This window comes from Biomphalaria glabrata, chromosome 1 (genome assembly GCF_947242115.1).
Source record: "Biomphalaria glabrata chromosome 1, xgBioGlab47.1, whole genome shotgun sequence".
NCBI classification, from domain to species: Eukaryota; Metazoa; Mollusca; class Gastropoda; family Planorbidae; genus Biomphalaria; species Biomphalaria glabrata.
In genome coordinates this window covers 66,262,702-66,406,880 of record NC_074711.1, presented here as the reverse complement: position 1 = coordinate 66,406,880, position 144,179 = coordinate 66,262,702, and the positions used below count along the sequence as shown (strand labels likewise).

Below are 144,179 nucleotides of genomic sequence, written 5' to 3'. Positions count from 1 at the left end.
GCAGGACGGAACTGGGCAGTCATGGGAAACACTGCACTCATCTTTCATCTTCGGAATCGAAGGCATTCTCAGTTAAAATCACTGTGTTCAGTTTCATACAAGAGATTCTATTTGAAACAAGATGCGGGACAGAATAGTAAATAGTTAGTGAAAAAACGTTGATTTATGATTTATTTTAAACTTGAGAGAGAGAGAAAAAGAAAGAGAGAGAGAGAGAGAGTGAGAAAGAGAAAGAGAGAGAAAGAGAGAGAAAGAGAGAGAAAGAGAGAGAAAGAGAGAGAAAGAGAGAAAGTGTGTGTGTGAGAGAGAGAGAGAAAGAGTGTCTGTGAGAGAGAGAAATTAAGAGAAAGAAAAAGAAAGAGAGAAAGAGAGAGAGAGAGAGAGAAAAAAGAGTGAAAGAGTGAGAGAGAGTGAAAGAAAGCAACAACAAAAGAAGTTCTCTGAATGATAAAGGTCGGAATCGAATCGATTCTGGTATCTCCCATCATATGTACAACCAGATCTATTACCATGACCCCTAGATCCCAACTAGTTTGCAACTCAACTCATGTTAGATGTCGTTGGATTTCAAAGGGTCGCGTTAATTTGAACTAAGTACACTACAAGCCTACATAAATAAAGGATTAGAGTGTTTTGACATGACACCTTACTTCCATTCAAGCGAATGTTTTCAAGACGCGGAGCGACTTCATTCTTTTCACGCCATTTCTTGGATCTCTTCTTGGGCCAGATTTTTTTTTTTACGCTTGTTTGGACTAAAAAAAAATTGCTTTTCATATTTTTAATGCGTGTGTGTGTGTGTGTGTGCAGGTTATGTGTTTGTATGTTTGGGTAAAGGGAATACGATTAAGAAAAAAAAGGTGGGGGGAAGACTTTAACGCCATAGAATTAAAAATATATAGTTCTTATTTTCAAAATAAATATTGGATAGTCTCCCCTGCCTTTGATGTTTGCTGAGATTTGCAGGAGCGTCTTTTTCTCACATTCCAGTCACAATTATGATGTCTCGGGTGACAAACGCGCTGGATGGGATGTCGTGCTGAGTTGATCTCTTGACTGCCTGACTGGAGGACACTGACGGCTCGTTTGCGTGGTTGGCACTCTTGTAAGTCTAGATAGATGGTGCAAAATATTACTAGTAAGGACATAGCGGGACATGGCCTACAAACACACCCACATGGATTTTGCTATTTAATAGAGAAGTATTGAATGAGGCAATCATCAAAAAATCAATTACTTTTGGTATAGATCAATGTAATCCATCCTTTAAAACTGTTCCCTGTTCTCTCTCTCTCTCTTTCTCTCTCTCTCTCTCTCTTTCTCTCTCTCTCTCTCTCATGGTTCTTACAGTGTTCGTGTTCCAGTATTGACAAACTTTTGACATTTTTTTCAAAGATTTTGTCATAACATTGTGTAATATCTTAGACTATTATATACTATTGGTGGTCGAGTGGTAAAGCGCTTAGCTTCCTTACCGAGGGTTCTCGAGTTCGAATCTCGGTGAAAATAGAGAGTTTTTTAACTTAAGGATGTTTAGGACGCCGATGAGTCCACCCAACTTAAAAGGGTACCTGACATGCATTTCGAAACTAAATGCGGTTGATCGTTGTGCTGTCCACATTATACTCTAGTGAACTTTGAACATAGACACAGATGACCTCTACAGTAACCTCCGTGACCTATATCGTAGGTGTCGCCTCTACCTCATCTTCCCCGAAATCTTGCAAGGTCTAATTTAATTTATAGTTTATTTTAATATTCTTCTAAATACTCAAATTAAAGTGATGCTCTTTAGTAAACACACACATACACATATATTTTAGACAAATATACACACTCACACTCTCATACCTAAACAAGTACTAAATAAATAAAAGTGCTTACATGGAACTATACTAATGGAACAACAGCTTCGAGTTTTTATGAGCGGAGTGCCGTCGCGAATCTATATCTAGAGTAACCTAGACATTGTACCTTTTGGAGAAGAAATTTACTCCACGAGCCACTTGGATCGACCTGCATTGATTGTAAAACTTCCTTACACTAAATTTTATTCCAGATCTGTATAAATTTCATCCATTTTCTGACTATCTGATATGATAGATAAAGTTTTTCTGAATAAGAGTTAGACACCAAAGTTATTTTTTTAAGTCTACTTCGTTAAAATAGATGTTTCCAGTACTTAGAACATTTTCAACATTGTCATTTATGATTGTAACTATTAAGACACACTTTTATGCCCACTGACTCCCACATCCTAACAGTTTTGCTGTTTTTTGTTGTTGTTTTTTTTTTTTTTTTTTTGTTTGTTTTTTGCCATTCAAAAATCTAGAACATGCTTTAATTACACTCAAGCATAATGTACATTGAAAATGAAGATCAATGTGTTCAGTCAATTGAACATATAATTATTGGGCTATTTTTTTTAGAACAAATTTTAAACCTACTGCATTAAAAAAAAAAAGGTTCAATCTACATAGCTGTAGAAAAGTGTCCAAAGAAAAACAAATCTTGAACACTTTAAAATAAACACGTTTCTTCTTGCTCCACTGACAGAGCAAAGTGTCCCCCCCCCCCCCCCCAGACAGACCCGTCGTGTATTTAGAACTATTGGTAATAGTCCACATGTTACTTCACACGCATCTTAATAAACGTTCATGAAACTTTTTTTATGGAGACACCATCAGATCAAATAGAAAATAGCGCGATGTCGACTAGCTTTTTAAACATGCATGATCTATGTAGGAGCCGCTCCTGGATACTTCTGCACGGGATACACTTATAATAGTTCACTGGTGTAATCCTTTCACGTTTGAAATCTGATTCTCGTTAAACATAAAGGCTGGCAAATGATTGCAGAGACGTTGAAGGGCCGAGGACCGCAGTGGACCCATGCAGCACCTGCGGACCCTGCGGGATACTTCCTTTTTATTTTTCTGTTATTCATTATGGGATTTTGATACAAGAATGTATACCTCTGGCCCTTATCATTGTCGGTTGAATCTACATAGTTCGCTGGATCTATTGGTGGTTAGGACTTGTCGTTGTCTCAAGGTTGACTTGTACATGGATATAGCCTACGCTTGGAAGTCTATGCCAGGGTTTGTTAACGTTGTTTTCAAAAGGCAGGCGCCCTGCCGAGAAGTCCCCGAGGTACTGAGTAAATACAAATCTATCTTGACACGGCACAATGGACTTATCTTTCAGCTAGCTCTTTACACGGCCTATCCAATCAGTTCATCGGCTTTTCAAGTACTGGGTTAATGTAGCATACAAAGTTGACGTCGCTCTATTCAGTAGGTGCTTAGAGATTAGAGTCAGGTAGACTACTTTCATTGAGACCTATACCTTGTACTTGTCTTAAGGAGGTTCTCTTGACAGAATCAACCAACGGAAATAGTCTCAGATTATAACCAATGCAAAAAAAAAAAAAATAATAAAAAAATCAAACACTTCATAATGTTACAATTTAGATCGTAAACAAATAAGTCGGTCTGTATGTTTGACTTTTTTTTTTTCCTCCTTCCAATAATGTACAAAGTATAATCAGGCGTAAGTTGTGTTCCTACACCGCCTCGCACCACTAACTCAACGTAGAAAGAAATTCAAAAGGGGTTATTTGTTTAACAGGGTAGCTGATGCAAGCCTTGCCTGACATTACAGAGTATCTATAGTATGTGTGGTCAGTTAGTCACAGCTCAACAGGCTTCACATTCACAAACATCATTTGGTCAGTAGATCTTTTTTTATTTAGATTTAAAAAACCAAGTCAGTATTCTACGATCTTATTTAAGTTATCAATTTGGGATTAGTGCCTGAGCCACCTAAAACATTTGTGGGCTTGAGTTCGAATCCCTATTGGTATTTGACTCAAGCTCAATTGTATTAGCAGACATCCACTCTCGGTTATTGCCCCTATTTCCAAAACTTGTTCACAAAAGAGATTGTAAGCTTGCTTGGTCGTGAGGTATGCGCTCTGAACTGTCAGCTCGATGGTCCCGGGATCGAACCCTACCAGCCGCCATCCCCCGTCGTCTTGTGGGAGGTTTTGGCTAGGATGTTATAATTTATAATCTTCAATTTTGAAGCAACATCCGAAACATGTCAAACACAGCATGAGATAGTACCAGAGCACGTTAGACATTGTGTAACATAGAATAACAAACACAACAAGAGATAGTACCAGAGCACGCTAGACATAGTGTAACATAGAATAACAAACACAACAAGAGATAGTACCAGAGCACGTTAGACATTGTGTAACATAGAATAACAAACACAACAAGAGATAGTACCAGAGCACGCTAGACATTGTGTAACATAGAATAACAAACACAACAAGAGATAGTACCAGAGCACGCTAGACATAGTGTAACATGGAATAACCAACACAACAAGAGATAGTATCAGAGCACGTTAGACATAGTGTAACATAGAATAACAAACACAACAAGAGATAGTACCAGAGCACGCTAGACATTGTGTAACATAGAATAACAAACACAGCATGAGATAGTACCAGAGCACGTTAGACATAGTGTAACATAGAATAACCAACACAACAAGAGATAGTACCAGAGCACACTAGACATAGTGTAATGTAGTATAACTGACTATAACAAGAGATAGTACCAGAGCACACTAGACATAGTGTAACATAGAATAACAAACACAACAAGAGATAGTACCAGAGCACACTAGACATAGTGTAATGTAGTATAACTGACTATAACACGAAAGTAGCGCTATACAAAGCCAATACAATGTTTTAAAATAAGTATTTAAATAAGCTTGTTAGCAATTTTATCTTCACAAAACAAGTCAGCTTTTTTTTTATTTTTTTATTAAAATAGGAATGTGGAAAGGGGTCCAATTTCGAAAGTCTCCCCCACCGGGTCCCTACGTGAGGGTTTGGGGCAAATGAGTGTCCGAAAATTGTTTCCTGTTTGTATGATGAAATACAGGCAAATCGCTTGTTCAGTGATGACATTGATGCACGAACACATTTCATCAACCAACCAGTACCACAATCACCAATTGACATATTTAGGAACCTGGCTTTACATGGTATGATGTGTGCTCAAACATTGCAACCTCCACCGGAATACTGCTCAGGTCATTTTCATTAGATCATGCGAGAGATCTTCTCAAAACTCAAGTTAATCAAAAACTATCTCAGGAGCACAATGACGCAAGAAAGACTTAGCTTTAATGTCAGTGGAGTCAAAAACACTAGATAGCATTGATCATTTGATCTAGATTAGAGGTTCTCAACCTGTGGATCGCGACCCCGTTGGGGGTCCAATGATGATTTGCTAGAGGTCGCATAAGGCCATCAAAAATATGATATTTTGTCTATTCTTACGTGTAAAAATTGACGTTGTGAAAAGTTTTTCAATTGAAAGTTTCAATTTTATTATTGTCATTCGAGGATAAATAATGCAGACAAATCAATCAGAATGTTTTCAAACATTTTCATTGTCGCAGCATAAATATTTGTAATAATTTCAATGAATGTAAATTAATTCATAACGAAACGTGACTCGATTTTGGAATCCTATGGTGACGCCCTGGCGTAACTGAAAAGCTATTTCGTTTATAATTAATAATGCATAATCTTTGAGTAGTCCATGTTATTGACGGTAACATTTCATTATGAACCAAACAATTCACATCAAAAGAATGTTAAGAAAACAAAATGTAATGTCAATTTTTTACAGTCTGGTTTGAATTCAATAATTGACAAATTCCATTAAAAAAAAACAACGTGTCATTTGTGAAAAAGTTCTATAAGCCAAATCTATGAGACAAAAAATGACACTGACAAGGATACCCAGAATTGTAGATGTAAGGTCAGGTCTATAAATGTTGGTCATTTTAAAAACGAATGTCTCTTTGCCCAAAACTCTTGAAACGGCTACAGCAGCACGTGATGTCTCAGAGAAAGTTGGTTCATTTTTTGGAAATTTTTTTAATCACTTGGGACAAAATTAGTGGTGCCTGCACAGATGATGCTCCAAGTTTGGTAGTATGTTTGTCTGGATTTCAACGTTTGGTAAAGAATGAGTCACCAAAAGTCATGGGAACTCATCGACAAATATTAGTGATGAAGACACTGCCAAAAGAATTACAAGAAGCAATAAAAAGCGTCACCGCAAGGAACAAATGCAACAAGCCTCAATTTGTTTGAAAAATCGGAAACTTCAAATCGGCAAAAAACAAAATTGGACGAAACATGATGCCAATCGTATCTGCTCTCTATGAGGAAAATGACATTGAACCTGACAAACAGATAAAATTATGATTTATGTGAAAAAACATATGCGAATGCTTTCGGACAAAATATCATACATTCCAAATCTACTTGACATCACGTTTACCAGAAATTGAAGATGTTACGAGAAAAAAAAAAGACACACAAAAAAGAAACAAACAAACAGCATTTTATTCTCAATAGCGATGCAGCAAAAAGATTTCTCTTCAATATCAGCTACCAAAATTTGATTCAAGTGTTTGCAGTCATATACCAATTGTCTGAGTTCAAATGTTTGCAGTCATATACCGTCTGAGTTCAAGTGTTTGCAGTCATATACCAATTGTCTGAGTTCAAGTGTTTGCAGTCATATACCAATTGTCTGAGTTCAAGTGTTTGCAGTCATATACCAATTGTCTGAGTTCAAATGTTTGCAGTCATATACCAATTGTCTGAGTTGAGCCTTTTCAAAATCAACTTCCAATAAAATATTTTTGCGACACAAGTTTTCCAGTCTGTTAATTACGAAGTCTAAATATAGACCAAGACTTGATGCAGAAGATGACGAGGACTCCTGACCTGGTGAATCAGAAAGAAAATCAGACTGTCGAAATGTTCCGCCATGCTATTTAAAGTGTCCTATAGGTTTGCAACATGACTATGGTGAATAAGAAAAAGAGAAGTAAATGCATGTCAAAGATACCATTCGATATAGTTCTCATTTCATTCTAAAGAGTAATATTAATGATAAGAATAGAATGAACTATGTGCCGTGATAAAACATACAACGTTTGCAGTACATATCAGATATTTACATTAGGATTAGGATTTCTTATGCTTATGAACGAAAATAATTTTACGGCTGGGGTCGCTGCATAATGGAGAATTGTAGAAAGGGATCACCGAGCCATTAAGGTTGAGAACCGCTGATCTAAATGATGTTATAGATGCCTTTTGTTACACGGAAAGCGCAATGTGAGAAGATGTGAATAGAGATTTGTCAGTTGTGCATTATCTCGCTAATAAACAACGGCATTATTCATTTAAAAAAAAAGTAAAGTTTCTCTTTCAGACATTGCAATCTGTGGGGCAGATAATGTAAAGGGCATCTGTTTCTACGATCCACGGTTAACGAGTGTCATATAGCCAGCACAACGACCAACCGCCTTTACATTTTTTCAGGTACCCATTAGAGTTCGGTGGACCTTCAGACGCCCTAATTATTCCGAAATAAAAAATCCCAGTCGGACCCTTCGGTTCGGAAGCCGAGCGCCTTACTACCCAGCCACCGGGACTCCTATTGCATTCATAGTGAAGTAGAAACTCAAGAGCGTAACAATTGTAATGATGTGCAATAGGTTTGTAGGCCAACAAGATGTTTCTGTAGTATTGTTTCGTGTAGCGTTTTACTGCTCCTACAAGTCGCTGAAATAGCAGAGGCGTTCTCAAAGATTTCTGTTTGGACATGGATCAGATGTTCTTTCCGAAGGAAAGAGAGTTCAGCCAGGAAGAGACCTCACGTCCACCACAGACTGTTTCTACAGTGTAACAATGTAACTCAAACATCCTTAGAGCTCGTTTTTCTGGTGTATAACTGAGAATGTGCCACTTTCAGACTGGCTAGGTCTGCAGCAAAGTAAGGTCACAATTTCTAATTACGCTTTGATGTGTAAACGTGTCAAGGACATTAAAAGTCAGACCTGTCTCAATCAAACGACCATCTTCCCCCACTTTTTGTTTGCCTGCATGCTGGCCAGCTTCCCCTGTGCCAGTCTGTCTCCTCACATTGTCCGTCCCTAGAGACTTTAGTGCTGTCGCGGTCTCTACTCGCAATCTTCCGGTCGCCTTAGTTTTTGACTAATTACCGCCAGTGAACGATGTCTGTGAATGGTGTAATTAAGAAGAATGTTAATGTAATATTTTGTGTCTGTGCAAAGCTGTCGGAGAATTAATGTAGCATTAATATTGCACTCATGTGAATAATAAAATAATTATATTATATAGTTGCTAGTGACCTCTAATGCCTTCCTTCTGTAGTATGACGCCTAAATGCGGCCTAAAGCACTATAATGAGAAACGTAGATAAATAAGACTGAATCTTTTAAATACCTCAAATCACATCCGCCTCTACTGAATTGGCATTAAGTAATTGTAAAAGTGAAGTACCCTGTAATGTTATTTGTTATATGTTGAATTGTCTCTAGTTGTCTCTAGTCATTATGGCAAATGCAACAGTTAAACAGAGCGCTCAACACTTAGTCAATTTTCTGTGCATAAATTATTATAATTCGTTACTAAGTAGACCAATAGAAGTAAAGTTTCAGCTCACACGAAAGAGTACAATCAAATGGACTGCAATACAGCCGACAGCTGAGCGGAAACAAGTTTTTTTTTTTTTTTTTTGTTAAAGAAAAAAGGCAATCCCTTCTAAATGAAGCTGATAACTTTTCGTAAGAGCGATAGTTTTGCTCTTAATAGCTAAGGAGTGTTTGATTAAATTTTTTTTTACTCCTCCCCAATCCCCCCTTAAAGAAAAAAATATTCCTGGCTAAGCAAATGTGTAATTGTATCAATTAGTTTGTATCAGTCATGTAATTACATACATGATTGACCCGATCTAGACATATAAATCAATTGTTTTGGTTAGTTTTGAGCTTTCTCAATGCGCTATGATCTTATCAATAGTTGTGAAAAGGAGAGGAAGGAGGGGGTAACTTGGTGATTTCTTAAAGACTTAGACTTACTTAGACTTAGGTCTTCCCGCGCCGCGGGGCGCATCGGGCGGCAAACTGTCTCCATAAAGATCTGTCACTGGCAATGTCTGAAGCCTCCTCCCACCTGGTGTCCACTGTTCTGAGCTCCTCCATGAAGGTGTGGCGCCAAGTTATACGAAGACGTCCCTGTTTGCGCTTTCCTCGTATTGGCCTGCATGTTATCGCAACTCTTGGTATGCGTAGTTCATTCTGTCGGAGAACATGTCCCGCAAACCTCATGCGACGCTCTGTCACAACCTCACTAAGTGTTTGACTCCCAGTTCGTCATAAGATTTCCTTGTTTGAGACCCGATCTGAGTAACAGACTCTCAAAATCCGTCTCAGCCATTTTTTGTTGAGCCGCATTTAGTCTTTCTCAATTTTGACAGATGACTTCCATGTCGCACATGCATATTAGTGTTATAACCCCGCCATTCAAGATAGTGTTGAGAAGGTGTATTTTTGTCTGGAGTCCAATGGCTTGGCTTGTCCAAATAGGTTGCAGCCTTTGAAAAATGTGCCCTGCCTTTCCTATTTGGAACGCTACATCATGGTAGGCATCCCAATCATTTGTTATGATGCTGCCAAGGTAAGAGAACTTGTCCAACTCTTCAAGCTTTGACTCCCCAAGTTTATGTGGAGACCAATTTTGGGTGCCTCTCTATCTAGGCTCTCCGTCATTTCTTGTATACATTTGTTTGTAGCCCCGAGTAGTGCAACGTCATCGGCAAAGTCCAAGTCCGTCATTCGGTTTTGTTCACGCCATGGAATACCAAAGGCAGTCTGATTCATTGCTCTCCTCATTATGTAGTCGATGGCTAGGGGGAAAAGGAAGGGAGATAGTCTTAAAGGGACTAATTTAACTTATACCACCACATCTATCAAGTACGATTTCTTTCCCTTGTTCAAGACACCAAACAAGATAATTAATCACCAATAGTTAATTATTTAATTGTTGTTGTTTTTTAAATTGATTCTTGTGTTGTCAGGTAAAATACATAATTGTGCAAAATTTCAGCTTAATCGTGGATTGGGTGTTACCAGACAGCTTTGTAAAAGTATGATCTGTTGGAAACAAATTTTAATATAAATAAAGTATTTTACAGATCTATTCTATTGTTGATCTACTATATATTTAACAATTCGAAACCATTGTAATTTAATATCAGCGTTTTTCTTTTCTACTAGAGAAATTCAAGTAACTTTAGTTAAAAATGGAAATAAAATAATAAGGAAACTAATTTAAACGATATTGAAAAATAGAAGGACTTACTAATATTATTTTTTTTAAAGGCGTATTATTATTTTTTTTTTGGTTAAACCTAACTATGTTATGTAGATAATATATTACTTTGAAAAAGTATTCATTATCTAGATACAGTCATGTGGCTGGTGGATGTTAATCAATCTCATCGAGTGGGAGTGGATTTTAACTTAACAAGGACCTTAACTATTTGAGATATGAGGACCTTTGTTACTTATATAGGGCAATTTTTATTTTGCTCTTTGCTGAAAGTGATTGAAAATATCCCTGGAACCATTTTAGGGTGGTGGGCCCAAGAAAGTAGGGGCCCTAAGCTATAGATTGTGTTGCCTTCAGGTAAAGATGGGCTACACTTATAGCTTACAATAACAAAAAAAATTAACAATTATTTATGTCTATATCATATAAAGGTTTTTTTTTTTCATCAACCAGAATGACTTTGTGTCGTAAGGCAAATATGTATATTCAGTACACGTATCGATTCTCTCCCCTCTTCACGGTTCAAGGAGTTCTAGTGTATTCCAACATCAATGTCAACACTACACAGATTTTTAATGGCATCGAATCACTCCGCCAGGCGATTTATAGTCCATTGGTGTTTCTGTTGGACTCGCTGGGGCGCGAGTAATTTATCGCTCACAAATATTTACAGCTTTCCGTCTGATAAAAAAAAAAAGCCTGGCCAACTCAAGTTTTTTTTGTTGGTATTATTGGATTATTGACGTATGTCAGTGTTAGGGTGACCTGCCGGACAAAACGCATTGTGTTGTAGCACATGGCAGCCGAATGATCAGAGGGAAACTTTGATAGGGGCGCCATGTGATGGGGGGAGCGAGGAAATGTTTGTGTGTGTGTGTGTTGTATATTGAAAAAATCAGAGAAAGAGAATATATTCCGTACGTTGGCCTAAAGTAAAGTGAGAAAGAGAAAGAAAAGAGTGAGAGAAAGAAAAAGAGAGAGAAAAAGAGAAGGAGAGAGAGAGGGAGAAAGACAAAGAAATAAAGAAAGAGAGAGAAAGAGAGAGAGAGAGAAAGAGAGAGGAAAAGAGAGAGAGAGAAAGAGAGAAAGGAAAAGAGAGAGAGAGGGAGAGAGAGAAAGGAAAAGAGAGAGAGAGGGAGAGATTGGGAAAAAAACAATCACATAGACACAATTATATGCAATTAACTAAACAGAAAGGTGACTTAAAAAAAAATACAAATTTGGCAAGCCCAAGTGCTGAGCCGTAAAACCTTGTTTGACAGTAGTTTCATATAGCATGACGTCATTCACTCGTGTAGTATTGAGTACGGCTAGAACTAGAACTAGAACTACAGAAGCAGAGGAGCTTTTCCGCAAGGTTCTAAAGAGAAACTATTCTTGACTTTGATTGGATCTACTAGTCTTGACTTTGATTGGATCTACTAGTCTTAACTTTTATTTGATCTACTATTCTTGACTTTGATTGGATCTACTAGTCTTGACTTTGATTGGATCTACTAGTCTTAACTTTTATTTGATCTACTAGTCTTGACTTTGATTGGATCTACTAGTCTTGACTTTGATTGGATCTACTAGTCTTGACTTTTATTTGATCTACTAGTCTTGACTTTGATTGGATCTACTAGTCTTGACTTTTATTTGATTTACTAGTCTTGACTTTGATTGGATCTACTAGTCTTGACTTTGATTGGATCTACTAGTCTTGACTTTGATTGGATCTACTAGTCTTGACTTTGATTGGATCTACTAGTCTTGCATGGGTTACTCAACTCTAAACATGTTTTATTCAAATACTTTGCTTTTCAACACTTCTGTATTCTGTACACCGGATACACCAGAAAAACAAATTGCTTCCATGATCATCTTGAAAATAAAACTAGCCATGCCGACTGAAACGTTTTAAACAAATGTTTTTAGAGTTAACTTTTTAATTTGTTTCGATTGATACTAATGGACATACTCGCACAGCCAATGAAACAAAAAGAAAATATTTCATGGAATTTTAGCGAAATTTTGTAAAAAAGATCTCTACTATATGAGTATACTCTAGGAGTGTTATGGAGTGTGTGCCCTTGTTTGTATTGGCTGAGAAATTCTGATGTAACGTTGCATTGGATAGACCAGGGGTCGGCAACGTGCGACTCGTGAGTCTGATGCGGCTCTTTGGGTGTTAAACTGAGGCTCTTTAGCTCCATACGCAAATATTATTTATGTTATCTAAAAAAAAAAAAAATCGTTCTGATCCGATTCTATTTCTTAGCAACTTATACTCACTTTTCAGCGCACCCCTCCCCATGTCTTAAAATGTAACATATTTGCTTTTGATTATAGTTTTTAAAGTGAGCTGAAATATATTTTCAAATCATTCGACATCTTATGTTTGTTTCTTCATCTTCATTGAAATTGAAAGTTGTATGTATCTGTTAAAAGAAGTTATAGTTTAATTTCTTTATTCAAGAGTTGTGTATCAAGCTAGTTATACACCTGCAAAAGTTAATTACACCAAATGGAGCTACAACCCAACGACGGCCTTAGGCACTGTAAGAATATTTGTTTATATATTCATGATAGGTGAAACATAAACAATTCATTTGTATTTTTGTATTTATAACAAACATCGACATCAATAAATGTAAAAACAACGACAAGCGATAATTTGATTATAGTTTTTACCAAAATATTTTAAATAGCGTTAATAAATATGTTATTATGAATTTTCTATTGCCCTGTTTTCGAGTACTTGGACGCCCCCTCACCACGCCCCTAATAAAAGCCGTAAGAGGAAAAGTCTGAAACACTAAACTTTGTAAGCCAAAAGTCAGTGGAAGAGCGTGCGAAGTGGCAACTGGCTGAGAAGCTTCTGTCAACATTGAACTTAACGCACAGTTTCAGTCCACGGACAATGAAATCCATACAGTTTTAATAAATACACCGTCTGTCCGTCTCTTCCCCTTCTCTTTCAGTTGAAATGCTTCCCTCTCCCCTGCACCTTCCTATTCCATAAAAGGTAGGAGCTTGACACAGAGGAAGCTCCTAAAGACGAAAGTGCAACTGCTAATACCGCGTCTGGTATTGTGGCGAGGAGATGAGCCAGAAACTGGCCTTCGAGCCCAGGTCTGTGTTGTCATAGACGTCCACCCACGCGGAAACATTGAGGCTGGCGCCCTGTCGCGCACGGGCTGTGTTCATCACACTCACGGCCCTCCATAAACCGCCTCGTCCTGATAGCAGGCACGCCTTTCATCCTGCCTGCAACTCCGGAAAAAAAATAATTCTGAAAGCAAAGTCTGATCCAGACTCGTGGAGGCGAAAAATGACAAAAGAAGGCAGAAAGGTGGAAGACGCCAGGAGTTTTCGAAAAAATCATCGGCGGCGCCAAATATTTGGTGACGGCTCTAAATGTTTATTGTGGCTCGCAAATGTGAGGGGGTGAATGGAGGTATTGTTCGCCTCAAGGAGGGTGATTAATTAGGTTTAATGTCTCCTAGCCCTAGTGGATTTTAGGGACAGAGCCGCCCCCAGTACCCATTTAGATACTGGCCCTTTCATGCCAAGTAATGGGAATCTTTGCAGGGGGTGCTCCACGCGTTTGAATGATAGATTCTTCAAGGAAAGAAGATAGAATGAGTTAAAAGAGATAAAAAGGAAATCTTCTATGCGAATGTAAAGTCCTCGTGTCTGATCTGCTAATGTAAAGATGAAAGTTAATATTTCGAGTACAGTGTAAATTAAAATTTACTTCAGATTTTTTTCCGAGTGCATGCGAGTTGTTTATCTTCTAGTTAGAGCTATGATGCGTCTTTTTTTTTTCAACAGGATTATGTAGTATTGTGTTTCAGATGTTTTTGTTTCTAAACAGTCATTCCAGCTCGAGAAGGATTTCAAAGATTGTCCAATATTTAATCGAAACAGAAACAAGAATTGAATTAGATAAACACACACACACACATACACACAATTGTTTAGATAAAAACAAACTGCCTATAAAAAACTATTTAAAACTGGGGTTAAGGATTTTACACTCTCGTGTCAGCTCTTCAATCTAGCTACCAGCTCTGTATAATATGAAATTCCATTAAAAAGTAAGTTTGTAAGATTGTAAGACCTAATCTAGATTCCGGGCAGTCCGAGGCAATATGCATCATTCATATACTAACGTAAGGGTAGCCGTAGCAGACCTTGCCATTTATGGACAGATGTTGTAAAGCGTATCTTTTTCTATGGACAACACAACGACAAACCGAGCTTTACTTACACATTATATATGTCAGGTGCCCATTAAGATATTCAATCATATTCGAACTCGGAACCCTCTCTGTTTGAAAGCCATCCGCTTTACCCCCCATCCATCGCAGATCACAACTAGATACTGTTATCATATATCATGTTGATCTTCATCTGCCACCAAGAGCCGGATATCAGTGATCATAATTGTGTGTTGTTATCTCTCTTGGACACAAAGTAACAACTCACAGCGTCAAGGAGACCTACTTGTCTGATGAGGCCCTCACTACTTTCTGCTCTCAACTTTTAATAACAATACTGGCTACATGTTTGCATGATTTTGTTTTAGCATAAAATGTTCAACATTTCACAGACCATGCCAGTGCTATGAACCCCAGATATTGCGCCGCCTACCCAAAACAATTCGCTTAGTTTCGGACGTTCGCCATCACCCCATGAGCCCCGCCCTAGCTGTCGCTGTGAGACTTCCCAGGAACATTTGGCCGCGTCCAGCGCAGAGCTTCATTGCTCCCTGGGCACTGGGATCGGACACATATTCCATGGAACTAGACACCTTAGTTTGTCGCATGATTACAAAGAGTGGTGTCTGCGTATGTGAGTGTGCGTGGCGCGGCGAGTGGCACAGAATGATAGGTGACAGGAATGGGGTAACCGATAATCTGAGGCACGGGTGCTTGAAAAGTGGTGATGTAGCCTCCCTGCCACCCCCATCTCTCTCTCTCTCTTTCTCTCATACGCAAAGGCTAAAGCATTCATTTTTTGTTAAGATATGAATGTAAATGAAATATTTGATTCCGTCATCAAATAATCAAGATTGTCGTATCTTAGTATCTATGTATATCAAGCAGATTGACTATAGAGTCTGCAAAGTGTCATCTTGACGCGATTGTTTTGCTTAATTATTACTTCCACAATTTGTCAAATTTAATTACGACTTCCACAATTGCAGTTATCTCTTCTCAAGTTTATCACTAAACAAAAAAAAAAACATACCAAATATCAAAACAAACAAAGAAACGAAAACAAAGCTTATACGAAATGTTATTAGTTTGGATCAGTCATGTCAATTAAATTTGTAATAGATCTCGGCCAACAACAATACATCTGTGCGATTAGAAATAGTTGTAGTTTTGCGCTATTTCATGCTTTTAGCTTTCTTAATACACTATGATCTCACTATGATCTCACTATGATCTCTCTATGATCTCACTATGATCTCACTATGATCTCACTATGATCTCACTATATCTCTCTATATCTCTCTATGATCTCTCTATGATCTCACTATGATCTCTCTATGATATCACTATGATCTCACTATGATCTCACTATGATCTCTCTATGATATCACTATGATCTCACTATGATCTCTCTATGATCTCACTATGATCTCACTATGATCTCTCTATGATCTCTCTATGATCTCACTATAATCTCACTATGATCTCTATGATCTCTCTATGATCTCACTATAATCTCACTATAATCTCACTATGATCTCACTATAATCTCACTATGATCTCACTATGATCTCTCTATGATCTCTCTATGATCTCACTATAATCTCTCTATGATCTCACTATGATCTCACTATGATCTCACTATGATCTCACTATGATCTCACTATGATCTCACTATATCTCTCTATGATCTATCTATGATCTCTCTATGATCTCACTATGATTTCACTATGATCTCACTATGATCTCACTATGATCTCTCTATGATCTCACTATGATCTCACTATGATCTCTCTATGATCTCACTATGATCTCACTATGATCTCTCTATGATCTCACTATGATCTCTCTATGATCTCTCTATGATCTCACTATAATCTCACTATGATCTCTATGATCTCTCTATGATCTCACTATAATCTCACTATAATCTCACTATGATCTCACTATAATCTCACTATGATCTCACTATGATCTCTCTATGATCTCTCTATGATCTCACTATGATCTCTCTATGATCTCTCTATGATCTCACTATGATCTCACTATGATCTCACTATGATCTTTCTATGATCTCACTATGATCTCACTATAATCTCACTATGATCTCACTATAATCTCACTATGATCTCACTATGATCTCTCTATGATCTCTCTATGATCTCACTATGATCTCTCTATGATCTCTCTATGATCTCACTATGATCTCACTATGATCTCCCTATGATCTCTCTATGATCTCACTATGATCTCACTATGATCTCACTATATCTCTCTATGATCTCTCTATGATCTCACTATGATTTCACTATGATCTCACTATGATCTCACTATGATCTCTCTATGATCTCACTATGACCTCACTATGATCTCACTATGATCTCACTATGATTTCTCTATGATCTCTCTATGATCTCACTATGATCTCACTATGATCTCACTATGATCTCACTATGATCTCTCTATGATCTCACTATGATCTCACTATGATCTCACTATGATCTCACTATGATCTCTCTATGATCTCTCTATGATCTCACTATAATCTCACTATGATCTCTATGATCTCTCTATGATCTCACTATAATCTCACTATGATCTCACTATAATCTCACTATGATCTCACTATGATCTCTCTATGATCTCTCTATGATCTCACTATAATCTCACTATGATCTCTATGATCTCTCTATGATCTCACTATAATCTCACTATAATCTCACTATGATCTCACTATAATCTCACTATGATCTCACTATGATCTCTCTATGATCTCTCTATGATCTCACTATGATCTCTCTATGATCTCTCTATGATCTCACTATGATCTCACTATGATCTCACTATGATCTTTCTATGATCTCACTATGATCTCACTATAATCTCACTATGATCTCACTATAATCTCACTATGATCTCACTATGATCTCTCTATGATCTCTCTATGATCTCACTATGATCTCTCTATGATCTCTCTATGATCTCACTATGATCTCACTATGATCTCACTATGATCTCCCTATGATCTCACTATGATCTCACTATGATCTCACTATATCTCTCTATGATCTCTCTATGATCTCACTATGATTTCACTATGATCTCACTATGATCTCACTATGATCTCTCTATGATCTCACTATGACCTCACTATGATCTCACTATGATCTCACTATGATTTCTCTATGATCTCTCTATGATCTCACTATGATCTCACTATGATCTCACTATGATCTCACTATGATCTCACTATAATCTCACTATGATCTCACTATGATCTCACTATGATCTCACTATGATCTCTCTATGATCTCTCTATGATCTCACTATAATCTCACTATGATCTCTATGATCTCTCTATGATCTCACTATAATCTCACTATGATCTCACTATAATCTCACTATGATCTCACTATGATCTCTCTATGATCTCTCTATGATCTCACTATGATCTCACTATGATCTCTCTATGATCTCTCTATGATCTCACTATGATCTCACTATGATCTCACTATGATCTTTCTATGATCTCACTATGATCTCACTATGATCTCACTATGATCTCTCTATGATCTCACTATGATCTCACTATGATCTCCCTATGATCTCTCTATGATCTCACTATGATCTCACTATGATCTCTATGATCTCTCTATGATCTCACTATAATCTCACTATAATCTCACTATGATCTCACTATAATCTCCCTTTAATCTCACTATGATCTCACTATGGTCTCACTATGATCTCACTATGATCTCATCACTTCTCGGGACCAGGTGGGAACATTGAAAGACTGTGGGGAAGAAGGACGGGGAGATCTGAGTGAAGTTGACCGTAATCGGATTTTAAAAGCATTAAAAAAAAAAAGGAACGACCTAAATTAGAACGTCATGGCTCACGCCTACTCAAGCCGACTCTCTGCTAATGAGGTGCCAATGACTACAGAAGATTGTTTAGTTATGAATTGTTTCAAACTTACTTTAAAGCAGCGATCTATAAAGGGAACTAATTTAGCTTACACCACCACCTTAGTCAAGTGCAATTTCTTTCCCTTGTTAGAGATACCAAACAAAATATTAATTATCAATAGTTAATTAACTAATTGGCTTTTTTTTATTCTTGTGTTGTCAGGTAAAAGAAATAATTGTGCAAAATTTCCGCTTGATCCAAGATTGTGAGTCAGAAAGGTGTACAAACTTTTACCAGACAGATAGGCAAACAGACAGACAGTAAGTTAATATAAGCTTTGTAAAAATTGATTCAAATAAAAAGAGCTCTAGATCTATGTTTCTTGTATCTGCGGGCGAGGCTAGTAGACAGGAACGAATTTAAGGGAATGCAGGCGGGGCTATAGCTATGGGGACTCTACAAAGAGATAAACAAATATACCAAAATTTCGAAGGGTCAGAAACCTTAAAGTATTTTTAGCGGCCCCCGAAAGGGGAAAAGACGCTATTAGTTTTGTGTGGCCTGTTTATTCGTCAGTCCGTCCGTCCGTCCCGTTTAGATCTCAGAAACTAGAAGAAAAATGAAAATATGACATCATGATATTCTAGATCATTCAAAGTTCTGATGCAACGGCTACTTTTTTCTTTTCCGAAAATGAACCATCTAATTTTTTAAATTATAAATGCAAGCAGATTTTTAAAAAAATTACACTTTTCAATGAAAAACGTCAGGGGAGGTACCGTTATTTAAAAAGGTTATTGACGTCTTCATTAATAACTCAAGCTTCATTCATAGATTCGCGCATTGGTACAAAAAATTTGCATCTAAGATCACAATGGTAAAAGTGTCAATGGATAATTATAAAATATATTTTCTATTTATTAACTAACTCATTAAATAGAATACCGATTCAAATGTTGTTGTTTTTTAAAGAATTTTGATACCAACTCCGTTTTAGTTATAAGTTTCAAAATTAACGAACAACTTTTACAGCGCGCAGTTTTTACATATCCTCATTATAGGGGCCAACACTTGACAGTGACAGTCTAAATAAGACTAAATAGAGCCCAGATTTAGATGTATTTATAATATATATATATATTATCTAGATCTAGACTTAGATCTAACTCTAGATCTAGACTTTAATCTATTTATAGATCTAGACTTAGATCTAGTTCTAGACCTAGACTTAGATCTAGAGTTAGATTTAAAACTAGGTCTTGTTTGTATGACTAATGACAATGGAGATATTAATTGTTAATTGAGAGGGGAAAGTCTTAATGTTAAGTCATTTGCACACAACTGTAGCTTAAAGTAGGTCAAGAATTTTGTTTTTTCATGTTGTAAATGTTTCTAATTTTGTTAGAAGAATAAATCTTTTTTTAGTTTCTCTTTATTACATGTAACATGTTATTAATTTTGAATTTATGGATAAGATTAATAATTATTATTTAAAAAAATATAAATGTACGCTAAATGAACATATGGAGATGCTGTGGCCGAGGGGTAAAGCACTTGGAACCGGAAGTCCCGAATTCGAATCCTGGTGAAGACTTTAGGTGGACCACTTCGGGGGCCGATTCCACACAAACTGTCTTTGTAACCTTGTTTTTTAATATATTTTTTTCACATTTTTTTACGAATGGTAAATTGTCGTGATTAAGAATTGTACGCCTGTAGCATGCTTGGAATAAGTGAATACAGCTCCAGATTTACGACAGTGCGGCGTCTACCAAGGGTCTTACACTTCACAAACTAAAAAATATACATATTAATATTTTTTAAAAAGAAAAGTTAGATTACATTTACTTGAAATTCATTTCTTTCTCGTAAAATAAAATAATATAGCTATTTGAATTCAGAGGTGGATTTTTACTCAAGCTTTTGAAAAATTGTAGAGGCCTCCACAAAAATCCTTCCTCGGGGCCTCCACAGACTTAAATTCGGTCTTGCTAGTAGGTATTAAGACCTTGGGTTCCGTGGCGCTGTCACGCATTCACGAAACGTGATCTGAAACAGTCTCATGTTTGTATCTATTCATTAAAGATCAACTAGTAAAACTCCAGTTTTGTTTAGTTACAATTTTTTTTAGAACTTCCGTTGTAAATCAAAGCCTAAAATTAACAATGTTTTTGTTTTTATCTGACGATGACACATATCTTTTTTGTATGAAAAGCGAATTCACGTATTCTTTAACGGCTCGGTGTGTTTTTTACTAACATATTATGGTGACGCGTAGAACTTAATTATCTTTTGCATGGAAGGAACGTCCGTAATTTATAAGATAAGAAGCTCACAGAGAAAGTTCTCCATCTTCTTTTCCCCCACTTAGACATAAAAATGTATATATATATATATATATATATATATATATATATATATAGCCTATATATATATATATATATATATATATATAGCCTATATATATATATATATATATATATATATATATATATATATATATATATATATATATATATATATATGATTATGATAATAGGGCATATATTCAGAAACATATCTACATCAACAGGCTCGAATTTTTTTTTTTAAATGAAGGAATATAATTTAGAAACAATAAGATAAGCTTCTTTAGTTGCTTTGAAAAAACAAAGAGGCCAAGACACCCTGAAACCAATCACATCAAATCATCATTACCACTCCGTGATGTCTGTGATTAGAATACACAGGACAATGAAGGCTATAAATATTTCATTGTTTGTACATTTAACACCCTCTTCCCTTTCTCTAAAGAGGTCTGAAGGGAGTTAACCCCATGACTAATGTTTAGATCGTTTCTTCTCAATGAAGAGGCGCCCCTCTCTCTCTCTCCTTCACTCTCCCGTACTCTCTCTACTCTTAATTCTACTCTTAATTTCCCCTTTCACCCCACTCTCTGTGATTACACGAGATGGGCAGCAACATGTAATCCGATTCTATCCCCCGGGTGGCGCTGCTTCAAGCGCATGAATATCAGAGGTGCTGGTTCTGGCATCTTACAATACGGTATCGTTCGGCACGCGCTGCCTTCGTTAAGCACCGACAGGTCCGACACTCCAGTCGCACCCCCCACCTCCCCTAACCCACATTACTCTCACAAACTTTTGGGGATAACGGGCGTCTCTCTAACCAGCCCCCCCCCCTTTTTCCTTTTTCAAAACAAAACTAAAAACATCAGCCCGCGGGAGAAAATTGCGCTTCGTGTCTGGCTAACTGATTGACGGGCCTTTTCGCGGACGGAGCGTGCCAAAATAGTTCTAGCCACCGTGAGTAATTTGTTTAAAGCAGCAGCGACGGCAGCGCTCACGATTAGAGGCGGCTGGCGGCGATTTTGTGTTGTTTGGTGAAACTCTATCAAACATGAGTTCAAACCCCACCATCCTTCCACTGCTACAGAGAATCATTATATTGCCATACAAGACCTATGACCGGCGACTCCGCGCAGACCTTCGGGTGGTGAAAAATGGCCATGATATGCGCTGGAGCTTGGCCAGTGCGTGGGGCGGCCATCTGGCCATTGAGGACGGAATGATCTCTTTAATTACAAGAAGACAAGCTCTGAAGCCTGACGGTTTGGAAAAGACGCAGAATCCAACACAAAACAATATTTAAGGACTAGGGTTACAAGTGAGACAGCCAATAGAAGTCAAAACAAAGGCAATATCATGTCATCATTTACTGAGTAATGTTAAAAGTTCTGTGGCTCAAATTTGAAAAAGAATCCTGCTTATATAAGTTTTGAAAGAAGGGATAAAGGAACTAATAGTATTGAATAGAACATTTGAATGTATTCTGGCTTATGTATTGCAGAGAAGAAGGCTAAAGTCGCTAACCATCATTAGACATCAAATAGTGTTAATTTCTTCAGCTTCAGTTCGAGATTTTCACCATAACCTAAACAATGTCAAGGGTGCTAAATTGAACGTCACTGCTGCCGACTAACTTAAAAAGAATTAAGTTATAATTATAAACCAGGAGGCCGCGGGAAATCTGTTATAAGTTATAAAATGGATTTATTTAATAATTTATACCTAGAATTAGCGCGGGTCCTATGAAAGTGCGGGGCCCACTGCGGTCGCATAGGTTGCAGTACCCTAAGGCCGGCCCTGCAAAATAGCGGCATATGCTACGCTGTGGGTCGACTAGTTAAGTTATAATTATAACACTATAGCTGTGGGTCGACTAGTTAAGTTATAATTATAACACTATAGCTGTGGGTCGACTAGTTAAGTTATAATTATAACACTATAGCTGTGGGTCGACTAGTTAAGTTATAATTATAACACTATAGCTGTGGGTCGACTAGTTAAGTTATAATTATAACACTATAGCTGTGGGTCGACTAGTTAAGTTATAATTATAACACTATAGCTGTGGGTCGACTAGTTAATTTATATAATTTTAACACTATAGCTGTAGGTCGACTAGTTAAGTTATAATTATAACACTATAGCTGTGGGTCGACTAGTTAAGTTATAATTATAACACTATAGCTGTGGGTCGACTAGTTAAGTTATAATTATAACACTATAGCTGTGGGTCGACTAGTTAATTTATATAATTTTAACACTATAGCTGTGGGTCGACTAGTTAAGTTATAATTATAACACTATAGCTGTGGGTCGACTAGTTAAGTTATAATTATAACACTATAGCTGTGGGTCGACTAGTTAAGTTATAAGTATAACACTATCTCAATGCGTGGCAGTTGGTCGTCGTCATCAACTCATCTTTATAACCGCGAGTTATTTGGCCATTTTGTTTTTAAGTAAGTTTTAAGTAAGTGAAAGTCAAATATCGAGGTTATGTGTAAAGATGTGATCACCTTGAAGTCCTCACTCCATTTGAAGAACACTACTATAAAGAAGCTAAACTCCACTATCCGTGATGTCACTTCATGTCGCGTTTAAAGTCCGTCAACTATGGTGCGTCTATATACTGACGTTCCTACAAGAATGTAAACTATTTCCCCATTGTGCCACTAAACTCAGGCAGGGTTGGCCATAGAATGTGGACAACTGGATTTATTCCTCAGCTCAAACCACTCAAAGCACATACCACACTCATGCCCGACCATCTTTATTTAACGATCATAAGACATAGATTGTGAGAATAGGAAATGAAGAAGTCCCACCGTTTTTTTTTAATCGTTTTTTCAGACACTACTATTGTAATTTAGACATCGGAGAGGACTGGGTCAGAAAAACAAGTTCAGTTGAAGCTAAAAGTCTCCATAAGTCAACAGTGTAGCCCTCTGGTTATATCTTTTGATAAACATATCGTCCTCCACACAAACACATCCTCAAACACACAGGGCATGTGTCTACAAATCACAGAATTAGACCACTCCATTAAATCAAACGAACAAATCAGAATCGATACCGTCACGCATATTATGTTGACAATAAATCGCACCCATTGAAAGGCAATCGAAGCTGGTCCATAAGAAATTGTCGGATACCGGAATCGAATTAGTCCCCGCATCACGGATATAATTACTTTATTGATGTCTTTGGAAAATCGTTCTAAAAATGTGTCGTGTGGATGAAAAGACAGTACGCGACACTGGAATTGAAAAGGCATTATATTAGATTACAGGATTCTGTTCTATTGCAGAGGTTCTCAACTTGGTCCACAAAGGCACACAATCCAGTTCTGACTAATCTATAAGAGTTAGTTGTGACTAACAAAAAAAATAAATCAGTAAGCAGTGTTTTGATGTTTATGTTTTTTTTTTTTTTAAATCCTTTAAGCTTGTGTGGAAAAAATGCTTTCTGCAAGTAAAAAATCTTGCAATGTCTGTAATGAGATTCATGAAGTAGTTAACAAATGTATTTATTTACTTTAGCCATGCGTCAGCTGCATTCAAGTTGTGTTTCCAATTCCATTATAAGGAACTTCTTGGAATTTCTCCCATAAAAATAATATTATAAAAAAAGCAGAAGTATGCTGATTACCAGGATGGCGAGAAGCACGAACAAATGTTAAATGACTTAGGGCCTACAATAAAGTAACTTATCTTCAATAAGCCTCACTTTTTTTCCCCTCTCAAAGTTCTGTAGCATTTTTTCGTCACAAAAGATTATCATTTTCCTTTGCAACTTTCCAAATGACTAAAGAGGCCAATCCTAGATCTATACATCCACGTTTAGGCCTTTATAATCGCAAGACGCTGCAGCGTTTTCAGTCTTCTTGATACTTCGGGTGTGTCCATCTCTCAAATTAATTTCAGTACTAAAGAGTCAGACCATTCACTTTAAAAGAGAAAGGTTGGCACTTCTTGCTTTTCTGATCATCGCTGACACTCTTCTATATATTCTCGCCAGGATAGCTTTCTATGCACATCTGTCATGCTATGGATTTGTAATACAAGCTTCTGAACACATTTAAAACAGTTATCAATGTAAAAGGTAAAGATACCCTTTACAGACCTTGCAATCTATGAGCCAGATGATGTTAAGCTCGCCTGTTTCTGTGGCCGACAGTGAACAATAGTGTCATGCAACGAGCACAATGACCATCTTCCCCAACGTATATCAGGTAGAAAGGTCTTGAAAGGTCGTGAAAGGGAACCATAAGAGTTAAACAGAGGGGTGTCTTAAAAATCCAGAATTCAAAATCAGTTCATCGGGATTTGAACTCGACACCTCTCGTTAGGAATAAAGTGCTTTACCACTCGTCTGCCACGCCCAAACACCCAAATGAGGCAAGTTTAAAATATCTCGCAAGTTCTCTGAAAATTGCGCTCACTATTTTTCTGACATAAAGAGAAAAAAAAAGCCCACTCATAATGAAAATATTTATTCGTGGAATAGATGCACGAGTCTCTGCCCACGAGAATTGTACTTTTGTGGAACAAGTAAATCAGAAGAAAGGGGGCTACGTGAGATGGGGTTGAAGGCGGTCTCAAACCTAATGCATGCCATTCTTCAGACCAGCAAACTCTGTAACGTATCACCCACACAGTACCGGCCTAACATGAAGAAAAAAAAAATATATGTATTATAAAAACTTCCCAAGACAAAGACAATGAAAACATGAACAGTAACTCCGGCGCCAAGAAACCAACACGACTGTTAAATCCGTGAAAGTTTATTTCTTCGTCTGCGTAACTGCATTGTGGAGAGCATGAGTTCCTTTCCCAACACAGACACTCAATAGACTCTAAAGTATTCAATTTGTTTGCAAATTTATTTGATTTTTTGTTTAGCCGGGCGAGTGAAGGGGAAGCATGAGGGGAATTTCCCGTAATACACTCATTGAAAGGGAATTGCAATGGATTGATCACTGTCGCCAGCATGGCGAATGAGGGGTCACGTGTTTTTTTTCTTCTTTCTCTCTTTCCATTGTTTGTTTCCTTCTGCCACCAACTAATGCCTCTTCCCGCCCTCTGCGTCTGTTTCCTACGTCTGCTCTAAACAATATTTGAGTTAGTAGCCATGAATTGTAGACTTGAATAGAGTACCTGGATCGCCAGCGAGAGGGAGAAAAAAAAAACAGATTATTTTCTTGGTAGTGCTTGCCAAATAATGGCGTCAACAAAGTTCAGGGCAACAATGAAAGGGGTGAGAGAAATCTAGGATCGGGGTTTAGCTAGTGAACTCTTTGACCCCACCAACTTGAGAATTATTTTTTTTTTTACAGAATTATAGAGATAGATGAGAAAAAGTGTCAGAAAGATAATAAAATACATAAAAACTCTAGAGATTTGGTTCTTGCACAATTCTTTCAGCCGTTGGTTTAACTTACTATACTTTCAGTTTATGTCTAAAAACAAGATAGTGCAGATTTGAACGATAGATTAAACAATGCCAAGGACGCTAAATTGAACTTCAATGTTGCCAACTAAAGCTACAAACTGAAGAGGTTAGACAATTTATTTCTACATGGTAAGAAAGAGCACACAAATAATTTTAGACCTTCAAAAAAATACATTGCTTATCAACACTTCCCTAATACTGTACACCAAAAATCTTGCTTTTTTAAAAATAGTTTTTTCCGCAATTAATGAAGATCTTCAATAGGGGTACCAATGGACAATGTAGATATATGATGGACAATGTAGATATATGATGGACAATGTAGATATATGGTCAGTAGGGTTCCATGGTTAAGTCGTGCTGAGTCTCAAATACGCCTTTTGTTAACGAATAGAAAAAGGTGTGCAAAATAAAAAGCAAATGTGATTGGAAATAATGAAACAATTAAGAAAATAAATGAAGGCATTAAGGTAGTTACAAACTCATGGGCGTCCCCTAATGTTTTTTTTTTTGTGTTATACATTACGATGTAATATAACGAAACTTCCAATTACAAACCAACTGAGTTAATTCGTTTGAAATAAAACATGTTTATATTAAGACCTTGCCAAAAGTAGCTAAAGGTCCTTTCAGACTTTGCGTTCTAAGGGAGCAGATGGTAATGTTTCAATAGCTACGGTTAACGAGGGTGTCATGTGGCCAGCACAACTACTAACCGCCTTGACTTCAGAGATCCATTAGAGTTATGTGGCCAGCACAACTACTAACCGCCTTGACTTCAGAGATCCATTAAAGTTATGTGGCCAGCACAACTACTAACCGCCTTGACTTCAGAGATCCATTAGAGTTATGTGGCCAGCACAACTACTAACCGCCTTGACTTCAGAGATCCATTAGAGTTATGTGGCCAGCACAACTACTAACCGCCTTGACTTCAGAGATCCATTAGAGTTATGTGGCCAGCACAACTACTAACCGCCTTTACTTCAGAGATCCATTAGAGTTATGTGGCCAGCACAACTACTAACCGCCTTGACTTCAGAGATCCATTAGAGTTATGTGGCCAGCACAACTACTAACCGCCTTGACTTCAGAGATCCATTAGAGTTATGTGGCCAGCACAACTACTAACCGCCTTTACTTCAGAGATCCATTAGAGTTATGTGGCCAGCACAACTACTAACCGCCTTTACTTCAGAGATCCATTAGAGCTATGTGGCCAGCACAACTACTAACCGCCTTTACTTCAGAGATCCATTAGAGTTATGTGGCCAGCACAACTACTAACCGCCTTGACTTCAGAGATCCATTAGAGTTATGTGGCCAGCACAACTACTAACCGCCTTGACTTCAGAGATACATTAGAGTTATGTGGCCAGCACAACTACTAACCGCCTTGACTTCAGAGATCCATTAGAGTTATGTGGCCAGCACAACTACTAACCGCCTTGACTTCAGAGATCCATTAGAGTTATGTGGCCAGCACCACTACTAACCGCCTTGACTTCAGAGATCCATTAGAGTTATGTGGCCAGCACAACTACTAACCGCCTTGACTTCAGAGATCCATTAGAGTTATGTGGCCAGCACAACTACTAACCGCCTTGACTTCAGAGATACATTAGAGTTATGTGGCCAGCACAACTACTAACCGCCTTGACTTCAGAGATCCATTAGAGTTATGTGGCCAGCACAACTACTAACCGCCTTGACTTCAGAGATCCATTAGAGTTATGTGGCCAGCACCACTACTAACCGCCTTGACTTCAGAGATCCATTAGAGTTATGTGGCCAGCACAACTACTAACCGCCTTGACTTCAGAGATCCATTAGAGTTATGTGGCCAGCACAACTACTAACCGCCTTGACTTCAGAGATCCATTAGAGTTATGTGGCCAGCACAACTACTAACCGCCTTGACTTCAGAGATCCATTAGAGTTATGTGGCCAGCACAACTACTAACCGCCTTGACTTCAGAGATCCATTAGAGTTATGTGGCCAGCACAACTACTAACCGCCTTGACTTCAGAGATCCATTAGAGTTATGTGGCCAGCACAACTACTAACCGCCTTGACTTCAGAGATCCATTAGAGTTATGTGGCCAGCACAACTACTAACCGCCTTGACTTCAGAGATATATTAGAGTTATGTGGCCAGCACCACTACTAACCGCCTTGACTTCAGGGATCCATTAGAGTTATGTGGCCAGCACAACTACTAACCGCCTTGACTTCAGAGATCCATTAGAGTTATGTGGCCAGCACAACTACTAACCGCCTTGACTTCAGAGATCCATTAGAGTTATGTGGCCAGCACAACTACTAACCGCCTTGACTTCAGAGATCCATTAGAGTTATGTGGCCAGCACAACTACTAACCGCCTTGACTTCAGAGATCCATTAGAGTTATGTGGCCAGCACAACTACTAACTGCCTTGACTTCAGAGATCCATTAGAGTTATGTAGACGTCAGGAACGTCCTGAAAATTCCGAACTTCTAAATCTTGTATCGATACCCTTGTTCGGAAACAAAGCGCTTTACTGTTCAGAAATCCCTTCTTCAGCTTGCAAATTCATGGTCACAGAGTGGGTGGGTGGACGCGGTTCTCGAAAACGATTTTAGAAATTAGTTATTTAGCTACAATAGGAAAACTCTAGTTTGGCCGAGAAAGTATCTGATTAAGCAAATGTATAGACCTAGTATACTTTATAATTTTCTAATGATAAGCATTTAGATTTTGACTTAGAAGATGATGCGCAAAATTTCCCTTAACATTCATTTATTAAACTATTGAATCAAGAAGGCCTTGCATTTGGAAATTCCCGAAGTCGATAGTCATTTCAAGAACGCGATTGTCCTTTCAAAACCAATATTAGATCTATATCTAGAATCCTGGATCTAGATCTCTAGCCAAATTTAATTTATTTCATTTTGTTTTTACTTGAACAATGATAACGGTCAGACCAGAGTTTTCGCCGTGTAGCCAACGAGCTACTAATTCTTTTCTCAGCGATATACATCAACTGTTAAATTTTAGGAAAAATCGTTAGAGCCGTTTTTTTTTTTTTTTTTTAGATCAGCGTCCATGTTCTTCCGTCCTAAAAATCAATTAGGCTAGATGACTAGAATATCTTTATCTTGAACATTAAATTAAACAAGGTTACAAAGACAGTTTGTGTGGAAACACAAACTTAAAATCGGCCCCCGAAGTGGTCCACCCAGGCAGGCTTCAATATTTTCAGAAAGAACATCCAAATGAAATTATATCAAAGACAAATGAGAGATAAGAATGGAGAAAGAAGGTTGACAGATCTTGTGTAGTGCCCCAATGGTGCTGCAGATCAAATTGAATGCAAAGTTAGATGTGAGCCTGGCCTGATTAGTTCCCCTTTCGGACCTTGTGGTCTATAGGGCAGATGACGTAAAGTTCATCTGTTTTTGTGGCCTACGGTTAACGAAGGTGTCATGTAGCCAGCACAACGACCAACGCCTTTACTTTTCCCCAACTAATGTCAGGTACCCATTAGAGCTGGGTAGACTCAGAGGCCCCAAGGATTCCGAAGCTGAAAATCCCAGTCTTCACCAGTATTCGAATCCGGGATCCTCTCCTGGTCCTTACATAATGTAATTGTTTTGAAAAGGCTTAATCTTTATTCGTATTCATTTCGTCGCGTAATAGATATGTTCAAGAAAATGAAGTTTATAAGTTTACTATTTGTTTTAAATTAGGTCTAACTTATAATGCATACTAATTAGCTTTTTCTCTTTAAAAAACTGCTTACATAACTGATTTAAAAAATTAGATTTTTCGTTTTCAGGAAAAAAAAAAAGTAGCCGTTGCATCTGAACTTTGAATGGTCTAAAATATTGTGATGTCGGATTTTCAATATCTTTTCTAGTTTACGAGATCTAAACGGGACAGACGGACAGACATTTCGCACAAAACTAATAGCGTCTTTTCCCCTTTCGGGGCCGCTAAAAATACAAGTTCAGGGACATTCAGTTCATTTGGACATTTTCTAAGTCTGGTATCATTAGATATAAACTGCTTAAACTGACATAGAAGAGAGCCGTGGTTGCAGGCGGCTTCAGAACGAGACATCTGGAGGTCACTTACAATGGCCGCTGGATACATATTTGAGACCAAAAGAAAATTCGCTGCTGAGGACAGACGTAGACGGCGAAAAGAAACTCTAAATCCTGCGCTAGATGTGGCAAAATATGTATTTCGCAACTGGGGCTGCGTAGCCAGGGGAAATACTGCATTCCTCATTAATGTTCGGACTCTAACAAGCCTTATTAGACTAAACTTAAGCCTACATTCGCTACTAAAAAATATTTTTTTTTAATCTAAAATTTATTAGTTATTAAGAGAAAAAATAATCGCTCTATAATCTGTATAAAGGAAGACTTTTTTTTATATTTGTATTGTTTTTAATATATTTCATTCTGTATTTTTAATATTCAATTTCTAATGTATACTACCTACTGGTATCTTTTAACTCTTTCTCTCCTAATTGACGATGCCAACGTTGATTTGACCCCCATTAAACTAAATTGATCTTTGGATTTATAAACTTAAATTTGTGTTGTGTAAATAAAGCATGCATTCTCCTATAATTCGATACCAAAATAAAACATTTTCTGATAACAAACAAAAACAAATAAAAATATTAAAGCTTAAACAGAACAGAATAGTGATATACAAATGAGCAAAAATGAATAATACTATCGGAATGACGAAACTAATTACGGACAGAAAGAGTTAATATTGAGCAAAGTGACATAGATTGTTGGGCTACATCAACAAATCTATGAGATGCTACAGATCAACTAATAGGCCCTTAATATAGATCTAGATCTAGAATCGCGACAATTACTCGTCTTTCTGAATGACGTTTTGGGGGAAATGGAGGGGGTAATATGGCGACCTAATACGCCTGGTTGAGCCAATCCGATGACAGAGCATCGTCCCATTTGTTTCCCCATCTCCTTATCCTACTTTAAAGAGGCGGCTTGTTTTCAATTTGTTTCACTGCTCCCCTGATACATTTGTCAGACGTCCAGCTTGAACCAGGTGAGACCCCCAGGTTGAGAGGGAAAGAGAAACACAATCTACTCGGTGTGTAGCGCCCCCCCCCCCACGTCAATCAAGGGAAGAGAGTGTTACCATCAACATCGCTTTGGCAAGGTTCGGGGGTCGCTAACATCAAATGAAACTCGGCTCTCGGGCCAGGTGTAAGGGGCTTGTTCGCCCTTCCATTAGTCCCGGCGTTCTGACGAAGGTCGATGACAGGCCGGACAGATAGACAGTGTCAACTGTGGGTCAGAGCAAGAGTTCTGTCAAAAAGAGATCGCCCCCCCCCCCACCGTCCTTTTTTTTTCTTTATAAATGGTATTACCAAAAGTGTTCGTTGATGGCGCAAATGGTAAAAGAATTGAGTCCTAACCAATCAAAGAAAAGCTTCTGTTCTTGTAGGGGATTGACTTAGGGGGAAGGGGATGGCAGATGGGAGGGGGGGGGGCTGAGGGTGCAAAATTGAAACACAAGACTGTTACGGTACAATAATATTGATTCTATCAGACTACACGGCCTGTCGTTGAATCTAATATCTTTGTATGACATTCACTGGGCCATTCAACATTGCTATTTCCGTCATGCTTAATGAGCTGATTAATTTGACCTTGTGATAGTCACTTTTTTTTTTTAGGTTCTGTCTTCAGATTCAATATTATTTGACACGTGCTTTGTGCATTGAGCTGCTTTAAATCTCCACACACGCACACACACACACGCACGCGCGCACTCACACATGTATATACACACACACACACAATCACATACGTTTACATGCACACACGCCTATACACAGGCACACTCACACATACAAGAACACATGCGCGCGCAGAGTGATCTATCTATAAATGTAGGTCTAGAAATAAAAAGGTTACTGAGCAGGGGCCGAAACTAATGTGCACTTCTTTACAGTTTACTTTATGAGCTAATACATTTTGTTGTTGTTGCTTTCAACGAAATGCTTCATATTAAATGTCTGATATGAAATTTGTTGTCTACTGAATATCAGTTATCAAATATATGGATCTCTGTCAGTATCAACTAAATATTACTTATGAAATATATGAATTTCTATCAACTAAATATAAGTTTATATCTCTACAAACTCGGTGTCAGTTATCAAATATATAGATTTATATCAACTAAACTAAATAGCGGTCATCAAATATATGGATTTCTAAATTTTCTTTCAGATAAATATCAGTTATTGGTTAAATGATTTCCAATCAACTAAATATCAGTCATCATATATTTGAAGGCCTATTTGTATTATCTAAATATTAGATGCATGGATATCTGTTAGCTAAATATCAAATTTCAAATGTAGCCTTATGTATTGCTCAAATGTATTTTTTTTGTCTATCTGATAAAGATTGGAGTCGTGCAATGTGTAAAGAATTGGTATTAATTTTCCTTGAGAATTTGAATTTAGATTTTTTAAAAATCTTATAACTTCACAACATTTTCAAAATGTAAAAGTGAAAAAAGATCACGTCACTAAAAGTCTTATTTGTTTAGGGCACATCTTAGATAACAAAGATTCTTGTGTATTGCCATAAACTTGGGCCAAGCCACACAGGCTGACACAGGTATGCAGATTCTTAAACCAATTCATACAATTTTAAAAGTTTTTTATAACCTAGTGATGGATTGTACAGTGGATACAATTATTTTATTAATCTCCAACGCAAAATAACTTACCTGGCCAAAGACAAGTTCACAATTCTTAATAAACATTCCGACAACACAAATGATCACAACTAGTTGATAAATTGGTCTGTTTAGTTTTGGTAAGACTGAGTTTATTTTTTTTTATCCAATTAAACAAAGACTGCATTTTATTCGTTAAGCAGACAAATAAATTGATTTAAAAACCGCATTATCTCATTAAATAACTAACATGGAAATTAAAACAACATATTTACAAGAAATCCAATTTGAAAAAGAAATTGACTAACAGAAAAAAAAAAGGATTTTTCTAATCTTCTGTTGATATAGTGATTGCGATATACTGTGTTTGTGTTATGTAAATATAGTGACTTTATCAAATCAAATCCAATGTCGCGGACTCGCGATCCTGAATAATGCTAGAATATCTGAAACTTTTAAAAAAGGTCTAACTTTTCTTTCACAATCGGTCACTCTTATCTTATAAGATACAGACGTTACTAAACTAAGTATAAAGGCCTGCTAGGGCCTGTCTATATAAGACCAGTTAACTAGTTAATTATTTAATTTAAAAACAAAATGATTCGTACTCAGAAGAATCAAAAGTTCTTAGCAATAGACACAAATTTGGTGAAATCGGACTTTTTTTTTTCCACGTGAAATGCTGCTCTTGTCTTTAATCTTCCGACTCGAAAACAGATCCCCTGTTTAAAAAGAGAAGAATCTAGATCTAGTATGCTACCGGCTACCAGTATGTATTGAGCAATGGATAAAAAAAATAGCGAACTGTCGCGATGTATGCAGAAGTCTTTGTCTTGAGGAACTCAAGCGGCTTAATTATACACATTTTTCGTGTCTCTTTCCTGTCAGGTGAAGATTGTTTAGATTGCCAGTAAGGCTATCCTATTTGAGGCCAGACTTGACAGATGATTAGATTGTGTAGTTTACCCGTTCAGTGGTGGCATCGCCAAGCATTGATACAACCTCTGACTTTAATCTGTTAATGATGTTCTTAGACAAAACTGGCAACACTTGAGCAGAAATGAGTCGATACTATTATAGCGGCAACATCGATCACTTGGGAAAAAATGGACATTGGAAAGGAAAAAAAGTGCAGAGTTAATAAGTAATAATAGATTTCACCATAGGCTAATATAAGGGAAACTGAAAAAAGTGTAGAGTTAATAAGTAATAATAGATTTCACCATAGGCTAATATAAGGGAAACTGAAATTGAAAAACAAAGAAAATATGAGAACCAAAATTTAGAGATTAAGCGACTATGGAAGTTATCTAAAATAATATCAACCGAGGGGATGATGAAAACTGACCATGCAGACACCGTCGAGGCCCTAAACATCCCAAAGAAGATTCTCGTTACCTGTCTGTGAGAGGGTCTGCTCCAGACCTGCCACATCACCAGAAAACTCTTCCATGGACACTGTTAAAGGGACTGCAATGAATTTTGTTTCCTTAGAACGAATCTGACACCGACCTACATTGACAGACTCACCAGAAAATTACTAACCACACCCCAAGTCCTCCACCATAAGGTTATACCTGTCCAGGTAGGATGGAGGTCGTGAATTGCAGAACATCTTCAAATTGTGTAAGATGCAAGTTTTAAAAATACGATCAAAACTGCACGCCCCCAGCAATGAACTAGTTTCTTTTCTACGCAAATACAACTATGATGCAACCCCTCTGAACCTAAACAATGTTGATGTTAATATCGGTTTGGACGACGTAGGGCATGAGATTCGCCAATGGAAAGAAAAAAAACCTCCACGGAAAATTCCCGGCTTTATTACATGGGGACAACATTGACAAGGCTGCTTCCTTAACATGGCTCAAAGCAGGTCATCTCTACCCTGAAACAAAAGGCTTTGTTAAGGCAATACAGGACAGAGTAATTAGGACAAAAAATTACGAGAAGCATATCTCGGCGTTCCAGTACCACCTCATCGTGGTCGCCGAGTGAACAGCCCGCTCTTTCAGAGGGGTGGCCAAGGGTACTGGTTGCTTGCCGCCGATGAATGAGCAGCCGCAAGTGTAAAAGTGCAAACAAAAGGGTTATGTCCAGCCTCCCCTTCCTGTGGGGCCCCGGGGCAACGGTTAGTAGGAGACTCACGGGTTCTCTGAAAATCGGATAGCGCTGGACACCAACTCGAGGGTTGGTCGGGTTCTCCTGGGACCCGGCTGATTTGCGGGTCTCTCTTTGGGCAAGGACTGGACTGACTGGCGCAGCCTTAGCGGGCTGTGTCGGGCGGACTGGTTGGCGTCTACGAGCTATAACCAAGTTGCAAAGCTAATACACCAACACTTGGCTTTGACACACAATTTGATCGGTATGGATACTCCTCCTTATTATAAATACTCGCCACAAGAGGTTCTCGAGTCTACTGAACATCTGCTGTCAGAGGGCGGTACTGCTGCAGACCTGCCACATCACAAGAAAATTCCTCAATGGAAACTGTTAAAGAGACTACGATTAATTTTGTTTCTCTTTAACAAAACTCGACCCTAGCAGCGCCAGAGAATGACTACTCGTTCAATTCTGACATAACAATAATAAATTTAATACACCAGCACTTAAATCTGACACATAATTTGATCGGTAAGGATACTCCTCCTTATTACAAATACTCACCACGAGAAGTTCTCGAGTGAATGACCAGGGGATAAAATGACCGAAGAAGAAGTGACCGGGGATGAAGTGACCGGGGATGAAATGACCGGGAACCCACACCCATATAAATATATATATATATGTTTATATGTGTTTAAAAGTATATGATACCTAATTATTGCATTCGTTTCAAATTTGCAATACCCCTATTTCAAGTGATGTATGATGATTGATGCAGTGCGTATAAAACCTTCTTTCTTCAATGCTCTTTCTTCCCTAGTGCTATAAAATCATGAAATGGGTTGCTTGAGCCAGTCAGAAAAAACAGTGACTTGGCAGAATTTAAGTCATTGGTTAAAATGCATGACTAAATGCATCTTCTTTTTTGAAGTATAGTCTGTATTATAGAAGATAAGAAGATAAAACCAATAGTGTAACTAGATGTCCTGAATCTTTGTCATTTCCTTCACTAGCTCATAAAGCAAAATGTACCTAGCAATACGGTTCTACTTTGTCTCCCTAGAACAGCTGTAGCACAATGCGTCTGCAAGCTTTTACTCTAGAGATGTCTGAATTTTATCTTGTTCAATCTTGGTATTAGAGTGGTACTTTTCGTGTTTCCTGACACCTTACAGATGACCACTAATAAAATGGCCACATATAAAAGAGGCCCGCCTGGGTGTCTTCTGATTGCTTAGGCGCTGGGTTATTGTTGCCCCGTGACGTAACACGGCTATCTATTAGTTTCACTCTAACAGGTGAGGACAAGGGCAATAAATAACGAAGGCACGGGAAAAAAAAAGAATGTGACTATTATCTTCAACAGTGACCGTACTTGCACGAACGACCGCAACCATCACTTGTCATTGAAGACATTTTTTTTTTTGGTGGGAATAGGAGTATCAATCTGGAAATGACCATTAGGCCTAGAAGATCACCAGCTGAAAACATTACATTTGGACGTTGTCAAGTATAGACTTAATGAGATTAAACGAGAAATCTGTGAGGCTAACCAATAGATTGGGCCTGGGAACTTAACGGCGAAGCGTTTTCCGAATCATATCCAATAATCCAAATAGTTACAGGGCATTTTACTTTTGATTATTAACTAACTAGCTAACTTTAGGCCTACAAATTAAACTAAAAAGAAGGATCTCAACTCTTTTTAATTAAATTTAATTTTAAAAATCTAAGAAAGTTAGTTTTCTAGGCTAGTTGAGCATAATCATCTCTAATTTCCCAATAGGCCTATAAATTCAAAAGACCCACCTTCAGTAAAAAAAAAATACTAAAAAATAATGAAACATACAATAACGAATTTTTTTTTTTTAAATTAAGAAAAACAAGGTAAGAATGATAGTTTGTGTAGAAACACAAACTCAGATTTGGACCCTGAAGTGGTCCACTCAGGTAGGTAAAAAGGCGAGTTTTAATCATTTCAACATGACTATCAGAAACTATGAACTACAATCTATCAACAACTACATTCTCCGCCTATGCAAAAAAGAAGTGACGTGCGCGTGTCGAAAGTGTTGCCAATATTAATGTATTGTTATGCCAACAGACGGCACGATACTATAGAATACGGAGATATATTAATGTTATTATTATTATTACATTGTTAATATTCAATGATCTGATTGGTATGAAGATATGGTTCAGTGTGTGCCTGGTCTAACCACCTAATGGATGATTTTATCAAGTGTCAATCTCTCATTTAAGGACTCAAGAAAAAGGCCTTTACCTTTGGTTAAATGTCTAAATGGCCTGCTGTGGTGTTTCGATATATTTCAATTGTAATGCGCTATACTACACACTGCTTATTAAATCATCTTACAAAATATATTTGATTGTATAGGCCTACATACTAAATGCATTGTTTGTCTGTTAAAACAAAAATGAACACTTCGACTTTTTGTTTAAATTGTTAATAGTTTATATAACATAAAACACTTATTTTAATAATATAACAAGCAAAAGAAAAAAAAAAAGCTTATCTAAGGGTAAGAACCGCTAATTGATGTCATTTATATAAAAATGGCAGGGTTTAGCTCCATTTCTGCGATATAAAACATAATTTTTGGATTGATTCGTGCATTGTAATCGAGTATGAATAATTATGCAAAATTTCAACTTGATTCGAGAATAGGAAGTGGGAGAAAAAAAAATCAATACCTAATAAGGGGATTACATTCACGTATAAGCCAACATCTCTCATTAAGTGGCAGTTATTCCTCTTATTTCTATATTAAAATAAGTAATTACCTATATTGATTTACGAATATGTGCGAACATTTTTATTGAATCATGTCTTGTCGCGTATAAAGTATAATTGTGCAAAGTTTCAACTTGATTCGAGAATGGAAAATGGGAGAAACAAACATGTTCAAACTTTTTACTAGACAGACAGACAGAGTGAGTTGATATAAGCTTTATTACTATTTTTTATAACATTATTTTAGAAACGAACAAACACACTTGCTTTATTGTCATATAAATATACAGCAAAACCTTCTTCCTTATTAATATAGTCTCCCTTGTTTTGTTTTTTTAAATCTCATTTTTACTAATAATATTGAACATTTGTAAAAATGGTGTATTTTTTATAACAAATAAAAACAAACAAACTGCTTGCATATTTAATTGAAAAACATTTCGCATGCAGAAAAATAAAAGTAGCCGTTGCACCAAAACTTTGCAAGATCTAAATTGTCATGATATCAGATTTTGACATCATTTTAGTTTTTAGATCTAATTCTCAATGAGACGGACGGGCGGGCAGACAGTGAGACAGACCACACAAAACTTATAGCGGTTTTTCCTCTTCGGAGACGCTATTATATCGGTTGTTTTATTTTCAGCCTAAAAATATTCATAATCTAACGATTAAAGCAGTGGCATAGCTAGGGAATATGTTGCCCAGTGCGGCAGTTCCTCGTGATGCCCCCCCCCCAATCTAAAACAAAAAAACAGCAAAAATACTTTCTTTTTGCCCTATGAGTATTTATTGTTGAGGTATTGCTAATTTGCAAAAAAAAAAAATAATAAATAAATAAATAAATAAAAAAAAAAAAATAAATTTAACAAGATAGGCTACTACAAAAATCTTAGCTGCTTTCTTGCTGGCAAAATTGAAATATATTTTCCCCAACAATTGCCAAATGAGTCGCAATTTTTTTTCAGCGTTGATTGCCATTAAGTAATGATCAGCTTGAGTCTAATAAAAATTGGCTTGCACAGAACCTCACTTACCACAATTATCAGAAATATGAAAATAAAGACAGTATTTAGAACTGAATCATCCAGCCAATATTTTTATTTAAAGTTAAACTCAATTTTTCAAACAGTTTGTTGTTCCAGAAGTTCAAATGCTTTTGAAGAAACTGAGACAAACCGTTGAAGTCTCTTTCGCTCAAGATGAATTTCTTTTTTTTTTCAATGTCGTCATGAGCACTATCGAGATTGATTTTGATCTGAGGATTCACTAGTTGGAATGGCGAAAAAAAACAACTCATATTTACCTACCACATCACATTGTTCATATCAGGTTATTATTTCTTGAACTATCCCTTCCAAGGAAGAATAAATTTTCATCCTTAGCTTATTGTTCTCCTTTTTTTTTTGTCTGGCATCTTGTGGCTAAAACGTCTTTGAGGTTCTGCGCTTATTTCCAAATCTGAGCACATGCATTCTGTAGAGTAACCACTTGCTTCAGTGATGTTCTCCCAACTAGTGGTTAAAAATGTTTTAAAACTTTTCCGTTTAAGTGCGCAGTCTAGATTTAACAATCATCCATAAGAAAAACGTCTTTACAATAGCCTCTTTGATAGTATCCTAGTATCCTCCATAAGAAAACGTCTTTAAGAAAACTCTTTTGGCACTTTACAGAAATTGACGAGTGTCGGGTACGGAATGGAGGCTGCACCGACTTGTGTGTCAACACAGATGGGTCCCACACGTGCAGATAGACTTACGCTGTCATTAATTCGGTTAATACAGGGGCCGAAAACCCAAGGTAGGTGAAACAATGAAGACTGCATAGCAACTAACAATCCGCCTGCTTCAGACTAGTTGTCATCTGTTCTAGTCCACGTCTCTATAATTTGTGAAAATGAATCCAGTGTATCGAAAAATGTTACTGAATAGTTTTCAGCTTCAGCCCGACTTCCAGCCAAACTCAGAGAATGGTTCCATCAGAGAATGAATTAAGATGATTTCAATGAAAGACAGAATCTGTACCCAGTCATTACCCATGACAAAGTCACCTCGACGTTTGGAAAAATTGATCCACTTTTGTGATGTCTGGTAAACAGTTTACAAAATCGAAAAATATTTGTCTCATTATCCCCCAATATTACAAAAAAATCGTTTAGTGTTTGTGGAGACATATAGACTTCATGTTTGGTCTGGAACTAAGCTTAGCTCTCAGGGGTGGATCGTACTTGAATAGTAATTTCACAAACCCCTAGAAATGACCTAGATTTTGTCTTTGTCATTTTTCTTCAACTTGTTCGCGATGCCCATTAAGTGTCTGATTCTGCTTTTTTTAGTCTAAGGCATTTTTTTTTTAAGCTCTAGATCTAGATGAAACCAGCATACTGAACAATGGTGTAGCAAAATGTGCGTGAGTTTGTTAAAGTGCGTTTCCTTCAGAGATTTCAACAAATCTAGTCAACTTGATTCAACCTGGTTAATCGCCTACGTTTTATTTAAGAAACAACATCGGAGATGAATTCATTAATTAAGTAAATTAATTTCTAGTAAACATTTCAAATTCAGTAGCTTGTCTTTGTTCATGTATGTACAATGCGTTGATTTTATTGAGAAAATGTATCCTTAGTTTGATGCCCCTCATCACTTGATGCCCCGTGCGGCCCGCATCACTCGCACATGGCTAGTTACGCCACTGGATTAAAGTTACGATGTTATGTAAATTTAAAAAAAAGAGTTAAAATGGGTCTGTTCAAAAAATTGAAAGCATTGTCTCAAAAGTTAAAGCCAATTCTAAATTATTTAATTTATGAGACGATAGATCTAACTAGCAGGAGACATGATTACATCACAAAGCGCAACAACAATGATGCGAAAATGAACCACCACCGGCCCCTCCAAAAATGCATTTTTTTCCTTTTGTCTTTTTATGCAACATTTAGAAGCCGTGAAGAAATCAGAATAATGAATTAAGGTGAATAGAAATAGAGGAAAACGAGTCTCTCTAATTGCAGTCTCATTACCCAGGGAATTTTTGTATAAGGGACGTAAACGCTTTTTTTTTTGTTGTGTATCAATAATTGATAACTAAATTGTACTAATATCATAGCAGCAAATGGACAAGCCATTGTCTCAACGGTTGGAACTCTAAAACATTGTTTTAAACATTTAGACTGGTGTAATGTACAGAAACAATAGGGGAAAAAAATACACAGTCGATACGTGTAAAGCCAACTTTCAAGGTAAATGTTTAGTACAGAAATGCCATGTCCATGAATGTGTAGATGCAGGAGATGGACGTATATATTATAATGTATGATATTTATAATGTGGAAGTAAGATATAATGGGCATGTATTGACTGTGTGTCTTTATACCATAGTTACAAAATAATGTTGTAAATAAACAAAAGTTAATTTATTGATTGATACATCTTTAAAATTAAACATAAATAATAATAATAATTTTATTTATATCTGCAGTGCTTATCCAACAGGGGCTTCCTACGAGTTTGTTACCTTGCTGTATTTCTATTGAATAAAAGGATTGAGTAAGTCTATGTCTACTATTGAAATAAACCTTGGTTCATCATTTGTGTGTCTTTTTTTTTTAATGTTTTTTTTTTTGGAGGAAGCAGTCAAATTATTTTTTAATGGAAAGATCTTGACTTGAACTTTTTGTCATTGTTATTGTTCTTTGATAACTGTGTCAGTCCTTTGAGCTGATCGGACAGCAAGTTGTCACGAATGACTGTCTGCGCAGCGGTGCGTAGAAGCAGAGGACCAGCAGACATTTTCTTGGTGTGCGTCCTTTCAATAGAAGAACATTGTCCGCATTCATTATATATTTTGTATTATGGCCATTTTATTGCATTGCTACTACTAATGAAGGACGAAGTCTTCCATCTTGGTTTATTTAAGGCTAAATGGCAGACAATAATTGTTTCTTTTCTTAGACGAGTAGTTTTGTTGTGCATACGTGTTACCGTCATTCACATCCAGCCAGCCACACTTGAAACAAAAGCTCCATTAAAATATACAGAATAAAACATTATTAACACAACGGCAAGGTGAAGCGAGTTTTAGTCAATCAAAAACAAAATTCACTTTTTTTTTAAATTGAAAAATTAAAGAGCCAATTATAAGTTCACCAGGGGAAACATAAAGCTTGGAACGACTTTTAAATATCTTAATTTTATATTCCACATCGTTTTTGAAAAGTACTTGTCACAAACCTAGGTTATAAATGTGTGTGTGTGTGTGTGATGTGTCACAGACCTTTTCTTTTCTGTGTGCCTGTCACAGATATATTCCATATGTGTGTGTCACAGGTCTATTCTTTGTGTGTCTATGGGATTTTCATAGACCTATTTTCTTTGTCTGTGTTTGAGGAATGTACTATTTAACTATTCTGTGTGATATGTCACAGATCTATTCTATGTGTGTGTCTGTGGAATGTGTTATATATATCTATTCTGTACTTGTCTACGGGATGTGTCTGAAATCTAAGTGTCTGTGGGATGTGTCACACATTTATTCTTTGTGTTGGTAAGAGTGTTGGAATGTATCACAGACCTTTTCTATATTTGTGTGTGTTATCTGTGAGATGTGTCAAAGACTTTTTCTATGCTCTATAGATCTTTCCACTTAGTCTATATTCTAGTGTTTTTTGTTCTCCAAAGCTTAAATCAATTCATTCTGTCTGTCTATGTGGTGAAAAGTTTGTACACGTTACTTCTCCAACATCCAATTCTCAGATCAAGCTGAAATTTTGCAAAATTATTTCTTTTACCTGACAAAACAAAAATAACATGAAAACACAAAAAAACAACAACAACAACAGCCTAATTAGTTAATTAACTATTATGTTTAGTATCTTGAACAAAGGAAAGAAATCGTACTTGACACTTATGGTGGTATAAGTTGAATTAGTCCCATTGAGGACTGAGTGAACATTTTTTAATGCCTTTAAAACAACGATCAAGTAAACATTCACAAAGCTACCCCCTTCGTCCCTCCCTTTCACTACTGGTCCAGACAAGTGACAGGATCATAGCGCATTGAGAAAGCAAAAAAAGCTAAACAAAAACAACTGGTGAAAATATTTCTAATAAAACAGATTTATTATGTCTATGCCAATTTGGCGCATAATGTAATGACTGATCCAAACTAATTGATATAATTACACTTAATATAAGCTTTGTTTTTTTTTTTTAGAAAATTTGTTTTGATATTTTTCTTGTCTCATTAACTCATTTAGTCCTTTTTTTGTGTGTACATAATAGCAAGTAGAGCAGTTTGGGTCTTTACAAAATGGCAAGGTTACAAAATGTAAAGCTTGACCAAATATAAAAGATATATATCACAATCCAAAGATAGACTTTAAAACTATCGTTATATCGCCCCCCCCCCCATACTGACCTTTTTTTTTTCTCCAACGAGTCGCTACAGCGCTGAATTCAAATTAATACGATGAATAGGCCTAACTAATAGATTGGAGATTAATGTCAGGACTGACACAGACGTCGGACTCGAGTTTCACTCAGCCTGGTCCAAACACGCACGACTTTATTTCAATGATTAGCTGACTGAGAAATAACATTGGCGATGACCCATGCCGTCTTTGATGTGCACGAGGGCTTGTTCGCTGGGCGCCATTAAACTCCCTTCCCCCCGCTTGGTGGAGTTAATGAAACGTATGACCAATAAAGGCGCTGGTAGCCCCCCGGATGGAAGTTTCATATGCTCCTGCAGGAGCAATCAAATATTTGTATGTTTATGGACGAGATTTCAATACGGCTTTGTTTTAGAACGGCACAATGGTCCCAAGGGAAGTCAGCGCAGTAAGAGACAGCTGAAGGTGGGAATGAAATACACACACAACATAGAAAATGCGAGAATAATGGCGGGAAATGCAACGACCTACACATTAATGTTTAATTAATTGTTTCTTTTTTTTTTTTGGTCAGAAATAAAACTGAAAGTAGGTCAAATAAAATGAAGGCAAAACATAGAGGGAGCGGGTCTTTATTTGCGCATTACTTTCGATATAGTCACTGAGAGTGTTTTGTAAACAATTAAACGAAATAATAATGTAATAAGTAAAGCGAATGTGTCAATGTAAAAATAGTGTGAATGAAGCTATCAAATCAAAATAGCTAATAGGCTTAAATCCATTTTTTTTTTCAAATTAAAACATTTGCTTGTAGGCCTACATATATCTGATTAAAATTTGAGATGAATAGACTACGTTTTGTATGTTCATGTGTATAAAGTATAAAGTAGATCTTGAGGTAGACATAGATCTAAATCTACACTAATCTAGAGTTAAAAATTGGCTTTTATAGAGTTCATTCTGTGCTGCGCATGCGTGAACTTTTTTTCATGAATGAACATAGGCCTATCTCAACACGGCCACGCAGCTTTAGCGAACAGCGAACGAATGTATTAAAAATGCTTTAGAAAAACAAATTTGAATGTTAATTTGATTAAAATATGAAATGAATGGACACTAATTAGTATGTTTATGTGTTAATGCATAAAACTATCTTTGCGAAAAGAAGTTTTATCATCTTAGAGTTCAATAAGAGTTTTAGACCTAGGCCTAGGAATAGACTCAGTAGAGAGATGTGTTAATGTGTAACCATTTGGTAATGTCTAATGAAAGAATGTTCGCCAGGAAATCTGTAGTCACACAGATATCAGGAACTAATTTATGTAAAAAATGCTTTTGAATAATCTAGAGGATTGGATTTAGATGTATGTTAAACGTAGCTGATGATCCTTTCACGTTATTTCTCTTTCGCTACGAAAATAAAATTAGTTTGCGAAAATCGGTTTCCCCGATGAATTTATGTAAAAAATGCTTTTGAATAATCTAGTGGATTGGATTTAGATGTATGTTAAACGTAGCTGATGATCCTTTCACGTTATTTCTCTTTCGCTACGAAAATAAAATTAGTTTTGCGAAAATCGGTTTCCCCGAAGTTAATACATTTTTATCTATTAAAAACGAAAAGAGCGATAGCTTTGTTAAATGAATGGGATTATAAAGTGAACAATTAAACGAAATAATTTTTAGTACGCGATTCATGAATGAATATAGATCTAGGCCTATCTCAACTCGGCTTCGCAGCTTTCGTAAACGAATGTAGCTTTAGAAAACCAAATTTGAATGTTTATTTGATCAAAATATGAAATGAATGGACTTTAATTAACATGTTTATGTGTTAAAGTATAAAACTATCTGTGCGAAGAGAAGTTTTATCATCTTAGAGTTGAATTAGAGTTTTAGATCTAGGGATGGGATTATAAAGTAAACAATTAAACGAATAATTATTTAGTACGCGATTCGTTACGGCATGGAACTATACTAATGGAACACCAGCTTCGAGTTTTTTACAAAGACAAAGGGAGTCGAAGTGCCGTCGCGCATCTTTTTTCGCGCACCATACCATTTTGAAAAATCGATGAGGATGCCAAAGAAGAAATTTACTCCGAGAGCTACTTGGATTGACCTTCATTGAGAGTAAAACTTCCCCACACTATATTTTATTAGATCTGTAAAAACTTTATCCATTTTCTGACTATCTGATAAAATAGATACAATTTCCCTGAATAAGAGATCGTCACAAAAGTTATTTTTTTCGATCACCCTATAAAATGCCACTTATTTTCCAAAAAAATAGAATCTAAATTCCGAAAAATACAATCTTTCAGTGTTTCTGTGTTTGGTTTATTTACACTAAATCTGGATGAAGACCTGTCTACCGTTCCGCTAAATGCGTATTTATTACGATATACTAAATTGCACGAAATAAAAATAGGCCTAATACAGTTTTGACACTCCAAGCTACGCATTTCTAATCGTTTTTTTTTTATTATCGAAAGGACTAGGCTATAGGCATACATGTCTCGTGGGAAACAAAGAAAAAGTTAATCTTGATAATATTGTAGCCTAAATAAAATGACAAAAAAAAAAAAAAAAAAAAAAAAAAAACTATAGCCTAATCTAAAATGAAATAGATCTAGAGCTAGATTTTCTTGGACGAATGATATAAGATAATTATAAATAATAAGTCTTATGAATCTGATAGATCTAAAACAAATACTGATAGAATTACTTGACTACCAACTGGGTATTTTTATTGCCAAAATATAATGTATTTTATGTGCATTTATTAAAAACAACAACCAAAAATTAAGCGTTTGACGCAACTAGATCTAATATTAGTAATATATGGATTCTAGTTCTAGATCCAGAAAGCTACTTCTCTAATTCAGTTTTCTAGTTTAATTCTAGTTAGATCTATATGTCTAGACCAGTAGATCTAAATCTAGCCAGGGTTTTTGTCATGGAATAGATTTATAAAACTTCAGCCACCTACTGATCACGATATGACAGATAGGCCTACTCTCTCTACTACTAGTACTAGACTCTACATCTAGATCTAGTAGATCACTACATTTGACTAGATGATTACTATTAAAATTCAATGTGTACTTCCGACTTTAGCTCAACAAACAAGTCTACTCCAAAGTATAGATCTACTAGTAAAGTCACAAAGTGTAAAGGATCATTATATATTCACATAAAAAAAATTATAGGCCTAAAATGCCCTAAATGAATCGAATAATCAGTCACTAATTTGACTAATCAGTAATCTAAATTGTAGTTTTTTTTTTAAATGGCAAGTGTTATTGATGACTTCTGACTTGTAAACCAGTTGCAGAGATTCTAGTTTTTATTTTGATGACATGTTGCGATATATCAATGATATTTAGATAAACGCAAGTACCTAGTGGAACAGACAGAAGGACCATTTAATATAAGGCAAAGAAGTAAGATGTTTATAATCCATCAAACTCACAGAGGACTAGTGTCATTTGTGACGGCATTTCATGCATTTACAGAAGCTACAAACTATTCTACAAAAATGATAGGCTTGTCTTTGATTCCGAAGACTTATGAGGAATGCTATGTTTCCAGTGGCTACTCAGCCCCAGCTGCGACCTACATATTATTCCACACTGAGCACAGGCATAACCATTGTCCACCTGTGGTAGAATCAGTTGTTTTTTTTCTTTTTGCCGTCTACCCTCGGCAATTAATTTTCATTGGCGTATACCACACCTTTGTAAGTGACCTCCAGCTGTCTCGTTCTGAAGCTGTATGCAACCAGGTGCTCTCTTATTCTATGTCAGTTAAAGCAAGTTGGCGCCTAAGCTTATCTTTAAAGCATTTCTGTGGTACCTCTTTATGTGCATATGACATGTTAGGCAAATAGGTTTTGCCTATCGGAAGGCCATTTCGGAAAGTATAGGTGTTTAAAATGAAACTTCAAACATCTGGACTTCCAGTAACCAAGAAAATAAGCTTAGGATTCAAAGAGACGACACTGGCATTTCAGCTAAGACGATCAGTAAAATAAATAGCAACTTTAATTGCAGTCCACCAAACAAGATAAAAAGAAACAAGTGTGGCTTCAATAGCATTGATGATATTTAGTTTACTTTTATCTCATTTACTAGTATTACTATTTCATGTACTAGTTCCTGCAATTTGATGAAAAATAATAATTAAACTGTGTGTAGTCTATATACAAATGTTTATAAGAGATCACAGCTTAGCTTAATTTACTTAATTTCAAAACTATGATTTTGTGTTCTGACTCTACTCTAAATAAATTATATTTTATTTTAAGAATGCAAAGTTGGAAATTCTGTTCTGATGAAAAAAAATTATTAAAATAAAGTAGATGTTTATGGTTTCTTTGTATTTAAATTATTTATTCATTAAAAATTAATTGTTCATTAACATTTACTTGAAGTAAAGATCAAAAACACAAATTCAATACATGATCAGCTCTCAATTCATGCAGATCACAGCCCATCACTTAAATGTATTTACTGTCAATTCTACACACTATTCATTTCAAAATGTTGCTTTAAATTGTTATATGACACAATCAAAGTACTGGTACATCACATTGATGTAGGCCTAAAGCAGCATTCAATAACTTGTACTGTCATTTATTATCAGACGTGTTAAAACTAATGACCTGTATCATCATCATTGGCCTCCTTCAGTCGTAGAAAGACTAAGGTTTCATCTCAAAGCACACTTCCTCATGTGGCTGTGGAGCCCTATTTTGGAGAGACACTCCCGTCCACAGATAGCACAGGTTAAGGTGGCTTTTGCTTCGGTGGTAGAGGAGCTGGCCGTTTTTCGGATTGTACGTTTTTCTTCCTGAGCTGAGACCCATGTACTTTCACTGTCCATAGCTTTCTTGGTCACTGTCTCTCTCCATCTGTTGCGGTCTAAAGCTATGTCTTCCCAATTGTCAGTATTGATGTTCACTGATTTGAGGTCACGTTTTATTACATCTATGTAATGGAAGTGAGGGCGACCAGTTTTTCTTGTGTCAGTAGTGTGTTAAAACTAATGACCTGTATATATAATTTATTAAGCAGGAGCATCAACAAATCTTGAACAATAATTGTCTACAGAAAAACTTTATTCTTATCCAAACAATATACATTTACAATGTATTTAAGCAAGTTAATTTATATTTATACAAATCTATGTGGCCTAAAGATTATAGCGTATTTTGATGTGTGAATACCAAGTTACATTATTACATGAAAATAGTGTACTCATTTTTTAAATATTCTGGGTAACAAAATTGAAGCATTAGTCAAAAAAAGAAAAAATTTCACTCAAGGTCTATGTGAACTCTGCTTGAAAAAATTATGGTTCTTTAGTCAATGGAATGATAGCAGCAATTATTTAACAATTTCATGATTATCCATTCATTTCAATATACTTATAGCTGAAAAATAATTCATAAGGTTTAGATACAACCATTTGAAATAATGATTATAATTTTTTTCTTAATTTGCTTAATTCAAATCTAATATAAACAAGATTTCCTCTGTCAAGAAACTTATGAGGGAACAACATGCATGTTCTTCTCAGTAAGTTTTGCAAAGGGAATTTAGAATATTTAATTGATGTTGCTTTTTTTTTGCCAACATTTTAAACCTTTGCACCAGGTTTTAGTTTTAAGGAGAATGCACCATATTTTATATGTTTACTTTTGTTAGATTCTTATTTTAATTTTAAAAAAGTAAAATTTCCCTTACCACTCATCCACTGCACTCCCTCTTGTTTTAATGGGGCTCAGATTAATAATTTTCAAGTACAATATCAAACAGATTTAAAGAAATACTAAATCCAAACCTGTTGGCTGAATGACAGGATATACATAAATATGAATACAGCTTACAGTATAATATATAATATATCTTAAATTAAAATTGGTCCAAGACTTTTATTTTGCAACATGATGGGATTTTCCTTTCTGGTGGTGCTATGCAGGAGTCCAAGAATCTCATCCTTTCTCATAACAGAAAGTTATCTAGTTATAAAAATAAATAAAAGGATTAAAAAAAAAAAAAAAAAAATATGTGTGACATATGTGTTGACCATGCTAAACGTATATATGTTATTAAGTATAGTTATATAATTTTGCCATTCTAAAAATAGTCAGTACCTAAAAGGAGCTACTGGGTTAATGTGTAGACATGGCCCTGACCTTAATAGTTATGAATTATTACTATAGGTGAAGGCAGATGTTCAGTTAATTTGATGCACATTGAACTAATCTAAAAGCAACTATAACATATATTATGATTTACATTTTCATGGAAAACTAGTTATGACAAAAGTACATAGGGAAAAATTGCAGTACCTTACCTTTAAGAGGTGCAACCAATCATTGACTTTTCAGGAATGCATGCCTTTTTCTTGCATTTCCAAACATAACTGTAATTATACAATTAGGCATATTGGTTAATTTATTTTGAAAACATTAAAAATAATATTATTAAATTGAAAACGTTGTTGTATCAAACATACAAATTATCAGACAATTTTGCCTAATTTCATCTAACAGTTTATTGTAAAGGAATGGCCTGCACAACAGCCAAGGTATATTAGGCATTCATGAAAGATGAATGTGCTTAAGAGTGTTATAAATAAAAAAAAAAAAAACTAGAGAAAAATGTTAAATTCCATTCCAGATATTTGGATGTTGCTTGACCATGAAAATCACACAATTCATAAAACATCTATTAGATAACTAAAATAAAAATTGTATAGTAGTACTTACATTAAATATTGAATGGATGCCAATATTATTAATGTCTGCCCAGAGAGTAGAAATAGTATGATACTTGAGCCATTCTGGTACATCATCAGAACTGGTTGCCATGGTTCTACTTGTTAATAACTGAAACATTACAAACATTTTTTTTATTTATAATTTATCACAGACTAGAATAGAAATGTTGCCAGGAAAAATACCAATGGTTAGAATACACCTGATGCTACTTTAGTAGCCTTATTACAGGTTAAAATGCACCAAAACTTCATTAATTAAATCTGATAAGAAACACATATGTATCACACAAGTCCAAGTTTATCAGAGTGTCATAGCAAATAATTAACTAGATATGTGAGTTTTATATTAAAGTACTGAATTTCAGGGGATAGATCCAACTTGACACCACATCATTTATTATTTCATGAACTCATGGGTCTGGGCATGGCATGGAATGGAAACTATTATTTAATATATATGGGTGTAGGCAAGGCATGGATTATAAATTGTCTTGTATAGATTAGATTGGGTAAAACTGCCAATCGAAGGTAACTTTTACTGATAGATCTGGATCAATTATAAATTTATGGGACCTAGGCCTGCATAAATTTTATCTTTTATTTATATATTTTATGTACTACATATATAACTAGTCTAGAATCTATAATTATATCTTAATAATAATTTTTGTAGATGTCATATAATATCTAACATATGAAGTATAGATCAGTAGATTTAGAATTTTAGCTAGTGAATATTTTTATATTCCTAATCTGAACTGGATCTATATATCTAGAATTTAGATAAGTAGATTTAGTATTTTAGGTAGTAAAAACTTTTATATTCTAAATCTAAACTGGATCTAGATCTAATTATTCTAGAAGCTTAGATCTAGAAGACTAGTTGTCAAGATTTGACTACACTATGGCTAATGCACTAGCTTAGTAGGCCTACTAGATAGATCAAGAGACAGAGTACTAATAGACTCGTCTTGCCTCGTTGGGCCTCTCAAATCAGCTACAGACTTTAGAGACAATTTAGGAAGGTGAATATCGATGCAATTCAAAGATCTACAATCTACATGTTAGAGTCTAGCTAGAGATGCTTAAAAATAAAATCAATCATTTCTAAAGTTTGTAAAATTATATGTAGATCTTATATATCTATCTATTTATAATATAATAAAAATCTATGTCTACTTTTTAAATATTTAAAATGATATGGCTGATGATATTAATTTTTTTTAATTGAGACATTGACATACTGTCACATAGGCCTACAAAGTAACAAAATAATTAGATCTTATACTAACTCATAGACTCATACCGTATTGTATTAAACCTTCGAGTTTACGTTCCACTATCTTGACTTGACTATATTGACTAAATAAAGGGCACTATGATTATAGATGTAGATTATTATGTATGATGATGATGTTTATCAACTGGTAGATCTTGACTATAGTATAAGTCATAATAAGTAGTATCGTCACTATAAGTATAATCAGTATAACCACTGCATTCGTTTCATTCACTGTCTGTATCAATAATCAATAATCGTGTGAAAGTGAAGTAGACCTTAGTCTTTAACTTTAGTCTAGGTGTTGTAGATCTAACTATATTATTCTAGATATTAAACAAGAGATCTAGATCTAGATATATATAAAAGTTCGGTTTTTTAAAAATTCGCATTCGAAATTTTAAATACCCAGATTTAAGTATTTATATACCCATATTGGTAGGTCCGAGTTAATCATTTATTAGATCTATTAATTAAAGCATGTAAGAAAAAGATAAAAGATTATTATTTTAAAAATATATTATTATATAAAAGATATAGTTATGAATATTTACTTTAAAAAATTAAACAATTGAATTTTTCACTTTTGCCAATTAACACTCTGGCTAGCAAAAAGGATGACTCCTCAATACTTTGAAAAGACGATAACTGCATGAGTTGGTTTGGAATTGTATTTTGTAAGACTAATTTTCAAAACATATCCTTCAAGCCTTCATGAGAGAGAACGAAAAAAGGTTGTCAAAAAAAAAAAAGCTGGCTGGACTACGCAAATAATGGACCAGCCTCTCTCTCTTGATATCTTGTTAAGAACATTGGTGACCGGGAAAAGTAGATGGTTTGGTTGCGCGGGACAGATGATAATAATGACATGTACATAAAAAAAAATCCAGATTTTGAGTAAAATACCCAAATGAGGATGTACTGGAAACACCTATTTTAACGAAGTGGCCTTAAAAAAAAATCTTTTGTGACGATCCATTATTCAGGGAAATTGTATCTATTTTATCAGATAGTCAGAAAATGGATAAAGTTTTTAAAGATCTAATAAAATATAGTGTGGGGAAGTTTTACTCTCAATGAAGGTCAATCCAAGTAGCTCTCGGAGTAAATTTCTTCTTTGGCACCCTCATCGATTTTTCAAAATGGTATGGTGCGCGAAAAAAGATGCGCGACGGCACTCTGATCATAAAATCTCGAAGCTGGTGTTCCAATGGTTACGGTATTGCCTAATGAAAGAATGTTCGTCAGGAAATCTGTAGTCGCAGATATAAGGAACTATTTTAGGTAAAAAATGCTTTTGAAACACAAAATTGAAGGTTAATTTTATTATATAATGAAATCAATGGATCTTCTTTTGTATTTTCATGTGTCAAAGTAAAAAACTATGTGCGCAAAGTGTATTTCTTAAAATTAGATCTAGGTCTAAATCCTTTCGATCTTTTCTCATGTCAACATTGTTAACCGTGGCCTAGATCCATAAAATACTATAGCTGTAATAGAGTCGGACAACTTTATTTTTTTTTGAGGGTCTTAAGTTTGTCTTAGGGCTACAATACATACACTACGGTCTAAGTTAGTACCCAAGGAACATTCCTGCCTAGTTTTATCAAGATTGGTCAAGCGGTTTTGATGTTTATAAGTAACATACATACACATGGGCGTAGCCAGGGGGTGGGGGTTGGGGTTCAACCCCCCCCCCCCCCGAAATGAACCCCCCCCCCCGAAGAGGGGAGTCGGAATTTAGTGACTGATTTTTTGCTTTGATTTTGTTTATTTTAGTTGAGATTTTAATACTAAACCATCACTTGCCCTAGCACAACCAAAGGGGTTTTGAGTTTAAAACCCCCTACCAGGGGGGTTCGAGTTTAAAACCCCCTACCAGGGGGGGGGGTTCGAGTTTCAAAACCCCTACCAGGGGGGTTCGAGTTTAAAACCCCTACCAGAGGGGTTCGAGTTTAAAAACCCCTTCCAGGGGTTTTGAGTTTAAAACCCCCTACCAGGGGTTTTGAGTTTTAAACCCTTTACCTGGGGTTTTTGCAGTTAAGCCCCCCCCCCCACTCTTCTATAAAACAAAACAAAAAAAAATGCAAACGAAAATCCCCTAATTCCAAGAGCACTGTTAAGGAAGATTTTGATTTTAAACCCCCCTTTAAAATTTACGATAAACCCCCTCTTCAAAAAAAAAAAAAAAGCTAATTACGCATTCAAAATGTTATGAGCGTAGCTAAATGGGTTTTGACTCAGTTTTGAGTTTAAACCCAACTTCAGCGGGGTTTGAAGGTAAAAAAATACCTCTGTAATAATAAAAACAATGCAAATTATACACTCAAAATGTATGAGTGTAGTCAAAGAGGTTTTGAGTTTAAACTCCCCTCCAGTGGAGTTTGAAGCTAAAAAGTACCTCTTCAATATAAATAAAAGCAAATTACTCACTCTAAAATCTATGAGCGTAGCCAAAGGGGTTTTGAGTTTAAACCACCCGGCAGGGGGGTTTGAGGATAAAAAATACATCTTCAGTGTAAGAAAAAAAAGCAAATTACGCACTCAAAATGCTATGAGCGTTGCCAAAAGGGGTTTTGAGTTTAAACCCCCATTCAGAGGGGTTTGATGCTAAAAACACCTCTTCAATATAAAAAAAAAAAGCAAATTACACACTAAAATTATTTGAGCGTAGCCAATCCAATCGGGGGGTTTTGAATTTAAACCCCTCTTCTACAGATGGCTTTTTTTTAAAGTTTAAAACCCCTCCAGATGGTTTCGAGTTTAAGATCCCCCTACAAAGCATTTTGAGGTGGAAAACCCACAACAGATGATTTTGACGATAAAACTTCTCTTTTCGATATAAAATCTAAAGCAAACTACAGTCACTTAATTCCAAGAGCGTATTCAAGAGAGGTTACTCATTTTTACCAGTGGCAGGGCTCCATTAATAAACTGCAGTGAATAGTCATCTGCCGAAATTGAAAAACACTAAATGTGGCTCAACAAAGATGGCTAAGACAGATTTTAGGAGTCAGTTATAGAGATCGGGTCTAAATCAAGGAAATCCTATGCCGAATTGGGAGTCGACCTCTTAGTAAGATTGTGAGAGAGCGACGCATGAGGTTTGCGGGACATGTTCTCCGACAAAATGAATTACGCATAAGAAGAGTTGCAATGATATCCTAGTACAACTTGACGCCACTCATTCATGGAGGTCCTCGTGGCAGGTGGGAAGAGGCTTCAGACATTACCAGTGACAGATTTTTATGGAAACAGCTTGACGTCAAATGCTCCGAACGGCGCGGTAGGATCTAAGTCAGTAAGAATAGCACATTAGGTTTTTGAAATAAAACTTTTTAATAGCAGGAAAATGCAGTGTAGAAACCTCAGAATATGCATTTTGTTGGCTTTCAAAACCAGAAATAGTGTATGGCGAGGGGGCTTCGCCCCGCGCTGGGGGAGCTCCTAGCGCTCCCCCAGACCCATTTGCTAGTAGTGGCGGGGATTTTCCCACTAACTCATGGAAGAACCTATTCTAGGGCACAATAAACGTCTTCCGAAAGAATGAAGGTTCAGAATGTAATAAAGATTATGTACACACACACACACACACATAAATACATTTAAAAAAATTTCGCCGGGGGGGGGGGTGCTATATATGAAATATAGATCATGTGAAACACAATGAACAGAACCAATTGATGATTTTTCTAAAGGTTTATAAAATAGTAAGCAAATAGATGCTATAGCATAAGAAAAGTGTTGATTTAAAGAGATATTTACCAAAAGAAAAGTGTTCAGTTAAAGAGATATTTAGCAAAAGAAAAGGGTTGAGTTAAAGAGATATTTAGTTAAAGAAAAGTGTTGAGATAAATATATACTGGCATAGCATAAGAAAAGTGTTCAGTTAAAGAGATATTTACCTAAAGAAAAGTGTTCAGTTAAAGAGATATTTAGCAAAAGAAAAGTGTTGAGTTAAAGAGACATCGGTATAGTATAAGAAAAGTGTTGAGTTAAAGAGATATTTAGTTAAAGAAAAGATTTGAAAACTCCATGGAAGGTGGACTCGAATCTTTTTAAAGCTCTTTTTTAGGCCTTTTTAGCCAGGAAAACCAGTGACTTGGCAGAATTTAAGTCATTGGTTAATATGCATGACTGAATGCATGACGCGTAGGACGTAATCATCTTCTTTTTTGAAGTAACGTCTGTATTATATAAGATTAGATAAGAAACCTATTTTCTTTAAAGCTCCATGGAAGGTGGACGCGAATCTTTTTTAAGCTCCTTTTTTTTCACACCAATTTTCGTTAAAACTCCATGGAATGTGGAATGTAGACCTTGTACACATATCTCAACGACACATACAAATTTAGAAGTAGATCTAAATTTAGAAAAGAAGTCTGCTTATATCTAGTTTTGGTGAAATAGTTAGGCATACTATTTGTTTATAAGCGGCCCCCGAAAAGGAAAAGATGCTATTAGTTTTATGTGGAATGTCTGTCCGTCTGTCCATCAGTCCAGTTTAGATCTCGTAAACTAGAAAAGATAGTGAAAATCTGAAACCATAATATTTTAGACCATTCAAAGTTCTGATGCAACGGCTACGTTTTTCTTTTCTGAAAGCGAAAAAACTAAATTTTTAAAATCAGTTGTGCAAGTTTTTTTTTTCCATAAAAATACACCACTTTTACAACTATTAACTATTAATAGTAACAAACAAGGGAGGCTATTTAGAAGGGGAGATGTCCATTTTCCATATTTTTAACATATTTATGCAAATGGTTTTAGATTTTTTTTTTTTATTACATTTGTATTTCTAAGTTATGTAAGTTCTGTCATACTAATTACTACATTTACTCAAAAATAATGTTTTCTTTTATTTAATAGAAAAAAAATCTATTTAGTATGAAACAAGTTGGACATAATTTAAAACAATAAATAATAAGTAATTTTTTTCTATTATCACGTGAAATGACACTACATAGTATACATGCAACATTAATGGAAATTTTTTTTTGAGGATTTGAATAAGAGATTGACCCTTTAAAAAACAATTATATCAATTAGATATTCATTAAGACATCAGTTAGGCCAGGTTCACATCTAACTTCACATTCACCTATACTTTGGTCTGCTAGACCGCTGGTGCACCATACAAGATCTGTCAACCTTCTTTCTCCATTCCTTTCTGTCATTGATCTTTGATAGAATTTAATTCTGATGTTCTTTCTGAAAATATTGATACCTGCCTTTTTACCTGCCTGGATGGACCACTTCGGGGGCCGATTTTGAGTTTGTGTTTCCACACAAACTGTCTTTGTAACCTTGTTTTTGTCCCTTATCGGTAAATATTCTCATTAATCCTCCACTCAGGGTGTAATCTTACAATAGCGTCTCAAAACAAAGAACGCCGCCTTGTTTATTTATACGTTTCGTATAATAAACTGTTTAATGTTGTGTGTCAATTTTTCTTTATAAAAAAATATGCTAGGTTATTATCGGTACCAATCCATTTACCCTGAGGCAAGGAGCTTTTGTTTTCATACTTTTTTTTTGTTTGCTACACTTTGTGACGACGTTTCGGAGGGCCGGATATGGCCGGCGGACCGTATTTTGGGCATCACTGTATTAAACACTTGAATCAATAATACCTTACAATAGGAAATTCCCTAAAGCGACAGTCCTTTTCAAGAACGCGATAGTCCTTTCAAAACTGATGTAGGAGCTAGATCTAGTTCTCTATCGAGCCAAATTTACATTTATTTCTTGTTTACTTTGAAACATTATAACGGTCAAACTAGAGTTTTCCCCATGTGGTCAATGGAGTAGTAATTCTTTTCTAACCAACACAAATTAACTGTTAAATTTATAAGAAAGTCTTTATAGCCGTATTTGAGACCAGCGTCCAACACATTTCAGGTTCCATGAAGTTCTGACTTGAAGAGATATTGTAAAAAAAAAAATGCTCTTAAAATTGTATAAATGAGGTAGGCCCTATTGTCCTAAACAAAGTTTTTGGAATGTTTTTCTTGTTAATGGTACTTGTGCTTTTACTTGGTTGTAACAATTATCTGAGTACGCTAGGGACAAAATAAAATGTAAATATAACGCTGTCTTCTTTGAAGTTCGATGGCATATTTTAATAAATAATTGCCAATAAACATATTTTGGGGGGTGGTTCCATTGGTAATTAGATAAATCTTGTACCGGTATAGCATAAGAAAATTATTGAGTTTAAGAGGTATTTAGCTAAAGAAAAGAGTTGAGATTTGGTGGTTCCGTAACCAGGTGGGAGGGTGCGTGAGAATGTGTCTGTGTTAGTGTGAGCAGGTGGGTTGGTCCTTTTTTGGGGGGAAGGGCAAAAACGGGATGGGCGTATTTTACGTGTGTATTTTAGGGCCTATGTATTTTTTAATATATTTTTTTTTCTTCTTGCAATTAAGTTTTTTTTTTTTTTTTTATGAGATTAGGCACGCGAATCTTTTTAAGCTCCTTTTTAGGCGGTTTTTTTTTTTCAATAGGGTCTACTTTTTTTTTCGTTAAAACTCCATGGAAGGTGGACGCGAATCTTTTTTAAGCTCCTTTCAGGCCTTTTTTTTTCAATACCTTTTTTCGTCCAAACTTTATGAAAGGTGGACGTAAATCTTTATTAAGCTCTTTTTATTTTCAATAACTATTTTCGTCAAAACTCCATGGAAATGGAATGTGGACCTTGTACACATATCTCAACGGCATATACGGATGTAGAAGTAGATCTAAATTTAGAACAGAAGTCTTATATCTAGTTTTGGTGACATAGTTTGTTTATTAGCGCCCCCTGAAAAGGGAAACGATGCTATTAGTTTTGTGTGGAATGTCTGTCCGTCTGTCCATCCGTACCGTTTAGATTTCGTAAACTAGGGGGGGGGGGGAATTTAATTTAAAAAAAAAAATACAGATGTCTAAAGCATTTATGTATAAGCTCTAGATCTAGATGAAACCAGCATACTGAACAATGGTGCAACAAAATGTGCGTGAGCTTGTAAAAGTGCGTTTCCTTCAGAGATTTAAACAAATCTAGTCAACTTGATTCAACCTGGTTAACAGCTTACGTTTTATTTATGAAAGAACATCGGAGATTAATTCATTAATTAAGTAAATTAATTTCTAGTAAACATTTCAAATTTAGTAGCTTGTCTTTGTTCATGAATGTACAATGCGTTGATTTTATTGAGAAAATGTATCCTTAGTTTGATGCCCCTCACCACTTGATGCCCCGTGCGGCCCACATCACTCGCACATGGCTAGCTACGCCACTGGATTAAAGTTACGTTATGTAAATTTAAAAAAAAAAGAGTTAAAATGTGTCTGTTCAAAAGAAAATACAAAGCATCGTGTCAAAAGTTTATTAAAAAATGGGAATATAAGGCCAATTCTAAATTATTTAATTTCTGAGATGCTAGATCTAACTTGCAGGAGACATGATTAGATCACAAGGCGCAACAACAATGATGCGAAAATGAACCACCACCCGCCCCTCCAATAAATGCATTTTTTTCTTTTGTCTTGTTATGCAGCATTTGGAAGCCGTGAAGAAATTAGAATAATGAATTAAGGGGAGTAGAAATAGCAGTCTCATTACCCAGAGAAGTTTTGTATAAGGGAGGTAAACGCTTTTTTTTTGGTTGTGTATCAATAATTGATAAGTGAATTGTACTAATATCATAGCAGCAAATGGACAAGCCATTGTCTCAACAGTTGGAACTCTAGAACGTTATTTGAAACATTTAGACTGGTGTAATGTACAGAAACAATAGGGAAAAAATACACAGTCGATACGTGTAACACATAGTGTAAAGCCAACTTTCAAGGTAAATGTTTAGTACAGAAATGACATGTCCGTGTCAGTGTAGATGCAGGAAATAAACATATATATTATAATGTATGATATTTATAAATTACTAGCCTGACATTACCCGCGGCCTGCGGGTCTAAGTTTGTGTTTACTAATCTAGTGGATTGGATTTAGATGTATGTTAAACGTAGCTAATGATCCTTTCACGTTATTTCTCTTTAGCTACGAAAATAAAATTAGTTTTGCGAAAATGGGTTTACCCGAAGTCGATACATTCTTATCTATTAAAAACGAAAAGAGCGATAGTTTTGTTAAATGAATGGGATTATAAAGTGAACAATTAAACGAAATAATTTTTAGTACGCGATTCATGAATGAATATAGATCTAGGCCTATCTCAACTCGGCTTCGCAGCTTTCGTAAACGAATGTAGCTTTAGAAAACCAAATTTGAATGTTTATTTGATCAAAATATGAAATGAATGGACTTTAATTAATATGTTTATGTGTTAAAGTATAAAACTATCTGTGCGAAGAGAAGTTTTATCATCTTAGTGTTGAATTAGAGTTTTAGATCTAGGGATGGGATTATAAAGTAAACAATTAAACGAATTAATATTTAGTACGCGATTCATTACGGTATTGTCTAATGAAAGAATGTTCGTCAGGAAATCTGTAGTCACAGTTATAAGGAACTAATTTATGTAAAAAATGCTTTTGAAACACAAAATTGAAGGTTAATTTTATTATATAATGAAATCAATGGATCTTCTTTTGTATTTTCATGTGTCAAAGTAAAAAACTATCTGCGCAAAGTGTATTTCTTAAAATTAGATATAGGTCTAAATCCTTTCTATCTTTTCTCATGTCAACATTGTAGACATGGCCTAGATTCATAAAATACTATAGCTGTAATAGAGTCGGACAACTTTATTTTTTTTTGTTGAGGGTCTTAAGTTTGTAGGGCTACAATACATACACTACGGTCTAAGTTAGTACCCAAGGAACATTCCTGCCTAGTTTTATCAAGATTGGTCGAGCGGTTTTGATGTCTATAAGTAACATACATACATACATACATACACCTCACATTCAACTTTATAATATAGATGTGGAATTAAGATATAATATGCATACATTGACTGTGTGTCCTTATACTATAGTTACAAAATAATGTTGCAAATAAACAAAATTTATTTATTGGTTGATTTATAATCGAATATGAACAATAATAATTATCTATATATATATAATTATATTCTTCCCTCAACAGTTTGGACGAGAAGAAGTAAAGGAAAGATCACAAGAAAACAAGAGTAGTATTCATACTACGGATAACTGGTTGCGCGCTTGGCTGTCTTTAAATTTATCAAACTCTGCCCACTCCCATCCCCCTTTGTCCTGCGGGAGGTTTGGACTAGGAACTAATCTAAGTAATCTACCATGTATATATATATATATGTAAATAGCAGGGCCAGACTTAACTATTGTGGGGCCCTATGTGAAACGGATTTCGCGGGGCCAAGTGAAATTTAAGAGTTTGTATTAGAAAATAAATTCGTCTATGCGTTTTATTCATTATTTACTACGTACCTACAGAATTACTTTATGAGTATTGCATGTAGCAAAGTCATATAGTATATCATAATAATTCTGTTTCCTACATAGATCACGCTCAATAGCAAGAATTACCAAATGTTTCAATCTATCTTTGAAAAATGTTAGTTATTACTATATTAAAAAAAAACAAAAACCAAAACCTAATAAATAAAGGCACATTCCTTGTTCCATAAGCTAGGACAAATTTGTACAAATGCTGCTTCTTTCCTAGTTCTATTAGAGCATGGAATAAGTTGCCTGAGTCAGCCAAGAAAACCAATGACTAAGCAGAATTTAAAACATTGATAACATTCATGACTAGATTGACCTTGGAACATTTATATATAATGTGTAGTGGAAATTTTTTTTTAATCTGCTGCTAAAGATCTAGATATGTTCTCTTACATGATATGCCCACTTACATATTTTTTGTTCAATGCGTCTGAGAGAATTTGGAAATATTTTTACCAGAAAAGATAGAAATGCAGAAAATCATTTTAAAATTCTATGCACATATATTTTGTTTCATGTCCAACTATAAAACAGTAATAAAAAGAAAGAAAAGTTAACTTTAAAAGAAACATAAGTGTGTGTACATTAAAATTATGTGCAGTGAGAAACCTGTATTAATGAAAAGCGATCAAGTAAGAAGATAATTAAAATAATAAGTCACAAATTGGTGAGCTGTATCTTTCAAGGGATATTTTTACATTACATGCTTGATTAGATAAATGAAGAAATTTACTGTATTTTCTTTTTACATTGTAATTTATTATGATGAGTCACCGTTTGAATTTTGCTTTAGTTTAGGCACAAGAGTAATAGGTTTAATTCTCACCACTTCCACTTGGTCATCGTCAAACCAACAAGTCACATGCAACACATCCAGAGTGAAATAGTACAAACTGTCCTGACAATGCTGACGTCTATACACAGAACGAGGCTCCTCTGAAAGAATTTCAGATATTGACCTTTCAGCCTCTGAGACATCTAACAACATCTGTAACTTGTAACTCTCATCAGGTGAGGATTGACAGAATTTACCCAACTGTTCCAAAGCCCTAGGTGTGAACAATACCTTAAGTTTAGATACAGGTGGATTGGTTAGCCAAGGGGCAACCATGGAGGTTTTATGTTGCAGAATTTCTGAGTTATCCTTCTTGAATTTTACTGATGACGTGATATTTTGAGAGGAATCACCTCCAATACTTAATAGTTTTTCAATGTTTACTTTCTTTGAGTGTGAACTAGAACGGTGATTCATACTGTTATCTGGAACAGTATTATTTGCTTTGGTGGATAAAATGTCATGAATTTCTGTACCAAGACTTAAGTTTAATATTTGACTTAAATCACTGTCTTCATTAAGCTTCTCAGAGGGACAACCATTATCTTCCTTGGGAGTTAGACTAGATTCAAGTGCCTCACCAACTTTTTTCAGTGCCCCTGACAGCTGGTAAAAACCTTCAGTCACCATATGGTGATTAAGTTCAGATTTTGGTTGAATGTTTGAACTGTTTCCAGACTCAACACTATTTGTTCCCCTTTGAGCATCTGTGTTAGCTGGGCTAGTTTGTTTTGATATTGCTTGATCATGTTCACTTTTATCAGAGCATGGAGCATCAGTTGCAAGTTCTAAGCTTTTTAAATGCTGATCATTGAGTGGAGTGATTTCATCAGTGCTAGTGCTGTCTTCATGTGGTAACAAATTCCTGGGACTGTCATAATCAGGAATGTATGGCTTGATATCCAGAACAGGTGTACCATCTAACAAATCTATACCCGAGATGTAAACTGAAGAACCTAAAAAATAATTAGATATAATAAATGAATTACGTTGAGTTTCAAATAAGCAACCAATACAAGGCTAACACTTTTATCTTAATAAAAAAAACAACAACATCTAAGGTTAGAAATAGCACAATTTATCAGAACTTACACTGGATTATGTATTTTTTTAAATAATCACATTGACAGAAAAAGCAGCATATTATATATATATTATAACCAAAAAAAAAAAAGCTATCACGAGGCCCCATATAATATTTTCTTTCTAAAAACAATAGCTAAAATTATGTATTTTAAAAGAAAGGATACATAACTTTTTAAATGCTAATCAATAGATATTGAGCTATTAATGACTAAAAGAATGTTTGTGTATATTGATATATGTATGATTCAATCAAATTACTGCTGATTTTAAATATTTCTTAAGCACCTTATTTCGTTATTTAAGTTTGACAGATATCTTTGTCAAGCATTAAAAATCTCAGAAATGAACAATGGCAGTATAACATTGAGTACCAAACAGAATGTCTCAAATTCCTCTTCTAATGATGAATGAGATTTAAAATTTTAGAATTTCTGTACAACCTTAAGAACACACCTCTAACATCTCATAAGCCATGAGGTTTTCAAGTGAACATCATTTCTTTCAGTTTTAAATGATAAGCTGTGTAAGCATGTTGATAACATTGCTGGCAGTGATCCAAATAAATACTAAAAAATGTTTTTACACAAAATTTACACATCTACAACAACAAACAAAAACAATTACAGAAGTGGGATTAAACTAAACAACAATATTAATTCCATTCTTACCAACAACTTTATCAATTTTAACCAAAGAGAGTCCAATGTTATTAGGCCTGTATGGTGAACGTGTAGAAAACACTCCTACTTTCAGTCCATCCAGTCTTGGAGGTTTAACTTTAGCTTTAGTATAAGTGTTATTGTTTTTATGAAAAACAAAAATAATCCTGAAATTCAAGAATTTTAAAAAATTATTGGAAGAGTATACTCTGTGCAACCACAACATTCAGTATAGCGTAAAGCATTCTTTTTTCTTAATTTGTAAATCTTGGTTTTAGTAAAAAAAAATTGATTTAAAACTTACTTTAATTTAGAATTAAATTAAAACCTTAGAACAGATTTAATCAATAAAGTAATAAATTTGAGATTTTATTTTGATATTAATATTTTTATAGTTAAAAACAAATTTTAAAAAATCCCACAAACACAAATTAAGAAAACAAAAGCTGATATTTTATTCAATTTGAAAAAAGCTGGTAATTTAATTCCATATAATTGTATTTATTTTAAAATTTTAAACCAATGTATTTACATCCTAACTGAAGTTCAGGACTCAATAAAACAAAGTAGAAACTGAACGAAGCTAAGTGAGTTAAGATAACCTACCAAGCATGTGAAAACTCTTCAAGACCTTGCAATGAATGCTCAGGATTGTTGAAAACACATTTCTCTATTGTAAGAACACCACGAGCTGCTTGACAAAGTGATGATTGCCTTGGAATTCCATTTTTGTAGTGAAAAACAGATTTCAAGGTACCAATGGGCTTCATCTTAAAACAACTGTCCATATCTGTTAATTAAACCTATTATTGGATTTAAAAAAAACAACAAATTTTTAGATTATTTAGATAAAAAAAAAAAGAAAGATTTTAGCTATACAAATTTATGTATGTACATGTCACCATGTAATACAGTATTTAGTAATCACAGTTAAACATTTTTATGTTGGAAGTTCAGAAGTTTCTTTTTGTTTACAAATTGAACAGCTAAAAAAAAAGATTTGTTAGTCTCTATGTTTTTGTTAGAAGAAATACATACACAATTAAATGCATGACAATCTAAGTCTATCAATATTTACTTCAACACTATATATCATAATGCTCAACTTTAAGAGGCCAGATAATTGGTTATAGTATGGTAAGAGTTAATGAGTGTAAAATATTTTTGGAAGGTTTGAGCTTACAATTCCACTCATCTCTTGCTGCAATGCAGGAGTTATGTGCAATATAATAATGTGTATCCCTTGGCTTTTTTTTCCCCGTAAGACAGCATTTAAAATTGCAAAGAATTATTTAAAATCATAAAAATCCAACAATTTGTAATATTTTGCAGTGCTCATGCTTATAATCTAGTAATGTTAGAATCTAGTCAACAGTAGGTATACATTGATTGACTACAAACTAGATCTACATATTATTATAGATCTAGAATCTAGATTTAGATATCGTATTGTTATGACTCTACAATGCACGCTGTCATTAGGTGTGAGACTGCGCACCATGAGACACAGGACAGAGACATGAAATAAGAGAGGAAGTAAGATGGCCGATGATTAGAGATGAAAACGACGCTTGTGATGTGATTAGTGTTGTTCTAGATCTAGTTTCTTTTGGTTATTAAACATTCTATTTTATTATTTTATAATCCTTTCGTTGAGGTTATTTGGCTAAGTTATAGCAGTATCATCAATCTTTTAGTTAGGGTTATTATTATTACCAGATCTAAAAGTAAACAGACTTAACACATGATTGTAAAACTAATGATTTAGTTTAAGATCTAAATCTTTAGGCAGTGAGTTGTTATAGATAGACATAGATCTGTGATTCTGTCTAGATCTAGAGACTCTATACAGGGACGTAGCTAGGAATTTTCTAATTTACTATCCTTTGAGGCCTGGGGGGCCCCTGCATTTTAGCGAAATATTTAATTTAAAAAAAAACACTCATTTGGGAGACCCCCTCAAGAAGTGGGGGCCTGGGGGATTTTCAAATTTCCCATCCTCCCCCATCCTAGTATTCCTAGCTACAGCCTACGCCACTGACTCTCTCTCTAAATCTATATATATACTATATTACTATATATATTGACATTGTAATTATAATAACTTAAGTGAGGCAACTCAACAAGACATAGACGTTTATTTACACGACATCACAGGTACACAAAACAACATCTATAGATCTTAGGCACAATCTCTCCATATTGCATATTCATGATATTGGCTCTCAACTTGGGCGGAAATCGTTCTCTTCTCTTCCTAATGTTGACATCCTTTTCAGTCTAGTTTATTACAGTGCGTACCTTCTATCTTTGATGGTGGTGCGCATGGCAGAGTTATAACAATATTTATGATCTATTATTACATAGAGAAAGAGTACAGAGAGACTATCTGAGTACTTTCTCAATATCTGACAAATCATGTAATCATACAGATATTTCTTTTTAGTTTATTATAGATCTAGTTTATAATCTATAAGTAGACAATATGATGAATAATAAATATCTGACAAATCATGTAAGTAATATTTATAATATTGTAATCTACAGTTTCAGTGTAATCATCATTATATTTTATATATTATAATAATTATTATCATGTATTTGTAATGAGTGTACTTATATTTAGATTTTAGATAAGACTCGAATCTAGCTAGAGTTTAGATTAATATGACTCTTAATGTTACATAGCCTATGTTACTTATACTCATAGACTAATCTAATCTAGATTTAGACAACACACACATTCGAATCTTGGTGGTGAATTCAAAACAAATGCTGATCTGGTTCATCTATTGAGAATTATCTAGACTCTATATAAACATAGATTATACTTTTTTAAATTATAGATGTAGGCCTATCTACATGATATCTACCAGTTAGTGTCTGTCTTTATTTTAATTAAGCTATATCTAAAGTGGCTTGTAGATCAAGATCTAGAGTCTAGATCTATATGACAACAAATGTTACTTAATGTAAATTTTAAGAGTACAATAATACATATAGAATCAATAAAATCAATTCTATATATAATATATTTTAATTTTGCATTTATTGTAACGATTTAGATTTAGAATAGACAAAAAATCTGGCTTTCAGAAATCCGGAAATAGATCTACAATGCTTCATAGCAACAATAAACTAAGCAAAAAAAAAAAAAAAATGAAATCTCCTGTAATCTAGATAGATATCTAATGTTAGTCTTATAACAAAAAAAAGTTAATCCAGAGTAGATTTCTTAAAAATAGATCTAGTGATTCTAGTCTCTAAATATGATATCAGCTATACTTTTATACTACTCTTAGTAGTTGTGACTCTTACTGAGGACTGACTCTGACTGAGTTACTCTTTGTCTTAGTCTTACTCTTGTCTTAGTCTTAGTACTCTTACTCTTGTCTTAGTCTAACGACTAACTCTCTACTACTCTAGTCTCTAGTGACTCTTCCCTAGCCTAACCACTCTCTAGACTCTAAGATATTATAGATCTGGATGATAGTAGATGAGATTGAGTATGATTGAGTAATTATAATAACTTAAGTCTTTAATAAGACAACAAGTATAATTCAAATTAAATTTAATTTTAAATTAAAGTAATCAAGATTAGTACAAGTAGAGTCTAGAGATTAATTATGCCAATTATTAGTATTATACTTAATTATACTATAGTATTAGTATAAGCGTATTTATATATTATTTAAATAATATTGTTATTTCTGTTATTATATTTATATTGATATAACTTAGCAATTAACCTCAACGAAAGTGATATAAAACAGAACGTTTAATAATAAATTATAAACTACATCTAGAGCCAAACTTAGAATCACATCTCAGGCCTTCTTGTTTACATCGCTAATCATCGGCCATCTTCCTTCCTCTGTTCTCTATCGTGTCCTCTGGTACACAATGTCACGCCAAATAACAGCGCGCAACGTAGAGTCATAACAATATAGATCTATTTTATTCTTTCAATCTTTATTTATCTTTTAGTCATATATATCTATATTACAGCTGTTACTTCAAAAAAAGAAGATAATTAGGCATTTCATGAGTCAATCTAGTGAAGTGTCATGCATCTTAATCAATGACTTAATCTCTGCTAAGTAAGTCATTGTTTTCCGGCTGATTCAGCCTTCAGGCAGCCCATTCCACTAATCATAATGGCAATAGGGAAGAAGAAGCATTTTTTAAAATTTGTTCTATCTTATGGGATAAGAAAACTGCCTCTATCTTTACTTTTTATTATTCTGTCATGAAGTGTCTCTAAGCTTATTCATTTTACTAATGGAGTAATGGTGTTACTCTAATAATATGTTAGTTATAATATTATGTTCTTATTTGATTTGTATAAATTTCTTTTAATAACCCCTAATGCTGTGTTTAGATTTTAAAAATAATTTCATCAATATAGGGACTTCCATGATACTTTTTTAATTTATTGTATTACCTAGATATTTTGAGTTTTAGCCTGTATAACTGGTTTTCAATGAATAAAATAAGTAGTATGTATTTTTTTATTATTTTTTTTTTACTCTTAATAATTGACATTTTTTGGGTGGAAAGACATGCTCCAATTTGATTCCCATTTCTGTAATTCATCAAATTTTCTTTGTAAATTTATATTAAGATTTATAACAAATGAATATAATATTCACATTTAGCTAGATTTGCACTAATCATTAAATTTAGAGAACTTTCAAGACAAAAGACTAAACAGTAAAATAGCAATAATACATAAAACACTGAACCATAACTTACAAATTATACAAAAACACAACCTAATTAAATAGAAAGACATATTTTTTTATTCCATATGATATGACAAATTCGTTCAAGTGCTCCTTCCCTATTGTCATTAGAGCTTGAAATGTGCTACCTGAATCAGCCAAGAAAATCAATGACTTAGAACAAAATTAAATACAAATAGATAAAAAGTATTAGTATTATTATTTTCATAAACTATGAATCATTGTACAAAATGATTATCTAGAAATTCTTTTTTTTCCCTCAGATCTTGGTCTTCTGATAGACAAAATAAAATCAAAATGCCTTCCTTACCACAGACACAATTTCAGAATTCATCTGAATCATATTTTGAAAAATTTGCTACAAACACAAATATGAACAGCAAACCAGAGAAAGTGGACAACTTATATCCTTTTGCCAGGATGGAGTTTAATGATAGTGTAAAACTTTTTTTGTGGTGTAATCTTTAAAAACTATTCATTATGTCTTTGGATTTTTTCTTAAACATTTCATTTGAAAATATCTATTTTTTTTGAAATTTTTATTTATTTAGTTTCTCAATTTTAGGCTGATATACAGAAAAGAATGGAAAAAGTTCTGGGACCTTTGTCTCTTTTTGCACCATTTAGCAATGAAGATGGTAAGGATTGGACATTAAAATTCTGTTTACATTTTTTTGAATATTTTAAAACATACAAAAAAAGGAAAGATAAATATACTTTTCAATAGACTCATTTTAATTGTATAAAGGATTTTCTTAAAATGTAACTCATTGAAAAATGGAAACTCGTTAGAAAGATGTGCCCCTTATTATGGCCCCTATAATCATATATAACGTTTGAATGACTACTAAGCCTATTAGACTGCACTTTAAGAGTGATAGCAATTGTGACACAGAAGCTAGCAAAGCTTACACAAAATGAGCAATCAAATAGTTCCTCTATAAGCATACTGTTGCTTTACTTGAACATCATTCAGTGAACCCAATGAATTACTAAACGGTTAGTGAAGTGCTATAGATGTTTGAAGACACAATATGAGTATTTGCAATGTGTAAATGATGGAACATGATTCAAACATGTTACAAGCAGTAGTCAAGCAATGCACAGCTTCAATGGTATATCATATATATTTAAATGTACAATACAACTCAATAAATAGTACTAAGCTCTGTATCCCAGGGTACATGCCTTTGTTCATAAGCTACTCTCCACATAAATAAAGCAATACAACACACTAGCCACATTTCTTGTCTATCACTGACCATTACTACACTCAAAACGAGCTCCTCATAAAGCATAAACATATAAATGATAAGCTACCCTAACATAACTTCACATATCAGTTGTTCAATAAAGCTTATAATTTATAAACCAATTTACTCATAATGGGACTAAAATTACTGGGCATTATAGATCACAAAACATGGTCAGAAATGCTAATACACAATCAATTGTAATGTTAAACAAGGTCCCAAGATGAATGACAATAAATTAATGAAAATAGCATGATGTCTGTTTGTCAGAATTAAATCATTAATTAAACTCTTGCATTTCATAAAAAGATACATAATTGGATGGTTTTCTTTGTAAACATAAATTGGATGAATTAATTTCTTCTTCTGTAAATTGGATGAATTAATATCTTCTTCTGTATCATTTTATGTTTAGTAAGTTGATAGAAAAAACAAGTTAATTCAATGCTGAAAACTGCATATCTTTGGTGTTAGTTTATTAACATTTAAAACAGAAAGATTTTATTTCATAAGTGCTCTTGATCAAAATAAGTATTTTTTTTTTTATGAAGTGCCAGTAATCCAACAGATTCAGCTAGAAAGACCAGTCACACCAATTAATGTAAGCATTAAGGGCTTGTAAAATATTTTTTTTTTAATTTCCACATTTATATTAATATTTTAATAAGTATATATTTTTAAAGTATATTTGAAATGTTGAAGTTTAAAACCATTTCTTTGAAAATTTATTATGACCTATGCTTATTCAACAACTTATGTAGTAATTATTGGTAATTGGATATTTAAATTAGAACCATTCACATTATTTCATCTATATGATAACTTGCACATGACATCCATTTTTTGTTTGTTTTTTTTTTTTAAATATTTTCCCAATCAGGATGAAATTAAATCACAGCCTACATCCTTGGAGAAACTAACATTATATGTGACAAGAAGAATCAGGCCCAAAGAAAATGTTCCATATCTATCACTAGAAGATCAGAAAGTACTGGTAAGATGACACTATGACAAATTATTTAATAACAAATCAACTAACAAACAATGGGATCAACAATGAAAAATACTAATCAATAAAAATTTAAGAATAATGTATTTAATAGTATAAATTATTTAAGCTTTAACAAAATTTGTAAACTTATATTTTAAACATTTTTATAATGATAACTAATGAATTTACAAATTTTACAGGGTGCAATAATTGTTGGGGAAGTAAATGTTTTATGGCCAGAAATCAAACAGCAGATTGATGATCCTTTTTTGGTAAAAATTAAGTTAAATATTTTTAAAAATCTAATCGCATTCAAAATTGTTATTGATTTGACAGTCTTCTAAAGTTTCTTATCAATCTCAGAGGTGTATCTACACATTTGATACAGCTTACATAATTCAAAGTAAAAGTGGAAAAAAAATTGGTTCATGTTATCACAACAAATCCATGCTATGTCATTCCTCTACTTGCAACATCTTATCGTCCATAAAAGCATTTGCACCACTCTTCACCATTTAACCACAGAGGAGTCTATCTTAACAGGGTGCAAATTAAGAGTGAAAGACCTACATTACATCCAAAAAAACATGTCTAAACACATAAACTGTTTTTTAAACTCTTAGTTGCAAAAAAAAATAAATTATTACTTTTTTTTTAATAGACTCCAGATGAAAATAAAGAGTTACACCGACGCATTACAGTTCACATAGTCACTGTTTGTGAACAACTTTTTCAGCATTATTTGAACAAAGCACAAGGTGATATTTATTATTATTTTTTTCTATTTTGTAAATAATTTAAGTTTTTTTTTTTTTACTAAAGTAGTTACAAATAAAGTAACTTTGTTATACTTCTCAATGTAACTTAAATCAAATTACTTTTGTAACTTTTTTTCAGTTTTGAATAGCAGAGGTGTTTTTAGTGGTCCAGCCAACATGAGCAGACTCAAAACTCAACTTGCTCTTGAGGCGGGTGAACTGTAAGAATCTTTATTTTTTTTTAACTGTATTTAAAAATCATCAATTGTAATCAGAAATAATATAAGTACTAAATTTTTGGCATTTAAACATTAGTTTTGTGGGCCAATAAGTTCTGCAGCAAATTACTTTTTGTTTTGGAGATTTAGAGTGCTTGAATCTTGCTTCTAATAGCCATTTCCAAACATTTGTAAATTTGTTTTTAAATTTTAGGAGACATTCTCTCTAGCCTTTGGTCCTTAACATCTATCTTTATTAACTTGTTTGTTTAATCTTTGAGATATTTGCTTTACACCTATGTGCTCTAATATCACTAGAGGAAGCAACTCTCTCTCTCTCTGTCTTTTATATGTAAAAAAATTAACATCATTTTGAAAATTTCAGTCTGGATTAATTCTTAATTAACAGACTTGACATTTTAAAAATCCATCGTTACATTAAGAATGATATAAGAGGAGGTGTAAAACAAGACAGCCAGACTGATGCTGCAGCCAGTTTGCCATTTCATAGTGCTCCCAAGTCAAATAAGAAGCTCACTTATCAATCTATGGTAGGTTGTTGTAAAGACTGAAAACTTCAATTAGTCTAAAATTATTTTTGTATGACTTTTTATGTTGTCTAAATTCAATGTTAATTAAGCAAAGACATTTTGTTGTCAAAACTACAAAATCAAATAATTTTTTCCCCTTGAATTGTATAAAATCTAGTTGGAATTGAGCAGACCAAAATCAACTGTCCAAGTGACAACATTGAGTTCTTTAGATCAGGCATTACAGGAGGTAAGTTTTCTTGGAAAATTATGAACATTAACTAGTTATTTAATGAAATCAGAGATAAATTACTTCAAAACATTTTTTTAATTTTGGTGTTTAATCTTAAACTGTGCTTCTTTTTGAAGCATGTATTTTTGTGTATATTTGGCTTTTACATTTTCTCATAAGGAGGGTATAATTATCATTTGTGCATCATCTCAGGACTAAACTAGTAGTGGTTACTATTTAGCTTAAAAAAAAAACAAATAAATGTGGATTAAAAAATTTAACAAAATTTGATGAGCCAAAAAATATTCTTAGAAAGTTTAATTTTTTTTTTTTAAATTATTATTATATTTACAAATTATTTTTATATTCTAATTTTTTTTTTTAATTTTCAAAATATCAATTATAGATTCAAGAAGGAATGCCTGTTCTGGACACAAGTAAATTACATACTTTTTTGTCTGAAATTCCAGAAAGAGAGATAGAAACACCAAGCGATGATGGTTTGTATAGTTACAATGTTTCATCTACATTTTTTTTTGACATACAGTATCACCCTCTTGTTCATGATTTGAACATTTCACCATTTTGAAGAATATATAGGACACATACCACTAAAACAAATAGACGCAAGAACTCTTTTCATCCTTTGGCAATAAAATCCTTGAACAAAATGTAATTTACTGTTGTAAATTTCACATGTAATGTAAAAGAGAAATTTGGGTATTGTTTTTTTTGTAATGTGTAATTGTAAAAAATTTCTTCACTGATAATAAAGATTGTTATTATTATTATAAACAAGAATGTTTAGTTTTGGTTTTGTTTCTTCAGACAAGAATCAAAGATCTTATTTATCATCTGGAGGAAATTCACAGTTGTCAGGGTGGGTGTTTGTCTATTTTAATAAAGTTGATTTTATACTAAACTATAATTCTTGAATGTATTTTAATAAAGTTGATTTTATACTAAGCTATATTTCTTGAATCTATTTTATTAAAGTTGATTTTGCACTTTACTACATTTTATTATTTTTTTTATAGTGTTTCTAAGGAAGCTGATTCTAAGCAGAAAATAATGTTCAGAGTAAGTTAAGTAGATCTTTCATTCTTCTGAAATATAACTGATATTTCATTGTAGATTTTGTTTGAGCATATATTATTTAAAAAAAAGATTTTAAATATTAGCATTCATTTTTTCAATTTAATTTAAAAAAAAAGATTATTTTAATCACTCTCCCCTTAAGTTCTTATCTTTTTTTTTATTCTTATACTCTTCATAATTTGTTTTAATAGTTCCCAATTTTATTTTGTTTTGTTTTTTTCTTGTCAACATGTAGCACAATTTAGTTTTTTTTTTTTTAAGTTCTTTCATGTATTATAACTGTCATTACTACAAATGTTAAAAAGTGCAATGTTGCAAAAACACAAAACAATTTAAAAACTTTTACAAACTTCCAGCAAAGCAAAGAAAAAGAAACTACTGCTGTGAATTCATTTATGAATAATGTAACAAATTTGAGGGTATGTTTTGCCAGGCCTATAGGCAGTGTATTAACCCATTGTGTGATTGACAGACTTTTTTTCTGTTATCTTAAATATATTATTATGTGTATAACTATCAAATAAACTAATTTTTAAAAATAAATGTCTTGTCTGAAAAAAAGGTAAGCTACTCAAAAAACAAAGTTGCAATTTGAATTTCAACAAATGCAAGTAATATAATCAACTTTTTTTTTACTTTTAAAAGAAATAATGAGACAATAGATCAAGGTGTAATGAAAAAAAATGAAGTAATTGTTAAATACACTCTAAGTATATTATGAATATGTTAGTTAAAGCAAAGAAAAAAATTTCTTTCTTTCTTCACTCTATACTTGTATTTGCTAGAACTGTTATTAAAAGAATATTTCACACTTACTCAAAGCTATTTTTATAATTAATATTCATCATCATCATCATTAACTGTCCCATGACTTACGTTGTAGGGGTGCTGTGAAAGCTCTTGTAACCAAACCCTTCCACTTTTCCCGGTCAGCAGATGTTCTTATCAGGATATCAAAAAAGAGGCCTGTCCATCCTTTTGTTATCCAGCCAGCTTTTCTTTTGGTGTCCCTTTCTTTGTGCTCTCTCCACTGAACAAAGAACAATTTAATATAAAAGTATATAATCTGATTGAATGTATTTATTTAATGCATATAACTAATTTTAATGAGTGTTCTTTAGAGACAATGTCTAAGTGTAACCTAGATGTTGATCTTGCTATGTTGATTCTTATTTCATGCTCGTTCTTCTCAAAGCTGATTGATAGGCTTAAATTCTTGTTGGATGTGGTTATTTTTTAGGTCCTAGGTATAGTGTTTTGTATGGCACCCTCTTCCTAATGCCATTCTGTTTTCTGGTTTTACTTGCTACTCTTAAAGAAATATCTCTTTCCTGAACCTATTGGTGGAAGTTGGCCACACCAACTATAACTCAGAAGATTGGACAATTGAATCATCAGATTGTACTTTACAAGTCAAGGCCAAGCTACAACACGCAGAGTCCTTGTTGGAGGAAAAATCAGACTACTCTGGTGGATTATCTATCTTTGTTTCATTTGTCAGGATAACTGGTTAGCTAGTAAATTGTTTTAGATTTGGTTGTGAACTTAGAGGCAGTCGGCTCAAATGGACGATTTGCCTGTCTTAGATGCTAGGATGTGGAATTTTTTTTGTATCACATGGTGTTCATAGTACTTCTTTTTTTAGTTTATTCTATTTTCTGAACATATGTTTTTAAAATATTTACATTTCTGACATTGAGGTATTGTCTTTAAATTAATTTTTATCTTATCTAGTGACATTTAGGTAATGTCTTTAATGTTTATCTTATCTAGTGGGCGTCCTAATATTTATTTTTGGTTACTTTCAATAAAATTTACAAATCATGTTCAATTCATGCTTATGGGTCATGCTCAGGATACACCAGCCATTCACAACTAGAAAAAAAAGTTTAACGTTTCTTGGAATTTTGAGATCATCTTCTTACACATGACAAACAGTAGCATAGAAAAGTTCTACATTTAACTGTTTTAATAGTTCAACTTGAGCCATTAGTAAATTTGACATTATCTCATCTGTACATGATTTCTATTAATGTTTAGGGAATATCTTGTTTTGATATCTAAAGAAAAGCAATGCTTCTCTCCCTCAAACCTTTTAGTCTTTGGAGGTATTGATGTAAATTTATCTTTTTTTTGTGACCAGTGGTTAAGAAGGGAGTCACTTGGACAGCATAATAACCAAACATATGTGAGAAACCCTTAGAAGTTTAGTAGATTCATGAACATCCTAAAAATTCTGTTTTCTAAACATCAGCCTTCACCAAGATATTAGTTTGCGACATGTGACTCACTAGCTAAGAATTGTATCATTTGGCAACAAAGTTTAAGAGCTGTAATGAAACCTCAGTAGTTTCAGCAAGGTTCCAGAGTTCATTTCATCTAAACCCCATTTCTTGATCAATAAAAATTTGATGAAATTGCTTTTGCTCCTACTTTTGATACATCTCATAATGAAATTCAAAGGATCACTTTTATGAAGTAGTATTGCACATCACGCTGAAGAAAATGATAATTGCACCTTTGATGTGAATATTTTCTACCATTATTACACAAATTAACATTTTTATTTAAAATTTGAAATGAATTAAGATTTAACATTGTTGTTTCCTTTTATGTTTAATAACATTAATAACATCAATAACTATAGTTTAAACTAAAGAGAGTTAATACAAATATTTTTTGATTCATTGTAACAAAATCTTTATTTTTGTATATTCTTATCTAATTTTTTTTTATAACAAAAATTGTATTACATAATAATTGTTATCTACCTTGTCAGTGGACATGCAGGCAGGAAAATATTTTTTGTTAGCAAGACAAAAAATCTGTTTTTATAATTTGCTTGTAACCAAAGCATTTTCTTAAAAAAAATTATTAAATGTAACTTAAGAGGATGGTGTCTCTGTTCCAACTGTAGAGAAGTTTTAAAAAATCTTTCTTTATAAATATAAATATTTTGCATTCAGAGACCTGTAAAGTACCAGTTGTTGATGGAACAAAATGTGCTTCAAATTTGCACCTCTCCTGGTTTATATCCTAGACAAGTCTGTAACAAGCTTTTATTTTCTACATTTTTTTTACCTTTAATGCTCCATTCTCTCTCAGCGCTGTAGATCTCAGCCCAATATCATTCTTAGTGACAGTCTTCTGGAGGAACTTGGAATCAACAAGAATGTCAAATCGGATCCACTAATAAATCATGAGCTTGAAATCTTACTAAGACAAAGAAAGATTCAATCAAAAGTGAGTTGCTGTAGATGTGAATCTTTGATTATATTTCTAATGTAATAATTGGAAGATTTCATGGGAGTTTTACATAATTTAATGTATAGAGCTGTTCAATTATATCCTAATTTTCTTTTAATGGGCTTAAAGAAGATTGATAACAAAAATGTTTTGGAAAATTCTTGATATAGATATTCACTTTACAAGGCTTGTAAATATTATAATCTTTCACAGCATAATATAGTTGAACCCAAAGAACAGCAGTTGGAGGACAGACAACTCATTGTGGAGGATCTCAATAATTTGTTACATGAAAAAGAAAGTGATTTGCCTGAAGATGAAGATGATTTACCTCCCTTAATTCAAGTGAATATTTGCTTTGAAAAAATTTAATGTAACAATATATAAAACAAGAAAATAAATTAAGCTGATTTTTAAAAAAACATGAAAGATCAAATGAATGTTACTTAAGATACATTATGTTTGTTAATATTGCCATATAAAGTATTATAATTACTACTATGGCTGGATGATGATTTCAGGCCATAATTCGTAATGCCAAGCATGATAATCTCAAGGAGAGAACACAAAAGAAAATGAAAGAATTAGAGGAGAAACAAAAGCAAAGAGAAGAAGAGGAATGGTAAGTCTTTATTATATCAATCTAGAGAAATAGTACACTTTGATAGATTCAGATTTGATTTCCTACAAAATTTTTTTTTTCATTGTATATAACTCTTCATTTTATGTAAATATGGTATAATGGTTATAAAGCAGTTATTTGTGTCTAAATGTGTAAAAAAATAACAATTGAAATTAGCAATATAGAAATATTTCTTTAAATAACTCCATCTACAACATTCTAGTCTTGCCATAAAATAAACTTTCCTAGAGATGACATATTTCCTAAAGCTGTTAATGCTACTGAAGTAGTTAGCATCATAAAATACTTCCAAAGGTATGTATCTTAAATATTCTCTGGCAACCAGTATAAATTCTGCCTTTAAATGTCACTCTGCTACTGAGTCTAGCAGAGCTGTTTGCACCAACAGGGCAAAGGGACAAAGAGGAGTAACTGGTTCTGCATCAGTAAGCTTTTGGTAGGAGGAGTTAGTTAATTTGATTTGTAAACCACCACTCAAACTTTTGCTGGTCATCACACAAGAAATGCTTTGGGAGTAAACCCTGAGGAATAAAAAAGGACCCCTAGAAACATTTATAGCACATATCAGAAACCTTTCTTTAACTTCCCCTATCTGTTGGACTGTTGAGGCACCAAATATGATCTGTCAACAGCCTTTCTCCATTCCTCTCTGTCTTTTGGCTTGACTGTAATCTCTTATAGTGACTTCCATCCATTCTTTGATGTTGTTTTCCCATCGATTTCTTTCTCTCTCTCTTTTCTTTTCCCTGGTACTGGCCTCTACAGGAATGTCTTTGCTAGCTGCTACCCCATACCCAAGCAAAGTCTGGTTAAAATTATATTAAACCATTGAAAACCAGTATCAGACAATCAGAAGCCTACTCTCTAGCAAATCTTTTTTTTTTTTTTTGTGTGTGTGTTTCTTTGGATCTTCTGCATGGACAAAAAGGAATGATTGAAGAAATGACAAATTTCTAAATAAAGATTCTTGGCCAGGTTGTCATATAATGACACAATGAGATGAACCGAAGTCATTCTACTTCTGATAGATGTTATTAAATATTAATGTTTTCTGGGTGCATATTTTTATATTAATGCAACATGTTTTATAAAGACCAATGACAATAGAATGTATTATTTTTGTGTTATTGCAGTGTTTACGTTCATGGACCATTGTATCCACAACCAGATACTGTCAATGCCAAGCTTGGAAAATCAGTAAGTAAATAAATTAAACATTATTATATTATTATTATATTATTATAACATTCATTGTATTTTGACAACATTATAATAAAAGACTATATTGTATCTAAGATACATGCATATAAAAAATGCTTTGGTCCTTATTAACTTGCAATTTATAATTAGCTTCCTGGCCATCATGTTTCAATGGGAAAAAAAAGGTATTCACTAATGAAATTCCTTTTTCATTGTCATCACCATTATATATCACTTGCATGGTGGTAGTGTTGTGCTCACAACCAAGGATTTCTGCTTCATTTATACAATTGTAAAATGTAGTTATATACCCTTACAGACATTATTTTTTTTTTTAGTATTTCTTTTTGTATAGCAGTTATTAAATGAAAAATGAAGACAGTGTGAAAGATGTTAATTTATTCATTTAAAAATAACATCAAATGTGAGAAGTGTACATCACAACTGTAAGCTATTAGAGACAAATGAATAATATCACTCAGCTCAATAATTGGTCCAAAGACTGGGGCATGTCCATTAACACAAAAAAGACAACATATACCATATTCTCACTGTCAACAAAACAACAAACAATAAAATTAACATTAGATAAGGAAGCTTTAGAAAAAAATGACAGCCCTACTTATCTTGGAGTCACCTATGACCCGAGACTAACCTGGAAAAACCAAATAGATAAAACACAGAGTAAAGGCATCCAGAGACTATCCCTCTTGAAAAAATTAGCTGGCACAGATTGGGGAGCTAATCACAACATCCTGAAAAAGACCTATACCAGTTATGTAAGACCTGTACTAGAATATGGTGCCACAGCATGGGGCTCAGCAGCCCAAACCAACCTAAGAAAAATAGACAAGGTTCAAAATATTGGTCTAAGGATAATGACAGGAGCAATCAAAACAACACCCATAAGAGCTATGGAGGAAACCGCTGCCCTGATCTCTCTGGATGAAAGAAGAGAAATAAAAATCCTTTCCCAATTCACTAAATTGGAAACCTTGGAGAGGCACCCACTCAGAACAAAAATCCACAAAACTGGCACCAAAAACCGTCTCAAAAGGACCAATTTCATACAGGAATCTCTAAACCTAAAAAAGAAACACCAACTTGAAAAAATTACTCTGGAATCCTCGATACACTATAATGAATCTCCACCCTGGGACGAAAGCCCTCTTCCTACTATAAGGGACCATATTGAAAACATAAAAAGAAAATCTGATTACAGACCAACAGAGCTCAAGGAAATAGTGAACTGCTTTCTACATACCAATTACCCTAGCAATCAGTGGATCAGAGTTTACATGGATGGCTCATCCCATAAAGCCACCACAAATGGAGGAGCTGGAATACTTATCAAATGGCCAGATGGAGGAAAACTAGAAAGATCCTTTGCAACTGGAGAGCTCTCTGACAGTCACAGAGCAGAAAGGGAAGCACTAGCACTAGCTGCTACCATGCTAGCAAATCATCCAAGTTCCCCTCACAGTCAGATTGTCTTTCTAACAGACGCAAAAACAACCCTCCAAAGCCTGCAAAACTCTGATTCCCCTTATATTAAAAACCTCAGAACAGCACTCACAAAGCTCAACCACAACAGCAAAAAAACTGTTATTCAATGGATACCAGCTCACATACAACTAGCAGGAAATGAGAAGGCTGACACACTCGCCAAGAGTGGGAGAACAAACTCACAAGTAAACTCTGCACTCTATCCAGAAGAAATGAAGAAATTAATTGTAGATAAAATAAATGAGAAATGGACGAGCTCCCATCCAAATCACAAGAAAGATGATGCTTACTATAAGCTATCCCGACAAAACCAACGTCTAATCTTTCGACTCAGGACCGGACACAACAGAATGCGACAACACATGTTCCGGAAGCTCAAAATTGGAACCAGTGAAATCTGCCCATGTGGAGTATCACCAGAAAATGCAGACCACGTCCTCCAAAACTGCTCTCTCTACCAAGAGGCCCGTATAAGACATTGGCCCCAAATCACCCCAATAGAAAGAAAACTATATGGAGAGCTCCCTGATTTGGAAACCACTGCGCAGTTCATCTCATGTATTGGTCTAGTCATATGAACACTCCAACATAACAATGAGAACGATGAAGAAGAAGAAGAAGAACTCAGCTCTTATCATAACATTGTGTACAAACTGATGGTTGCCTGGTCATGCAATTTGCGCGCTGGACTGTCGTTCGGATTTATCGACGGTCGAGGGTTCAAACCCTGCCTGCTCCCATCCCCCGTCGTCCTGCGGGAGGTTTGGACTAGGAAGTAAACTATCTTCAACTCTGAAGGAATATACGAAACATGTAAAAACATTTTACAAACATTTAATATTATTCATTTACATTGCAACTGATTCAAATTAAATCTAAAATTTATAATTCTGTTTTCCTATATGCATTTGTCTATATTACCTTTAGAAGCTGCAAACTGTAAGTGAAATGTATACATTTTAAAATATAGAACCAATGAATTCTAAATCAACATATTATGTTATAAAAACTTGTATTCTTTTTTCTGTTTTTTTTTTTTTATTTAAAATTCCACAAATGAAATAACTTTCATTTGTCAACTATTACATAACTCTATGTGCTCTTCAATGAATAATATTTTTTATACAAGGGAATTGTGAGAACTTCTGACATAAGAGTATCTGAAAGAGTCTGCATGTCATCAATTACACTACAGCGATATCCTCCTGTTTACAATGACCTATTTGAAGAGGTTAATTTTTTAAAATTATATAAATATAACATATTCAATTTAATTGTATAACAAAATGTAAATATTCTATAAGAAAAAAAAATTGATATTTTTACAAGCATTAAGCTAATTTCTGTGTGGATTTTTTTTATCTCACAAAAAGTCTTTCTGAAGCCCACCAAATTTTGTAAGTACCAATGAAATAAAATCAGGTTGGATCCAAATTAACTTTTGCTACCTTTAAAAAAGAAGGATCCACATTGGCTAGACCATTTTTCCTTATAGTAAAAGCAGCTATCCACAAAGCTGTAAGGGTGCCTCCCCAGTTGGTTGTTTGTAGGGTCAGCATCACCTTATTTTTATAGATAAGAGATATTGATCTGGCATAATAGATTTAGATTTTTCGCATATAACCTGGGGGTTACACAGGTTTTTACAAATGAATGACAGTTGTGTGGGGTACACATTTTTACTCATAAACGTAGCATACCGGAAACTATGGACATACCAGTGGGTATAGTAGCTGTCTGGTTGTGAAATGTGCATTGGAAAGCTTTATGAACTTCTCATTCTAAACGTCAAGAAAACAAATAGTACCAATGATAGTAATTTAAGTATCTGTAGTTTATGGCAAATCAGGCTTTGCACATGCAGAGTATATAAGGCTGCAGGTTGTAAAATTTAGTTTTTACTTATTTTGTAATTATTGGGAGGTATATTCATGTGTGGGTTTTATGTGTATGCAGAGTATATGCAAAAAAAAAATGGTAGAAGCATTTGAAAATTAAAAAAAACAACAAAATAAAATAAGCACTGAGAAATAATAAACATGCACTATAAACAAATAATGAAGAGGTAGTTTGATTTAAGCTAAATAATAGTAGAACTGGGGTGGGTAATGATAAATGCAGTCATAGAAGAGAATAACAATGGTCCTAGGATAATGTTGCAAAAAGAAACCAGAAACAATAGACAGCAATATAATGGAATAAGAAGAAGGGCAACAAAATTGTCAGAAAGAGAACTCAAGAATTGGAGAACTCCAAACCCCCACAAAATATGATGACTTATTAAGAGATAGGTATGTACAGGGAGTGCACATGAAAATTAAGGAGGAAAAAGATTTCATTCTAGATTTCATGCATGTGAGAATGGAAATGGTGAACTTATGGAAAATAGTAAGTTACAGGACTTGAAAAATGAGGAGATCCTTAATGGCCACTGAATAAAAGTTGATGAGGATTATTTAATACCAAGACTGATCAGACCCTTTAGTGAACGCATCAATATGTTTGTTTTATGTACACCTTAGTGATGTCAGTCTATCGTATCAAGAGTAAACATTAATAACCTTCTATTTTTGTTACAATCATTCAGATTGATCCAGACATGGTGAAAAAAATGGACAAAAACCTTTTCTTAAGTTCAGAGATTCAGGAAGTTTATGAAGAAATAATGAAAACTGTTCCAACGACACATTTGGAGTTGGATGATGTAAGTAAATGAGCTCCTCCCAAATTGTGCATTGAAATTACATTTTTAGAAAACAGAAATACTACATAGTATTATTACTTGAATTTTAAAATGTTATTTAATTTTTTTTTAATGTCCATAATAGCTGTTGATTTATACGATTTATACTTATTCTACATGAGTTTAAAAATTCACATCAAATTTTAAATATGTATCTTTTTTTTTCTTTCAGATGAGTGATAAGGTATGTAGAGTTTAAAATAAATTGAAGTGTTTGTAAGATTGCAATATTACAAAGTGAAAGAAAAAAAATATTGCCTTACTAATTATGTAAAGTATTCTACAGTTTAAAATTAACTTGCATTGTAATAAAGCTGATTTAATGACTCATAGAAAAAGGTTTCAATATGAAAATGATTATTTATAAAGCAAGGATGCTGTAATGAAGATTAGCATATAATATTCAGAACAAAGCATAGAACCCAGTCACAACTGCCCCCACTGCCACACATGGGTAAAATGTTTTGTTTTGTAAAATGTTTTACATGTTTCGGATGTTCCTTCAGAGTTGAAGATAGTTTACTTCCTAGTCCAAACCTCCCGCAGGACGACGGGGGATGGGAGCGGGCAGGATTTGAACCCTCGACCATCGATAAATCCGAACGACAGTCCAGCGCGCAAACCGCACGACCAGGCAGCCATCCCGACCAGGCAGCCATCCGGTCTCAGATTGTGGCACTGTTATACACAAGTTCATGTGACTGCAACTGTCTAATGATATTCTTTGTGTTACAACTGACAGACAGGTCTCAGGAGTGGGTGCTGCCACTATCACATACTAATCTCAGGAACATCTTCCATTGTCTCAGGAGTGGGTGCTGCCACTATCACATACTAATCTCAGGAACATCTTCTATTGTCTCAGGAGTGGGTGCTGCCACTATCACATACTAATCTCAGGAACATCTTCCATTGTCTCAGGAGTGGGTGCTGCCATTATTGCATACTAATCCCAGAACATAGTCTTCCATTACCTTAAAATGACTTCTCATACTTGCAACTACTTGTACCCTTTACTCAATCTTTAAGTTCTTGATCCTATGTCCTCACGATAGTCCCCTCCCTCAATGACTGGCTTCCTAGTTACTGCTGTCAGCCTGTGTACTCGCTTCTTCTCTTTTACTAGCCACTCTCTGTCAAAGGTTAAATGGTGTAATGTTGAAAAATGCGAATGTTGTGGAATGCTGGGTTCGTGCTTCCTGGAGTACTCTTGACACGTGACAAACATATATACCACAAATTGACTTAAGTCCGTTTCAGCAGACAGATATAAAGTTTATTTGACAACAATAATAATAATACTGCACTCCTTGTTAGTGCTACAAGTCAAGAAAATCCTATCCGCATAACAGCGGTATCAAATATATCCTATACGTTAAACTCTCCAGAGTATATTACAAATCACATCCGCATCTCAGTGGGTAACACTGTACAGAATAATACTGATTAACTACTAGAAATACATGTCTCAAAAAGACCACTGGCATCAACTGCCCAAAAGATACTTCTTACTTCAAAGTTACAACTCGACTAACAAAGTCGCTACTACTACGATAATACATCACTGCCTAGTACAGAGGATATAACTTGACTGACATGACTGAACTAAAAGTCATCTTTATTCATTCTACTTCCTGTTTTTTACATCAGGAATTCCACGTGTCTTTTAACCTCTTAACATGACGTGAACTTTTAATCAGGCAATGTCAACTGAGACTGTGACACTCTCATCTGCCCTTCACTTTCTGACTGGCCTCCTCAAATATTGAATACTGTTTCTCTGTAAATATCACATTATTCTTTTATTTTAGCTAATTTTAGGTTTTGTTAGTCATTCAAAAGCCCTAATACCTTCTTTTTTTGTTATGGCAGCAAAAATTAGTTTCTTAATTTATCTGGTATCTTTTAAGTCATAACAGTTTGTATTTTTTAGTCAGTTTGTGTTATAAAATTAACAATTAATGGGTGCACATGTGGGGAAGTTCATCTAGTTTTCTTTCCAGCTGGTAGTTGAAAACAAAAAAGCATTATTTTTTAAACTTTATTTTTTTATATTGTTCAGTTTTATTTGTGGTATCATTTATTTTGCTGCATTTATAAAAATATGTTTTTCCATACATATAAAAGTTGTATTATTTATTTGTCAAGGATCCACTTGTTTTAAATGGTCCTGAGACGATTAATCTTGCAGGAATTACTGCTTCCTCAACCCTGACTAAAAAAATTGTTGACAGAGTTATAAATCCTGCTTTCAAAAAAAAGAAAGGACCTCCTTGGGGGAAGACTGATATGAAAGATTGGGCAAAAACGTATGTTGCTTTTATAAATAATATTTGTAATTTGTTTCAGTAATTAGACAGTATATGCTTTATTTACAAAATAAAAACAAACTCTATTCTTTTTTTTCTTCATTCACAGTCCTGACATTCCTCCAAAGAATTTCTTAGGGGAAGATTTATTTTCACCATTGGTTTGTTTTTCAATAACATTTTGAAGCTCTAAAAAAATCTTCTAGCAGTATTAGTTTTAGTTCTTATTGAGGAAACATAAACCAGGTAGACAAATACATGAATATGATGCTTATCTTCCAGGTGCCAAATTTACCACAAATACATGATGTGATTGAAAATCCTAACCAAACAACACACATGGTCATGTCTCATGATGGCAAGCCAAGTCTTGTTGCTGATAAAACATCAGCTACTTATGCCTCTTGGCTACATTGGTGGAAGTCAACAGTGACTAGTGATGACTATGTGAAATACCTATCTACTCTGGTAATTTTGTTTTTATGCATTAATCAATATTTTAATAGATGTTTTCTTAACATGTTTGTTAATTTGGCATGACAAAAAAAGGTTCTGGTATTTTATATAACTGAAAGATTTATTTTTTTTAGAACAACTTTAGATAATGTTATGGCAAGCGTGGTCGAGAGGCTAAGTACGCTTGAACTTGTCTTAGCTTGGCTACCTATGAAGGGGGCTCAAGGTTAGATACCAGACTCAAGCAGAGTTGTGTTTACTGAGCGCCTAAAGGCAGCATGGAAAACCTTCTCCCAGATACCCGCCTTCCCCCCCCCCAACTGGTACACAAATGAGATTGGACCACAGCACTCTAAGCATGCTACAAGCATGAAAGTAGCGCTATATAAAAGCCATAATTATTATTATTATGACAACAATTTCATTAAATATTTTTAACTTTTAGCTTTTCTCTACCCACTAATACATGTGCATCCTACCCTTGAAATACCGTGGGCCATGAGGGCAAGTTAGATTCATATCTGGGAATTATTGTGTTGACAGCCTGCAATAACACTACATGGCCAAGCTGCATTCTTCTAGCTTTATGGCCTTACTTTAGATGGTCAATGTTCTTATTGAGATGAGATTTATTAACAGCTTTGATTTCTTTTGATACCGCTGAGGTAGTTTTTGTACCATTAAATTAACCATGACAATCTTAATTTCTTTTTCAAATAATAATCTTTTAGTCCTTGTGATCAATGGGGAATGATCATCTATTTATAGCACTGACTGTTAATGAGGATGTGAATGGATAACACATTAACCAACCACCTTTAATTCCCCAACATATGGCAATTATTAGAATTGTACAGACTCAGAGGCACCCAAAAAGTCCAGATGCTCAAAATCCCAGTCTTCACCTGGATTCAAACTCGGTACCCTTTGGTTTGTAAACCAAGTATTTACCACTCAGCCATCATACCCCCTTTGTATAATAAATTTAATTTAATTTTTGCTGTGTAAGAAAATATTGTATAGGAAAAAAATTTTATTGATTACTTTGAAAAGTAAAAATTAAGTCATGTAAGATATATTTACCAATGGCACTTTCTGCAGGAAACTGACTACTTGGGAGCCATATTTCATTTCTATGATTCAGAAGAAGAAAGTGATACAGATGAAGAAGATCTGCCGTATAAGATGAAACGCATGAAAAAATTACTACATTCGAAAAGTGGTAAAAGTAAATTGTTACCTGAACAAAAGTAAGTATTATTCTTAGCACAGAAGTGACCTTAGGGGGTGGCTATTGGGGCAAATGCCCCAGGCCTGGTGCTTTAGCGGACCCTGTGATAAAGAGAATCTTTAATCACCATCAGCCCTTGGTACAAATATTTGTGGCCCTAATGTGACATTTGCTCAGGGCCCCACACACTTTTAAGGCTGCCTTTGCTTAGTGTCTTAATAAAAGAAATATTTTTTTACATGGGGAAAAAAATTTTCTAAAGTAAGGTTCAATAACTAGTTTTTTATTTTTATCATTAGTTGTACTTGAGACAGCCATTATTGAAGTCAATAAGTTGACATCTGAACATATTCAAATGTATTGAGTGGTTTAATTTAAAAAATTAGAAGGGAAAAAATATTTTATGAAAAAAAAATCTTAAGTGTTTTTTTATTTATCAAGTAAGGAAATGTTTTTATTTGTTTTAGAGAAAAGGTGCAGAAGTTAAATGAGCTAAAAAGTTTGAAGTCAGAATACCAAAAAGGTTTCTGGAATGCCAATTCTGTTTTGATGGGAGGCTTAGGGAAAGATCCTGAAATTGATGGTAATTCCTTAAATGGTTATGGAGTGTCTTTGCCAACATAAAATATTGTTATGTAATACATACAGATGCATAAATATTTTACTTCATGTAAATTAAATAAATTTGTTCCTCAGACATTGTTACAGATAAAGAAGAGACAGCTGCTCAGGATAAAAGCAATTTATTGTCAACGCAGAATGAGAAAAGGTTCTTTTCTTTTATTATATTTGGTTACAAGCTTTCTTCAGGATGGGTTCAAGAATAGATTAAAGATATTTTCATTGTTGTAACATTTCACTATTCTTTTAGTTAAAAAAAAAAATATTTAAAAAAAATATATTAAGGTAACACATTCCAAAATTATGATTGGAATTTTACAGTTTTATACATCTATATTTTCCAAATTATAGTACCCAAGGAATTAATTATGTTTTATAGTTTTTTCTTTTACTCAATAGAACAGATGTCTATTTAGTGACCTTTTTGTATACTGTTATTTATAACTATATTTCAGAAACATATTCTCACACATATCTAAAGGAAAAACTTTCACTTCTAATAATGATGCTAACAGTACAGTGGTAAGCTATTGAAGCATTTCAATTCTTTATAAGAGATGGAATAATAAAAATTATTAGCTTCATTATCAAAATTATTGTTTTATAAATTTATGCATAAACTACCCTCTACTTATTTAATTTTATAAGCATTTTTAATGCTAAAAAGTTATATCCTTTGAGGTATATAATATTGGGTATGCTAATAAAGGCTCTGTCATAAAATATACATGTATGCTTAAGCAAGGTCAGTTTACCAAGTGTAATTTTCAGAAAATATAGCACATGAAATCTCAAAAAAATTAATAATAGGCCTGTTGCTGATTTTGGAATAATTGTATTGGAGATAAAAAACACATTCACTTTACAATATTGCAATGATCTTCTTGACAGTTGATATAAAAAGGACCAATACTTGAAGATCAAGACCTAGCTAACTAAATTAGAAGAAAAAAAATAGAATACTAATTAAAGCCTGGCAATTAAAAAAAAAAGAGGGGGGGGGGGGGGGGGTCCATTTGACTTTCTTTAAAATTTAATCAAGTGCAATAATTCTCAACTATTTGTATGTTTCAAAAGTTTTGGAGGTTCCTTCAGAAGTGATGATAATTACATCCTAGTCCAACTTTCCTGTACTGGGGAGGATTCAAACTCCACACTATTGTGATACAGTCCAAAATGTATACCTTAACCAGGCAGCCATTTTAATTTTTGGTTTATTTTTAAAACCTGTTTCTGGGTTGTAGACAATTGGGCCATGTTGCATTGTCAATATTAATAAAAAGGTAATATTTTGCTCATGCCCAACATTGAGATGGCTATACAAAAATATAATAATGATAAAATATGTATTATTGAAATTTACTTGTATCTTGTAATTAAAAACTATAATACCATAAACTATTATGTAGTCAGAAAAACAAGCCCCACCTCCTGCACAAGACAGATTAGAGAATGTTTGGCAGAAATTGTATGTTCCTGATAGTCAACGATTAGATATGGCAATCAAATACAGCTGTAATGGATATTTTAATCAACTATCGGAGGTAAAATACAAATATTTTTTTTTTTAAATTAAGGTAAACATGGTTTGTTTTGCTAAAACATATTTCTATAATCTAATTTTTTCCCAGGCCATAGAAGGATGGGAGTATGTTGCAGATTTAATTTTACGGAGAGAAAAGTTGCTTGTAGATCTAGAAAAATTTGAAAGGCATGCATCAGATCCAAACAGATTTTTTCATAAAGGTTGGTAGTTATAGACTTTCTTTTGCAAATAACCTACTTAGCTTGTTTGTTTTGGTGTTGCTTCAAATCAGATCCATCTTAAATTTTCCTGACTAAATTAGTTTCTACTTTATTCACTAAATTTTTTATTGTACAGATTCCAAGAAAAGTTCATACAGACTTAAGGAATCAAAGCAGAGAGCAGCTATTTATAAAGTAATAATTCTTTTCTAATTTTACTTCTTTATATTGTAAGCATATTGTAAGTTCAGTATAGCCACAAATTATCTATATTTTCTATTATCATATCAAATCTTTTGGAATAATATTAATAAATTTATATTTTAAATTTAGAATAAAGATTTGGTTGAGACTATTATTTCTAGAACCTTAAAGTCATTAGTCATTCTAGCTTTCAAATTGCAAATGCTCATAATACAATCAATGATGAAAGCATTTACTTAAAGTTAATCTATATTGAATAGTCTTTTTAATATTAAATGAGTACGAAGATTTGATTTGTGAAATTGTGAACATATAATACAGGGTGCATCAAAAAAATGTATACACACTTTGAACTGTCATAGACAATTTATTTCCCATTATACAATGCTAAATTTCTGGACATGGAAAGCTTAATGTCCAATTGGAAAAATAAATGTGATTAATGTGAGTAACATTCAAACTGGTGGCCTTCAGCATTAATACATTGTTGAGTACGATACAACACTGATTCCGTACATCGTACCAAAGTGTCCACTGAGATTTCTGCGCACACCGCCTGAATCTCATTCCACAGTGTGTCCAGGTGACATGGTTTACGTTTGTACACCTCATCTTTAACTGTGCCCCATAAGAAGAAATCCAGCGGTGTGAGGTCTGGAGAGCGTGCAGGAAACTTGATTTGTCCCCTGCGTCCTATCCACTGGCCCGGCACATTGTGATCCAGGTACCTTTATTCATGAATCCATGAATTTCGAATTTGTCTCGTAGACGTGTAATTGTTAACCTTACGCCTCCACTGTCTTCGAACCGCAGCAACATTCTCAAACTTCCAGTACCACTTAATTATCTGCTTCTGCTCTTCATAACTCAAACGCACATTCGCCATGTTGCAGTTACTTCCTTGCCACTGCTGCAACCAGTTGAAGAAACATAACATTACTTTCTCACAGAAATTTAACCTTGTAGAACGGGAAATCAATTGTCTATGACAGTTCAAAGTGTGTATACATTTTTTTGACGCACACTGTATTTACAAAAGATTTTTACTAAATTATGAAATTTTTACTACGTTTACTATTAATTAGTATTTTAACTGTGAATAGACCTAGCTTTAATTTAATTGTGTGGAATCTAGCTCTTGTGATATGAAGGGAGAGTAACCCTTGAGGGATTACAGGCATGACATGGCCTAAATTGTGCGATGTGCCAAAAACTCAAACTAAATGAGTACACATTTAAAAATGCAAAGAAACTACAAAATAACTTAGTCTGAATGAACAGTATGTCCTTGTTGTTCAAAATTATGTGTGTGCTACACTCATTTGAGTGTTATGTGTGTGCTAGATTTATTGAGTGATTCATTTGCTCTTCATTTCTGTAAGAAAATTGATGACCTTGACAGTGAGCTCAAAGAAGAAATCTCTTATATTCAGTCAAAGTTTCATGATGTTATCACATTTAAGGTAAAATAACAGTTTATCAAATTATTTATTTGTTTGAGTTTGTTTTTTTCATAATTCATATTGTTACAAACTTTTATTAGTAAAGATTAGTGTACTGATTAGAATTTTTCTACTGCAGGGTCGACCATACTTGGACAAGTTAAAATGGGACAGAACAGAAATGCTTTATTGGTTGGCTGAAGAGAGAAAACAAAATGGTATCAAATATGAAACATATTTGAAAAGTGTAACATGCCCAGTTAAACCTGTCCACTTACAGCCTATTTCTGTTGAAAAAACATAAATAATTTACACATTAAATACCTGTAGATTTACTCACTGCGCTGATAAAAAATAATAATTTGAAAAAAAAAAAAGGAAATTATGTCTTCTTAGTTTTCTTTATATTTTTAAATCATTACAAAAAATTTTTGTACAGAATCTAAAGAGAAAAAAAGTTTGTGTAGTTATTATTTCAATCAAGTGACAGAACATATAATAAATATTACTCAAAAAAATGTTTTACAAGGAATTGTAAAATTATTTGCAATCAAGTTATTATTTGTCATTTATAATTAATATACATATTGAATATTTACATTAAAAACTGCATGAAAAAATAATTTCAATGTATTATTAGTATTTCTTTATTTTCAAAAGATTTAAAAGGAGTTTTTTTTTATAATGCTCACTGAAATTCAATATACTATAGACTAAATATAAGAAATTAAGGTTTTATGAAAAATTTTAGTTTAAAACAATTTAATTGATGGAAAATAGGTCAGTGTGCCTCCTTCTATGCAAAAGCTGTCAACAAAATTGTAATTGTATTATTATCTGGTAGAAATGTATTTTTTAACCCAAAAAATGGGACTTCCATGGCCATCTACCCCTACCCTTCCACATACACACATGCAAGCACACAAAAAGGAGATATTTTTTGTTTTTATAAATTATATATATGTTTAAAAATATTTTTTTTGTCAAAAGAAAACAGAAATAGACCTTTTGATAGGAATTTAAATAAATTACTTTTTTTTTGCAAGCTAGTTATTGTAGTTATGAGAAATAAAATAAATAATAAATTTTAAAAAGTAAAGCTCAGGGAAACATTGTTTTGTGAGCATCATTTTTTTCATAGTCGATACTTGTAATTACAAACACATGTATACCAAAAAGCAAATATCTACATATGAAATCATATAAATTTCAAAACCCTAAATACAAAGATAAATGATGAAAATATAAATAAGAACCAAGAATATTACAATAATACTTACTAATACAAAATCAAGAAATAGAATTTCTATACTTTTCAAATTAGTATGTTAATATTAATTGCAATAATCTATTACCCCGATACAAGTTAAATTGTCTTTTAAATAGCTTGTCTTTCTTTACTTCACAATCATGGCAAGCCCATAAATCACACCCTATATTTATACAAATTTAGCAGTGACATCCAGTTCATGCAGTTCTTTACAGAGTTCTTCTGTGATAAGGATAAAATCTTAATTACATTTTAGACATAAGAAAACTTAAATATAATAAGCATATTTAATACTTTATTTATAAATATTATCTTTTAAAAACAACACACATCATTGTTTGTATAAAAAATGGGTCAAAGTCGATGAAAATTTAGTAATTTATTTTACACATTTTATTTTATCTTGACGTAAAAGCTCTTTTTCACATTAAATCGTATATAGGTTACAACTGACATTGATGCAATGATGCATCTCTAATCACAAGCTGCTAAAAATGCTACTGCTACTAAGAAAACCTTCTCACATAAATTATGATTTTGTTTTAAAAAACAATATTTTGCTATTTAAACTTCCTGTAGCTAAAAAAGGCTTCGCTGGATGAAAGGCAACGCTAGTGACAACTTCATTGTGACCCTTCAAACGATCACAGTATGTCCCCATCCTTATATCATACAAATAAACCATTCTGTCTTCTGATCCTGCTGCTATGAAGTTGCCACAGGGACTAAAAGTGATCTGACAGGAATGAGCTTTGATTGAATGTCCTTGCATAGACTGGATATTTGATTTAGTTCGAATGTCCCATAGTTTTATAGGATCTGTAGGTGCGATTGTGGCAAAGACATTCAAAGCTTGTTGAGGCTGGGAAGAAAAACAAGAGCTCTCATTGATTGTAATGCTATGTACAGACCTTGAGTGGCAGTCTGAGAAAACATGCGCAAGTAAGGATTTATTCAGGTCATATATTTCAATGGTTCGCCCTGAAGTTGCACTAATAACTAAGTATGAGTGAAAATTATTAACAGCTGCCATTGAAGTAAATGCAGAACTACTGGTTTGCCAAGAAGAAACTATTTTGTAACGATTTCTCAATTGATAACGTTTAATGTCATCCTTTTCATCTGTGATATAGTACTTGTATAAATACAAATCTGGGCCATGAGTAAGTAAAATAAATTTATCAACATAAAAGAACTGGGCATTTTTTAGCTCCTTACTATAAGGAGCATTGTCATTTAAAGAAAGCTGAGATAAAGATGAGCTGGCACTAGCAGTTGTTAAAGGATTTCTTTTCAATGATGCACTTGGCTTGGTAACAGAAGATCTGTCTTGCATTGATTCTTTAACTGAGCTTCTTTGATGGGTGAGCTTCATAACAGGATCCCCACCTGCCTTGCCCCAAAGACAAACTGACTTGTCATTAGAGGCTGTAAGTACATAAGAACTGCAATTGCTAAAATAAACAGAATTAACTGTACTGTTGTGACCTATAAGTGGAATTGATTGATCTTCTTTGAATGGTGATTTTATAAGTAAGCCAAACTTGTTGGTCAAAGCACATCCTAGCCTTTCTCCATCATCAGAAAATCTCATACTTAGAACTGCAGTGGTCTGAGTATCAATTTGATAAGTACCATGGTACTCTGTTGGGGGACCTTTGCTGGTATCATATTCAGATTTCAAACTTTTGTTTAACATTTTCTTATTACTTTTTGATGTATTATCAGATTTTTTCATATTCAGTAATGAATATTTATCAGTACTTGGTTTAAACATAGTAGTTCTTGCAGGTTGAAGATATCCAGAAGATTTAATTTGGCTTTTGAAAGTAAGAGGTTGGTTTAATGGATTTGATGAGTTCTTTTTACCACTTGCTACATCACCTCTAGTCATACTTTTGATAGCCACTGGGGGCAAAAATATACAATTTAATGGTGATGTTGGTAAAAGAGAAATGACTGGGACAATGCTCAGGCTTTGGTTGCTGAAGAGGTCCCCATCACTATTTTCAGAAGAATGTTGGTTTGTTTGTTTGAAAAGTACACAGTTCAAAACATCCATTTTGTTGCACATCATCCCTCCTACGACAGCTACTACATTGTATGTATCTGTCTGGCTAATACCAGCATAAGCAACTGTGCCAACATTAGTTAAAGAAGAAAATGAACATGACTTTAGTGGTGATTGAAAGTTAATTGCATCTGTGACTTCAAAGGTTTTGGAATGTATTAGAACCATTGCATTAGTTGTAATGGCACACAATAATGGGGGTTGTTGCTCTAATATGTTTTGTATGCTAGAATAACCAATTATAGGAATGCATTCACCTTCTGAGTCTTCCAGATATGAACTTTGTGGCAGATAAATAAATTCAACTGATAGTACAGATTCACTGGATTGTATAACAGTTGGGGTATCATTATCACTGAATTCTTGCTTCATATTTTTATTAACATTTCTATTAATACTGTTACCTTGCAGACAAGTAGTAAAAGTATCAGGCTCAAATCTTTTCTTAAGATGTAATGATAAATCTAGACTTGTTAATGGTCTAAAGTTGTTACCATCTGTTAAGTCAAAAACTTTAAGACATCCGTCTGCAGTTCCTATAACAACCTGTGGATGTACTAAGTTCATTGTGATGCTTATTAGAGGTGATGATGATATCATAGTTGATTGATAAAGAAGCTGCTTTTCAAAAATGTTCCACACACAAAAAGTTCTGTCATCTGATATAGAAACCAATGTTGCTGAATAATGTGGACAAAATTTTAACTTTGTAATCATAGCTCGATGCCCATCGAAAGACGACATGGGCTCTTTAAATTTGAACTTCAAAATTACAATTTTATTATCAGCTGCCATAGCAATTATATCATCTAAATTATTAAAGCATATGGCTGATATTTCACTTACATTATGGTAAAATTGTTTAGATGTTATATCATTGGTTTCATTGGATCCAGCATTGAGATCCCACAGCATAATCTTCTCCATGCATACTGATGCAAGATATCGTACTGGAAATCTGTTACTGAATGTAAATGCACATATTTCTTGCACATGGCCCCTACATTCTATTACATATGATTTTTCACGATATGAAACGTCTGTTTTCCATAAACCCATGGTACTTTTTGATAACGGCAAGGCAATCCATTGTCTGCTTATGCAAGGATCTAGTCGTTGTGGATTAATATGTAGAGGTAATGCAAATGAGTGAGTAACATCCATTTTTTTGTTGCTAATTTACTTGGAATAAGATTTATTTTGGAACGACAGCAAACGATTGAGCCTAATCACAATCCTTCAAACACAACCATTTTCCTGTTGCTAACCACGCCATGAGATTTGAGATAGCAAAAATTAGCTCCCTTGATGCATGGAAATCCATATTCGCATATTTTCAGTTTTATTAATTTTTATAGTTTTCATTTTTTTTTATAATGGGTGTGCGGAAAAGTTTATAGTTTAAAGATTTTTTTGACATAATATTTATATTAATGTGCTTAGTCTACTCCAATGGGCAATCTAGATAAATTTTAACACCTTTTTAAAGTTTTTCTGACCCTATGAATATGATGACTAAACAAAGTTTAAGTTGTAGTCTATATTATATTATCAAGATATTGATTTCTGTATAACTTATTAGATAATCCAAAGTAAGATTATTACTATTTTATGCTTATCCTCATATTAATTTCAGATTTTAAAAAAGATTTTTAGCATGCATAATCTTTGTGAATATACTAAATACTATTCTATTATTATTATGTCCAATTACAAAAGACATATTATTTTGTGCTGTCCTATAAACAGACTGTAGATACGAAGTAAATAAATATCTTAGTATCACTATCATCAACATATAGATTTAATAGATTGTTCTCGTGCCGTACCGTAAAATAGATCTAGAGAATTTGATCTAGTAGTAGATTTAGATATATACTTTTAAATGTAGTCATGTTTTCTTTGAAGGTTTGTTAAATCATGCTTAAAACATTTAATTTAACACTCTTAAGAGTCGCACCTATTTGTGCACTAGTCGCTATCATTACACAAAAATAATGAGTGATTCCAAGAAGAAAAGAGGCTCAGCCTGGAGTACGAAGTCACGTCAGGACCGTGAGAAGGGTTTTGGTTATGGCAACGAAAGTAACAACTGGAAATCACAGAGAACATCTCAGTACCAACGACCGAAATCAGCTTACTATGGGCAGGTAAATGTTAAAGTTAAGGTATTCAATTGCACATCACAGTGATCATAATGATACTACATTCATACATTGTTTTTGTACATATATATATTATATTTTTTCTCAATAAAATATTCAATAATATGATCTGAATGTCTGATAATCAAAATGATTGTGTCTGATATTGAAAGTATGTAAGTCTAGTCTAGTCTATTTAAAAGAACTTTCTCAGCAAAAAGTGTAAAATCTTAGCATGGAAGTTACAATTGTCTTTGCAAAGTGAACAACATCTCTGTTCATTGAGGCCAGAACCAAACAGTAGAAAAACTCATAAATGTTGTTTGTTACTTCCTTTGTTAGACTGTTTTAGTGCTATTCAATGACTAGAGAACTAGGATCAAGATGTCTGTGTGTAGTCATGCTATAAACTTCTCTGTGTGTTGTGGCTGTTCTCTTCAAAGAGTCCTTGTAATCACAACAAATTTCCAATAGTCTTGGAGAAAATATTTCAGAACACTTTGTAACCATATATTATATGTTATCTGTTCCTTACATTATATAGGTTATCTATATTTAGTGGTATAATCCTCTTGTCCCCCATTCTAATATACACATTAAATTTGATGTATTTATATACAAAAGATTGCTACTATTTTATTATAACAGATTAGAAAAAAAGATTGATACACAATAGCAATGTACATTTTTAAATATATTTATATTTGTATTTATAGGCCTACAACTGATATAGTGTTTGTTAAATTATAAAATGGAAAAATATTTCTTTTACAGAACACCTCCACCCATTTAGATAGCAATGGCAATTAAACATTTTTTCCCCATATTTATAATCAGATCTAACTGATGCATCTATTTCAAGGGGCTTCAAAATTGCACTAAGCTCACATCTGCTAGTCAATCACGCCCGTCAACTTTGATCTTTTTATAGACAAAGATAAAGCCAATTTTGTGGGGTAAATGTCTGTGTAATACCATTTAGTAGTTCCGCCAAAACCATCAAAATAAATACATAGGATGAAATATTTTTGTTCTGTTTCCATATAATGGTAATTTACTCTAGTGATGTCAGGATAGAGCTTACTGAAAATAGCCATCAAAATAAATACAAAGTGATAAAATACTTTTGAGGTGTTCTGTTTCCAATATATAATGGTGATTTGATCTAGTGATGTCAAGGTAGAGTTACTGCATCGGGTCGTATCACACAATACCCTCTACATTGATAGAGATAGATCTAGTTTCTTCTAGATCTAGTAGTCAGTTATGCGAATAGGTAAAATACCATAGTCTTACAAAACATTGTTTCCACTTTTTATAGCAAAATCAACAAAACCACAAAGGGAGCTATGATAATGTACGCAACATAGTACAAGAAGAAGGTCGAACTGCAAGGAATCTTGTACAGTACAATGTACCAGTTAGTGAAAATCCCCAGTTGGAGCAGCTAAATGTAGCAGGTAACTAGCTATGTTATGAAAAATGTATGAAAATTTATTCAACTAACTGTTAGATTTGAAGTAGAAAATTCATAAAAACTTAATGGATTAATAGTAATAAGTTTTATTTTATATATATATGGCAATTATTTATATTTATTTTTAATGCAATTTTTTCATACTATTGTAATGAATATATATAATTTATATATACATATCCACATGTTACAACAGTATTAAAAAATGCATTGAAAATTTAATAAATGATTGTTATATATATGTATATCAAATTTATTACTATTTATCCTCTAAGTTGTTAAGATTTTAATTGTGAACATTACTCAGCTTTAATTTTGTTGAGCCCAATTTTTTATTGTATTTGAAGTTTTGCATTTTGCTGTAAAAAAAAGGTTTTAATTAAATCAATTCTCTTTTCAATGTCAGTGAATACAAGCTCATCATACCAGCAGAAAAGAACTAGTTCCTCTTCTCGCACACAGCCTCGCCGCACTCCGCCACCTGGCAGCAGGTTTAGGCACAGATCTTTGTCTGACATGACCAAGTCTCCAAGGTCTGAGACTGGCTCTAAGAAGAATGATCTCAGAGCCAGATACTGGAAATATATGTTTGATAACTTCCAAAGAGCAGTTGATTCTATTTACCAGACTTGTGAACAAGATGAGAGCATTGTTGAATGTAAGGTGAGAGATTCATTTTTACAACATGATAGATTATTTGTTTTCTTTTTTTTTTTGGTAAACTTTTTAATTAAAGCTGTTAATGTTAATAAAACTTTGAAGAACAAAATTTTTATTTTCAACTGATTTTCATAACTTATTGAAATAGTTACTCTTATATAATGAATTGCTTTGATTTCATTTTAAGATTTGGATATAAAATACAATATAACTTAAAAGCCTTTAAGTGTAAGATTTAGATGCCCTATGTATTATTGTAGAGTAAAATGCTTTTGTATCCAGTTGTAAATGATGTCTTATAGCCAGTAAAATGACCCCCAACCTTAATATATCTTGAATAAAAAATCCTAGCCTTCACCAGTATTTGTATTGGAGACCGTTCTATCATTTGCTATTTGCTTTATCACTAAGTGACAACACATCTTTTCAAAATACCTTTGTACAGGCAGTTATATACTTATTTTAAATACCTATAATTAATTAATACAATCACTATTAACTGTAGGAGGTAATCATGATGCTAGAAAGAAGCACTAAAGATTTCAAAGCACTTATTGAAACTCTGCTTATGATGAAAGCATATGAAGATTCTGCTAAAGAGGGAGATCGACCTTCTGCAGTTGCTTGGGAAGTTAGGAAAATGTCACCCAATAAACATGCCCCATCATCACCAGCACCACCTGTGCCTCCAGCGTAAGTATAGAATTTAAGTTTCAATTAGACCATATACCCGATACTTTCAATATGTTTTTAAAATGTACAGCACGACATGGCCTAAAGTGTGCCGATGTGCCAAAAAACTCAAACTCAAAAATGTACATGCTGATAAACTAATTTTAGCTACATTATTTTTATTATTCACAACTAGACCCATTCTGCACAGTGAAAAGTCTGGCAACAGTTGGGCTGATAAAGTGAAAGGAGTTAGAGCAATAACATTCTCTAATGTAAGTGTGTGTGAAGTTGATACTGTGAATAATATGTCATCACTGGCTGCTAAACAAGCTGAGACTGTATTGATTGAATCATCTGAGATTGCTATGGCTGAATCATCTGAGACTACACTTATAGAGCAATCTGACACAAAACTTAAGGAAACAAGTCCAACTGAAGGTTAAATTATTATTTTTGTGACAGAATAACTAATATTTTATTTTGTATTTATTTGTGTAGCAGTTTTATTTTTTTTGTCATTAATTTTAAAATGCTGCTCTTTAATTTTTTAAAGTTTATTCATAAAAAATAAAAATTTTGATAATTTAAAAAAAAATATTTTTTTTTTAAAGAATCTTCCGATGAAGGTGGATGGGAAACAGTCCAGAGAGGAAGGCTGCGGGCCAGGCAATCCCCTTTACAAAAATCTACTGAAAGTTTGGCTCAGAATGTAAAAAGTGCCCGGCGTAACCTGATGCGTTCCATGAGTGTACCAGACCAAGGCAACAACATTGTCAACCAAGAGACCAGTAAAGCTCAAGCTAAGACTTTACGAGCCATTTCCGAAAGGCACCTTCCTGCTACAGAACCCCAACAGCGTGAGAGGGCATGTAGCAAAGATAGTGAAAAAGAAAATATTCCAGAATGTCTTGGAGAAAGTGTTAATAGCATATCATCCAGTGCTAATTCTCCATCTGATTCCTCATCCACTGCTACTAACAGTAGTTCTACAGCTCCTGCAAAGTCATTAGATATTTCTCAAGTTATTTCAGTGGATAAAGTTCTTAAGGAATCCTTAGAATTGGATTTAGACACTGTAAGCTCATTATTTGTTATTACCAGATCAAAGTATACAATTAAGTTTGAAATGATAATTATAAAAAATTTTCTGCATAAATATAAGTATAGATTTTTTTTTTGTACAGTTGCCTTTACTTTGAGAAGTTAGTTCTAAGTGCTTCCACAATTTCTAATGTGTTTCCACAGGATATAGATCTGGTTTTGGATGAGGAACTACAACTTAGCCGTGAGTTGGAAAAAGCTCAAGAATCTGCTTTAGCTTATGCTGTTCAAGAGGAAGAAAACTGGTTGAAGGAGTTAGCTAGAGAACAGAGCTCTCAGGTTGATGTTGACTTGGAGGAGGCCATTGATCTAGGAGTAAGTATAAACATTTTACTTCAATTCGTCTTCTTAGAGTCTCAATAAAATTTTGAATTGTTTATGTAGATCATCTCAGTCTCATTAAAATGTTGAATTGTGTATGTAGTATGTTTTATTATTAGATATTGAAGCAATATTTTATGGACCATCAGAAACTAACCTAAATTTCAACTAATTAAAGTTTTCAAGTTCTGTTAGAGTTATAAATTCTTTCATAAAAGTTTTGAATAAAATAAGTCTCCAGGGATTAACAACAAAAACAAATTTTTCTTCTGTAGAATACCAACAGCTCTTTAGAATCTACCAACTCAACTATCACAGACTGGGATTCTTTAGTGGCTGTTCATGAAGGTACAAGTCCAGTGAAGTGTCTGTCATGATATATTTATCTGTTAATCCTTGTTATTTGTTTATCTGTTTAAAAATCCAATTGGATATTTTGATAAGATTTTTATGTTATTTAACAGCTGAAATGAAACAAGGCAGTATGCTCTCTTGGGGTGATTTGGTGGAAGCTGAGGAGGCCAGAATGCCAGGTCATGGTGTTCACATGCATGAGAAGTTATCATCTCCATCTAGGAAAAGGTTTTACTATTTAGTTTTATTATGAAGATGTTTATAAGAGATGATCTTTTTAATTGAGACTTTCTTATAAAAGAATTCCTGACAATTTGTTGACTTCAGGTCACCCACTGAGTCTAGACGCAGACATGAAGAGAAGCAAGCAAAAGCACAAGAGCTCAGAGGAAAGCTTATGCAAGAGAAGGCTGAACGTTTACGTGATTTATCTAAAAAGGTGAATGAAGGTTTAAATACCAATAAGTTGAATTCATTTTTTATCATTTTCATTGTAGGCTTTCCTTTGGGTTCCATGTGAACATAGGACTTGTATCAAAGTATGTCACTTTCAGCTCTTGATAATTATTAAAACTTTTTATCTTTTAGCTCTCATCCATCAGACATCATTTCAGTTTTCTCTTATTCTATCTCAACATAATACTTTCAAAAAATAAAAGTTACATAAATAAATAAATAACATTCTATAATTGGAATAAAAATGACTGTATTTTCACCCTTATTCCTCACATACGTGTATACACAGCACTAATTACAAAATAAATAAAAACAAAATCATACAACCCACACTCTTTTTTACCCTGCATGTGAAGAGTCAATTTGTGACCAACATATCAAAATTAAATATCAATATTACACTACAGTGGATCCCTGGACACATTGGCATCATGGGAAATGAAAAGGCAGATAAGCTATCAAAGGCAGGTTCAACTATGGAACAACCAGATAGACCTGTTAACTACCTCACCCTAAGGTCAATGTTAGTCAACAATCACAAAGAGGAGTGGCTCAACCAATGGGCATCAGGAAACACAGGCAGAGCCATGTACAGAGAAATGACTACGCCTAACAAACTGGACAGTATTAACTTCCTCCCCCGCAAAGAACAATCTACAATCTTCCAACTAAGAACAGGACACACACCACTATTAAATTACCACCTGAACAAAATAAACTCCACACAACTACCCCTTTGCAGACACTGCACCCACCCCTCTGAAACCGTAAACCATATCCTCTTTGAATGCCCCTCCCTAATCCACCTTAGGCAGACCCTACTTCCACTACAGCCCAACATAACCAACACCCTGTACGGCAGTGCTGAACAACTGAAGAAAACAGCACACTTTTTTTCCTTGGCACAGTCTGCAAAAGAGCTCACAGCTCAGCAGCAATAAAGCTGGCTAGAAGAAGAAGAAAGAAGTGACCAACATGTTAAACTATTGGAAGAAGACACTGAATATGATACAAGTTTTAACTATAGCAAGGATAGTGATATTAGTGAGACTTGCGGTTGATTGCGGATGTATTGCATGCATTGTATTCTATAAGTTTTGACATTACCAGTATCTGCATATTAGTGTAGTTGCTTACTTACTTGTCACTATTGATTAATGATATATTAAAAATTAGTACTATTTGTATCCTTGAGGTTTATAATAAGATGTTCATAAAGCTTTCCAATGTGCGTTTTGCAACCACACAGCTAACTATAGGAGTTATAAAGACCCACTGGTATGTCCATAGTTTCCCTTATGCTATGTTGATGAGTAAAATAAATTTTGTAAATCCCGTTACCCCACAGCTGCCTATCCGTAAAAAAAACTTGAATAACCTGTGGGTTAAATGTGTGAAAATACCGTTAAAAAAATTAAAACATATATCTTGAATTTGTGGCAAAAATAAAATGAGCAAAAAATAAATTTTATTTTATAAAAATCAAACACGAAAAGGAAAATATAGCTTTTATTTTGGTTGAGGTTAGGCATTACACAAATTTTTTTTTAAACTGATACTTAAATGTTATCAAATTTAATGGGTCACCGTTGCCATATGAAAGGTTACAATGTGCTCACCTCGTTGTTGATATTTTGTTCTTAAAGTTTCCTTCCATCTCCATTTTGTTTACTTTGTTACTGTACATTTTCTGCACAATGTAATGTTGAATATCATTGTCTCTCAGGTGGAGGAGGTGAGAGCTTACAAGGAGGAGCTGATGAGGCAGAGTAAGACATTATTAGAGCACAAGCTTCAAAGAGCTGAAGAAAAAAGGCAATTGCAGTTGAAGCTAAAGGCACGCAAGGCACATGAAGAAGAGGCTAAGGTAAACTAATAGATAATTGCTTCATATTTAGTTGTAACTGCATGGCTTCCCAAAACATTTCGCTATTAGGACCCTCGAGCATATCCTGGGAATTGAAGGTTCTGATGCAAACATTGACATTGCTTAAAGCCTTTGCAAAATTCAAAAATTGCAATATACCATGTCCAATAGTGTGTACAAACTTTTCTTTATATTTTTAATGAGTTGAAAATAAATTTATTTGTATGGATAAAAAAAAACTTGACAAAAAAAAATATGTATCTTAGATCTCTACCTATTTTCTCTTTTTAATGATTTCCTAAACTTGGCAGTGAAAAGCTTCATCTCAAATTTTATGTCTGTAATAGGTATGAATGTTGTAACAGTACCTAATCATTTATATTCACTTATGTTTGGTGAAAAAAGCAATAATTCTTCTAGTGTTAATTTTGTTGGCTGCTTGAGTATATATGTATTTAAGAAGAAAAGAATTATATATTCTCAACACATGAAGAGAAATATTTAACACTAAGAATTAATTAGTGCATGCTTTTTTTTTTTTAATATTGTTTTCTATTATTCCACTTAATGTGCTGTAGCTATTACTGTCACACCTATGCTTACATTTTGTTTTTACCTTTGCTTTGAGCAATGTGTAAAGTGAAGGCTTTTTGTACTTTTTTTTTTTTTTTGTGGCCAGGCCAATGAGATTGCTTTTATCAACACTCTTGAGGCACAGAACAAGCGACATTACATCATGTCGAAGCACCAAGAATCTGAGGCTCGGCTCCATGACTTGATGGTATGCATGATAAAGCCTCTTGGTGTGTTTGCCACTTTATGTAATGTAATTTGTTGGGATTTTATTGTTTACCTCACATTGCAATTAAAAGTTTTTTTGTTTTTTTCGTTAGAAGCATGAATAAACAGCTTATGGTTATGAACAAAAAAAAAAAAAGATGTAAAAATTTAAAAACTTGTTTCGTTTAAAATACACTCTCCCTTCAAAGTTGTTATAGTGATACTTAAAAGTCAAACTCTCATTCTTTTATTTATTAAATATTAAAAAATATTCTTGTCTGTTAATAATTTGATAATAACTCACTGAAAAGCAGAAAGTTTTTCTTTTTGCTTCTTATAAGATTTGTATGACCTTTTTGTTGGAGAAAGTTAAGTAGCTTGATTTAGAGTAATGGGACTTCAAATTAGGTCAGGTCTTGGCAATACTTAAAGATATCAAATTGAACAAAGTTCATGATATGGTTCTACATTTTGTATATATAAGTAAAGCATTTTAAGTAACTTGAAAATTGAATGGATAATTTCTGTTTGTTAATTCTACACTAGAAACTAGTCTTTCTAATGTGTGTATTGTTCTGTAGCCCATCAAGTCAAATACATGTTTTTATTGTTAAGCACTTATTTAGTACTGCTTTTAAAGTTATGAAGGAACAGAGATTTTCTTTTGTAGTTCTATGATTTTGTATTGGTAAAGAGTTAGTGTCTTTAGAAATACACACTAGAGGCTAACTAAATTTACATTCAATTTATTTCACCATTGCATTTTGTTTGCCCATTGAAACTTTGTACATATTAAGTTTTCTTTGCCTTTTAACTTTTTTTCATGAGGCAAAATATATGTTGATGCTTAGGGATATTGCTTTTTTGTTACATTTGAACAAGGTAAACTATTTTTGGTCCCCAGGAAGAGCGAATGAGAAAGTTAGAAGAAAAACAAGCCAAAGAAGCTGCTGTGGAGGAGAGGCGCAAAGCTTTAGAGGCAGATAGAAAAGCTCGTCTCCAAGAAATGCAAGAAAAGCGTAAGCTTCGTGATGCAAGAATAGAACAGCAGCAATTAGAAAAGGAAAAAGAGAGGCTTGAAGCTGCTAGAGCTAGAGGAAAGTAGGTCAACATTTGGATTGTTTCCCTTCATTTTCACATATTTAAATAATCTTGACATTTTTATCACTGAAATCTAATAGTTCTATTTTACAGTGATATGATAATTCAAAATGCAAGTTTTTTTTTTCTACATAGAGTTTTTTTGTTTTGTTTTTTTTTACTTGTTTAAATGTTATAAGAATCAGAGTAAAGACAAATTGTTGATAATCTTCATAAATTCATTCACATTTTATATACCCAACAAAAGTGTTATAGTGAATTATGCTGACTATTCCATTTTCATCTTTTCATTTAGAGAGAGAGAAGAAAGGATAGCTGCATTGAATGCTATGCAAGAAGCTCATAAACAAGTGTTACAGAAGAAAATTCAGCAAAAGGTAAATTGAGTTTATTTCTTTGTTGAGCACTAAAAAAGTAAACTTTGCTCGAGACTTTCAGTTAACATCCCATTTATTTTACATTGAAATAATCATTAAATGACTTAGTATATATTCTCTAATAAGTTTTTATAAGAAAACAGCTTATTAACATGGCTCATATTTTTTCTTAGCCCAAAAAAAAAAAGAAAGAAAGGCTTAGCATCACATATAAAATATTTAAATTGAGTTTTATTTGTTAAATTTTTCTAATTTATTCCATATTTGTATTTCTACAAGATTTCTAATAATAGTGATTAAAGCTGTAAAATGGCTGCATTTGTGCCACCACTCAAAGTACATGCTCCTAATAACCATTGTAAGCACATAACTTGCTCAGACTATTGTGCAGAATGTATTCATTAGAGTCATGAAAGCCTACAAAAAGCGTGTCATGATTGCTATCCTAATTTTGTTGACAGAATTGTAAAAAATCTTTTGTTGCCTGCAATTTTATGAGCTAATTCATTTTCAACAGCAAGATGAGACAACCCAGCGTCATGAAGAACACTTGCAACAGATTCGTGGCCGTGCCTTTGAAATGAGCATTATGAAACACTCAACTGAAGATCACAATGATGCTCCCCAACTCACTCCTTATGACAAAAATAAACTCTGCTCCATTTGTAATGTCTTGGTAAATTTGATTTATTACAACTAGACTCAATGTATGCATGTATCGGGAAAGTAGTTAGGATTTTTTGTTTGCAATAGTTAGTAACAACATTTGTAATGTTTTTTTTTTGTTTGTTGTCTTTATTTTTAGAAAACAAAATAGAGCTTGCATTCTTGCCAAACATGGTTTTAGAAAAAAAAATTACCTCAGTGCTATTTTTAAACGTTATATTTTTTGTTTTAATTTGTGTTTAGATCCCTTCAGAAGTTTATCTACTAAGTCATCTTCATGGGAAAAAACACCAACAAGCCTTGAAAGACAACAATTCTGGAAAAGAGATGACCAAACAAGAAATAGTAAGAAAAACTTAACCTTCTGTATACTTACTGAATTCATTGTTTTTACTTGAGACTGTTGGAAAATTCAAGTTTATTATGAGAAATACTACAATTCAATAAATTCAAACACTAATTGGGATCAGGGGCTTATTCTATGTGAAAAAAAAAGACATTTTATACATTTATACTGGGGCTATTTATTTCATCCAGATCCAGCTTGCTCTTAGACATGAGCTTGTAAAGGTGATTAGTTAATGTTCTTTTCATTGGATGTAGCTTTGTGTAGCCTGCCCTTTGAACTTTGTCTCAGTGGGGCACTAAAGTTGTCTATGAAATGTCATCTAAATTTCTTGTGTCAACTTTATAGTTGGAACAAAAAGGGGTTAAAAATTAGCTATGAGGGATAAAGGCACTCATCAATGAAAAAAAAATTGTAGAGACATGCTGGCCAATTTTTTTTTTCATTACCTTGGATCTTTCCTTAATTTAAAATACATTGCGAATCAAACTTTATAGTTGTCTTTCACTTGTAATTACCAAACATATCTTTAAACTCTCCTTCTCTTCCTAGTGGAGGTGCGGTGGCTGAGCGGTAAAGTGCTTGGCTTCTGAACCGTGGGTCCCGGGTTCGAATCCTGGTGAAGACTGGGATTTTTATTTCAGGATCCTTGGGCATCCACCCAACTCTAGTGGGTACCTGACATTAGTTGGGGAAAAGTAAAAGCGGCTGGTCGTTGTGCTGGCTTCATGACACCCTTGTTAACCGTAGGCCACAGAACCAGTTGACCTTTACATCATCTGCCCTATAGACCACAAGGTCTGAAAGGGGAACTTTACTTTACTTTACTCTCTTCCTAGTAATGAAAGTCACGAAGATGATTTATAATGAAATGATACAAACATCAGAGCCTTATAATTTATGTCAATTTCTTGTTCTGTAGGAAACCTTCAACCTGAAACACATAGTGGATGCTCCAGATAATAGCAACCATCCCAAGATAGTCACTGAAAAAGAAAGACAAAAATCTTTGAAGAAGCGTTGTAAGAAACTAAGACAAAGAATGATCACCAGGTAAGTTTAATATAAACTTAACATTTATTTGATTATATCCCTTAGAACAATTTTCTGAATTTAGTCATTTACCCTGCAGATAGGCAAGTTTCAAGCATACAATTTTTAGGCTTATAATTTTGTGTGGGCTATAGTAAAAGAACCAAGTCTTCATTCGTCTATGTCTTGGCTTGTGTTTGAATTCTGATTTTCTTTCTCTAATAATTTTTGTTCTTAGAAGTTTTTTGTTCTGGAATGTCATACTTATATATCTTCCAAAAGGCTTCTAGTTAGTCAATGTAATATTTTATACATGGATTTTTTTTTTTCTAGGGGCTTAGAATATGAAAGTTTTTTAGCAAACAAGTTACAGTCTGCAGAGTCTGAGCATAAAGCAAAGTGAGTTTGTTTTTACATAGCCTAGTATAGCATTAGGAACGATGGCTAATTATTATTATGAAAATATTTAAATCTAATGCAGAAGTATTTGTAATTATTTGTTTCTTCTCAATTTCTTTCCCATTAATAGACTTCATAAAATTATCAAGGATATGAACAAATACATCCAGTCCCAGGACACTGGTCCCTGGCCACATAATAAAGTTGCAGCTCTGGACAGAGCTTTGGGGGAAACTGGTAGAATAATGGAGAAAAAGGTCAGTGTATTTTTTTCGTACATTCCTTCTTTGTTACATTTGAACCTAATGTGAATAGACTGAAGATAATAATATATTGAATCTATAATGTTACTATTATATTAATATTATTATATAACAGTAAACCTTGCCCAAGGTCTAGTAATAATCATTCATAGAAGTTTTTTTTACAGATAGGAAAAATGTCAACTTAGATAAAAGATCAATTACTTAGTAATTTCAAACTAAATTTACTTGAGTTGTCAGCATAAAAAGAACTAATAGGACAAAGTAAAATTTGTTGTGTTTTGTTTTTATTTGTATATATCATTAAGCTGTGTTTTGATTGCCAGGGAATAAATGATCAGACAAGTTTTAGAGTGCTTGGTGGATTCAATTCTTTGAGTAGAATTCTGATGACAATAGATGCAACACATTTGAATGTTCCGTGTGTAATACCGTCCAAGTAAGTTTGTAGCTAACAAAGATATTGCTTGTAATATTCACCACAATATTTGTATTTTTAGCGGCCCCCGTAAGGGGAAAAAGCCGCTATTAGGTTTGTGCAAAATGTCCGTCTGTCCGTCTGTCACACTCAGATCTCGAAAACTAGAAGAGATATGAAAAATATTATTTCATCATTAAATCCGGCTTGAAAAGTTTAGGTGCAACGGCTACTTTTGGTTTTCTAAAAGCAAACCGTTTAATTTATAAAATTAATTATGCAAGCGATTTTTTCATAAAAATACACCAATTCTAAAACAATTACGTAAATGTAAGGGAGGCAATGTTACAATATGCTAACAAAGATGTACAATTTTTGTGTATTTTCAGTATCACTAAGTCAAATATATTTTTAAAATGTACAGGAAATGTTTACAACAAATACAAATAATAGTTAATGACATTTTTTCTGGTCAACTAGCTGCTAAAATTAAAAGAAAACATTTCTATTTGTTTATAAAGGCTAATAATGCACTTTGTATGTAAATATCACACATATTTTTTTAAATGGACTTTTTATGCAGCGATTTTCGTGCAGTAGCGTAACGTCGCAACATGATCAGGTGCTAAACCAATTCCTTAAACTTTTTTTAAAAATCAGATTTTATTTATTTTTTGTTTAGTGCCCCCATCCGAATAAAAGAAGCTTATTTTTGTGCGTTTTGTCTGTTGGTCAGTCTGTCCGTCACGATTAGATTTAAAAAACTAGAACTCTAAAAGCTATTGAAAATCTGATTTACCCTTTAATGTTCCTCCCATAACATCTCAATAGTTTTAAGTATCTAAAATTGATTGTTCCGGATTTTTTTGTGAAAAACTAATCAACGCCAACAAATGTTTGTTTGCTCTTCTAACTTATATTACATTCAATTTCCATGCTTAAACGTTGCAAAAACACATTATCAATAATATGTTGTTCCGTTTTTTATGTAAGTAGCATATTAATGCTAAATCATAATCTCTATACTGACTTATATTTCATTAAGTGTAAAAATGTTCCGGATATTGTTTTATAAAACATGAATTATGCCTAATGATTGTTTGAAATCGCATAAGGCTTTTAAAAAAAGTAATTTACTAGAATTGATTACTGAAAATTACTTTTTAGACATTTAATTTTCTTGTAAAACATAACATAGAAGTTTTGTAATCGATAAAGAAAGTTCCGGATTTTGTTTCTTACAAATCGTCGCCAGAAATTTCCGAATTTATTTAAAAATCTACTAACGCCAAATAATTGTTTGAACTCCCTCTTCTAATTAATAAACAAATAATCTTCTCATTTACGAAATAATGTTTTTACGGATTTTTATGAAAAATATTTTAACTCACTACTCTCTTACAGTACATTTAACTTTCTACCTAAAACATTAAAAAATCTAATTATCGTTAATATTATGTTCCGATTTTTAAGGAAAACAGAATCCAAACACCAAAGTAAGGTATGAAAATCTCTCCACGTGGCTGTAGTACATCTAATTTTTATACGAGACCATCCAAAAAATTTAATTAACGGTATTACATTTATCTGAAATTCTCTTTTTCTTTTACTATTTATACAAACATCCGGAACAATCTATTATATAAACTTTTCAATTGTGTTCATACCTAAAAATTATTGCGATGTTTTGAAACGTAAAATAAAGGTTAATCAATTTTTAATAACTTTTAGTTGTTTTTTTTATATCAAGATAACGGACAGACCGACTGACAGACAAGACGCAAAAACAATGCGGCTTTGATCCTTTTTAAATAATATCTATTAGAACTCAGTGCACCAATGTCTATGAACCCTCGTTAAATATCTCGTGTAAATAAAGACATTTTTTTTTTATGGTACCGGTACTAGCCTATTGTGAGGTAATGGAATTTTTTTTCTATGACGTCATATGAATGGACTCTTTAAATGTAATGTTAAAAGAACGCACTCGGTGCACCAATGTCTATTAACCCTCGAAAAAATTGCTTGTATTAATGAAAACATATTTTAGTCTAACTAAGCCGTGTGACGTAGTGTTTTTTTTTTCCTTTGACGTCACATGGAATGAATTCTTTAAATGAAATGCTAAAAGAACGCACTCGGTGCACCAATGTCTATGAACACTCGAGAAATGGCTCGTATTGATAAAGGTGATTTTTAGTCTAGCTAGGCCTTGTGACGTAGTGTTTCCTTTGACGTCATATGGAATGAATTCTTTAAATGAAATGCTAAAAGAACGCACTCGGTGCACCAATGTCTATGAACACTCGATAAAAGGCTCGTAATGATGAAGGCGATTTTTATTCTAGCTAGGCCGTGTGACGTAGTGTTTTTTTTCCTTTGACGTCATATGGAATGAATTCTTTAAATGAAATGCTTAAAGAACGCACTCGGTGCACCAAAGTCTATCAACACTCGATAAATGGCTCTTATAAATGAAGGCGATTTTTAGTCTAGCTAGGCCGTGTGACGTAGTGTTTTTTTTTCCTCTGACGTTATATGGAATTAATTCTTCAAATGAAATGAAAAAAGAACTCGGTATAGTAATGTTTATTAAGCCTCGTTATGTGACTCGCGTTTAAAAAAGGAATGATATCTTGATTTAGATCTAATCTAGATTTTTTAAACTAGATCTAGATTTTTATTACAGTATATCTAGATCTGGATTTATATTCTAATTAAAATTATTTTAGAGTCTAGATCTAGAATTTCTAGATCTAGTTTAGACTAAAATAGACTAGATTAAGATGTAGAATTTCAATTTCTAAACTTAAAGTGTAAAAAAAAAGTGTAGATTTTCATTTCCAAACGTTTTGATCAATATTGTAATATTTTAATATACTAAAACTAATCTACTATTTTTTTATTAAATTTAAATTTACGGCAAATGAATCTTTGAAACATTATTACTTTTGACCATCGGATGGCTGCCTGGTCGTGCGGTTTGCGCGCTGGACTGTCGTTCAGATTTATGGATGGCCCAGGGTTCAAACCCTGCCCGCTCCCATCCCCCGTCGTCCTGCGGGAGGTTTGGAATAGGAAGTAATTATCTTCAACTCTGAAGGAACATCCGAAAAGTGTAAAACATTTTACATCAAAATTAAATCACCTCTTGAATATTATTTGCGAATATGCAGATCCGACAGGGATCCGACTTCGACGGGGGCCGCCTCTGAGTTTGTGTAACACAAACTCTCTTTGTAATCTTGTTAAAATGTATTTCCAATTTTTACAGATAATTTCAATATGTTGTTTGGGGGGGGGGGGGGGGCTGTGGTGAGTGGTAAACTGCTTGGTTTCTGAACTGAGGTGTCCTGAGTTTGAAGTTCAGAGAAGACTGGGGCTTTAAATTTCAGGACTTTTAGGGCACTTCTGAGTCCATCCAATTCTATTAGGTACCTGACATTAGTTGGGGAAAGTAAAGTGGTTGGTCATTGTGCTGGCCACATGACCACATGACACCCTAGTTAACCATAGAAACAACCATAGAATGATCTTTACATCATTTGTCCTATAGATTGCAAGTTCTGAAAGGGATTTTTTACTTTTCAATATGTTGTAATCTTTTCCTTTTAAATAGAGTGCCCCTAATACTTTACCTTCATCATGTTTGTCTACAGATCTTTGGCTCATGCTACAGATGTGTATAGACTTGCCTGCAAGAACAATTTTGACAACTGTCACTATTTGTTGTTTAGCAACAAACTTGGACTTTTAGTGGACCATCTAATGAACAGACTTAATGTAAGCTGTTTAGAAAGTGGAATTGTAATTAAAAGTGTTTCATTATGTGATAAAATAATTAAATGGATAGTTGGTTATTCATTAAAAATAAGTGACATTATGAAACATATTTGGACTTAGTATTTCATTAGATTTCATTGTAAAGGAAAAAATCTGGATTGTTTATTACAGATTTAAAACCTTTTTCTATTTTAAAATTGTAGTAAATCTGTGCCAGTTGAATACACACCCTAAACTTGTCAACTGTATTCCCCAGGCCTTACTGCCTGAAGACTTTGGGCGTCCCAGCAGTGCTGTGAGTGGCAGTGTGTCCAGCCATACCTCTGACAGCAGTGGTGGAGACAGTTTGCCTTTTGACCCTGTATGCTCCGGTCTTATGCAGATTTTGAGTACTGTTCTGTCCTGCCTTGCCAAGAACAATCCATCCAGTAACTGCAGCGAGGCTAGTTCTGAGCGTATGAGTGGAACAGGAGATGCTTTTGCTAACAGAGGAAATGACCTCATAAGGTATCACAGTTTCCCTTTTTTTTTGTTCAGTATTGTTGGTCAACCTTTTTTTTGTGTGTGCAACTAATATTAGTACAGTTTACATAATGAGGTCTAGATTTTTTTTTAAATTTGTATGGAAAGGTTTTAAATTTAATGTGATTTGATGATCAACAGGACCCTTGCTTATTAAACATTGGATGATGTCTTGAAGATAGCAAGTTGATATGTATCAAACACTATACTCAAATATGGGACAAATTAATAACATACTTATGCAAAAATATTTCAATATGATAATATAATATTTCTTTCGCTGTTTATATTGTAAAATGGAGTCCAACTACATTTCTTCTGATTTAGTTGAACTGTTTGTTTCTAAAGAGAGAGACTATGATTGCCTTTCTACATTGCATACCACACATATCCAAGAAAAATATAAATCTGAAGAAAACTAAAATGACTTTAATAAATGGTATGGCAGGTGGACAAATAGCTAGTGCACCAAATATACAAGGAATGTATTGCCCTTACATGCCATTTCTTTATTTCAGCTCCGTCTCCCTCTTCACTTTCCTCCCCTTTTATTGGGATGGTGTGCAACATATTCCCATACATCCCCAACCTGCTGCAACAAACTCTTTTTAGATTATTTTTTTTTTAAACTGAACCATTACCAGGCTTTAAACTAGTGGACTTTTAAGTTCTAAGGGCTTATGAACTATGTCTAAGGCTTGGCCCTTATGAAGAAATATATATAATCTGTGGAAAGTGTTAAAGAAGGGAGTGGAGGAGTCTGTTGTGATTCAGCTGGATTTCTTTTAGCCTGTCTTCTTAGATTGTATTACTAAAATAAAAAGGAGATTATGTGTTGAAGACAATCACCTCTTTTATTTGGTAATTATTAGATTGGGTAACCTATCCTGGAGAAAGCCAGACCAGATACTCTGATAAAATATTACTTTATTTCCTGAATGTTGTCTTTCTTGGTCTTATGACTCGGAGCTATCTCTTCCTGCCCTGTTTGTTCAGAAACTCAATTCTTGCTCAAATTGCCAATCAATAATGAGTGCTATTTACTTTCACTTTTAAGGATGCCTAGCCAAGTGTTTTAATACTGTCGACATCTCATACATTTACATTTGTTAAAGATACTTATTAGCTTACTCCATTTTGTGACATGTACACACAAAAATGTGTAGTTTATGAAAACAGTTTGAAACATCTTAAGGTGTGCACAAAATAATTTAAACAATAATAGTCAAGCATCTAACAAATTAGTTTTTGTCTCTGTATTCATTTCTTTATCCAGTTACATTATTAGTGTGGGTGTAATGGACAAACTCAGAAACTACTGCAGCGCTGTCCGTGGCCCAGTTGATGGGGATAAGAATTCTGCTGACTTTCTGCTGCACAGTTTGGGGCTGTTGGTAGCCATGACCAAGTTTATGTCCAAAAGGTGAGTGACCATCAGACTAAGTAATGAATGGGGGAAGTGACCATAAGAATGATTGATCATAGAAGTTGAGTACAGCTCAATCACACCCCTTAAGTAGCCACTCTATTCAAATGAAATAGGAATCATTTCTGCTATGATATTGTCTGGCCTCTTAAGCACAGTTCTATCATCTTTAGTTGTGCAATCGTTTATATTAATCAGTTCTTGGTAGCATTGTAAAGCCTAATCAATTTTTACAAAGCTTATATCAACTCTGTCTATCTGTCTTGTAAAAAGATTGTACACATTATTTCTCCCATACCCAATTTTGGATCAAGCTGAAATTTGCTCAATTATTTATTTTACCTGACAAAACAAGTATTAATTTTAAAAAAATTCCTATTAGTCAATTAACTATTGGTGATTAATTATTATATTTGGTATCTCGAACAAGGGAAAGAAATAGTACTTGACTGAATTGTGGTATAAGCTGAGTTAGTCCCCTTTATAGGTCTTTGTCTGAGGCTTAGTGAAGACAAACATGAAATGAAAACAATAGATAACTTTACATTCTTCCATGTTCATATGCTCTTCACTAGCAGGGCAGTTATTGTGTTGGCTTGAGCAGCCTGAGAAGGCTTTAGCCCAGGAGTTCAAATTCAGGTCAATTATTTTTTTTTTTATATAAATACATTTAAAAAACGATCAACCAGCTACTCCATTCTTTCTTCCCAACACCTTTCCAACTGGTCCACACAAGTGATAGGATCATAGCATATTGAGAAAGCTATAAGCGTGAAATTTCTATTGCGCCAAACAAAAACAATTGGTAAAAATATTTCTAATTGCACAGATTTATTATTGTTAGTCTAGATCTATTACAAATTTAATTGCATGACTGATCCAAGCTAATACACATAATATAAGCATTGTATTTTAATTTATTTTGCTTCTTCTATGAAATAAATTTGTTTTAAAGAATTACTCATTCACTCAAATACTATTTTGTTTTGGTCTCTTTTTTCTTATTATTGTTCAATTTAGATCTTTTTCAGAAGATCAAAACTAACCATTGCAACTGGTGATGGTGAAATGAGATTTTTAATAAATTTGTTAAATTTTTAGATTAACAGAGTGACATACAGACAGCACAAACTACAGTTTCAGCTTTTCCATAATTTTATTGTATTTTTACTGGCTTTTAAAAAATCATTTCATGTGACATGAAATTGGTAGCTTTGCTTTGTGTGATTTGCATGCTGTGTAGTCTGCATTTGATCATAACTCTATTTTGTCCTTATTTCCAGAAATGCTAATGTCTTTGAAAAAAAAAGACCGGAAGATCCAACCCAGCTCATCTCTACATTTGAAGTGACAGAACTTGTCGGCATAGTGTCCTTACTTTATGGAATGTTACTTCATTCTGGGGCACCCAGCCGTAGCTTGGACAACCTTCCACGGGAGTTGGCACCCCAGACGGTCAGCATAATTCTGGCCGGGCTCAGGATGCTGAACCACTTAGCTGTTCTTGATCTCCAAATGTTACAGGTAAGATGACTAAAACATTTTGCCTTCATGGCTTCAATGTTTGTTTAAATTTTGGTTTAAAATTCACAATGTAGAAAACATATGTCATTGTACTATCTTTATATTTAATGAATTTATTTTCTAATGTGATTCACATATACTCAATAGATTTGGTGGGTGTTATTCAAAAACATATTTTTCATGTTACTTGTTTGTAGGGTTCGGTAGCGATTTTCAGACCAATAATTTCTGGATTTTCAAACAATGTTACTAAAATGATCAGTCAAAACACACAAATATGTGGATGGCTCACTTCCCAAGGTGCACAAATCTATTTTGTTTGTCATTTGTGGTCTCAGTTGGCAATTTTCCTATTCATAAAAGACATTTATGTGGTCTCCCCTTGGAAGCTATGTCAACTCATCTAATGAATTGGTCTTAATTCTTTGTTTTTTTTGTTTATTGTGTTGTTAAGTCTTTCTATTATATTGAACATTTGGGAAGAATTCCTCTGAACAGATTATTTACTTAGTAGAAATTTCTCTTTCTCACTATAATAGTTTTCTAGTCAATTTGTTCCATGTAACACAGTGATGCCCAACCTAATTCGACCTGCGGCCCATTTTAATTTCCGACACTCGTGTCGCGGGCCACATGACCGAAAAGTAACAAAAATAAAAACAGAAATGAAATTGACTTTAAACTAATTTTATGAGAGACCCATGGATGTAGTACTTACATTAATTAATGGGATATTTGAATTTTTTTTTCACGCGTCGGAAAATAGGTTCATTTCTCTACTTCAAATGTGAGCAACATTTTAGCAAGTCTTACCACCGACTCATTTTTCTGGTCTCTTTTTGGTAAATATTTCCATCAATACCACTATATTTGCTTCATAATGCTGTTCATATGCTGTTTTTTTTTTTGTTAAACAGCCACACTTTCTTTATAAAACAAATATGTTGGCTTATTATCATGTTCCAAACAAAAAAAGTAAAGATCCGTTCACTTTTTCTGTTACATTTTACATTAAAGTGTTTTATGTTGTGGTACCAATCCATTAGAAAAAAGAGAGAACCCTAACGTAGGTAAAGTTGCATTTTTCAACCTTTTTTGGGGGGGCAGGGGTGTGGGTGATTTTCTTAATTTTGTTTTGGCGGGCTGAATAGAACCACGTCGCAGGCCGGATCTGGCCCGCGGGCCGTACTTTGGGCATCACTGATGTAACAGATTGGACCATATTTTATATTGGACAAAATTGAAAACCATATTTTAACTTTTGGAAGAGAGAGCAGACAAAAAAAAGCCCCCATGACAGAGTTAATATGTTTTGAGAATATATTGTTATAAACCTGGTGGTGGCACAGATGGGGGTAGTGGTGTGTGTGTAGTCAGCCTACACAAATCGCCCCAGGCCAGCGCTAGACGAGCGGTCAACCGTGACGAGCTACGACAGTCAGCCGAGTCGAGTGTCAACAGGACGGTTCGGGAAGGATCCCCGTCGTGAACAGAGCTCAGGAGCGTCACGAGAGTTGTAGTCATCTGACGTCCAGCGGCGTTATGTCCTGTTCGAGAAGGCCAGTAGGGACCCTATATAAGAGCGGAGGTGTCGCAGTCAAGACGGTTGAGAAAGGAGGTTCACGACAAGAGTTCAGAACACGGTCGATTACAGCACAGTTCAGCAGTGTGGTTCTGTACGGAGCATTACGATGGTTCAGTGCGGAGTATTATCAAGTACAGTTGAGACAAACGGCGTCTTGATCTTGGTCTGTGATCAAGTCCGACACAATGAGCCTAGTGTGTGAAGTCAGTCCTGAACTGTTGAACCCAGTGCAAGCCCGGAACGAGACGGAGAGGCCAGTGCAAGAGCTGATACGGCGGTACGGCTATTAACAGGAGAGATATTTGTACAGTGTACGTGTTGCCAATTGTACAGTATTGGCTGTTATTTATTCAACTATTAAAGTGTTACATTACTTTGGAGCCCTGAGTTGTCAAATTCTTTAAGTTGGTGGTGTAAGGTGCAGTTTGCAGAGAGCCTGGATAGGGAGATTCGTAACAATATGATATATTCGCTTAAAATAAAATCTTGTTTTTGTGTACTTTTTTTGAAAGAGTATTTAGTCAAAGAAAATATTATCATGTTATTTTTTTATCTTAATTTATAAGTCTAGATCTAGTCAGATGATTATAATTGTCATATTATGTGAAGAATAATTTGTGCGGTTTTGTGTCAACTAAATTATTGAACGGTTTGGAAGTCTTGAATTGTAACTATAATTCTATTTCATTGAAATTCTATATATGCAAAGAACTTATCATGCTTTAATAATCTAGAACTATAATAATAGCAGAAAATAATTCAGTTTTTATTTATTTGTATTGTATATGATATAATTACCTATTTAAAACATATATATGTAATAAACAAAATGACTTGAATATTCCTTTGTATTATAAAAGCACACTCAATAACCATTTCATGGTCAAGACTTCTTGCACAGAACTGACCATTTATGTGGACTGTACTTCATGTTCTGTACAATTAAAGTATCCTACATTTTTGTATTGTGCTCACAATTTACATCTTCTACAGTGAGAATATTACTAGATTTGAGTAGACTTGTTGACTGTACTGATGCTCTAAATGGACTAACTTTACTAGATTTGAGTAGACTTGTTGACTGTACTGACACTCTAAGTAGACTTGTTGACTGTACTGATACTCTAAGTAGACTTGTTGACTGTACTGATTGATACTCTAAGTAGACTTGTTGACTGTACTGATACTCTAAGTAGACTTGTTGACTGTACTGATACTCTTAGTAGACTTGTTGTCTGTACTGATACGCTAAATGGACTACATTTCATATCATAAACAGAGCACTCTTGGAGAAGAAGGTTTATCACTGGAGTTCCGTCACATTGTCAGTTACCTGATATGGTATTGCTCTCATGTGACATCAGAGGAACTTTTGCACGAAGTGGTCCTGTGTGTTGGTTATTTCACTGTCCTTCATCCTGATAACCAGGTGAGTGCTTTTGTTCTATTGAATGGTCTCTGTGTTTCAAATGTAGTCATTATAAGAAACAGATAATAAGGTTTTATAGACAAGAAGTTTCAGCTATACTGATGTATTTCACTAGTTTAAGTCCCTGTGCTTAATATACATGTATAGAGTAAGACTTTCTATTCCTTAACTGGCTTAACCCTACCAGCCCTGAGCCCCTGAATCAGACTGTCCCCTATTTCCTGAGGTCCATGGCTCCTCTTTACTTACTATCATTAAAGCTCTAGAATGAAAATCATTAATTTTTTTTATCAATCAATCTCTCACAGTATCATTCAATGGAAGTAAAAACTTTATTCTTTATGAAGTCTAAATCAACTAAAATATCAATCAACCTTAGGCTTATTAAAAACCTATTTTATATGCGCCTGGTTTATTGCAAATTTTCTGAAAATTTTCATGTAAAACCACACCAATTCAATATAAACATATGGGTGCAGCCATTTGCAAAGCTAAACATATAGTTTTATTATGATTGGTTTGTTATTTTTAGAATCTGAGTCATTTTTTAAAATGAAATCTGCTAGTACCGAAAAAACGGTCCACCAGCATTTTTACCATTTTGTAAATTACCATAAAAGCAGTCCACTGGTCTGGTAGTGTGATGACTTTAATATCTACATGAGCTTTCACATTGTGGTTTGACCATGACAATCTAAAGAGACCACAAATTATCAGATTATCAATTATCCCTGTTTACTGTAATCAGAGATGAGTTAAATTTTTCGTTTTGTTGTATTAAAATCAAACCAAATTCATTAAAAAAGCTATTTAATTAATAAACTAATATCTTTAAATTATATATTTAACTTAATTCAGCATTTTTTCCACTAATTAATTCAAATTAACAACTCTTAGCTTAGGATTATTTTGTCTCACTAATCCTTATAATTTAATTTAATATTATTTAAATCTAGATCTAGTCTATATTTATTATTATATCCTTATATTTTAGATCTAGTCAGTCTAGTGTTAGACTTAGACTTTAATTAAGGCTTTAGATCTACTAATCATCTACTAATACTACTAATTACTAATAATAACTAATAGTAATATTCTATATAGTTAGTTATAGACGTAAATATATTGATCTAGAATTAGATCTAGAATCTAGATCTAGTCTAGGTCCATATTTTGAATTTAATAAACCATTTGATTTGATTTTATTGTCATTGTAAATTAGCTTTCACTTTAGATTTAGACTTAACTTAGGCATTGTAAACCTAAACCTTAAACTAGATTTAGACTAGACTCCTTTAAAAACTAAAATCAACAACAGTCATCATGAAATTGCTCTGGCTATTTATCCTAATAATCACTAAATACACACTAGCTGAACACAGAACTAGATCTACCTTTGTCAACACTAAACTTAAAAAGGAAACAACAGTCATAATCAATCATCACACTTTAGAACAATGCAACTTCAAAAATAACCTAACATACACATCCATAACATTAAAGAAGATTACCCATCACAAATGGAAGTTCTCAATCAGACACAGCAGAAATAAATACCTATCACTGTTAATACTAATAGCAGGAGATGTAGAGTCAAATCCAGGGCCTAGATCTAAAGATAGATGCAACATCTGCAAAAAAATATGCACCCTGAAACAGAAAGCCATTCAATGTGACACCTGCGATGAATGGTACCATGCATCATGTCTCCATATGAATACACCTGTGTATTATGCCTTAGGCAACAAAGACGCATCATGGCACTGTGTACCGTGTGGGTTACCTCAGTTTACATCAGGACTGTTTGATTCCTTTGATGCAGACACTTCTAACCCATACAACATCCTAAACACCATCCCAAACCAAACTCACCAACCACTAGCCAGATCCACTCCTGTTAAACCTAAATCTACTAAAATTAATACAACAGCCTCACTAAACAAACCTACTAAAGAAGTAATACCAAAATACCTTAAAACCTTAGTAATAAATTTTCAAAGCATTAGGAACAAAACAGCAGACTTAGAAATTTTATTAGAATGTGAGAAACCAGACATAATTGCAGGAACAGAAACTTGGCTACATCCTGAAATTTATAATGCAGAAATTTTCAATAGTAATTATAAAATTTTTAGAAAAGATAGGGCTGATAATCATGGAGGAGTTCTTTTAGCAATAAAAAACACTCTTATAGCAGAAGAAATTACCTTACCTAACTCAAAAAATGTAGAATCAACATTTTGTAAAATTAATACACCTCAACATCCCTAATAATAGGCAGCATTTACAGACCACCAAATTCTAGTTAGAATACATGCAGGAACTATGTAATCAGATTACTACACTTAAAGAGACAAATAAAAATGCAGTTTTTTGGATTATGGGTGATTTCAACCTACCTGATATAAATTGGAAAACACTAACCATAGATAAACACCAAAACCTTAAGGACATAAATGAGCTTTTCATTGAAACTTTACACAACCTAAGTTTAGATCAAATCATTAAAAAGCCAACTAGATTAAACAACACATTAGATCTCTTCTTAACCAACAGACCTGGATTAGTAGTTGATTATGAAATTATCACTGGTCTATCAGACCATGAGATCATAAAAATACACAGTCAGATAAAAGCAGTAGCCAATACAAAACCCAAAAGAATAATCTTACTCTGGAATAAATGTAACCTGACACAACTACACCAAGCTGCATTAAACTTTCAACAAACATTCTTATTAGAAAAAGACATTAACCAACCAGTCGATGACCTCTGGAATTTCATTAAAAACATCTTAAAAGCATTATAGAAAATCATATACCAACTAAATACACATCAAACAAAATAAATAACCCAAAAAGTAAGCAGACAGCTGCAGAGTGAATACATAAACAATGTAATATCTAAAGATAACAACAAAAACCTATGGTCATACATTAAGTCTAAGAAAATGGAAACAACAGGCATAGCGCCATTAAAAGATGAACATAACATAATACATAATGATAATGAAACTAAAGCAAACATCCTAAACAAATACTTTGCATCAACATTCTCAGCCCCAGGAGACAAAGGCATATTACTGAATTTGAACCAAGTAAACAACATAGAAGATATAGTAGTACAAGAAAATGGAATTCAAAAACTATTAGCCAACACCAAACCAAATAAAGCTTCTGGACCTGATGGTATTCCAGCTAGATTACTCAAAGAACTAAGCAATGAGCTAGCCCCATTGTTCAAAATACTCTTTCAGGCTTCACTTAACCAGGGCAGAGTACCAAAGGACTGGAAAGAAGCTAATCTCACCCCCCTATTTAAAAAAGAGAAAAATCTGACCCAGGAAACTACAGACCAGTATCACTTACCAGCATCACATGTAAAATCCTAGAACACATAATATGTAGCAACATCATAAACCACTTAGACAAACATAATGTCCTCACACCATACCAACATGGCTTTAGGAAATATAGATCATGTGAAACACAACTGATAGGACTAATTGATGATTTTTCAAAAGGTTTAGATAATAGTGAACAAATAGATGCTATCTTACTAGATTTTTCTAGGGCTTTTGACAAAGTCCACCACCATAGTTTGCTTAAAAAATTAAAATATTTTGGCATTAATGGTTCACTGCATCAGTGGATTAAAGATTTTCTGATAGGGAGAGAACAAACTGTAATAATAAATGGCTCTAAATCAACACCGATAACAGTAAACTCATGTGTACCTGGGTCCACTACTATTTTTAATTTACATAAATGATTTACCAAATTGCATTACTTCTGGAACAAAAGTCAGATTATTTGCAGACGATTGCATAATATATAGAACAATAAAAACAACACAGGACACAGATATTTTACAAAGAGAATTAGATGAATTACAGAAATGGGAATCAAATTGGAGCATGTCTTTCCACCCAGAAAAATGTCAGTTGTTAAGAGTAACAATAAAACTAAAACAAATTAATTCCACTTATCTTATTCATGGCAAACCAGTAACACAGACTAAAAATGCAAAATACCTAGGTGTTATAATAAATGAAAAACTGTGTCATGGAATCCACATATTGATGAAACTACAAAAAAATCAAACAAAGCATTAGGATTTATTAAAAGAAATTTCTATAAATCAAATAAGAACATAAAACTAAAATGTTATTTAACCTTGGTTAGGCCAATAATAGAATATGCATCCTCCGTTTGGGACCCCTCAACTCAAGAAAACATTAAAAAACTGGAACAGACACAAAATAGAGCAGCGAGATTCATAACAAACGAATATTCACATTTGACTAGAGTAACACCTTTAGTAAAATCACTAAATTTAGAAAGCTCAAAAGTAAAGTAGCAATCATACATAAAACACTGAACCATAATCTTCAAATACAAAAACAAAATTTAATAAAATACTCTGAAAGACACAAAGATAAAGGCACATTCCTCGTCCCATATGCTAGGACAAATTTGTACAAACACTCCTTCTTCCCTAGTGCTATTAGAGCATGGAATGGGTTGCCTGAGCTAGCCAGGAAAACCAGTGACTTGGCTGAATTTAAGTCATTGGTTAATATGCATGACTAAATGCATGACGCGTAGGACGTAATCATCTTTTTTGAAGTAACGTCTGTATTATATAAGATATAAGAGCACTCTGCATGTGCCTCTAAATGCCTGTCTTGATTGATTTTGTATGATGGCTATGAAAAGTTGCCAAATGTTCTTTTCTCTTCACTCGACTGATTCATTCATTTGCTTTCCAGACAGTCCTGTACAATTTGGGGCCATGACTGGCAATGCTTATGCTGTTACAAATCTATTGAATTAGTTTATCTTCAACATTAGACATTGAAGACAATTTATTTGAACCAAACTGTCTGAGGTTGAGCAGTTAGGGGAGATTGAAGTTTTTGTTTAAATAAAAGTTTGGCTTCAATCAACAGGTGTCTACTGATCATTGAATTTAGTGTCTTCCTCAATGTTTTATTTTATAGTGACATATTTGTTTTGCTCTGACTATGCAGGTGATCATCCAGTCTGGGCAGCCCCCAACTGTCCTACAGCAATTATGCTCTTTGCCCTTCCAGTATTTCAGCGACCCACGCCTGGTGGCTGTACTTTTACCAAGCTTGATCTGTTGCTGCTACAACAACAATAGCAATAGAGACATCCTCGAACAAGAACTAAGCTGTGCGTTACTGGCCAACTTTGTAGAGGTAAAGCTTGGCATTACATTATAGTTTATGTGGAAGTTCCTTAAGTGGGAGAAATAGTATAACAACTGGTTGAAATATTTCATTGAGGACACCACTGTTCATAAGTTGCCAATTAGTATAATAGATCTGATGGTCCAATCAAAGGTTGCCATATAGAGTTACAATTTTATTTGAAAGTTATTTTATTCACACTATCAATTAGACACTTGTTTTGGTCACTGTATATATCACTTCTCTACATTTTCCAAACCATGTTTGTTATAAAAAATACTTCTCCACATATTTCAAACCATGTATTTTGAAATATCACAGCAGATTCTGATAAGTTTCAAAATTCATTCAATATACACACAATAGTTTACAAAATCTTGATAAGTATGTTATTCCTTGTTTCATTCTATTTTGGTTTATGTTTTGTTTTGTTTTTCAGGAAAGGCAACTCGAATTTCACCAGCTGAAATTGATGCCATCTTCAGTCAAGAAAAGTAAAAACCAAGGTTTGCTTTGTGCACTTTTTATTCTTTTTTTTCCATTAAATTTTCTGTTATGTTGAGTGGTATTTGAAATTGTGTAGGAGAATTAATTCATTTTTTTTTAAACTAATAATAAAATACATAAAAATGTCTGTGAACACTATCTGTATCTATTCTTCTACTCACAATTTCCATTTTTTTTTTTTTTTTTTAAATTAGTTTGTAAAATTCTGTTTTCACTTATCTAATATTATTGCATTCCATGATTTGAAATATTTTTTCCTCTAAAAATGAAAGCTTTCAGTTATTCAATGTATTTGGTAAACCAAACTTGCTTCACTAAGTTGTAGCTATAAAATATTGTATATTGAAACATAATTTTAAAAAAATAAAAAAATTATGTCTTTTTTTATAGCGCTACTTTCATGCTTATATCATGCTCAGAGCGCTGTGGTCCAATCTCATTTGTGGACCAGTGAGTGGAGGGGGTATCTGGGAGAAGGTTTTCCATGCTGCCTTCAGGCGCTCAGTAAACGCAACTCTGGTTTAGTCGGGTGTCGAACCTCAAGCACCCATCATAGCCTAGCCAAGCCAAGTTCAAGCGTACTTAGCCTCTGGACCACGCTTCCCACTAAACAACATATAAGAAGGATAAAAAAGACTTTTCATTTTCTTTCAGGTTACTATATAAAACAAAGCAAATTACAATACATCATTTTCTACTTCTACAGATAATAAAGAAATACGAGAAACAGAAAATAGAATGACCTTTGCCATGAGGTTTCCAATAGAGCTTTGGGATAGTGCACAGGCTTATTTCATTGTTGTGTGACAGAGCTAAACTACACACAGAACTAAACAATGAACTCTTTCTGTTAGTTACAGACATATGACCATTTTATTATTGGAAACATGATAGTCAAAATAATTGTCCTTGGTCAGCTGGGATGGATTAAAACAAAATGAGATGAGAAAAATAATTGTGTATTAGCTAATGAAACAAAACAATTGATTTTATTTATTTCAACTTATGGAAGCTTATTGTTCAACTATTAATCATTATGTGAATGAAATCTACTCTACAACCAACTTGGCAGATTTAAGTCTAGGAACTAGGAAACTTCTTTGAATTAGTTACAACACATGTAGGTTCTTTCTAACCTTATTCATTAGTTCTCATCCTATTCATCTCTCTATGTCACCATCAGCAGTATACCATGCTGCCAGATTTGAGTATTTTTATATTCATATGGAAAATTAAGATGTAAAATGAGTGCCATCCAGAAAACTCAGGAAAAAATACATTTAAAAAAAAAAATTTTTTTTTTTTAAGTCTTCACTCATTGACGTAAATGTGGACATTTGTTTAAGCTGTGTATGGTCAGGTTGTGTATCTAGTTTCATTTGTGATAACTTTTATTCATCTGAGAAGTGTGGAGAGCAAATGGGGCTGATAGTGGGTTTAGCTAGTGAAGGAAACTGATATATCCTTTTGTAAAATTTAGCTCCTTTCTTTGTTTCTGTTTATTAGCTTAACCTAAAGCCCTCATTTTTTTTGTTTTAGCTTTTCATTGTCTTTGAAATTTTTGTTTATTTGGTCAGTATTTGATTTGCTTGTATGAACTATTTATACAGATGAAAGTTTGATGCAGGAGCATTACATTATTTATACATGTTGATTGTCTGTGATGTCAGCATTAACAAGGATTGGTTTTAGAATTGTCAACATTTAAAATGCATGTCTCTGAGTTGAAAGTTGAGAATGTTCAATGGGTCATATATTATATTGTTTTTTTCAAACTAAAATCCTTTTTGTGAGATGTTTCACTTTTTGGGTTTTGTCACCAAGGATTAAAAAAAACAAAAACATTTTCTATTGTCAAAGAGTTTCATGTTCTACTTGACAGGAGCTGGAATGTTGCTAGACTAGACCATAATCAATGTTAGGGTGCACAGTTTGGTATTTAATTACTAAATGACCCAACCATTCTATTTAAAATTGGCTTTAGTAAATTGCTTTACAAGAGCTTACAGTTACAGTAACAAAACAACTGTTCTGTTTGTATTCCCATCCTAGTAAGAAATGAAGTATATATAATAACGCTGGTTTCTCTGATGTGTGGAATACTGAAATGAGAAATATATGTACATATATATAAATGTGTACATCTACTTGTACAGTCTGGAGCTCATATTTTAATCAAATCTATTTTTGTTGTTTTATCAGTGTGTTTATTTGATACATTCTACTGCCTCTGATTGTGAAGGAATCATTTTGATATTCATTTAATAAAAAAAAAATAATGAAGTGTCTTGGTGTTTTGTTTTTATGAAGATCAAATGGTTTCTATTCATGGAACAAAATAGTTTGAAGATCAAATGGTTTCTATTCATGGAACAAAATAGTTTGAAGATCAAATGGTTTCTATTCATGGAACAAAATAGTTTGAAGATCAAATGGTTTCTATTCATGGAACAAAATAGTTTGAAGATCAAATGGTTTCTATTCATGGAACAAAATAGTTTGAAGATCAAATGGTTTCTATTCATGGAACAAAGTAGTTTATGTGTGTAGTTATCCATGGAGTGAACTTATGATTCCTTAACATCCAACCAGGGTTTCCCGCGGCCTCCTGATTTTTCAGGAGCTCCTGGAAATCTGAAATTGCAAAATATATGAAAAAGTCCTGGAAATCTCCTGAAATTATTAAAAATCTCCTGAAAAGTCATAAGAATCTCCTGAAAAATGGACAAAATTGTCTCTTTGGGTGTCATTCAATATGAAAATCGCCGAGCCTACAGGCGATTTAGGGAAAAAAAAAAAAAAACGGCATTGTCGGCTTTCATTTAATAAAAATGTAATAATATGGCGAATTCAAACCTAAAACGGAAGTTCTAATAGTTAATAAAAATTAAGATTAGACCGTAAATCTAAATTAGATCTACTACTCATGATTTCTCATCTACAGTCTAGCTAGAGAGAGGGAGAGAAGGGAAGAGAGGGAGAGAAGTAAAACTTAAGTGACTATAAGTCTAGAGTAGATAGTAGTTAGTAGTAACTTAAGTAAGTAGATCTAGCCTGGCCTAGAGAGTAGTAGATCTCATCTATCTAGTCTAGGCTACTCTCTAGGCCAGGCTAGATCTACTTACTTACTATCTACTCTAGACTTATAGTCACTTAAGTTTTACTTCTCTCCCTCTCTTCCCTTCTCTCCCTCTCTCTCTTTCCTTCTCTCTAGCTAGACTGTAGAAGATAGTAGTAGATCTCATCTATCTAGTCTAGGCCAGGCTAGATCTACTTACTTAAGTTACTACTAACTAGTATACTACTATCTACTCTAGATCTAGTTCTGATTCTAGCTAGACCTAGTAAAGTAAAGTACTAGATCTAGTAGTACTAGTAGATCTATAGTCAGATCTAGATGGATATGATAGAGATAGATAGATCTAGTTAGAGACATATATATATATATAGATAGTGATATAGCCAATATACTGAATATATATATACTATATAGATCTAGGGCCTACTACTATACTTTACTAAAAGTTTACTGTCTTTAGTTTAAGTTTAGGGTGGAGGCCTTAGAGTATATAGACCTAGTTAGTCCTAGTATATATAATATGATATATGGTATAGATTATATTTCTAGAATTCTAGATCTAATACTTCACTAATAGAGATCGACTTAGATTCTGGAATCTCTCTCTTAGTTTTAGTTTTATAAATCTAGATTGTGAAGTAGATGGAGCTTAGAGTATAGTGGTCTATATAGTAGGCCTATAAGCTGCTATATAAAATTAAACTATTCATGGTTTTACTTTCAAATTCACTTCTAGCTTTATGATTCAGAGCTAGATTTTATAGATTTAAAGAAAGCTACTGTTAATAAAAACAATCAATGTAAGAGATTTCCACTGAAATAGGTAACTGATATTGATAATGTGTTATACATTGCAATTTGTTTTTAGAGATTTTAATTAATTCCTAATGTTGACTAATACAAGCAATATATATAGAGAGAGAGTAGTGCAAATAGGCTTATTGGTTTACAAGTACTTCTTTACTCTTTAAACAGTTACTTTTGAATTTGCTAATTTGAAAAGGAAAAAAAAACACATAATTTTTAAACATGTATTTGGTAATTCAATATTTATTACTAAATATAGATATAGTTTGCGTTTTTCCGCCCCTGAAATCGAACATTTTCTCCTGGAAAACTCCTGGAAATCTCCTGAAATCCTAATCTCAGAATGGTGGGGGAACCCTGTGACCAACTCTGGGGAACTTCTGTTAACTTTCAATAATTCAAACAAAATAGTTTCCTAGGCATTTCAACCTTCAGAACTTCTGTAAACTTCAAAATAAAAAATTGACAAGCAATCCAGACTGTGAGAGCTTTTGTTCATTTAGAGTTTACTGGTATGTTTGGTGGCATAGTTTGTATCAGTTTGCTGTATTCTAATTAAACCCAAAGCTGATGTAACTAACACAGGATGACAGTGCTCAGTTAATATATCATCCACACACACTTACAGACGACTTACCTTTATATAATCATCATTTAATAACTTTTTTATTTGCATTTTATTTTTATTTATAGCTATCTCTCCCCCTATCTTTACAAAACCTTTTATTTGGCTCCGCTACGAATACCTTAAGTGTACATGCGGTGTTGATTTTGTTAGTGCTGGCTGCAATACTATAATGATACTTTACCTACCAATAAGTAGATTCAGTAGTATCACTACTGAAATCACCTTGAGAGCTACACATTTGATGACATTTTTAGATCATGCTGGGTCATCCATATATTGAAAGAGCTGTGAATAGAGGGCATAATTATATTCTATAGTATAAAGTCAAATGTTTTGATAAGAGGGAACAGAGAATAACTTGTCACGTAGATTAATTTTGAACTATTCAACTCTAAAAATCAGAAGATAGCTTGAAATTGTTCATCTCTATGAGTATGATCATAAGTTTCTTTGTAATTTTTTTGTTAATTAAAAATGAAAATTTACTAATTAACTAATGCATATTTAAAGAAACAAGAAATTTTCTTTTATTTAGTAGATTAAAATTAAATTCATATGCTTGCGACAACACTTTTGTAAGAGAGAAAGAGAGAGTAAGGAATGATACTTTGTAACAATGTAAAAAAAACAAAACAAAAAAAACTAAATCCTAATAACATTGAAAAGATAAATCTAGATCTATTGTCATTTCGCTAAATTCGAAAAGGGGTTATTTCTTTTTATTTAGAGAACAAAATACGAAGAGAAATGTAGAAAGGGAAACAGGAATGTGTACGAGGAACTTTTTGTTGGTGGTGGGGGGAGGGAGCGGAGAAGTGCTACTAAAATTAACGGGCGTCTGGGTTGCGTAGTGAAACGGGTCTTTCCAAATCAAGTCAAAAGTTTATGTGGGAGAAATTACGATGCGCGGGTAAAAAAAATGGGGGTTCATGAAAGCGAAGACAGAGAAGGAAAGAGAGAGAGGGAGAGAAGGAAAGAGAGAGAGGGAGAGAAGGGAAGAGAGAGAGGGAGAGAAGGGGGGAGAGAGAGTGAGAGAAGGGAAGAGAGGGAGAGAAGGGAAGAGAGAGGGAGAGAAGGGAAGAGAGAGGGAGAGAAGGGAAGAGAGAGGGGGAGAAGGAAAGAGAGTGAGGGAGAGAAGGAAAGAGAGAGGGAGAGAAGGGAAGAGAGAGAGGGAGAGAAGGAAAGAGAGAGAGAAGAAGAGAAGGAAAGAGAGAGAGGGGGGAAGAGAAGGAAAGAGAGTGAGGGAGAGAAGGAAAGAGAGAGGGAGAGAAGGGAAGAGAGAGAGGGAGAGAAGGAAAGAAAGAGAGAAGAAGAGAAGGAAAGAGAGAGAGAAAGGAAGAGAAGGAAAGAAGGAAATAAAAGCATATATTTTTTAGAATAAATCCGTAAATATGACCACACAGTTCTTGCTTTTTAATGGTATTCAGGAAAATGTAATTCAGTGCGTTTCTTTCAACTGGAACAGAATAGTGCTGTTAACTCCCTTTCATAAGTTTTCTAATTCCGGCACATTTGCGTGTATCTATTTAATTTCCATGAAAAATAATAATAATAAAAAAGAGCAAACTTTTAAAAAATATATTTGTTATATCTACTATCTACTATATATATAAATATATTAGCAGTGAAAATAGTATTTCAAAGAGGGCTGGGGCCTGGACACATCCTTGTTTAACTCCGCTGTTATACTGAAACTTTCGGAGCAGGCACCGTTGAACTGCACAATACCCATCATATTTTGGTGAATGGAGACAATTACATTTAGCAGCTTGGGAGGACAGCCTATTATCTGTAAAATTTTAAAGAGGCCATCTCTGCTGACTAGATCGAAGGCCTTAGTCAGGTCAATGAACGCGATGTACAAAGGCATCCTTTGTTCTCTGCACGTTCCTGAAGTTGGCGGATGGAGAAAATCATGTCAGTCGTGGGTCTCCTTGAGCGAAAGCCTCACCGTGATTTGTAGCCTGGGAAGCATCACTTGAGCAAAGACTTTGCCTACTATACTTAGGAGGGAAATTCCCCTGTAGTTGTTGCAGTCACTTCTGTCACCTTTGTTCTTGTACAGGGTAACGATTTTAGCAGATCCTGTGGCACAGCACCTTCTTGCCAACATTTGCAGAGCAGTTCATGTAGAGGTTGGCTTATTGTAGTTTTGCATTTTTTTGAAGATCTGGGAGGGGGGGGGGGGGATACCATCGCATCCATGTGCTTTGCCGGCAGCCATGTTGTCTATGTCTAATTGTTACGTAGCAGCTTGGCGTTTATTTTCTTGGTGCCTTCGTTTGCATCATGTGACCTGAAGTGGACGTTGTAAATTGGACGTTTCGGACGTCCTTCAGAAATGAAGATTATGACAGGACGGCGGGGTATGCGATCCCGGGACTATCATGACGACATTCCGGAACACATGTCACACGACCAGGGAAACATCCCGACCAGACAGCCATTGAGCTTTGTATGAGGGTGTTTCCTAGGTGGCTTGAAATGGAAAATAATGAAGCCAATAGGTGTATAATCTGTTGAAATATCCTAGTGGTTTTTGGCAATGTACCAACTTTGTGATACGGATCTGTTTTTCTGAGAGCTCCAGACTGGCCTTTTGCAATTTTACAATTACTTAATCTTAATTTCTTAATCCCTTCATTGAGAAACTAGTGGGAGCGTGTATTTAGTTCCTACATTTATTATGTATTTTTTACTGCACACATTGTAAGACAAATTTCCTCATGTATAGATACGATTATTATTTTTATTATTATTTATATACACTCATTCCATTTAATTTCCATTATTATTCAAATGTACAGTGAGAGTGATTAAAAAAAAAACAGTGAAATGATATCTAAGACTATACAATCTGAGATATTGCCATGTAAACCACAAGGAAAAGAGACAAACCTCTCTGGATGGTAACTTGAGGGTTGTAAAGTCATGGTCCCTATACATGCTTGAGTGATTGACAAAACAAAAATATGCCTTTACTAAACATATTTAACTATCATAAATGATATTTCTAGATCTGTTCATATTTTAAAGCAGAATTAAACTAGCTATCTGAATCGATCAGTCTGCTTGTTTTGAAGCAGGTTTTGATTGCCTTGCTACATTGGATACACAGACTGTGATAGTCTTGCGACATTGGATACACAGACTGTGATAGTCTTGCTACATTGGATACACAGACTGTGATAGTCTTGCTACATTGGATACACAGACTGTGATAGTCTTGCTACATTGGATACACAGACTGTGATTGTCTTGCTACATTAGATACAGAGACTGTGATAGTCTTGCTACATTGGATACACAGACTATGATTGCCCTTGCTACATTAGATGCCACACATCAAGGAGAAATCCTAACCTTAACCCAAATCTGAAAAAAAAAATGGCTTCAAAATAAATGGTATGGCAGGTTGACCAATTCACAAACTACACAAGGAATTCCCAACATGTCCACACATAAAGTGTACTACGGCTGTACATTGAACGCCATCTCTCCATTACAGTATCTCCCCGCACCCTCCTTCAATGGGACGGGATTGTCCCTGTACATCTCCTCCACGCGGCCAGCAAACCCTTTCAGCTGTAGTTTGACTGAACTATCGGCAAGCTTTAGACCGTTGGCTTTTAATTTCCTGTGAGTTTAGAAACTGTCACAAAAGCCGGGCGCTCAAGCTTAAACGTAGCATTGAACCGTGGCTTTTTGGCCCGAGGTGCCAGGAGTTGGCTGGCCCCTGTTTGACAGTTCTAGAGTTTTTGTGTTTCCACCCCTTAGAGTAAATAAAAATCCGACTTTGTCATTTGTTACCACTAAGTGGAGTTATATTTGTGAAAGACTGGAGAAACTAGCCTAAGAATTATTATTGACGAAGCTTATATTTTGTTTGAGGCAAAGGTAGCTCAATGAAGAGTTGAGATATCGAGATATTCCAGTAGGCCTAGCTGAGATAGAAAAGCTTTGTTCAAATAGAATTAAGCAAACCTAGAGAGTTCTCTTTCAACAGAGATTTGAGAGCTATACTAGTAAGTATAGACGAAGTAGCTGAGGCTAACAAAAGTTTAAAAAAATATATTTCTCATAGTCCTAGGAAATTGTTAAGGTAGGGGCTTGGGGGGGGGGAGGGTCTGCTGTTCTTCTTCTTGAACTCTTTTGCCTGACTTGTGCATTGTATTTTTTTTAAGGGAATGCTAATCTAAGGACGGTCGCCACTTTTATTTGGTAATTATTGTATAGGGGAACCTTCCTTCCTGGAGACGGCCAGAGCAGATACTCGGACTAATTGATAAAATATTACTTCATTTCCTTCGCGTTGTTGTCGCTCCTGGTCTCGTGGCCTAGATCCATGGCCCGGGGGCCTATTTGTCCTCTCCGTTCATTTCCTGCTCCAAGTGCCGATGAACGGTGAGTGCTATTTACTTCTCGCTTCTAATGGCGTCTCACCCAGGGTTTGAATACTGTTGACCTCTTCTACAAGCTCACAACCTCAAATCTTTTTGGAAACACTGCTCGCCTTTTTTTTCCCTCCATCTTCTTTTCTTCTTCTCGTTCTCTCTGCCCTCCCTCTTTCTTTCCCCTTTCTTCCCTCGTTCCCCTAGTCTTTATTAAATTCATCCTATCGTCTCAGTCGCTCCATTATCTTATTTAAACTTCTTCATTCTTCTTTTCATCTTCTTCCCCTCCACCCCCCTGACCCAGCTCCTCGCTCTGTTCCCCTGGGGATGTTTGTTGACTGAGACGCTCTTGATGAAATTAATGATCTCGCTGGGAGAATTAGTTGAGGGCCTTCAGAGAAAATCACTAGCTCTACGCCATGTTCTTTTGTGGCCCAAATGGCATTGCTTGTTCTAAGACAATTATTTTAGCGCCCTACGGAAAAGGGACAAGATGGTAATAGGTGGGGAGGGAAGTGGGTAAGGAAGTTTGATGTCGGAAATAGAAAATTGTTGTCAAGAACTATGTCAGCAATACTCAGCCCTACTCACTGGAGACACATACAGGGAAACAGGCTCACAAACAAACACTATTAGCTGGAATAACTTCAATGGTTGCATTTTACGTCTGCGATGTGACACTAAAAAGTAGAGTAAATTTCCCCTTTCAGATCCTATAGAACAGATGATGTTAAGGTAATCTGTTTCTTTGGCCAACGTATTGCGAGCAGGGTGTCACGTGGCTAGCACAACGACCAACCGCCTTTACTTTCCCAACTTAAGTCAGTGACCCATTAGAGTTGGGTGGACTCAGGGGCGTCCCAAAAATCCCGAAAGTCAAAATGCCAGTCTTCACCGATATTCGAACCCAGTATCACATATATCAGTAAATATATTCAAAACTAATTTAAAACTACATTGGGGATTTTCCAACTAAAAGTTCATCATAGTAACTTTTTTTTAAAAGTGATTTTAATTACATTTCAATCATAATATTCGACAAAAGAGAAAAAAACAACAGAAAGCGATACCAAGAAATGCAGTGGCTATATAATGGATGCTAAAGAGAATTTTTAAAAAATGAAAAGAGGAAGCTTGAGAGAGACTTTGAAACAAATAGACAAACTAAACCACGAGGAGGAGACCATACAATAGTATACGTTTTATAATTATTTCGATTACTTCCTTTGTTCTGTACAGCGGATACACCAAAAAGCTTGTTATTTATGGAATGGCCTCCATGTAGGAAACTCTAAAAAATTATTACCTAAAAGGACAATATTAAGGAGTTTGCTTATCGTGACAAAGTTGTTTGTTTTTTTGCTATCACGTAAACTTTTGCCATACGCTCAGACTCGAGAAAGAAATTTGTTTTTCTGTTCCTTGAGGTCTTTAAAAATAGTAACAGAAGTTTACACTACGCGGTGATAACAAGTATTGTTGGATAGAAAAAAAAATATCACCATAAATAGCTCTGGAGATCAGAATGATCCAAAAGTGTTCTAACTGGCTCCCGAGATATCATTGGCCTCCAAAGTATCGGGTGTTAACGAGCTTCTTATCAACTTCCTCTGGAACTGGCTTTCCTTTGTATCAGCCCCAGGAGTCTCTTGTCCTGCTTGTGTTCTGACACTGATAACAGCCCATGTGATAAGCTCAGCGTTAGATGTTTGGCGACGGACAGGTTTCAACATATGGAAAACTGAACATTTTTGGTTCATTTCTAAGCTTAGGGCTGCAAGTATGGACGAGATATAATATCTGTAATCAAGCTTAATATCCATGTAATTTTGTTAACCTATCACAGCTGTAGAGTCTCCTAATGGAATGTTTGCTTTTCTGCTCTATCAGTTTGGGATTAACTCTAAGAGGCAGCAGTTGTTCAGGTGGCTACCTTTTCTGTTTCCGAGTTACTTTTTCTTGATCCTTAATTTTCGTTAAAATCAAACCGTCAGAAGAGTGTTAGAGAAAGATTTTTGCTAGCAGTTATGAAACACGAGTTTAAATATTCAGCTAAATCAGTTACATATACATGCCTTAGAGGTCCGTTTGGGCAAAGTCTTTTTTCTTTTGAGTCACAGACGCTCTTTCAAAAAAAAAAAAAAATTGTGTCCTATGTATTATACATGTTAAATACATACTTAAACTCTACTTAATATTAATTGTTCCTGGCTTATTCAGAAAACTCGCTAAATGAAGAAAAATAAAAGAGTTTTGAAAATATGCAATTAGACTTTATCATGGTGTATTCCTCGATATTTTTAGGTAATTTGTATTTCGTGTTATGGTTCAGTGTTCTATGTATTAGTGCTACTTTGCTGGTCTGGAGCGTTATACAGACTATTTTTTTTAATGTGACCACACGCAACCAAATGATTGTTTTTGCTTGGATTTATTTATCTTCTTATCTTATCTTATATAATACAGACGTTACTTCAAAAGGAAGATGATTACGTCCTACGCGTCATGCATTTAGTCATGCATATTAAACAGTGACCTAAATTCTGCCAAGTCACTGGTTTTCCTGGCGGGCTCAGGCAACCCATTCCATGCTCTAATAGCGCTGGGGAAGAAGGAGTGTTTGTACAAATTTGTCCTAGCATATGGGACGAGGAATGTGCCTTTATCTTTGTGTCTTTCAGAGTATTTTATTAAATTTTGTTTTTGTATTTGAAGATTATGGTTCAGTGTTTTATGTATGATTGCTACTTTACTTTTGAGCCTTCTGTCCTGAAGGCTTTCTAAATTTAGTGATTTTACTAAAGGTGTTACTCTAGTCAAATGTGAATATTCGTTTGTTATGAATCTCACTGCTCTATTTTGTGTCTGTTCCAGTTTTTTAATGTTTTCTTGAGTTGAGGGGTCCCAAACGGAGGATGCATATTCTATTATTGGCCTAACCAAGGTTAAATAACATTTTAGTTTTATGTTCTTATTTGATTTATAGAAATTTCTTTTAATAAATCCTAATGCTTTGTTTGATTTTTTTGTAGTTTCATCAATATGTGGATTCCATGACAGTTTTTCATTTATTATAACACCTAGGTATTTTGCGTTTTTAGTCTGTGTTACTGGTTTGCCATGAATAAGATAAGTGGAATTAATTTGTTTTAGTTTTTTTGTTACTCTTAACAACTGACATTTTTCTGGGTGGAAAGACATGCTCCAATTTGATTCCCATTTCTGTAATTCATCTAATTCTCTTTGTAAAATATCTGTGTCCTGTGTTGTTTTTATTGTTCTATATATTATGCAATCGTCTGCAAATAATCTGACTTTTGTTCCTGAAGTAATGCAATTTGGGAAATCATTTATGTAAATTAAAAATAGTAGTGGACCCAAGACTGTTCCTTGAGGTACACCTGAGTTTACTGTTATCGGTGTTGATTTAGAGCCATTTATTATTACAGTCCCTATCAGAAAATCTTTAATCCACTGATGCAATGGTCCATTAATGCCGAAATATTTTAATTTTTTAAGCAAACTATGGTGGTAAACTTTGTCAAAAGCCTTGGAAAAATCTAGTAAGATAGCATCTATTTTTTTCACTATTATCTAAACCTTTTGAAAAATCAATTGATAAAGAGACCGAATCACCAGAAACCTTAGAGATAAATAAATATTGAACATGCAAAGAAGAAATTCCTGATTTTTCTGTTACTTAATCCCAACAGAAACAAACGTGCAACACGCAAGTTTGAAAACACACACAGTGTAATGAAAAGGCGGCGAAACCAAAATCTCTAGGGGAGGCTCTGTTCGTCAGCTCCAAGCCAAGAGTCTCCTTTCCCAAGAAGTGTCGCTTGCAAAGTGCCATAATTGCCCAGTGGCGCGAACAGCCATGGGGCCATGCCTGCAAACACATCCTAATGGACAAGGGGTGCAAAGAGATCGCAACACCTCCAGCACAATAATGCAATTAGATCAGGTCCATTGCCCCTACATCACCCTGCCTCGTCCAACCCCTAAGCCAATAATCGCCGACGAGGTGTCAAGATGGCCACAGGGGCGGCTGCCTCCCTCACTATGAAGTTTGTCACAAAGTATAAGTTGAAAGTAGTTGAAGCTATCATGAAATATAACGACCGAAACTATTTCATATCTATCAACGTCCACAAATCTGTTCACTTTATTTGACAATATGCAAACTTAATCCTAGGAATCAGATAATTAGGCTAGTATTGAGATCCAAATGTTTACTAACAAAAAAAAATGCCAGTGACTACAAGAAAGTTTTTAAGATTTAACGTCCAGATCAGGTTGATATTGGAGTCTAATATGTTTATAGTGATACAATGTGATCTATAGATTCTGTATTAAGGCTAAAATGTCGCTCGCAATGATGACAACGCTGTGACGCTATCAAGCGATAGAATTTCCTCCAGGAAGAGATTGAACCGAATGTTCAGATTAAAGATTCATACGTTTCAAATAACGAGGAGTTAAAGCTTTTAAGAGCAGCTCCCCGATGGGGTGTAGGAGTGTGGGGAAGGGTGGCGCGAGACACACGCTTTACAAGGCGCCATGGACTGAGTCTGGGGACCATTGAATATTTATTTCATTTTACACCCAACGTTCCAGTCTCTGGATTAAATACAACACTGGTATTGGGGGGAGGGGTGAGAGGGAGGAGGAGGACATCGTGTTTTTAATCTCTTGACAAAATAAAATATGAGACAAACTCGGAGGAATATTTAAAAACGAGTAAGAGAGAGGGTGTTGGAGATCGTCTTATTGTGTTTGAGATTCCAGTCAATACCATCAGTAGAAATCCTTTTTTCATTCGAATACATTTTAGGTTTGGACTAAAGATGTAATACAAATCATATGGTCATTTATTTTCATGGTCACTCAACCTCTCAACTTTCGGCTTACGACATAAACGTGGTTAGGGCTACCAAAAGCTCCAGATTGCAGCAGAAAGTCAGCAGAATTCAACTTGACCGCGGACTGTAGTGGTTTGACACTGATAATATAACAGGACAAGCAGATCATCATTATAAAAGATCTATTCAATGTTTGACTAATGATGTTCAAGTGATGATCTCAAGTTCTAAACAATTTACTTTCGGCACACATGGGACGCTTTTACATTATTGCAATAAACCATTTGTGTTATGGAATGTGTTTGTGTGTTTCTATGGTTACAGTTGGAAGAAGTTAGCGATTGGTTCTGAATGATGCAAGATAAGCGAAATTGTCGTCGGTGGTCTTAGTTAGGTCAGACTACCCCAGAACGTGAGACTGAAAAGAAGTGTTATAATTGTAGTGAGTTACATTCTGTTTAAGATACTTTTTATTAGCGGCCCCACAAGGGGAAAAGACGCTATTAGTTTTGTGTGGAATGTCTGTCCGTCCGTCCCGCTTAGATCTCGTAAACTAGAAAAAATAGTGAAAATCCCACATAAATATTTTAGACCATTCAAAGATCTGATGCAACGACTACTTTTTTCTTTTCTGGAAGCGAAAAATCTAATTTTTTAAATCACTTTATGTAAGCAGTTTTTTTCATAAAAATACCACTTTTACAACTATTCACTATTAATAGTAACAAACACGGGAGTCTCCTGAGTATGGGGAGGCGGACATGTACCATTTTTTAAACACATTATTGCAAATGGTTTTAGATGTTTTGTCAAAAAAAATGTGTTTTCATTTTTATTGCTAAGTTAAGTAAATTCTGTTATACTAAACACTACATTTATTCACAAACATTCTTTTTACTTTTTTTTAAGAGAAAAAACCTATTTAGTATGCATATAAGTTGGACATAAATTAAAATAATTAATAAGTAGTTTTTCATATTATTGCGTGAACTGCACAATTGTCGTGTGACGATAGAACACCGAACTTTACGGACATGTTTTTTTCTTGAGAAATAAGAGAAATAGAGCATTTATACATTCATTTTAAGACATTAGTTAGGCCAGGCTCACATCTAACTTCACAGTGGGGCACCACACAAGATCCGTCAACCTTCTTTCTCCATTCTTCTCTGTCATATGTCTTTGATAGAATTTCATTCTAATGTTTTTTCTGAAAATATTGAAACATGCCTTTTTACTTGCCTGGGTGGACCACTTCGGGGGCGATTTGGAGTTTGTGTCTCCACACAAACTGTCTTTGTCACCCTGTTATATTATTACTAAAGTCTACTACATTTATTTCATATCAAGTTTATTTAGTCTATATTATATAAAAAAAAGTTATATTTAGTTGGGTTTTTTTGTTCACAAAAGAAGTGATTCAAGTTATTTCAAGTTTTACAAGTTAAACTATAATACGCCTATAGCGGTGAAGTTATTCTACTCACATATTGGTGCTATACGTCAACGACCGTCAATAACATGTAGTCCCAAAGGCAGCCCTGGATACACAGTTGAGACCAAAAAAAAACAAATACAGCCGAAGACAGACAGACGTTGAAAGAAAAATCTAAATCGACCACCGACGGACAATGGCTATGCCTGAGCTTATGTGACTAAATATGTAGGTCATAGCTGGGGCTGCGTTGTCACGGGACATACTGCATTCCTCATTAATCTTCGGAATCGAAGACACACCTTATTATTATTATTATTCCCCAATATGGATACATATAAAAAAAAATCACTAAATTTAGAAAGCCTTCAGGACAGAAGACTCAAAAGTAAAGTAGCAACTATACATAAAACACTGAACCATAATCTTCAAATACAAAAACAAAATTTAATAAAATACTCTGAAAGACACAAAGATAAAGGCACATTCCTCGTCCCATATACTAGGAAAAATGTGTACAAATACTCCTTCTTCCCTAGTGCTATTAGAGCATGGAATGGGTTGCCTGAGCTAGCCAGGAAAACCAGTGACTTGGCAGAATTTAAGTCATTGGTTAATATGCATGACTAAATGCATGACGCCTAGGACGTAAAGTAACGTCTGTATTATATAAGATAAGATAAGATTTTTTCTGTTGAGGAAAGTATTTCATACGCCAAAGTACTGTCTTACCAGCACGGATGACTGACTGGCGTGTCGTATGCACTCTGGAGTGGGCTGTTGTCTCGATAGACCCTGGTTCTTGCTGGAGGTTTGGGCTAGTGTGAAGGAGCATCCCAAACACATTCAACAAACAAAACAAACACACAAATATCCCCCCCCCCTTTTTTTTTTTTTCTAAAAATAATCTCAGTTTAAAATAAAATAACAGGATTATATTCTCTTAGCAAAAAAAAAAAAAAATGATTTGGGTTCGTAAGTTAGTTTGTACAATCTTCATGGAGAAAGGGCGGGAGGCTGGAACTTGGCCACGGATCTCAAACGATTTTCCTAGAAATTTAACAGTTGATGTATATCGCTTAGAAAAGAATTACTAGCTCGTTGGCCGCACTCTAGTTTGACCGTTATAATTTTTTAAAAGTAAAAAAGAACTTAATTTTAATTTGGCTATAAAACATGACGTAATGTACCGATAACAGAGTTGTTTATTCAATCTGATGTTGCTTTCAGTTTATTAATATATTATCTAAGCTTATTTCTCGGATCAAAGTGAAATTTAGCACAATTATTTCTTTAACCTGACAACACAAGAATCAATAATAAAATAACCAATTAGTTAATTAACTATTGGTAATTAATTATTTTATTTGGTATCTCGAACAACTGAAAGAAATTGTACTTGACTGAAGTGGTGGTATACGCTGAGTTAGTCCCTTTTATAAGTCCCCACAAACAATAGATAACTATACAATCTTCTATTTTCATATTCACCTCACTAGCTGAGTGGTTAGTATGTCGGCTTGAGGAGGCTTGATCCTAAGTTCGAATTCAGGTCGTTCTCTCTTTTCTCATTTTCCCAACTAGTTAAGAGAACTGATTGGATCATATACTGAGACTGATAAAATCATGAGATAGCACTAAACAAACAAACATAAAATTGGTTTAGTATTTCTAATCGCACAGATTTATTATTATTAGTCTAGATCTATTACAAATTTAATTACATGACTGATACTAACTAATTGATACAATTACACTTCGTATAAGATTTTTTAGGCTCCGAACTTGAAGTAGCATAGAAATCTAAAAGACATGGGCCTAGCTGTTGGTTAATCTAACTGATTGATGCTACTTAGAGGGTCAAACTAATTACATTATACAGAATTTCTAAAAATAAAAAAGGGCGTGTTCATTTCATCTTTAATAATTTGACTTTGAGATTTGCCATCTGCAGGCCAGCACAAGGTCTCGCATTGACACACTGGCTCCAATGAACATTCCTCTTTGTAAGTCTTACTTATATTTTATATACACACTATGTACATAATATTCAAGAATATAAATTCATACTATTTCATACATACTTCTATTGCCAGCACACACAGCAGTGTACATTTTGTAAATATATCATACAGCGAACTGAATCCATCATTTTAAAGTACTCCCATGCTGACAATCTCTGCCGAAATTTGCTTATAGGTTATGTAGGTTATGGTGTACATATCTATTGTACACATTTCTTAAAGGCAATCATTTTGTTGTCTGTAGTCAGTAGATATCATCATAGGTTCTCGCTTCTAAACAGGGACCATTGAAGGGAGATAATTGGATAAAACGACCCCTTTTTTGTTTATGGCTCATCTCCACACACTTATCTCCCAGCTTCCTTCTGTCTATCTGAAGATGTAGGTCGTCACTCAAAGAGTAATAAGAAACTCACGAATGGTTCAGTCACTGCCTAAAAATGTCACAAGTCTTGCTTTTCATAATTTAGAAGAGAAATACAACACTTATTACTGGAGTGCAGTGCTGACTTTTTCTCTCACCCCTCACCCTACCCACCACGACATGTTGGGCGACAGCTCGGTGTTGTCACAATCTCTTCAGCTTTGACTGGCGCCTCAGGCAAATTATGGCAAATAATTAGTGACACTAGAATTAGCCGCTTAGAAAATAGTGCAATAATTTTATTTTAAACCTCGCGGATGATTTTAACGATACACTAAACCATGTATTGGACGGTACAAGGAGGACAAGTTCTTCTTTTTAGGAGGTGTATCCTCCATCAGTACTCATTGGCCTAACCAGGGCCGGTCTTAGGCCACTGCAACCTATGCTGCCACAGTGGGCCCCACACTTTCATAGGCCCCGCGCTAATGCTATGCGTATTATTAAATTAAACCATTATAACTTATATTACAAGATTCCCGAGGCTCCTGATTTTCCACGGTCTCATGGAAATATCCTGAAATCATAAACATCTGAAAAATAGACACAATAGTTATATTGATGTATCATTCAATTACTTGAGGTCAACAATTCACGAAAATAGATTGAAAAATTTGGCAATACTTGCTATTGCTCTTGAGCGTGATCTATGTAGGAAACAGAGTTTTGATGATATACTGTTTGACTTCGCTACACGCAAGGCTCGTAAAGTTAATATTATCGTGATATTTTACTTAATAAAGAATGAATCAAATGCAAAGACGAATTTATTTTCTAATACAAATTCTTATTTTTCACTAATTATCCTTATCCCTACACAGACTGGGCCCCGCGCAATCCGTTTCGCATAGAGCTCGTAATTGTGAGGGCTGACCCTGGGCCTAACTTTAAAAAAAAATGCGCGGCTATCCGATGTTGTTTATTATTCAGCAATAATGTATATATCGTCTGTCTAAAACACACAAACTCACTCATGAAAATATAAAAGGCTGTTCACAAGAAACCTTTTTTTTTAAAGCTTATATCAACTCACTATGTCTGTCTTGTAAGACGTTTGTACACGTTATTTCTCCCACACCAAATCTCATATCAAGCTAATTAACTATTGATAATATTTTGTTTGGTATATGTGTGAGCTTGCGCTCCCAGAGCTATATTTTTATATATTTTATTTTTATAGGCTAGTGCCAAACTTATTATTTGTACTTCCGCTTTTTGTGTATAAAAAGTGATGCCACGCTGTTTTAAAACAGTCTAGTGTACAGTTGACCAGTGGTCAGTACCATATCTGTCTGTGTGACAGCTGAATATCTTTGTGGTCTGTCGTCTAATTATATTTTTATTCCTGTACCTGGGACGGCCTGTAAGTGTAGAAATATTTTATATTTTTTACTAGATCTATACTATGTGTAAGGTAGTTATTTTATTTTCTACTTGGACTATTTGTCATAATAGTTGGCAACATGCTGTGTTGAAGATGGCGGCGTCCATCAGTCCTAATAGAATATTTTATAATATAGTTTTGCATTTATGTTTTGCAGGCTATTATAACTGCTGCTTTTAGCTGCTGAATATTACTGCTAATAGCTGCTGTTTATAACTGCTGTTGTAGATCTATTGAAATCTATTCTAATTCTAGGGAATCTAGTGTTATTTTGTTTCTGCTATTGATAGTTTTGTTAAATTGTTTCTGTAGATTGTAGATCTATTCTAGATCTAATTCTAGGGAAGCTAGTGTTACTTTGTTTCTGCTATTGATAGTTTTGTTATTGTTTCTGTAGATCTATTCTAGATCTAATTCTAGGGAAGCTAGTGTTACTTTGTTTCTGCTATTGATAGTTTTGTTATTGTTTCTGTAGATCTATTCTAGATCTAATTCTAGGGAAGCTTAAGCTAGTGTTATTTTGTTTCTTTATTATCGCCTTAGTAAACTTAGTTATATTTATAGTCTGTTTCTCAGTTCTGTTCTTAGTGGATAGTAAGGTACTGAGCCTAAGGATAAGATATTCTTGTTTTAGTGTTAGTGTTATGAGTGAAGTAGTAGGATATTGTAGATCTAGACTAGTTTATTTGTAGTGTGTTTGTGTAGATCTAGGTCTAGTGTAGTAGTTGTAGTGATTTAGTTAGATAGTTGGTTTGTGTTAGTTAGTTGATGGGTTCAGTAGTAGTGATTAGTCAAGTTAGTGTATATATTATTTTTTATTATTGATTTATTTTTGTATGTAAATAAAGTTTCTTTTTGTTTTATTTATCGTAAACTAAAGTTTGTTATCTTGTTTTCATTTAGTTGAGTTAGTATAGTTAGTTGTCTGGTTACTTAGGCTACTCTAGCCCCTTGGTCACCATACTGAGGTGCATAGATTG

The 144,179-nt window shown here is 34.1% G+C and overlaps 4 protein-coding genes and 2 long non-coding RNA genes across 15 annotated transcripts in view; 3 read left to right on the top strand and 3 right to left on the bottom strand.

The window, feature by feature from the left end:
• Positions 1–41,294, top strand: part of LOC129922504 (uncharacterized) — a 51,571-nt gene extending 10,277 nt beyond the window's left edge. The window contains exons 1-3 of one of the 2 annotated variants that reach the window (XR_008774510.1): positions 26,166–26,271; positions 39,429–39,555; positions 41,233–41,294. This is a non-coding gene — a long non-coding RNA (uncharacterized LOC129922504). Of the gene's footprint in view, positions 1–26,165; positions 26,272–39,428; positions 39,556–41,232 lie in introns of those variants that run through there. The other variant, XR_008774509.1, reaches the window with a different exon arrangement.
• Positions 41,295–47,534: 6,240 nt separating this feature from the next.
• LOC129922503 (uncharacterized) lies at positions 47,535–51,348 on the bottom strand. Its single transcript, XR_008774507.1, has 4 exons — positions 51,240–51,348; positions 49,923–50,042; positions 49,508–49,576; positions 47,535–49,169 (listed from the first exon to the last, which is right to left on the bottom strand). It is a non-coding gene; the product is annotated as an uncharacterized LOC129922503 (long non-coding RNA).
• Positions 51,349–60,203: 8,855 nt separating this feature from the next.
• On the bottom strand, positions 60,204–66,180 carry LOC106060119 (tRNA (adenine(37)-N6)-methyltransferase-like). 4 transcript variants are annotated; one of them, XM_056008946.1, is made up of 5 exons: positions 65,961–66,033; positions 64,402–64,476; positions 63,825–64,021; positions 63,228–63,385; positions 60,204–62,429 (listed from the first exon to the last, which is right to left on the bottom strand). In XM_056008946.1, the coding sequence occupies exons 3-5, from the start codon at positions 64,004–64,006 to the stop codon at positions 61,399–61,401; spliced, it is 1,371 nt and encodes a 456-aa protein (XP_055864921.1). In that variant the 5' UTR covers positions 64,007–64,021; positions 64,402–64,476; positions 65,961–66,033; the 3' UTR covers positions 60,204–61,398. The 4 variants fall into 4 exon arrangements, with proteins under 4 accessions (XP_055864921.1, XP_055864935.1, XP_055864938.1 ...); XM_056008960.1 differs by lacking the exons at positions 64,402–64,476; positions 65,961–66,033 and adding an exon at positions 66,092–66,180; XM_056008963.1 differs by lacking the exon at positions 64,402–64,476 and having other exon boundaries at positions 65,959–66,070.
• Positions 66,181–66,319: 139 nt separating this feature from the next.
• On the top strand, positions 66,320–90,772 carry LOC106060118 (coiled-coil domain-containing protein 87-like). 4 transcript variants are annotated; one of them, XM_056008907.1, is made up of 34 exons: positions 66,355–66,411; positions 67,227–67,318; positions 68,227–68,401; positions 68,529–68,601; positions 69,768–69,817; positions 70,097–70,210; positions 70,408–70,479; positions 70,869–70,965; positions 71,105–71,186; positions 71,593–71,734; positions 71,892–71,963; positions 72,352–72,445; positions 72,774–72,825; positions 72,983–73,025; positions 73,400–73,462; positions 76,149–76,286; positions 76,503–76,634; positions 76,811–76,911; positions 78,066–78,129; positions 80,768–80,869; positions 82,226–82,342; positions 82,554–82,565; positions 84,530–84,690; positions 84,800–84,851; positions 84,973–85,158; positions 86,248–86,396; positions 86,845–86,960; positions 87,074–87,146; positions 87,454–87,520; positions 88,408–88,542; positions 88,630–88,744; positions 88,881–88,939; positions 90,331–90,411; positions 90,530–90,772. In XM_056008907.1, the coding sequence occupies exons 2-34, from the start codon at positions 67,263–67,265 to the stop codon at positions 90,692–90,694; spliced, it is 3,210 nt and encodes a 1,069-aa protein (XP_055864882.1). In that variant the 5' UTR covers positions 66,355–66,411; positions 67,227–67,262; the 3' UTR covers positions 90,695–90,772. The 4 variants fall into 4 exon arrangements, with proteins under 4 accessions (XP_013073360.2, XP_055864882.1, XP_055864893.1 ...); XM_013217906.2 differs by lacking the exon at positions 67,227–67,318 and having other exon boundaries at positions 66,320–66,411; XM_056008918.1 differs by lacking the exon at positions 73,400–73,462 and having other exon boundaries at positions 66,356–66,411.
• Positions 90,773–90,913: 141 nt separating this feature from the next.
• On the bottom strand, positions 90,914–95,011 carry LOC106060117 (WD repeat-containing protein 27-like). Its single transcript, XM_013217905.2, has one exon. It carries the CDS (start codon positions 94,893–94,895, stop codon positions 92,190–92,192), a length of 2,706 nt encoding a protein of 901 aa, XP_013073359.2. The 5' UTR covers positions 94,896–95,011; the 3' UTR covers positions 90,914–92,189.
• Positions 95,012–95,488: 477 nt separating this feature from the next.
• LOC106060116 (S phase cyclin A-associated protein in the endoplasmic reticulum-like) lies at positions 95,489–126,442 on the top strand. 3 transcript variants are annotated; one of them, XM_056008885.1, is made up of 28 exons: positions 95,489–95,893; positions 97,197–97,335; positions 97,759–98,015; positions 98,518–98,705; positions 98,881–99,125; positions 99,299–99,762; positions 99,933–100,103; positions 100,385–100,457; positions 100,574–100,691; positions 100,791–100,902; positions 102,646–102,786; positions 103,466–103,567; positions 104,471–104,667; positions 104,963–105,044; positions 105,562–105,720; positions 105,954–106,055; positions 106,979–107,109; positions 107,422–107,487; positions 107,618–107,744; positions 108,077–108,189; positions 111,828–111,951; positions 112,208–112,458; positions 113,750–113,896; positions 115,183–115,423; positions 118,288–118,437; positions 123,470–123,661; positions 124,092–124,158; positions 124,866–126,442. In XM_056008885.1, exons 1-28 carry the CDS (start codon positions 95,729–95,731, stop codon positions 124,964–124,966), a joined length of 4,425 nt encoding a protein of 1,474 aa, XP_055864860.1. In that variant the 5' UTR covers positions 95,489–95,728; the 3' UTR covers positions 124,967–126,442. The 3 variants fall into 3 exon arrangements, with proteins under 3 accessions (XP_055864860.1, XP_055864875.1, XP_013073357.2); XM_013217903.2 differs by having other exon boundaries at positions 95,490–95,881; XM_056008900.1 differs by lacking the exon at positions 103,466–103,567.
• Positions 126,443–144,179: the final 17,737 nt, after the last annotated feature.

Coding starts and splice junctions, on each gene's coding strand:
- LOC106060119 (XM_056008960.1), bottom strand. CDS start 64,006: ATGGACAGTTGTTTTAAGATGAAGCCCATTGGTACCTTGAAATCTGTT. Junction 63,386..63,824: donor GAAGAGTTTTCACATGCTTG/GTAGGTTATCTT, acceptor CTTGAATTTCAG/GATTATTTTTGTTTTTCATA. Junction 62,430..63,227: donor TAAAATTGATAAAGTTGTTG/GTAAGAATGGAA, acceptor ATTATTTTTTAG/GTTCTTCAGTTTACATCTCG.
- LOC106060118 (XM_056008907.1), top strand. CDS start 67,263: ATGAGTCAATCTAGTGAAGTGTCATGCATCTTAATCAATGACTTAATC. Junction 71,735..71,891: donor AGCTCACTTATCAATCTATG/GTAGGTTGTTGT, acceptor TATAAAATCTAG/TTGGAATTGAGCAGACCAAA. Junction 86,961..87,073: donor GAAAGATCCTGAAATTGATG/GTAATTCCTTAA, acceptor TTTGTTCCTCAG/ACATTGTTACAGATAAAGAA.
- LOC106060116 (XM_056008885.1), top strand. CDS start 95,729: ATGAGTGATTCCAAGAAGAAAAGAGGCTCAGCCTGGAGTACGAAGTCA. Junction 100,903..102,645: donor TACGTGATTTATCTAAAAAG/GTGAATGAAGGT, acceptor ATTGTCTCTCAG/GTGGAGGAGGTGAGAGCTTA. Junction 108,190..111,827: donor CCGTGTGTAATACCGTCCAA/GTAAGTTTGTAG, acceptor GTTTGTCTACAG/ATCTTTGGCTCATGCTACAG.
- LOC106060117 (XM_013217905.2), bottom strand. CDS start 94,895: ATGGATGTTACTCACTCATTTGCATTACCTCTACATATTAATCCACAA.